Source organism: Grampus griseus, assembly GCF_964374135.1.
Source record: "Grampus griseus genome assembly, chromosome: 16".
Lineage (NCBI taxonomy): Eukaryota > Metazoa > Chordata > Mammalia > Artiodactyla > Delphinidae > Grampus > Grampus griseus.
The window spans coordinates 74,274,522-74,418,700 of record NC_139010.1 but is presented as its reverse complement, the minus strand read 5'-3'; the positions used below and the strand labels follow the sequence as shown (position 1 = coordinate 74,418,700).

The 144,179-nt window shown below is 43.6% G+C and overlaps 1 protein-coding gene and 1 pseudogene across 4 annotated transcripts; one reads left to right on the top strand and one right to left on the bottom strand.

Annotated features, from left to right (window-relative positions):
* Positions 1–53,858: 53,858 nt before the first annotated feature.
* Positions 53,859–54,659, bottom strand: LOC309834684 (N-alpha-acetyltransferase 50-like; annotated as a pseudogene). The gene is made up of 2 exons: positions 54,225–54,659; positions 53,859–54,054 (listed from the first exon to the last, which is right to left on the bottom strand). The product of its transcript is annotated as an N-alpha-acetyltransferase 50-like (transcript).
* Positions 54,660–61,571: 6,912 nt separating this feature from the next.
* On the top strand, positions 61,572–130,331 carry CACUL1 (CDK2 associated cullin domain 1). 3 transcript variants are annotated; one of them, XR_014297934.1, is made up of 10 exons: positions 61,572–62,140; positions 83,203–83,329; positions 84,215–84,317; positions 106,655–106,750; positions 111,520–111,622; positions 113,615–113,704; positions 117,266–117,404; positions 124,643–124,686; positions 125,106–125,293; positions 129,945–130,331. XR_014297934.1 is itself a non-coding variant. In XM_082674373.1 (9 exons), the coding sequence occupies exons 1-9, from the start codon at positions 61,780–61,782 to the stop codon at positions 125,144–125,146; spliced, it is 1,041 nt and encodes a 346-aa protein (XP_082530499.1). In that variant the 5' UTR covers positions 61,572–61,779; the 3' UTR covers positions 125,147–130,331. The 3 variants fall into 3 exon arrangements, 2 of the variants coding, with proteins under 2 accessions (XP_082530499.1, XP_082530498.1); XM_082674373.1 differs by having other exon boundaries at positions 117,329–117,404; positions 125,106–130,331; XM_082674372.1 differs by having other exon boundaries at positions 125,106–130,331.
* Positions 130,332–144,179: the final 13,848 nt, after the last annotated feature.

Genomic DNA, 144,179 nt, shown 5'->3' with positions numbered 1-144,179 from the left:
TGGCGCCGTGGGCTTCCCAAGGTTCCGCTAGGCATTGGCCATCTTCCACCAGGCACCATCTCTTGGATACCCCAGAATTGGCATCATCACCCCCACTGAAGCCTGGGCTCTGAGGTTTTCCAGTGGCCAACACTATTCAGAGTTCAACTGCAGAGTCACGTAAATATTTCAGTATGTGTCTGAGATAAGGATGCATTGGATATTTCTAAAAAGACATACCCCAATAGAATTACCACCCCTAAAAGAAATGTGTAATGATTTCTTAATATCATCCAATACCAAGTCAGTGTTCAAATTTCCAGTTGTCTCATAGATGTCAACTTTTTTAAACAGTTTGCTTATTTGAATCCGGATCCGCAGAACTTCGTACGTGGTGACTGGTTCATCTGTTGCTAAATTTGTGGTTCTTTTATTCTACAGTCTCCCCCTCCATCTGTTTTTTTCCTTCTTGCAATTTAATCATACAAGAAACCAGGCTGTTTGTGGGGCTTCCCCAGTCTGGGCTTTGCTGATTGCAGCCCCTTGGTGTCCTTTAACATGCTCTTCTGCTGTATTTCCTATAAACTGGTAGTTGAATCCAGAAGCTTGATCAGATTCAAGTTCGTTTTTTTTTTTTTTTAGTCATTACTACTTCATAGGTGGTCCTGTGTGCTTCTATCAGAAGGCAGTTAATGTCTGATTCTCTGTCTCTGTCTCTATCTCTATCTCTGCAGCTATCTCTATCTCTCTGTGATATTAGCAGCCATTGAGGAGCAATGCTTAGGTCCATTAGTTTATTAGGGGCTGCAAAATGGGACATTCTAATTCTATCATTGTTCTTTATTTATTAGCTCAGTTACTTCCATAATGAGAAATGTCCCTCTATCAACTCTTTGCTTCCTCAGTGGCACAGTCCTTTCTGGAAAGATAGGTTAAATGCTTGATTGCTTTAATTTTATCAGTTTTCAAAATAAGAAATGGGTTCTCTAGCATCCTCTGATGGTAACCAGTTAGGTTTAGCACCATTAATGATCTCATGGATTTAAGTATGTTTGGTGTGTTTCGATCCACGGCAGTTATTACCCTTAGCGATGCTCAGATTTTCTCAGCTTGAGCCAGTGACCCTTGAGTCCTTTGTCATGACCCTTTGATGGCTTAGTCTCATCTTGTATATTTCCTGAGCCGGTCCTGGAACCCATCATTTCTCCAAGCAGCCCTGGTTCCTTCCAGTAGGAAATGGTACTTTAAAAGCGCTATCTGGGTGTGAGGGATGCTTATTTCTCTTGGGTTGGTGATTGTTTCTGGGCCTTTTCAGTGAGTACATCTCAGAACTAGTTCTTTTCTTTCGTTAAAGATAAAATGCATCATGATAGTTACTGATGCTTCCTATCCAAGTTCAACTGCAGGATTTTTACCAGATTTCTTCTATCTTACACGTGTCTCCTTTCTTTCATGCCAAGAATACAAGAACGATAGAATTAGAAAATCACAAAATCACTCACTTTCTTCATCCCACATACACACAGGGAAGTCAAGTGACTTACACAGGTCACGTGGGCAGCAGGCATCGGTTCAGTCTGCCTGGCCTCAGAACCTGAGTCTTAAGGAGCACACGGTACGCTCCCTCTCTCTCACCAACTCTGCTGTCTGTAAAGTTCCTTCATGGATCCATGGGGCCGGCTGAGGGACCAACCAGTGCAAACAGCAAATCCCTCACCGAAATCAGAGCCTCCCCTCCAGCGAATCTGTTGACTGGGCCAAGAGCTTCCGCCTAGGCTCCCTTTCCCATGGAATGGGTTCTCTCAGGATGCAGCTTGACTTTGATGCCCGTAAAGCTCTCATGAACACCATGCGGGTTTCCCAGACACGGCCACGCAGTCTCTTCTCACTCAGATGGGAGTGGGACCCCACTTGCTTTTATAAGGCCCCCTCCCCCTTCTCTTTCCCGTTCAAGGCCAGGTCCACTTCTCCATCCTCAGCGAGTCTTGAGCTGAGCGGTTGCTTGGGTTTGACGTGAGGGCTGAGGTATGGTGTATTGCAGGAGACCGAGGGTCCTGTCTCCGTGGCATAAGGAAAAGAGCTCAGGATTCACTTTGCTGACTTGATCTCCAGCCCTCGCTCTGCCTTGATCACCTCCCTGAGCCTTAGTTTTCTCCTCTGTAAGATGGGATTGTCCCATGTGCAAGGTGGAGTGATGATAAAGCCTCCTCGCAGGGTGGTTGTGAGGATTAAATGGGGGCACGTATAGGGATAGGGCTGTGAAATGAATCTGTTGACTAATGGTTTTCCTAAAGGGCCTCTGTACCCTGGGGTGTAAAGAAGGGGTGGCTGGGGAAGGGTTGGGTCCCAAACATCATTTGTTGCTGGTGGCAGATCAGGACTAGAGCATCTGCTTGCCGAGTTGAGAGGGAATTTATTTCGGCTCTAGCTACCCGGGCAGCCCAGCCGCCTGTGTGGTCCCCGTGCGCCGCGGGTATGCTGAGATAATAGCTCAAGTACTTTGTTAAAAGAGAAAAGCTCTCCACGTTTCCATTAACTGCCCACGTGGGGCAGTTTCATCTCACTGCTCCAGGTTCCATTTACAGTCCAGTTTCTCAGCTGTGATGGACAGAAGTACCTGACTTGTTTCCGCTTCTCTCCACGAACCACACGCATCCACAAACAGCAGAGATTCATCAGCTCACCCCTCACCCGTCCTTTCGTGTTCAAATCATTGCCTCCCCCTGATCTTTCTCTCCCTTGTCCTCTTCAAATGATAGAGCCACGCATGCATTTCACTTTGAATTTCCAATGTCCCAAGAAGTGCTTTCATCCACATTGGGACCTGATGAGTTAATTTCTTAGGAAATAAGCTGAGCACCCAGGAGCTGTTATAATTCCCTACCCCCAATGCCAGCATCACAAAGAATAGCACAGCAGCACATAAATCTATTACTTGCATATGTTTACTTAATCACATTGGAATTCTCTTTGAACTTGACCCCAGGGAAGAGAGATCCCAGAACTGGCTGGTAGCTAAAATAATCCGCTGAAAAAAAAGTTCAGTGTCACACTAGAACTTCAGGGGCTGTTTGTGAAAAGCATGGAACCAGTGTGACTTCTACACTGTTTGATTCTGACAACAGGCTTACCCAGGGCTGGGGATGCCTCCCCACCTTAGGCTGTGGGTTGCAAACTGACTGGGAGGATATGATTTTCTTTTAAAATAAATAGGTGCCCTTACCTTGAATTTCCATATGGTAGACAGTTAATGTGCCTGATCTCTGGAAAGCACAACGGGCAGTGGGGCCCTGGGCTAGACTTGTTAAGGCAAGATGGTAGAGTGGTTAGTACTGACTATGCTTGGGGATCCAAGGGATGCGTGCAAATCTGGGAGTCAAAGAGGTCAGGCTGGGCAGGCCCAAGGACAAGCAAAGAGGAGCACGGGGCAGGGCAAGAGGTGGGGGAGTGAAGTGATGGGTCGGAGACCAACACTGCCCACGGGGCCCGGATACGCCAGCTCATTGCTACGGAGCGTTGCTTGTCTATATGTGGATGGATTAGTGCGGGCACAACTACGGCCAGTGCCGAATCTGACCTGATGCCTGTTTTTGTGTGGCCTGTGAGCTAAGAATGGTTTTTATATTTTTAAATAGTTGGTATCGATGAAAAAATTAATCAGCAGTCAATCTAAGAAAGAAATGGAAAATTTTATTCGAGCCAACCTGAAGATTATAACCCGGGAGACAGCCTCTCAGAAAGCCCTGAGGACGGCTCTGCCCGGGAGAGGTCAAAGCACAGTTATATAATTTTTGAGACAAATGACCTATTGACAGTTTCCGCAACCCAGATCCAGAGGTACAAGAAGTAGTGGGTCATTGTGACCCCTTACAAGATTAAGAAGGAAGGTTATCTTCTAAGGAATTATGGGTCATCATGACCCTTTACAAGATTAAGGAGTGTTATCTCCTAAGGAGGTCTGGATAATGCAGGTGCACAGTATACGCCAGAGGGGAGGGAGGAGGCCCAAATGGGCAGAGAAAAATTTTATGGTTTTTTTTGTCTTTCCATAAAATATGAATTTTATTTCATCATTGGAAAAAAATCAAAAGGAGAAAAATATTTTGTGATGTACAATGTATGAAATTCAAATTTCAGTGTCTAGCAATAAAGTTTTATTAGAACACAGCTGCGCTTGCTCGTTTACATAATGTCTAAGGCTGCTTTTGTGCCGCTGTGGCAGGGTCAAGCCGCTGCGTCAGAGGCTGTGTGGACCACAGAGCCTGAGATATACTTTCTTGCCCTTTGCAGGAAAAGTTTGCCCACCTGTGGATTAGTATAATATGCACAGATGTGAAGCACAGGTTTGAGACAACTTGGGTTCTGGGTGGAATTAAGACCAAGTGAAATGAGCCATGAACTAGCTTGTCTTAGTGTGGGCCAGTTTCCTAATCTGTGAAATGGGTGTATTAACGTTACCGGTCTCATAAGGTGGCTGCCCACTGAGAACCTGCTGACGGACCCCTCATGTGTATTTCAAGACATTTACGTGGCTGGGAGGGGCCACAGAAATTGGCTGGAGATCATTTGCAGACCTGGGTCGTCATCTGAACCACTTGCTGAGCTCTAAAAACAGGGAGTCCTGGGCCACCATTCCTTGGAGAGACTGATGCAGTAGGTCTGGGGTGGGACTGAGAGGCTGTGATGTCACCGAGCTGCCCCGGGTTGGGGAAGCGGTGATCTGGCTATGCACCTCGAGCCACAGGTGAAGACACAGGGGTTTGATCAATCCTTCCGGGTCCCTCTTCACTGACCCCTCTGCCTGCACCCTTTCTTCCTGAGATCTCATGGCCCCATGTTTCTTTTGTCCCCACACTGAGCTCAGGCTGTCCTGTGGCATCACAGTTTGTGGACGCCATTCTCTGCCCCTTTAGGCTGGGAGCTTGCTAAGGCCAGGCTCGGGGGAACACGTTTGTCTCCCCACTAAAGCCCTAGGCCAAGGCCACTCCTGGTTCCACACCCAGCGAGGCGTGGGCAGCTGTGCCACAGGTGGGAGGTGCGGCTTTGACTTCTACTCGGCTCTTCCCTAGCTGGGGGGACTCGGGCCAACCATTTAACAGTGCCTCCCTTTCCCCCCATCCAAGGCCTCAATTTCCTCATTTATGATATGTGGCTGGTCCTCCTCATGGACTGTTGTAGGGCTCAGAGAGACAGTAGTCATAAGAGCACTCAGTAAGAGGAGAATACTGTGCAGGTGGAGATGCAGCTCTTAGATGCTCAGTAGGAGAATACTGTGCAGGTGGAGATGCGGCTCTTAGATGCTCAGTAATCGTGTTCCCGTTTGCCCAGAACCAGGGGGATGTGCATTCAGCCCATTCTCTGGACATTGTGTCTTATACTTCCCAAGCTACCTCCCAAGGCTGTTGACTTCCCCTGCCAACATGGATTTTGGGCGTAGGGCGACCAGCACTGAAAGTCCTTTGTCCGGGGAAACTCCTCAATCGTAGGCAAACTGGACGCTTGGTCACTCCGGTTGGGCCTGACCTGGGAGCTGAGCTTTTACTCACTGGCACAAGGTGATCAGCTGAGTGCAAGGGAAGGTCCTGGAAGGATGGTAAATTAGGGGTGTGCAAGGGAAGGTCCTGGAAGGATGGTAAATTAGGGGTGTGGGCTTTTGGCATCCTGTCAAGACCCCTTTCCTCCTGGCCAGCACCCCCAACCCTGCTCCTAGGACCCGTCTCCTTCTGGCCTCTGCTGAGTTGACATGGAGCCCAATCTAAGCCCATATTTAGAATTTGTCCACTTTTCTCCATCTCCCCCTCCTTCCCAAGTCTGAGCCACCATTATTTCTCACCTGGAGGCAGCTTCTGAACTTGTCCACCTGATTCCACTCTGACCCTCATCAAACGTACCCTCCACAGTCTACAGGACCAATACACTGATTGCCTTAAATTGCCAGTATAATCATGTAGGCCTATGCCTACTTTTTTTTTTTTTTTTTAATGCCTACGTTTTTTAATCGCCCTCAGTCCTCTTAGGATATAGACCAAACTCCTTACCTGACCTGCAGGGCTGGCCCCTGGTCCCTCCTCCTCTCCAATCTTAGCTCTTGCCCCTCCCCACTGCTACTTCCTGCTTTGGCGTCTGATTCTTGGAATGCTCTTTCTCCTGCTTAGCCTGGCCAACTCCACTCCTTTTCAGGCCCCAGCTCCAACATCACTTCCTCACGGAAGCTTTCCTTAGCCTCCCTGGTTTTACCTGAACTTCTTCATAGCAGTTAACACAAATGTAATTCTGATTTGTGCATGTGTGTGTAATTACTTGTTGTCTGTCTCCCCACAAGGCTGTAAACTTCATGAGGGTAGAAGCCACATTTTTCTTGTTCCCAGCTGCATTCCCAGCAGCTAGCACAGTGCCCAGGATATAATAGCTGCTCAATAAATATTCTTGAACAAATAAATGAATGAAGGGTTGAATGGATTATCAGATGGATAGATGGATGAAGGTTGCAGGGGTGGATGGTGGATAGATTATGATTGGATGGTGGATGGAAAGATAAATGGAATGAATGGGTAACTGGAAGAATAAGTGGTTAGATAGTGGATGGATGAGACGGATGATTGGATGGATGTACAGTGGACGGGGCCCCTGAGACCCTTGTTCTTGGGTGGCTCCCTGTCTCAGCCTCATTCCATCTGTGCTCTTGTTTTGTTCTCATCAACAATAATAGCTACCAGCATTCCTGGCAAAGGGGACTTAACTTTCCCCATCTCTTTGGGAAGATGTTTGCCTTCAGGGAGGCAGCAGAGTGGTTGGCAGGCCCCAGTGAAAATGAGGTCCAATGCTGTGGCATCATTTTCACCAAATCCTGCTATCTGTCAGGATCACTTGGATGTCATCTGGGAATATGACCCTCAGTAGCTGCTGAGGTCCTGGGCTCTCCTCCCTGGGGATGGGCCCTCTTTGGTCAGATTCTGCAGTTGTGAGTGGCAGAGCCAGCTGATGGTGCTGGTGCTTTGGCTCCAAACACCCTGAACCCTACTTATCCCTAAAACAGAGGTCAGCAAACCTTTTTGGTACAGGACCAAATAGTAAATGTTTAGGCCTTATAGACCATACGATCTGTGTTGCAACTATTCAACTCGGCTTTTGGAGCATGAAAGTAGGCATAGAGAATATGTAAAGAAATAAGCGTGACTGCATTCCAATAAAACTTTACAAAAGCTGGTAGGTTTGGCCCAGAGGATATAGTTTGCTGACTTCTGCCTTAGAGAAGTAGGTCTTAAAGTGTAGTCTTTGGACCAAAGCACTAGCATTACCTGGGAACGTGTTAGCAATGCAAGTTCTTGGGCCCTATTCTAGACCTACTAAATCAGAATAAATATCTTCTGGGGCTTCCCTGGTGGCGTAGTGGTTGGGAGTCCGCCTGCCGATGCAGGGGACGTGGGTTCGTGCCCCGGTCCGGAAAGATCCCACATGCCGCGGAGCGGCTGGGCCCGTGAGCCATGGCCGCTGAGCCTGTGCGTTCGGAGGCTGTGCTCCGCAACGGGAGAGGTCACAACAGTGAGAGGCCCGCGTACCGCAAAAAAAAAAAAAAAAAAATTTCTGTTTGCATCCCCACTTCCTTCTGGGACTCCAATTACATGTATGTTAGGTTGCTGGAAGTTGTTCCAGAGCTCACTGATACTCCTTTAATTTTTTTTAAGATCTTTTTTCTCCTCTCTGTTTCGTTTTAGATAAGTTCTATTACTGTCTTCAAGTTCACTAATCTTTTCTTTCGTAATGTCTAATCTTCCAGTAATCCCATCCAATATTGCTTTATATCTGAGACACTGTAGTATTGAGATGAAGTTTGAATTTTGGTCTTTTAAAAATATTCTCCATGGTTAGGGACTTCTGTGGTGGTCCAGTGGTAAAGAATCCACCTTACAATGCAGGGGCTGTGGGTTTGACCCCTGGTCAGGGAACTAAGATCTCACATGCCGTGGGGCAACTAAGCCCACATGCCACAACTACTGAGCTTATGCGCCTCAGCTAGAGTCCTGGTGCCGCAAACTACAGAGCACACGTGCCCTGGAGCCTGCATGCCACAGCTAGAGAAGAGAAAACCCACATGCCACAACTAGAGAGAAGCCCGTGCGCAGCAAAGAAAGATCCCACATGCCTCAGCGAAGATCCTGTGTGCTGCAACTAAGACCCTACACAGCCAAATATAAATAAAATAAATAAAAAATCTTAAAAAAAATAAAACTATTCTCCATGGTTCTATGTAGCTTTTCAACATATGGAATACAATTATAATAATTGTTTTCATGTCTTTGTGTGCTAACTCTGACATCTGTGTCAATTCTGGATTGATTTCAGTTGATGGCTTTTTGTTCCTCACCATAGTCGTGTTTTTCTGCTTCATTGCGTGTCTAGTAATCTTTGACTGGATGTCAGACATTGTGATTTTACCTTGCTGCGTGCTGGATGTTTTTAAATTCTTGAGCTTTTTTCTGGGATGCAGTTAAATCATCTTTTGACTCTTGAGTCTTGCTTTAAGATTGGGTAGGCAGGACCAGAGCAGTGCTGTCTGGGGTTAATTATTCTCCACTACTGAGGCAAGACCTTTCTGAATACTCAACGTCCATGTTTTCCAGTCTGGCTGGTGGGAATAGGCACTGTTCCTGGCCCTCCTTTTGGAAGGTTCTTCCCATGACAGTGGGTAGTTTCCTCACGTGCCTGAGCTGATCAGTCTCGGCAGATACTCAAAGGCAATCCTTTGCCGGTCTCTGGAGATCTCTCTGGACAGCTCTCTTCTCTCCAGGACCCTGTCCTTCGACCTCTAGCTGCATGGGTCTCCCCCAACTCTCAGCTCCATCTCTTCAACTCAGAGAGTCCACTGGGCTCCACTTGGGTTTCCCTTTTCTGCACCACCTCTGGAAACTTTCTGAAGGCAGCAAGCTAGGGCCATCATAGGTCTTATCTTGTTTATTTCCTGAGTCTCAGGATCACTGTCCATCATTACCTGATGTCCAAGGGTTTTAAAAATCCTTACTCCATCTTGGTCAAATGCACTTCTGTAAGCAGATGTACTGATCTCTGATATTCTGATTGCTCAGAAACGGTAATTCAGACTTTATAAATGTGAGGACATTTGATTCCTCAGGAACTCCAGTGAAGTACTGTAGTTATTTTCATTTTATAGCTGAGGAAACCGAGGCTCAGACAGGTGAAGTGACCATTTGCCTGACCCCCAAGCTCTCATATTTTCATTGCTTGACGCTGCTCCCCTTCCGCGTCTGCCAGCCCCTGCTGGGATATCTTCTCTTTGAACCAAAGCACACCCTGGGAGTGCAGTAGACGGGGATCCTCCCGATACTCGAAGTGTGGTCTGGGAGCCAGCATCATCTGCATCCCCAGGAGCTTGTTAGCGAGCAGAGGCTTGGCTTCTTCCACGCCTGTTGAATGAGAACCTGCACGTTAGCAAGATCTTAGGTGACTTTTTGCATGCGTCACAGTTGGAGACACATTCAGTCAGAAGCTGTTTCCTGTTCTTCAACTCCTGAGCCCAGTCCTGGCTCCCTGGGAGCAGGGAGCTGAGCTGGACTGGGAGGAGGCACGGCCAGAAGCTGTGGGTCCCACACCCGGGGGAGCCTGTAGGGCCCCACCTCTCTTCCAATGGCAGTTTATGTGCCTGGCCCAGCACATACTGGGCAAGGCTGCCGGAGGAGCTGCTTGGACATGGCCTCTGCCCTCTGGGAGTTTGTCTAGAACACAGTTTTCCAGGAAGTTGTGACTCACCTGCCTTCATCTACCTGCCAGGTGCTAGCCTGGCTGGAGGCCAGTGGGCTGAGCTCTGGGAGAAGCAGCCAGGAAGGCCTCCAGGGGAGGGGAGTGGAGAAAAAGCGGCTGGTGGTGGGGGAGCAGCTGCTGGCTGTGGCGCCTTCCCTGCAGGGCTGGCCCGGGCTGCCCGGTGGCCGCATTGCCTGCCCCACTCCCTTGCCCCCCACCTCGCCACAGCCAGAGGCAGACCATAAAACAGCCGGACAGGGCTTCCCTGGTGGCGCAGTGGTTGAGAGTCCGCCTGCTGATGCAGGGGACGCGGGTTCGTGCCCCAGTCCGGGAAGATCCCACATGCCGCGGAGCAGCTGGGCCCGTGAGCCATGGCCGCTGAGCCTGCGCGTCCAGAGCCTGTGCTCCGCAATGGGAGAGGCCACAACAGTGAGAGGCCCGCGTACAGCAAAAAATTTCCTCTGAGACCCTTACCCCTTACCTTGCAATTCACATAAACTGCCCCCAGGAGGAGGGTGGTACCTGAAGCTGGGAGAGACTTAACAGAGTTCTAGATCAGCCTCCTCTTCCCAGGTAAGCATGCTTGTTTTCTAAAGAGGGGGCTCCAGGCACTGGTAGAATTTTTCTCCTAACCAGTTACCCTGCAACCCCTCTCTAGGCATGGGGTTCCCAGACTTCTCTAACCGGTACCCACACCTGCACAGTATTTATGAACCACACTGCAGCCAGGTGCCAGGGAAAATGAACCAGCACAGCTGTGAAGTCAGAGAGCCCTGGCTTCGGGCCTGGCACACACTGTGACAGGCTGTGTGGCTTTTGGCCAGCTTAGAAGCTTTGAGCCTCAAATTCTTCACTAGACCATGGAGTGACAATCAGAGCCACCTGAAGGAGTTTCAGTAAAATGAGTTAATGTATGGACCGGGCATGATGGTTCATTTTAGGTGTCAACTTGACTGGGTCACAGGGCACCCAGATTGTTTGGCTAAACATTTCTGGGTGTGTCTGTGAGGGTGTTTCCAGATGAGATTAGCATTTGAATTGGTGGACTCCAATAGCTAAACCATCCAGGCTATAATAGCACCTGACTGAACTGTGAATTTGTGCCTCATTTCTCTGGGGTTTTGCTCCAAATCCCTGCTTTTGTTGTCCAAATGCACCTCACTGTTAAGACAGCCCTGCATCTTATGCCAGTAACTGAAGCCACTTAGAAATAACTCCACTGTGATATTTAGCAAATTATTTTTTATCTGATGGGTAAACTCAGCTTTCATGTCAAAGAGAAGGGAACAGAGTGAGGGGTGTTCAGGGCGCCTGCTGGGCTCGCTTCATAAAAGGTGCCTTGTTATTTTGCATTCTGTCTCCAGTCATGCTATTTCTGCTGGGCTAAGCTGTCACTGACGTGTCACTGGTGGCAATAATAAAACTTGAGGAATGGGGGGAATATCCTAATTCAGCTAGAAGGCCCGGACTGAACAAGTGAGGCAGTTTTCCAGATGAAGGAAGATCCTGGCCCCAGTCTTATTTTCCCAAGCCTCATGCTAGGCAGGCTTCCTGCCCACCCACCTCTGCATCGTGTTTTCTTTTCCTTCTGCACAGCCCACTCCCAAGCAGAGAGCACCAGCTGCCCCCTTTTCTGGCCAGTTGGGTTCGCCTGCCGCTGGGGCTGAGATCTCCCAGCCGAGGTCCTGGCATCATAGCCTTCATAATTGCTGTTCCTTCAGCTGCAGACAGGCTTCCCCTGGGTATCTGCATGGCTGTCTCCTCACCATTCAGGCCTCAGCTAAAATATCACCTCCTCAGGGAGGCCCTCCCTGACCACCTCTATAAAGCAACCCCCACTCCCACCAGCAGTCTCATCCACTGTCAGCCCTATGAGTGAGCTGTCTTGGACACCCAGCTCAGCCAAGCTTCAGGTGGCCACAGCCAGCTGATATCTGACTATAAGGACATGAAACACCAAGTGAGACCCGCCCAGCTGAGCCTTGTCAACTCACTGAGCCATGAGCAATGCTGTCCCCTGTTGAAAGACACTGAGTGTTAGCTAACTTTATCCTCCTCACAACCCTGTGAGGAGAGACACTCTTATTCCCTTTATTTTTTTTTAATATCTTTATTGGAGTATAATTGCTTTACAATGTTGTGTCACTTTCTGCTGTACAACAAAGTGAATCAACTATACGTATACATATATCCCCATATCCCCTCCCTTTTGAGCCTCCCTCCCACTCTCCCTATCCCACCCCTCTAGGTGGTCACAAAGCACCGAGCTGATCTCCCTGTGCTATGCGGCTGCTTCCCACTAGCTACCTACTTTACGTTTGGTAGTGTATATATGTCCATGCCACTCTCTCACTTCGTCCCAGCTTACCCTTCCCCCTCCCCGTGTCCTAAGTCCATTCTCTACATCTGCATCTTTATTCCCGCCCTGCCACTAGGTTCATCAGTACCACTTTTTTAGATTCCATACATATGTGGTATTTGTTTTTCTCTTTCTGACTTACTTCATTCTGTCTTACTCCCTTTAGAAAGAAGGAAAGGGAGCCACAGAGAGGCAATTGAATCCCCACAACTGTGCTATGAGGCGCGAAGATCCTCATTTTATAGAGGGGAGCTGAGGTTCTGCAGAGTTAGGACGTCTGCCTGGGGATCCCCGCTGGGGACTGCGGCCTGGGTGAGAGGTCTGAGGGGCTTGAGGCCTGAGCCTCCGCCCCCCACCCTCGCTGCGGCTCTGCCCTATCTGTCCTTCAAGTGCGGCTCTTTTCAGCCCTGCTTCTGCATTTCTCACCCAACAGGCCCTTTCCAGGGAGCTCCTCCCTCCCCAAACAAGCACCGGGGGCTGACATTTTGTAAGCTGTGCTCGGAACAGTGCTGGGTGAAAATAAATTCCATGTGCAGCAGTGAGCTAAACAAACAAAAAACCAGCATAGAATATTTGCAGAAAATATAGGAGAATATTTTTGTCATCCTGGGGAGTGTGAGCCGTCCTCACCGAGTCACCAAACCCAGATGCTACCAAGGAAAAGACTGACCTACTTGACTACAGAAAATCAAAAAGTGTTCAGATTGACGAAGGCACAGTAGAGTGAAGTGCAGACCAGGGAAAACTTTTTCTTCATATCTGACAAAGAATTAATATTCAAAATATACCATGAGAAAAAGTCAAAGTGCCCAGCTTTAAAAATGGGCAAAGGGGCCTTCCCTGGCGGTCCAGTGGTTAGGACTCTGTGCTTTCACTGCCGAGGGCCCAGGTTCCATCCCTGGTCGGGGAACTAAGATCCCACAGGCTGCGCGGTGCGGCCAAAAAACAAACGAAAAACCCAGAATGGGCAAAGGATCTGGCTAAGATAATTCACAGAAGACAACTGTGATTAGCAGTCAACCTATAAAAATGGACTTGGCCATTTCCCTCATGGTCAGGGAAGGGCAAACTAAAACAAACACACTTCATTAAAAACAGATGGACAAGTTTTTAAAAATCGATGCTATCAAGTGGTGTTGAGGCTTAGGAGAAAAGGCGTTTTCAGCCCAGGCTGCTCTTTGTAATTGCATGTACGTATTCACAAAGTGCTTTGTGCTTTGGAGGACGTGAAGCTTTCCCACCAACCTTCAGGAACCGAGCTGTTCCAGACGGGAGCCACTCACCACCTGTGGCTATTGAACCCTTGAAGGGTGGCTAATCTCAACTGAAACGTGCTGTAAGCGCAAAACACACACCGATATTAACGACCTGGTACGGAAAAGATAATGTAAAACAGCTCATTAGACATAGGGCGCTCCTGACAGCAGCCCTCCTGGCCTGACTCGTGACGAGTCAGATGGACAGACTCCTGGGACTTGGAAGGAGGCCACTTCACTGGTCAGCGGCCTCAGGGGGAGGGCTGCCAAGCAGAGCTGGATGAGGGTGAGGTCCAGGAAGCGAGGGCCCTGGCAGCCCAACTCCCACCCAAACCCCAAGGCCATGTGGGTCCCATTTACCTGAGCACATAGGGACAATGGGGCCTGAACCTCAGGAGAGCTAGAATGTTCTGAGCCAGTGAGAGGAGGGAGAGCAGGGCCAGTGTGCCTAGAACGTGTTGTGGTGCAGAGTCACCACGGCCAGATTTCTGCTCCCCCCTTTCACGGTGGCTGCCCCCTCATAAATGGGTGCTGCTTCTTCCAGTCTGACAAACTTTGAGTGAATCAAACCTTTGGGGCTACCCACTGCCAGTGCGGAGATGGCCATGTTCCTCATTTCATGACTTAGAAATAGTACTCAACTCTGAGCAGACTCAAGCCTCCCCACACCCCACCCCTCCCGCCCTGCGATAAAACCGCAGCGCAGACTCACCACCTCAAGTGTTTTGTTTTCCCTCTCACATACAAGTCCAGAGGATGGCGTTTCAGGGCTGACGCGGGGCTCCACAGTGATCAGAGACCGCGGCTGCTTCTGTCTTTCTGCTCCACCCTTGTTAGTGAGTGGCTTTCATCCTCAAGTTTGCTTCTGCTCCAAAATGATTGTTGGAGCACCAGCCATCATGTCTATATTCCAGGCAGGGAAAAGAAGAAGAGGGAAGAGCAAAAATGTGCATCCCAGCTTTCTGTTCTCCTCAGCTGTCATACCCAATAATCTCTGCTCATATTTCCTTGACCAGAATTTAGTCACTCAGGTGCGGGTGAGGCTGGGAAAGGTGGTTTTCTAGCTGGACACATTGCCCCTTGGAATTAAACAAGAGTTCTGTTTCTAAGGAAGAACAGGAGAATGAATACTGGTAGACAACTAGAAATTTCTGCCTCACTTAGCATGGCAGTCAAGGCCTTGAATGAACTTTCAGAACCAGTGAGCTCATTCTGCTTCTTCTCCTGCACTGCGGGCCTGGCTCACGGTTGGGAGGACACGGAAAGTCGGTCATTCAGTTCTGTTAGGCTTGTCCGCCTGACTTGGATAACCAACACGTGACCAAGCCCGAATATTCTGCCTTCCCACTCAGCTTTTCTGCCGCTTCCAAGGTAGCATCTGGAACCCCACGCGAAGGGCAGAGCTGCTAAGGGCTCCTATTCTGTCCCCCAGCGAGTAGGGCAGTTTCCGTTCAGCTACCCTGGAGTCGCCCACTGAGAAGACACTGCTGCTGTAGGGCCATGGGCTGGAGCCTACTCCGTGTTTGCACGCGTGCACACCCCCATGCACATATTCCCCCAACTCTCTGTCTTCAGTCACTTACATTTCTCCTGCTTTCTCTCTCTTGCTTCTACACATACACCCCAAGGAAAGAAACCTCTTCTAGTGTTAATATCTTTCCACCTGGAGCAGGTTACAGGGCTCCCACATGTGAGCAGATCTTTGAAAGACTTGAGTGCAGTGGAGGGGTGATGGTGACGGCAGCCTGTGGTCCAAAGTCCCTCAGGTCCCCCATGGCAGGCTGCGGGTGCCTTTGTGATTCATCCTTTCAGGTGGGCAACCTGGCAAATCAAATATCAGGTCTAATAGTTAAAGCTGTTTTCGTGACAGTGGTTTTCCATTCAGTCCCCCAGAGCTAACAATATGTAATCAGTTTTCCTTAACAAATGACCTCCTTTAACTTCCTTAGTTCATAATTAATTTGCTAGCATGTAGCAAGATAATTAACACTCCTGATTAGAGACAGGCAAAAGAAGGAACCTCTTTTTCTCATGGCCAAGGCAGATATTGATTAAAATCTGAGCTGTTTTCTAATTTTCCTTCCAATTTAATTCAGTGAAGGTGGTGGTTGGTGATTTGTGGGTTTTGTTTAAAAAATTAAAATGGAGGTAAGATGAATGAGTCTTGCTACAGAGCACTTTATTACCAGCTCACGTTTTGGATACTTTTGCTGTCTTTTCGTCGGATATAAAGACGTGAAACCAGAGAATCAAGGGGCAATTGAATATGTTTAATAGAGGCTTTAAATAACTGTAGAGACTTGCAGCTCATTAGGAGGGGAACTGAGGGGTGGGCTGGGGTGAGGAGAATGGAGAAATCCTCCCAGAACCCTGATGGTGAGCACCGTCTTCTGAGTGGTCTGGTCCATCTAAGTTTACAAAGCCCTTTCACTCCCTTATCTCACTTGGTCCCCACACAGCTCTGGGATGGGGATGGTGGGGAGGGACCCACCGTGGGAGCCTCAGCATCTCTGATGTGTAAACAGGCCCAGAGATGTGAGGAGAGTTGAGGAAGTGGAATCAAACCAGGGACTGCACCCTCTGCAGGCTGCACCCTGCGTCTTCCTACCTTTGTGAAGACCCATGCAGATGGCTGATTCCGCGCTTTTTGTGTCTCTCAGCTTCACCTGCGCATTATCGTGAGGTAAGCCAGGTGCCAGGCCACGAGGTTTAAGGTGCCCTCACTCTCGGGCCCCTGCACTCTCTGCCCTCGCTACCTCGCTTGTTCCACTCCAGCCCGGGCCCTGCATCCAGGCCCTGTGCTACTTCTTCATGTTTCAGGCACTATTTAATCCTCACGACCTGGTGAAATGGGTGTTTGGGGTATCTCCGTTTTTACTGATGAGGATAACGGGGCTTAGAGAGGGAGTAACTTGTCCAAAGTCACGAGGCTGGAAAGGCGGAACTTGTTTGGAGCCCTGGCTGGCTGGCTCCAGGGCCTTTGCTCTTGAGGCAGAATCCCAGATTTCCCAGGAGGAGAAATGCTTGGACCGGGCCATCATCTACCCACAGGCTGCTTGCTTGGCCTGCCCTGGCTGGGGGTTCCTTGGAGAGGGGCCGGGAAAGGGAGAGAAAGCCCAGTGCAGGTGGGTCTTGGGAACGTGGCTGGGATGTGCGTGTGTGGAGTGGGGAGGGCGAGTGGCCACAGGAAGGAAGTGAGGATTCTTGCTTGGTCCCCTCAGGCGGGCAGACCCTGCTGATGAAAACAGGGCTGCTCTCACTTTGGCCCCTTGCAGCCTCCCAATCTTAGACACAACATTCCCTCAGGGCATTGGGCTCCTCTTCCAGGTCTCTGGAGATGGAGCCTTTCCCAGGGGATGGAGGATGGAGTGGGCATGCTCAGAGGGGCTGGGGTTTGGGGCTCAGGCTGTGGCCCTCCAATGGGTGGCCAGCTTTCTGGGAGTCCTTCCAGGGTATCCCCTCACCCTCAGCCCAAGGAGCATAGCAAATGCTTAGGGGAAGGAAAGCCAGGGGCAGGAGGTAGGCAGTGCAAGGGTAGCAAAATCCCCCCCTGCCCCAGGGCCATGAACAGCACTCTGAGGGGACCCTCCCAGACCTCTGTCCACAAGGGGGTGAGAACCAGAACAGTGGCTGATCCAAAAGACTGTGATCTATAATTTATCCCCAACTCCTTCCAGAAAAGACTGGCGGCTGCCTGCCAGGGGATTTGTAACGGAGGATTTTGCTTTGATGCAGCTAAGGGGATTTCAGGTGGTCCCTTGGGTTAGGTGCTACTGAATTAAGACCATCTGTGAAGCGGATTCCTATGTATTGACTTCTCTATGCTCACGGCACCGCTGCAGTCAGGATGATTATCTCCATGTGACAGATGGGGAAACTGAGGCTCAGGGGGTGAAGTAACTTGCCCAAGGTCCCATACCTAGGGCAGGCAGGATTACAATTCAGGTCCATTTAACTTGGGCAGCATCAAGGACTCTTCCCTGGAAGCAGACGGTGATACCATTTAAAATCTGACTGAAATCTCTTTGGTGCCTACAGCCATTTGAGGCATGACCCAGGTTACCCAGATGGTTCTAGCCACCCACTGAGCACTGGCCTGTATTTCCCTGGGACCACTTCTACCCAAAACATGGGTGTTGCCTAGTCCTGAATGGACTGTCTTTTGTTAGGCAGAATAGGAGGGAAGAGGGTGAGATCTGGCAATCTGTGTACTTTGTATACACAGGCCCAGTCATAAGGAGACCCACTACCCACCTGTCCAATCAGAGTCAGCGTGTCGATGGCGAGGTTCTTGTGGACGTGGCCCAGAGTCAGATTGACTGGTTCCCGTGACGGCTCTGCCAGCGGGAGATGTGTCAGTTTGGGCTGCCGTTACGAAATACCACAGTTCTCTCCCAATTCTGGAGGCTGGATGTCCAAGATCAAGCGTTACAGGATTGGTTTCTTCTGAGGCCCCTCTGCTTGGCTTGCAGATGGCTGCCTTCTCCATGTCCTCACGTGGTCTTTTCTGTGTGCGAATCCCTCCTGTCCCTTCCTCTTATAAGGAAACCTATCCTATTGGATTAGGGCTCTACCCATATGACCTCATTTAACCTTGTTTTACCCCTATAAAGGTCCTATCTCCAAATACAGTCACATTGGGGGGTAGGGCTTCAACATACGAATTTTGGAGGGATACAATTCCGTCCATAATTGGTGAACATAGGCGTGTGCCTCCCTAAGCATCAGTTTCCTTGTCTGTTACATGAGGTTAATAAAAGTAAGTATTCCATAGAGTTTTCCAGGGAATTCAATGAAGTATTACATGGGGACGATGATGGCATACAACACGTGCTCAGTGTGCTAGGTACCATCACCATCACTTTTATCGTCCCCATCACCACTACATCGTCTCCATCAGTCTAGAGATCTGCTGCTTTCAAACCTCTGGGTCCTGCTTGTCGCTTGTGGTTCAAGGTTGCAGTTAGTGAGAATCAGAGCTGCAAGGATCTTGACCTTTAACACCAAAGGCTGATTTTACAAATGAGGAAACTGAGGCCGAGCTAGTGGTCATCTGGGATCAGAATGCTGGTAACCTGTCCCCTGGCCTGGTGATCTTGAACCATTTCAGTGTCTAGGAGGGGCCAGGAGAAGGCTCCCTTCCCTGCTGGGACCACCCATGGAGTATTTGGACAATTCAATTAGTTTTATCCCCTTAATATTTTATGGACTGTATTTCCCTCATGTCTTAATGGAGTGCCTGTCACATAGTGAATGAATAAAAGCCATTCATTACCAAATCCCTACACATGGGTCCTCAACCCAGCCCCTCTCCATAAACCCGGAGTCCCAGCTCCTGGTGTGATGACATCAAACCCTTCCAAGGGCAGCCTAACATTTCCTTGCTTCATCCCATCCAGACATATGTGTCTCCCTGGGAATTTGGATGGCAGTATTAATAAGCCACCAGGCTTCAGTCAGAAGGGCATGGTGACTCACTTGTTTTGACAGTATAATATCTCTGGTTAAAAATAACGCAGAAGCTAAAAAACAAAAAATCCCAACAAGCCCTGGCAGTTCGGTTGGTTTCCAACCGCATGTCCACTCCCACCGTCTTCCTTCCAACAGAATCCCAACTGTGCTCAGGATGGGGTGCAGGGTACTCAGTGGGGGTCAGCCTGGAGCCCGGCTCTCGCCTGTTTGCCAACGATTGCTTTAGGACTGGACATGTGACCCAGTTCTGGCCAATCGGACTTAAGGGAAGTCTCCGGAGGACTTGATTTGGTTGAGAAGCCTCCACTCCCCAACTTCGGGTCTTGGGATGCAGTTGTTTGGGGAAGCGATGCCTGCAGCAGCTGCCTTGCAACCAGGCAGGCGAGGCCGGCAACACAGACTCTCAGAGGATGTGACCTGGAGCCCAGACATTATAGAGCTGTGAACCTACCCTGGAACCTCCTACCTCCAGGTTTCTCATTCCATACTGTTTAGGCCTGGTTCACTCAGGTGCTGCTTGCAGCCAAAGCCAGGCCAGCTGAAGCTGGGTTGATGGTGACGGCCTTGGCCAGGCGCAGGTGAGGGAAAGCGTGTGTTGTTCCCACTCAGGGATGGAGGTGGTTGTGAGGACACTGGATGCCGTTCTCAGTCTTGATACCTTACCTGGTGACTGGTGGTCAGGTGATGCTCCCGCTTCCTGCCTCCCCGCCCCCTCCCCCACCTTTGTGTGCTGCACCACCAGGCACCACCCTGAGAAACGAAGTGGGGCCGTTCTGATCTCAGCCTTGCTTGTGCTCCCTCCTCATCGGCCTCAGGTCAGCTGCACTCCGCCTTCCCACGGCTGTTTCTCCACTGGCATCTCCACAGCTCATCCTGTTTCTGGACCTCAATTTTATATGCAGGTCCAATAAGCAGCTGCTGAAGACTACACATGTTCCAGGTCATAGACGCCCTATGCTGGGCCCCTCGTCGTCCAGTGAGTGTCTGATTTATGGGCACCTGAGCTGGGCGTGGCGATCACTGCATTTCACAGATGGGAAGCTGTGGCTGAGCGGCTGACTCACAGGTCCTGCGGCCAGAGCTCTGACCCAGGCTGTCCGGTGCCAGGCCTCTTTCTGCTAGTTTTTCCCTGTAAGATGGGGTGGAGTAGGCAATATAATCTAGAAGGCCAGGGTCCCAGCACGAAGCTAAGTAGATTCAGATGTGGCTGGGCTTGGGCACTGGAGCTACCAGAAGTGTGTTTGTCTGATGGACTAAGGAGTTTGCTGGGAGATAAGTCACCTAAGGGAGAGGGACTCAGGAAGACAGTCTTAGCCCGGCACCGAACATGGCACAGGGGAGGGGGTCTTCGCGACCACAGCGGCCTGGGCACAGCTGGGGGCCTCGGCAGTCCCTGAGGTAGGGCAGCATCGCCGTAAGGACCGGGAGGTGTTGGGACGGTCACGCTGCAGCTCGGGGGCCCCGTGGGACTAAGTGGGGCCCTGGGTGGGGAGAGAGGCCACAGCATGGCACAGGTGGCAGGCCAGGGCTGGGGAGGGAAGAGACCAACACACACACAGTCTGTCCCCAGCTAAGGTGGCCATGCACAGGGGCTGTGGAGCTTGGCTAGCCCCAGACCTTCATGGCTCTGCCTTGGAGGAAAGCTGTAGGTGGCCTCTCGTGCTGGATCCCTTGCCCAGGATCGCTTGTCCAGGGGTTGGCAAGTCTGGCCCACGGCCTGGTTTTGTATGGCTTGTGAACTAAGAATCGTTTTTACATTAAGTGGTTACATTTTAAATATTTATGCAAGCACCTACACAGTATACTCAAATTTTGCCTCTTGGGTCGTAAAGCCTGAACTCTTTACTACCTAGGCCGTTACAAAGTCTGTTGGCCCCTGGAGCAGGCGGTCTTTAGAGTCCAACCGTGGGGACCACAGGTTGCTGGTGGAGACACCTGGCCTTGCCTGTGTCTTGGCCCTGGGGGTGCGGGACGCCAGACCTCCTTGGCCTCAGGCTCAGTGTACGCACATGCCCTCCACGTTTTCTTAAGCCCCCCCACCCAAGCACAGAGGGGTAGGTCTGGGAGAGGGTACCAAGCCCCAAGAGCAAGCCCATGGCGCCAGCCTTCCCACCAAAGTCTTCCCAGAGCCATCGGTGCTTCTGGAGGCTGCCCTTGCTGGGGGCAGGTGTGTTCCCGCCAACGGAGCAGCATCTTGCTGATAAAACCTGATGAGCTGCAGTTAACAGCACAGCCCTGCCATGTGGCTTCCTCCCAGGGCTGCCCATCTGTCGGCCTTGGGGGACCACTCTCGGTGCAGCTGAATCCCACCCCCACACATCATCATCGAATCAGGAGAGAGCCCAAGTCCCCGGGGCCAGGCCCAGCACACAGGCCAGCAAATCTCTGTGCTTAGCCTGTGCCAGCTCCTGGCCACCCTCCAGGCTCTCAATGACACCTGCAGATGGTGGCTAACGGAGGGTGAAAAGCTCCTGGGAAGGTCTGGGCACGGAGCAGTAGGGAGAGGCCAGCCAAAGGCACCCTGACCATGGCTGTGGGGAGGGCTCCAGGTGTGGCCTGCCTTTGCTCGGGCCAACCTGCTTTTATTCCTGACCCCTTGCCAGCCGTCCTTCTTCTCCTCTCCTTGTCACTAAACCCAGGGACCTGCCAGCTGGGCACTTATCCCTTGCAAAGGACAAGCAAAGGCAAGGTGTGGGTAGACATGTGCAGTCCACAGGCCCAGGCCAGGGTATTCCGGGAGGGAACTGCTCTGTGGCCTCGTACCTGCAGATGTCCTAGCAGCCCAGCCTTCCTTTCTTCCAGGAGTGAAGGAGTGGGGCCATCACACAGACGGGAACTCTGCAGCTCATCCTGAGCCACAGGCTGGGCTGTTCAGGTGAAACGGTTTGACCTAACCCGTCAGGGCTGTGATCGACGTTCACTTCATCCTCTGATGGTGTCAAGCATCGTGCTAGAGAGGCCAGTTCACAAACACATCCAGTGCCCCCTGGGCCAGTGTCTTCTTCCTCCAGACCCACCCCCAGTCCCTTTGGGCTGGAGGACCAGATAGGTCAGGCCAGATGAGAGAACGGGGCTGGATAAGGGCAGATCCAGCTCCAAAGGATGGAAAAGATATCATCATAAAAAAAATCCAAGCCAACACTAGGATGCCTGTCTTCCTAGGGGGAGCGAGGGAAATCCTTCCCAGTTGCTTGAGGAAGCGGACGTGCATCTGTATCACGTGGGATGGGAGAAAGGCAGAGGTCACCTGGACGGTGTACTGTTCCGAGGACATGCTGTGGTGGACACACAAAGGGGTTCTGGGGCTGTTGGGAGCTGGAGAAAGCTGGGCTCCTCTGCACTATAAAGTTGAGGAGGGGGTTTTGCAGCTGCAGGGGAGCCAGCCACGAGAGGAGCCTGAGCAGCGTGGAAGGTGCTGGCACCCAGGCTGGTGAAATAGCTAGGGTCTATTTGAGAGCAAGCACATCCAAGATTTAATTTTAAACCTGTTTTGTGGATCCATCTGCCTTTCATGTTTCCAAATCACCAGTGTGGACTGCTGCCCTCTCCAGACCTGGTGGGTCTGGGCCTTGTGGCTGGGGGGCCACACGGGCACAGAAACCAGCCACAGAACGTAGAGCAGAAAACAGGAATTCGGGAGAGGCAAGGATTAGAGCCGGGGTGACTACAGGGATGCAATGCTTTGGGGGGGTCCCAGGGATGGGATGGGGGAGGGGATTTGAGGCAATGTTGTCTGAATTTTAAGGGGCAGAGAGAGCCCAGGTGACAACTGGATTGTATCCACTCTAGAAAAGTGGCTTGAGCCCCTGGAGCCCAAAGTGGGTGGATGGTGGCTTTGCTCTGCTGGACGCTGACCTGTTTTCCTGGCCAGTTTCCAGCCAGTCCCACTGTCTGCACAGCCCCGGCTTTTGAAGCCAAGAGATGAGTCTGCAGCCCAGGTCTCTGCCTGGTGAAGGAACGCTTTGAATGGGCACCAGCCGTCCCTTCTGGGCATGGAGGAACAGCTGGGACATTTGAGTGTTTCTTTTATTCTGCTTATTTTATCTCAGTGGATGGGGAGTGAACGGCAGGAATTAAAACCCAAAGAATCTTATAGCTTCACGTGCAAAAGCAATGTGTTGCTGTATTAAGCCATGAAATTTAGGGGTGTTTGTTATGCAGCCATAACTGACTGATACAGGGGTAGGAGGAGGGTATTACCACCTATTAAGCAGCCATTTTGCCAGATATTTTACAGGCATGAACGCGTTCAATTCTTGCAGCAGAAAAGCAGGCACCACTGATAGCCCTGCTTTAGATGCAGACACCAAGAAACATAAGAAATAAGTGACCAAAGACACACACATGTGGGTGACAGGGTCAGGACTGGAACCTAGGGCTGACCCAGAGCCTAAGCTTTTATCCATGGTGGTGCTTCCATGTTCTGGAATTCTTGCCCCAGCTCCATTGTGAGTGGACTGACCAGCCTGGGGCAAACCCTGCCCCCTCATCTATGGAAGAACAGACTCCCAGCCTTGACCTTGTACCAACCCCTTTCTCTTGTCACAGAAGGCTGGCCCCTGTGGACCTACAAACTTAGGCCTTTTGAGGCCGGTGGAGCTGGATACCTAGGCATTCATGGGGGTTGGCTCCCCAGCAACAGGGCCAAGGGGGGTGCTCTGGAGCACAGAGCTTTTGGGGGACGGGTGATAAGAAATATTAATATCTTTTTCTATTTCCAGCATTTACCACGTACAAGCACTGCTCTAAGGGCTTTACAAGTACTCGCTCATGGAATTGTCACAACAGCCCTATGAGGTAGATACTATTATCACCCTGTTGTACAGGTAGGGAAACTGAGGCACACAGAGATGACTGAATTTGCCCAAAGTTACGGCTAGTGAGGGCTGGAACTGGGATTTGAACACTGGAGGACTGGCAGAAGAATCCCATGTGGCAGGACATTAAAACAGCTCCATGAAGCCCGATGCTGCCATTTGTCAGGGTGGGTAGCTCTGCACCTGTAGGAGGACGGGGGAGGGGGGCAGGAAGCAGGATGGGCTGAGCAGTGACGCGGGCTCACGAGAAACCTCAGCCGATCTGCGGGGAGTTCTGCGTGGGGATGACGCTCGAGGGCTGTTCCAGTCTGAGGCGAGAGGGCCAGGCCGTTATGCCCCCACGTCCATCGGTCACTGGACGTGAACTGTATGGGGCGGGACGTGTCACCTTGGCCGAGGCGCTTGCTTCGGCTGCGCATCCCGGAGGGCGCTGCCAGCTGAGGGCTGTCCTTTGTTCTGATTGCGCTTTTTAATTCTCAAGGCGAGCATCAAAACCTCTCCCACTGTGGGTTGGGGAAGTTCTCTGGGAGAAGGTGCTTTTTGAGGAGAGATGACAAGAAGGGCAACAGGACTGGAGCGGTGTGGAGGAGGGGCTGGTGGTGGCAGAAGTTTAAGTGGTAGCAGCGAGCAGATCACACACAGTCTGGAATCCATGGACGTGGCTTTTGCCCCCAAATGAGAGGGGAAGCCCGCGGTGAGTTTTGAGCAGAGAAGGGCACAACTTGACTTCAGATCAAGGGCTGGCCCTCACTGCCTCGTGGAGAACAGGCAGTGAGTGAGGGGCAAACAGGGAAACCGGCCAAGAGGCTACGGTCGCAGTAGGGAGGGTAGGATGGGTTGGGCGTGAGGTGTGAGAGAGGGGTCTGGAACCAGGATTTGGCCTGACTCACTGGAAGAATGGACTTGGCCATTATGAGATGGGAACCATAGAGGAGGGAGCCTGGGGTGGGGGCCCCTTACTTTCTCAGGACTGCATCCCTCCCTGTGGGCACTCCCTGGGGCTGTACTCAACTCAACTCCCGCCGCTGAGGCTCTGGAAGCCTCCCTGGAGCTCTGCAAGCTCCTGGAAGGTAGGGCTGAGTCTATGTTTATCTTTGGAGTAACTGCTCGTGGAATGGGTGCATGGATGAAGGGATTCAGGAAAGTCCCATCACTCAGGTAGAAGTGATGCTTGGCTCAGCTAAGGATGAGGTGATAGCATTTTCTGGGCTTCCTGACTTCTGCTGGTGGGAGTGGGATGTGGAAAGTGAGTTCTCAGAGGGGCTGGTCTGACCAGATTCTATGCTGCCTTTTCTTTTCTTTTTACTCTATCATCACTTGATCCAGATCTCCTGGAGAAAGAAAACAGGGAGATATGGGCTGCCACTACGAAGGGGAAACGGGGAGCTCCGGGCTTCTCCCCAGCCCCTGGGTTCACTCTGTGAACAGCCTGCCCCACACAATGACGAGAAAGGTCTGAGTCATCCCTGGAGAGCAGATTCCCATCTGATCAGGCTCAGAGTCTCTCCACGGTGCCCGTTGCCATGGCAAACAGCCATTTACTGAGAGTCAAGCAGATCATTCCAGAACCCGTGCCCCACTGGTTACCCTGTGACCGAGCACAGTGAATAGGCTACACTTTGAAGATGCCAAGTCCCGAACCCGCATCTGGGCTCAGTGTGTGACCTCCCCTCTGACAGGCAGTGCTCACGCTCCTGCTTTGCACCTGGACAAAGCTTTCGCTTCACCTGCTGTTCTGGGGGAAGGAAGTGTGATGTTCAGATGCTCACAGCCCCTCGGCCTTAGAAAAGAGCGTTACTGTCTGTGCTGATGAGGCTGAATCCCTGGATCTGAGCTGTCACTGAAGGCCAATCCTGAGCTAGTTTTCCTGCTGGGCCTTGCGTGTCCCCACATCAGACACTCAAGGGCAACTCACTGGTCAATGACTAAGGTTGGATTTTTGTTTTGTTGGGGCAACCAGAATGTCTCCCTTTTTTGGGCTCCTTGGTGGATAGAATGGGGTATAGTATAGCAAGGGTTCAGCACAGGGCCCCGCCCCAGGGAGGGGCAAAATGCCTGCCTGTCCCTGTTTATTATCCTTATTCCCTTCCTCGCCTCCCCCTCCATCCCCTACACTCTCCTCTGCCCTTTCTTTCCCCGCAAAGGACTCCAGAAACTTGAAAGAGAGCCTAGAGGGTTTCCTGGAGGTGGTGTTCCTATAACCAAAGCTGGCTGTATGTATTTTCCAATAAAATAATGGCCCCTATTTCTAGAGTGTTTACTGTATGCCATGCATGGGCTATGTGCTTCTCACTTGATTCTTATTGCAACCTTTAAGGTTTTATTATCCTTATTTTTCAGATGAGGAAATTCGGATGAGACTCAGAGAAATTAAGTAACTTACCCAAGATCACATAGGCTATTTGGACCTGGGAAGTCTTATTCCAGAGCTTGGGCATTTGCCCCACATGCAGTCCTTTTTTGTTGTCATATTTGTGTTTGTATTTGCTTTGGGCCTCTTCCCAGCTCCCCTTCACACCCCTCCCCAGGTTCCCCTGAGTAGCAGTGCCTGCCTTCCTCAGGGACACGGGGCACTTCCTGCCTCTGCTCCCTTTTGACTCCTCTCTGCCCTCAGTAAGGCAGTGGCCACTTGACCAGCCAGTGGACCACACCTTCCAGTCCACTGAATGAACATGGAAAGAGAAGAGAAAGAAAGGAAACAAGCCCAAGTGTGAGACCGACTGGGGCCACAGCCATGTGGTCGTCAGGCTCATGAGAAGGGAGAAGGCCCTAGGACCAAGGGGAATGGGGCAGGTGTGGTCCTGGCAAGGCCAGCTGTCCAGGGTCCAATGGCAAGCTCTGGGCAGTCTGGGGCGCAAGCTGCAGCCTCTAGGGAAGGGCTGGAAAAACTCCAGCAGAGTGTTAGGTCCCCACCTCAGCAGACTAAGGGGAATTCGAGCTGGGCTTGAGGTCTGTAGGGCAACAGAGTGCTGGGTAGGGAAACTGAGTCAGGGATCTTGTCCTCCATGCTGGGTCAACTCATGGGTCCCCATGCAGGCTTCTGACTCCCAGGGTGACCTGGCTATACAAGCCTTAGGCCCATGGGCAATAGAATTTTACCCCAGCCCCAGGGGCTGGCATTACTCAGGCTGCCAAGACACTTGCTGCCCGTCAGAATGGTCTCAGACCTGGGTAGTGCTGAGTGTGCATGGGCATTCCAGCTTGGGGAGCAGGGAGGAAAAATTGGGTGAGAAGAGATGAAGATGGCGCCTCTCAGCACCCTAATTCTCCCACCACAGGATCCTAGCTACACAGAGCTCTCCCTCCCCAACATATTATCCAGGGCTCCCAGGCCCCCCGAAACTACTATTCAAGAGCACGTAGGGGTGGCGTCACCTAGGGCTTTGGAGGGAAGAACCTGATAACTTGATTGCAGGACTTCATACTAAAGTGTCAAGGACTACTTGTTTTTTTCAAAAAGGGTCTAAGAACCTCAAAGAAGCCCCTCCTTGGTGTGATGTGGGGCTGGGGGTGTTGATGAAGCTGGGGGATGCTATACACACTCTGATCACTTCCTGGGCGCTTGTCCCGTAGTTCTGGCCTATTATGTATTCACACATTGTGACGTGGCTCTCCCAGACTGAGAGGCCGGCTACAGAAAAAGCCGCAGGGAGAGACGAGGGAGGCCACGCCTCAGGGGCTCTTTGCTGTCTGGCTCCATGGGTGACGTTCATTATCCCTAAACCCCCAGAGCTGGAAGTCAGCCACGCCGGCCTCTGCCTGCAGCTGTGGACGCCCATCCCTGCTCCACCAGCTTCTTTCCACCTGATGACCGCTGCCGCCTGCACAGGAAGATGGATGGCTGCTGTCATCCAGGCAGGTGTGTGATGCAGAGGCACAGATCAGGGCTGACAAGGGGCAAAGGTGGCCAATGCAGACAGGCTGGAGCTGGTATGGGGGTCTTGGGAGGACGGATGCCCCAGCCCAGCCCAGCCCTCTCGTGGAATGCAGTTGCCACTCTGACCTCCTTGCCTTTTCCTCGTTTCTGGAAGCCTCTCCCCTTGGGACCAGCAGGCTGATGGTACATGGGCACCATGGGCTGTCCTGCAGCTCCCCTGCTCCCCCACTCCCTGCCCCCTGTGGGTGCCTCCACAGTCTCTGGAGACCCGTGTGCTGGCTCTGCCTGCTGTCCTTAGCCTGATGCTATCAGTACGATTTCCACCCTCGTTGTTACCGGGGAGAAAGAGGAGAAGGAAGGAGGGGTCATTGACTCCCAGGGGACACTCCCTCCCATCGAGCTGTGCACCTAGTGACCAACCACTTCAATTTGCCTGGGACCAAGGAGGTTCCCAGGAAGTGGGGCTTTGAGTTTTAAAACTGAGAAGTCCCTGGCAAGCTGGGACGGGTCGGTCGCCCTGTGTGGAAAGCCGGGGGTGGGTGGGGCTGGAAGCAGCGCCTCACGGCTCTGGAAGAACAGCCTGTCTCTCCAGCTCCCCTCCGCCTCTCCAGGAATGCGGCTTTGTGGTCGCCTGGCCGTGTGAATCTGGCTGTGGCTGCTGGGGGACTCAGAGTCCCCCTGATGAATGTCCCAAGAACTGGTGTGCTTGGAACCTTGGCAGTGCCCTGAGAACAAGACGGCCCCGTGTCATTGGCACCATCCCCTCCCCTGGAGGGGGGGGGACCGGAGCCTGTCCCTGAGAGCTTAAGGTCCAAACCAGAGAAGCAGAGGCACTGTCAAGTCCAAGGGCGGGGTAGGAAGTGAAGAGGTCAAGGACTTCTAAGAGCGTGAGACAAAGCCAGGTCAGGAGTTGAGAAATCCAGAGGAAGACTGCTGAGTTGACCACGTGGACCATGAGAGAGAGGGTGGGCTTTGTTATGGGACAAGAATGGCCAGGCAGACAGCCCTGACCAGCCATCACAGGTCACCCCTTCACATGGTGGGACTTACGGAAGGCACACAGTCTAGTAGACAGTGGAGAATGTCGGCTACGTGCCAGCCCTGTGCTTGACGATGCGTGGCATGCAAGCTTCACGAAGCAGAGACCCTGCTCATCGTTTACATTCCTAACTTTCCGAGCACCAGATAATATTAGCTAACACTTACTTAGTACTTAATATGTGTTAGGCATTGTTCTAAGACATTTTAAAAACAGCTTTAGTGAGATATAATTCACATACCATACAATTCACCACTTTAAAGTAAACAATTCAGTGGCTTTTAGTATATTCACAGAGTTGTGCAACCATTACCACAATCAGTTTTAGAACATTTTCATTACCCCAAAAGGAAACCCTGCACCCACGAGCAGTCACTCCTCATTCTCCCCTCCCCCTGCCCAGGCAACTACTAATCTACTTCCTGTCTCTCTAGATTTCCCTGTTCTGGACGTTTCATACACATGGAATCATATAATACCTGATCCTTCGTGACTGGCTTCTTTCACTTAGCATAATGTTCTCAAGGCTTATCCTTATTGCATTTGTCTGTACTTCATTCCTTTTTATTTCAGGATAACCTTCTATTGTATAGATGTACCACATTTTATTTACTTATTCTTCAGACGGACATTTGGGTTGTTTCTACTTTTTGGCTCTTACGAACATCTGTGTACAAGTTTTGTGTGGATATATGTTCTCATTCTTTGTTCTCAGAAACTTATATATATACCATGTGATCCTTAAAACCCTATGAGGTAGGTAATATCACTATCCCTAAGGCTCAGAGAAGTTAATTAACTCGCCCAAGGCCACGCGGCTTGTAAGTGATGGAGCTGAGGCAGGAACCAGGCAGTCTGGCCCCAGAATCTGTGCCCAGAACCACTCTGCTCTATTACCTGGAAGAATGCCTGGCACAGCCTATAAGTATTTATGGAACGAGTGGCTGAATTAGACAGCGGCCCTGCTCTCCAGAGACTCATAATGTAGTTGCCTTCTTGCAGACAGCTTCTCTCTAATTAATCTCTGCAATACTCTCGGGGTTGGAAACAGGAAGAGGAGGTGGTTGGCTGGAATCAGATGTTAAAAAGCTGAATGTAGTTGACGCCGATTGCATAAAGGGACCCTTTCAGCCGTGCTGAGGCTGCAGGTTCCTAAGGGAGAGAAGAGTCAGCATACGGGCTGAAATTTTTGAGAAGTTACAAAAAACTTCTGCTTCAGAGTGGCAAACAGGAAATCTGCTTTTTTGGTTGTTTTTTCAAGTGAGTGATGTTGAAGTTCATTTGTGTGCCTGGTAACATCTCTGCCTGAGGTTCTGGACTGCCTGTTCTGTGTTACCTGTCACCGGCTGACCAGGAGAGCTGATTCTGGGGTGGGCGGCTGAGCCGAATATTCTAGGGCAGCAACTGGTAGGGAAGTGTAGAGGTTCAAAGCCAGAGAGGCGGAAATCCTCATCCTAGCTCCAGGTGAGCAGGGAGACCAAGACCCCAGCAGACCATGTTCCCCAGAGCCCAGCCCTGCTGCATCCTCTGCAAAGCCAGCACTCCCTTTGTACCAGCACCCACTCCATAGGCACTCCCATGTTTCTGGGAGGTGGCACTGACTTTTACGAATCGGGCAGTCATCAACATGAATCTTAAAAAAAATTTTTGTTAATTGAAGTACAGTTGATTTACAATGTTGTGTTAGTTTCAGTGATTGAAAGTGATTGAGTTATATATATATATACACATACATATATATATATAATATTTATTCTTTTCCAGATTCTTTTCCATTATAGTTTATTACAAGGCATTGAATATAGTTCCCTGTGCTATACAGTAGGTCCTTGTTGGTTATCTAGTTTATATATAGTAGTGTGTATCTGTTAATCCCAAACTCCTAATTTATCCTCCACCCCCCCACCCCCCTGCCACTTTGGTAACCATAAGTTTGTTTTCTATGACTGTGAGTCTATTTGCTTTGTAAATAAGTTCATTTATCAATGTGAGTCTTAAACACAGCCTGACCCTTTTACCCTGGACTCAAAAACCTTCACTGTCCACAGAATTAAGTACAAATCTCTACGCCTGACCCTCAGCGCTCTCAGGGCCAGCGCCCGTCTCCCCTGTCAGCTCTGACCTCTTGGCTCTCCTGCCCACCTTTCCCTCCACCCATACCCTCCACCCACCCCCTCCACCGTAGCATTCTGGGTCCCAGCCTCTCTTCTCTCCCTGCACAAGCCCACTTTTCTTTTGCTTCCCAATCTTTGCTCAAGTTGTTTGTCTTGTCTGGAATGGCCCCTCTGGACTATTCAATTCCCCATATCAATTCCCGCCTCCTCCAGGAAGCTTTCCCAGTCCCTCTGGCCATAGAGAATCTCCCCCTTCCTCGGGGACCATGTTACTCCCACCTCTTTTTTTTTTAATAAATAAATAAATTTATTTATTTATTTTTGGCTGCATTGAGTCTTCGTTGCTGCGCGCGGGCTTTCTCTAGTTGCAGCGAGTGGGGCTACTCTTCGTTGTGGTGCGTGGGCTTCTCATTGTGGTGGCTTCTCTTATTGCAGAGCCCGGGCTCTAGGCATGTGAGCTTCAGTAGTTGTGGCACGCAGGCTCAGCATTTGTGGCTCACGGGCTCTAGGGCGCAGCCTCAGTAGTTGTGGCGCACAGGTTTAGTTGCTCCGCGGCATGTGGGATCTTCCTGGACCAGGGCTCGAACCCGTGTCCCCTGCACTGGTGGTGGATTCTTAACCACTGCACCACTAGGGAAGCCTACTCCCACCCCTTTTAGCACTTCCCCCTGGTCTACAGTTGTGAGAATTATTTATGTTTATCTTGTTCCTGGAGAGAAGAGACAAAATTGCACTTTGTGTCTGCCCTTTCCCCAGGCCTGGCATAGTGTCAGCACATAGTAGGTGTTCAGTTTCTGGGCTGAGCTGGCAGCCTCTAACGAAGAGTTTGTCTTCATGTGGCCTGAGTCCACAGACAACCAGGTGTCCTAATGCCCTTTGTGTCTCATTCTGACACAAGAACATATGCCCCCATGGGAACGTGGTTTACTATAGACTCAATGGTAAAGGAAAAGAACACCATGAATGAAAATGCTATAAATATTTGATTGGAATTTTAAAATATTTTTTAACCTCTCAGAATCAGGGCCACTTCTAGCCAACATGGTGTCTTGTGCAAATCAGAAAAAAGGACTCCTTTTTTTCCTGGATAAATACAACCCTGCACCAGGGCACATGGCTGGATTTCAGTCCTCACGTACCCCCTTGGCCAGGTGCCCTTGCACAGTGCACAACCTACCCAACCTTACAGTGCCATTTGGGATGAAACAACTACTTATAATGTGTAAGTCTTTTGCTCTGCTTCTATACAATTACTTTCATACATATTTTTGTATCTATGAAAGCAGAGGACTGCCTATATACAGTATTTCCTGTTCATTTACTCTTTAAATTAGACAAGTTGTCCCATATTCAAGACATCCCTAGGAAAGTTGAGAAAGCTGGGCCATGAAACTATGAAAATTGCCTGAAGGGCGGTGCTCTACTTCTAAGACCAGAGTTCGTGTTCCCTTCCTTCAGCAATTCTCCTGCCCCTTTAGCGCAGGAGCCACCCTTCATCTTGTTTCCTAGTTATCTGTATCATTTCTTCTTCCTTCTACTAGATTGTCAACTCTCCGAAGACAAGCCTCAGCAAACAGCACAGAGACCTGAGGGAGTTTGCTGGCTGTGCTTTGATAGAAAATGAGCAGAATTGCTGGAATCATTATTGTTATAATGCAGAAGAATTGATATATTTTCTTCAGGTACTTACGTCTCTGGACTCTCATAGCCTTTTGGGCATAAGCAACCCTTGGCATACCGATTTGCTTCCATTTCTTCTTCCTCCCAGCAGCTGATGGGAAAACCTTTGCTGACACCAACAGGGCTTGTGGATGATGGAAGACTGGTAACTGTCAGATCTTCCTTGGGATTGAGTCATGCCCTCCCAAAAGGATTGCATTCAGGGACTGGTAGATTCCAGCACTTTCTGTGAACAGGGGCTCTGTATGTTTTCTGTAGTTGGTTCCTTCCCAGTTGTGCAGAGGAGCCTGGGCTGAGCTTTGGGCTGAGCCAAAGGAGAGAAGAGTTCAGGTGTGGGAAGAAAGAAGTGGAACCCACCATGCCGGGCAGCCTTCTAGATCTCGCTGGGCTAGGAACATCCCCTCTCAGGCCTCATCCTCCTCTTCTCTAAAGCAAGCAGGAACTCAATGTCATGTACAGCCATGCTCGTCAAAGTGCGGTTCTGGGACCAGCAGCATCCGCAGTGCTTGTAAGAAATGCACACGAATCTCAGGCACCGCCCCAGAACTGCTGCATCAGAGCCTGTGTCTTGACAGCATCCCCAGGTGATCTGCTGTACATCGAAGGTTGAGAAGAGCTATTCTGAAGCCCCTTCTGGCGATAAAGCTTTACGATTCTGTAGGAAGGTACCCAGTAACAACAGCCAAAACATATTGAGCCTTTACTCCGTGCCAGGGCCTCTCCCATGAGCTCTGCTCATTCCCGGCACAAGCCAGAGGCAGGGGCAATCAGGATACGTATTTTACAAGGAGACGAAGCTAAGACGTAGCTCAGAAAAGCTGGGCTTCTCGGCTGAGGACACCCAGCTAAATGGGGACAGAAGTGAATCCACAATCAGCTGGGCCTGACTTCACGCCTCGTGCAGCATCGTCTCAAGGGTCCAGGCAAAACTTCAGAGAGGAATTGGTGTTCGAATTCTGCATTGCCAGATGCTGAGGAGTTTGCCAAGCAGGGAGTGGGAGAGAGATATTCCAGGGGAGAAAAAGAGCGAGGGCAGTGGCCCCAGGGCACGAGAAAGTATGGCAAGTCCAGAGAGTGGCCTGAAGTTTTGTTCTAATAAAATGAATGATAATTTGGCATGAGCTGGTTTCTGCTGAGCACAGCATGGGAAGAGGGGGAGATAATCAAGTTACCCAAATTATCAGCAAGTTTAAATAAAATCTAATGACATTCTAATGTGTTTTCTGAAGGTGCCGTCTACTGCAGTGAGATGTACCACACTGAGCAGATGTATCACGTGCTCGTTGTGCTGGAGAAAGCGCATGCTTGTGGATTGAATTTGCTTTTTATAATTTAGCTACCACTACTGTAAAAGGGTCAATTTCACCCCTGGGAGTCTCTCTTTGGAAGGAGGAACCATCACCAAAGAACCTTATGCTTGTTGAAATTCTTCCTGCACTTACCTGTCAGCCCAAGCTTCTGAAGTTGTCCTTGGGGGGTCCTCACATCAGTGGGCAAAGCAGCACAGACTCATGTGGTGAGGTCAGAAGTCCTTTTATAACATACTGTAACCATGGTGACACCCCTTAAAGTCAAATTTCGGAGACATCTATCGGAGCAAACATTTTGTAAGCTCATCTTTAAAGATCTTGTGAGAGGCCTTGCCCCAGTGATGAATCACTTGATAAAAACATACGAAAGAAAGGAAAATCAACACATCCCTCTCTTTAACTTGGATTTTCCTTTTCTGAGGAAGCATCTGAATCAGGAAGGTTTGAGTTGTAAGGGACAGAAACTGTAAGGAAACGAGGCCTAAATAACAAGTAGCCCAGAGTTAGGGCAGTGCCAAAGACTCACTATGGGATGGCTACTCAGTAACATCTGACGCAGGCTTTTCCCAATCTGTCCTCTTCAAAATGTTGGTTTGTCCTGTTGTCAGCTCCCCTCATGGTCCCAAGATGGCGGCAGCAGTTCTAAGAGTCTAGCGGCATAAAAAAAGGAGGCATCATCTCATGAGTTTCTTATAAGGAGGAGAGAAGCCGTTTCAGAAAGCCCCTGGCAGCCTCTTCACATTTCACTGGCCATAACTGTGTTACATGCTCTCTCCTAAACCGATCGCCAGTAAACTACAATTGGCTTAGATGAATGGAGATTTGCCCCTTGAGGCTGAAGAAGATAACTTCTCTGAGCACTTGTCTGGGCTGGGCATAGGGTGAACTCCTGAAAATAAAATCAAGGCTCTACCAGCGGGAAAGAATGGCAGGGGACATGGATTTGGGTAGACAACCATTAGAATTTGCCATTAATAATCATATATTCATGGTAATGAAAAATTTCTTGAAATTCTGAAATCAAAGGGTGGGACAGTCAACTGTTGGTACAAAAGTGCTGCATAACAAACAATCACAAAATTTCAGAGGAACTGAAAAATAATTAACTCATTGGTCAGTGGATCAGCTGGTGGTTGTCTAACCTAGACTGTTTGGCTGGGGTGGCTCAGCCCCACCTGACTCTCATCCTCTTCCTGTGCCCAGCATGTTCTTCTTATGGAGGTGGCAGAGGGGCAGGGGCCCAAGCCCCAGAGACCAAGCCTGTTTCAAAGCTCTGCTTGCATGGTATCTGCTAATATCCCATTGGCCAAAGCAGGTCACATGACCAAATTCAACATCACGAGGCTCCACCCATTTAGTGGGAGGTGCTGCAGAGTTAAAGGGCTGAGGGCCTGGATGCAGGGAAGGGTGACGAGTTGATGCAGTCTACCACAAGGGGAAACAAAATGTTGTCAAAAAGAAAATCAAGGGCAACTTTAACAATACTCTTATTTTTAAACTGCACTTTAAAGATACAAAGCCTTTCTTTAGAATATAAAAGAACTTGGGGATGTTCAGGTGAATATAAACGTTAAAAATTTGTGTGTGTGTGTGTATAGGTTGCAAAGGGTCTTAAAAAGCAGATTTTTCTAGCTCTGAATAACCCACTGTGTGTGGTTATATTAACACCTCATATCAGGGTATCAGTTTCCGCAGAGCTAACTGTTCCCATCGCCCCCTCTCCCTCTTCTACAAAGCAATACCTGTGGTCTATACTGTGGAAATAAATGAAGACACCACTTAAATGAGAATAAACAAGCTGTTTATTTAGAGCAGAAACTCAAAGGCAAGTGGAGGAGAGGAAAGCTTTTCAAAGGCTGCAGGTGTGCCCTGATTGGAGGTTGTCGTCCTGAGGAAGGGGGAAGCAGGTAACTAGAAATAGGGCATTTTACGTGATTGGTCCTGAATTGGAAGCAGGGACAAAAAATTGGTGAGCTGGGAGGCGTTGACCGAGTCCTGACCTTTCTGGCCAGATTGCTGCCGAGGCTGTGATTTGGATGTCCCCGCACGTGGCTGCAGAGGTTGTGGTCTGAGTTCTACGGCCACCTGTGATCTGAACTTTGTCCCTTTGTGTGTTCGGTCTCTCAGGACCCATCTGAGAAAGCCCCAACTCCTCGGCATGGCGTAAAGACCCCTTCACTCTCCAAACGACACTTCTGGCCCCCACTCCTGACATCAGTGGTGCCAGCAATCCCCCCACCCGTTTCTCTCCCAGACGCAGACCGCTCCCAGCTCAGCAGCCCGGCCTCAGCGGGACCTCCGCTGCACGCTCCCAGAGCCCCACATGTCCTCCTCAGGTCGTGCCTTCCGTTGCTTTACACCTGTCCATGGAGTCAGCTCAAGAGTCCCCACCCCTGTGCCTTCTCTCGAGCTTTTCTTCCACCTCAACTGGCTCTTCCCCATACAGAACTGCTGCTGCTTCTGTGTCCGCCAGATCATTTGCATAAATATTTATTAGGACAGGGATGGATCTCATTGTGCAGAAGGCATCTGTTACTGTTTGTCTCCTCCCCTAGGCTGTGAATACCTTGAAGGCAAGCATTATGCTTTATTTTTGCCTACTATAAGAGAGTAGGCTTTTTGGAAGGAAGGAAGGGAGGGAGGGAGGGAGGGAGGGAGGAAAGAAGGAAGGGAGGGACCGAAGGGAGGGAGGGAAGGTCATAGGTCGGGTTGACAGATAAAATGCAGGATACTCAGCTGAATTTAAATTTCAGATAAACAATTTTTTTAAAACATAAGTATGCTCCAAATATTGCATCTTAAATAGATTTTTAAATAAGCATGATGAACAAGTATACTAAAAAGACTAAAAAACTACTCATCGTCTATCCAAAATACACATTCAGCTGGGTATCTTGCATTCTTGTTTGCTAAATACAGCCACCTTGATCATAGGGCAAACACCTAGCTGAACTTGAAAGCGGTTAGACTCTGAGGCCAAGATGCAAGGTCCCCAGTCCACTCTTCCCTTCCCTGTTGGCCAGAGCTCTGCCCTGGGGCTGGCCAGGCTTTGTTGCTGTTGTGCCCAGTAAAACCCCAAGGATAAAACCCCAATAGCTGTCTCCTTCCTTGGAAATCAGAAACCAGGCTGGTGGTTTCCGAGAGAATGCTTTGCAGAGTCCTAGAGGAGAAATGCGTGGAAATGGTAGTGGAAAGGCAGGAGGAAGGAGGAAGGAGCCTTAATGGCCCTTAAACGGCAAGAAATTGCATTTCTAAGCCTCAGGCGTTTCCTTCACATGGGAAGACATGAGTTAATTATGAAGGACAGCCAGGAAGGGCTGCTTTCCCAGGGGAAGGGTTCTGTAGAGAAGCACTGTGTTCAGAGAAGCTCTGCAGGTCCATGAGGGAGGGAGAGACAGAAGCTGGTCCACACTGTGCCCCGACTCCCCTTCTGGGCCCCACTGCATCCATTAAAATTGTGGGAAGGATGTGTGCATTGGGTTGAATGGTGACCCTTAAAACCTGCAAATGGGACCTTATTTGGAAATGGGGGCTTTGCAGATGTAATTAAGGGTTCTGAGATGAGGAGATCATCCTGAATTATCTGGGTAGGCCCTATATCCAATGACGAATGTCCTGGTAAAGGGCACACAGAGGAGAAGACAAACACATGGGGGAAAAGCCAATGTGAAGACATTGCGGGGTGATGCAAGCCAAGGAATGCTGACGACATTGGAAGCTGGAGGAGTCTAGGAAGGACTCTCCCTGGAGCCGCCAGAGGGAGCAGGGCCCTGCCCACTCCTTGGTTTCAGATCCCCAGCCTCCAGAATTGTGAGAGAATAAATTTCTGTTCTTTTAAGCCACCAAGTTTGGGTATAAGGCATCATTTTAAATCTTAGTATTGGACTTCCCTGGTGGCGCAGTGGTTAAGAACCTGCCTGCCAACGCAGGGGACAAGGGTTTGATCCCCGGTCCTCGAAGATCCCACATGCCGCGGAGCAACTAAACCCATGCGCCACAACTACTGAAGCCTGCTCTCTAGAGCCCGCGAGCCACAACTACTGAAGGCCGCGCGCCTAGAGCCCGTGCTCCGCAACAAGAGAAGCCACCGCAATGGGAAGACCATGCACCATAACGAAGAGTAGCCCCTGCTCGTTGCAACTAGAGAAAGCCTGCGCGCAGCAATGAAGACCCAATGCAGCCAAAAATAAATAAATAAATTTAAATCTTAGTATCATGTGTGAAACCTCATATTCGTCTTTACAAAACAAATCATTGGTCCCCAAGTGGGGTGATCAACACAATTGGGTTGTGGGGAAAAAGTGAAACTTTGGGGCAAAAAAAAAAAAAATAACGCAATTATACTTTCCTAATCTTTTGAAGTTCAGATCAGCACTAGTAACTTCCTTCAGTGGAATGTCAAAGGGTCCGATGTCACCCATGGCACAGGTAGGCCTTTCAAGGGCTTCACAATGAGAGGCTGATGGAAGTAACCTCACATATGCATTACCTCCCAGGGGAATTTGAGGTATTGTGCTCGACATGTGCTTGGGTAAGTGGATTTACAAATTATGCAATCTAGCTTTAGCTAAACTAATCCCTCTAAAATGGAAAAATGGTTTTAATAGATTATTGTAGAGAGACTGAGGATTGAAGACAATACTAATAGTGGTAAAAACCACTATAAAACCAAAACCAAAACCACTATAAAACCAAAACCAAAACCACTATAAAACCTGGTAAAAACCAAAAACATTAGCTGATGTGGTGGTATGAACTCTGTATTATTAGCACATCACGAGGTAAAAATGCGATCGGACAAGAAGTCAGTCCCCTTGCCCCCCAATCTAAAATTATCAAGAAGGTTACTTGAAAGATGGCTTTACGTGCAGTGTCGTTAATGATGAAACTCACCCTTAGTGTATATTGTGCCTTGGAATATTAGTAATTAATAGTATAGAGTCATCAAAATTAACACTTAAAATATTACTTTTTACCTTTAACTCATCTGCTTAAATTTTCTGTTTAATAGAGTGTGTGTATAATGTATACGTAAATATGCGTATATTAGAGATGCAAAATTTTAAAAAATTAGGGACTGCTATGGACTGAATTGCCCTAACCCCCATCATGACTGGATTTGGAATTAGGACTTTTAGAAGGTAATCAAGGTTAAATGAGGTCATGAGGATGGAGTCCTAATCTAATAGATTGGTGGCCTTACAGGAAGAGGAGAGAGCTCTCTTTCTCTCCATGCACACACACACGGAGGAAAGGCCACGTGAGCTCACATCGAGCAGGCGGTCATCTGCAAGCCAGGACGAGAGATCTCAGCAGAACCCAGTCGTGGTGGCACCCTGATCTCAGACTTCCAGTCTCCAGAAGTGTGAGAAGAAAATTTGTGTTCTTTAAGCCCCTCACCCCACCCCCGCGTCTGTGGTATTCTGTTACGGCAGCTGGAGCTGACTAATGCAGGGATAAGTGATCATAGGCATTTGGGGGTCACTGAAGTACATAATACGTGGTTGCCACGTATTCCTTCTCTGATTCTTTATCATCAAATTCTTTTTCCTCTGGAAAGTGGAAATGGCTCAGAGTAGTTGACTGTAGCAGTGACAGCCCCCATTTGTTCGTGCTTCCCTCATTCCATGCCTTTAGGCGGTCCCCTCCCATACAGACCCTGGCCTTGGCCTTGTGACTTGCTTTGGCCAATGGAACAATAGCTAATGTGTCACAGGCAGAGGCTGGGAAAGTGCTGGTGAGTTGGAGCTTGCCTCCTCTCTTACTGTGGGGCTTCTGGTACCTAGTGAACAAGCCCACCAATAGCCTCCCGGAGGCTCTGAGACCACAGGGAGAGCAGCTGCAGACGTCCCAGCTGAGGCCCAGGACCTGTGCGTGGAGCCAACTTGGCCCACCCAGCTCTGGCCAGACTGGCCCAGACCAGAAGAACTGCCTGGGTATCCCACAGAGTCATGAGAAAGTAGAAACGTTTATTGCTGGAAGTCACCGAGTTTTGGAACGGTTTGTTCGTTACCCGGCGTAAGCTAAGTGATAGCTAGTGGGGTAGGTAGATCATAGGGCCTTTCGCCCAGTTTAGATGCATTGCAGTCTAAAAATGGACGGTCACCAGATGAGATGACTTTCAACAGTCCTTCCAGCTTTGTTATTTGTCTTTGCATTTCCCAAGTCTAGAACAGAGCCTCACACATATTAGATGCTCAGAAACATTTGTGGAGTGAAGAAGATGGGTCAAAGAAAACACACATTTCCTAAAAGTGGATTCTTTTACTTACTCCTCCCCCTCCCCCCGAATTTAGGGTAGGTATTATGATTACTATGCTCATTTTAAGATGGGGCAACCAAGGCTTAGGGAGGTTAAGTACGTTGCCCAAGACCAGGCACCTGGAAACAGCTGAGGAAGATTCCCACAGGTCTGCTTAGGCTTAGGCTGTATGCAGTCCCTCCAATTTTGGACTGCCTATCTTTCTGTACTGCCTGAAATTCTAAGGAGGAATGCCAGAAAGGGAATTTTCAGAGTCCCTCTGTTGCTTAAGTTGTCCACAGCGCACACACCCAGCGCCTCCAGGCACATAGTGGTGGATGGGATCTGATCACTTAGCTCTGAGAACCAGGTTTCTCATGATAATGACAGCTGTGGGCCTGGTGGGTCCTGCCTGATGGAAAAGGGGTCACCAATGGAGGCTGTTAGGAGTAAACGACACACAGCCCAGGAGCTGGCGGTCCCCGATGCCACTAACCGGGATGGGATCCAGGGTGCTGCTCCAGCTTGGGCTCAATGAGAGCTAATTGATGCCAGTTGCCATCCCTGGGACCCAGGTGGTGCCCATTAGGCCCAGGGACAAAGCCAGCTCAGTGGCGGGTGTGTGCCACGTAGGGTCCGCAGCCAATAGCTTTCCCTCCTGGCAGTCTGTGTGAGCCCTCTGCCCAGCCTCCGTCTCTCCATCCTCAGATGGACAGAAAAAGCACAGATTGGATTACCCTGGTAGGAGCTGTGCACAAGCTACATGGAGTATGGGGCTGGTCTTTGGCTTTGTTAATACTCCCCGTGAGGCAAGCAGGTGTGGAAGATTCCAGGTGAGGGCTATAATAGTAACTAGTGCGTGCGCTCAGAGCTTTACCTGAGGTTTGTCTTTTAGCCCTCAAAGGGGAGGATTTCCCAGTTCCCAGGGCTCCCACACTCTGTTATTCTCCGTTACGGTAAACTGGTTACTGTGATTATTTTGTTTGCTTATTTATTTGCTTCCTTTATCATCTCTCCCTCACTGGACTTCAAGGCCCTTGGTTTTTTTTTTTTTTTCCAAGGCGCTTTTTTTTTTTTCTCTATGGTATCTCCAGCTTAATGTCATGCAGAAAGTGGATGTTCAATAAAAATTTGTTAGGTGAACTCTTCAAGACAGACTATTATTCTTATTGAATAGAACAGGGGACTGCAGTTCAGAAATGTTGGGTAACCTGCTCAAGGTTACACAGCTGGGGAAATCTTAGAAACCAAATTCTAAGCTGGGTTTGGCTGACTTTGGAATCTGTGAGTTTATTCTAAAGCATGAGGCAGGTACCACTCATGGCAGGAGAAATAACGTGAAGTAGCACACAAACATGTTTAAAGAATAGCAGATCATAATGCAAAAGTCATTTCCTTTGCATTTATCTTTTCATCCTGGTTATCTCAAGAAAATAATTTTTCCAATAAAGAGAGACTTCAAGCTTAGAGCCAGACTATCTGCATGAGTTTTGGCTGTAAGAGAAAGAAAGTTTGAAAAGATTGGTTGAATATAGTAAGGTATATTTCTCTCTTATGTAAGTAGACTCAAATAGCCCAGGGTTGGAAAGGCAGTTCCATGATTGTGAAGAAGCCATACTCCTTCTACTCTGTGGCTCTGGCATCTTTATCATGTAGAGTCTACTTCATAGCCCAAGATAGTTGCTGTAGCTCCAGCCATCATGTCCATCAGGTCCACCTTCTAGCCATCAGGAAGTAGGGAAGATCCTGCTCCTTTTTTTAAGGGTCACTCCTTTCTTTAAAAGTCAGTTTATATTCCTTCAGCCCCTGGAGAACTGAAGAAGGAAGGAGGGGAGGGAGGAACCAATAATTTTACTCCCATGGCTCTGTTAGGAGCCTGGCTTTTACAAGATTCATGAACTCATTGCACTTGGCAGGGCCTCCAAACCTGGAAGCTTTGCTCAGGGGATTGTTGGGACAGGCTGTAAATTGGGACCTTGTCCTTTGGCTCTGGGCCCAAGGCTGATGAGGACACAGAGTCACCATATTGGGCTGTGTGAGGGAGGGTCACAAGGGGCAGCTTCCTTTCCTCCCCAAGGTGTGGTGGGGGGAGGGCGGTTGCTCCTTTGTGTTTCTACCCTCACTGTGCAGTCAAGGGTTGCAGAAGAATCCCTTATGGGGACTTGCGGGGCGGGGAGGCACTCCATCCCGATCGGGTAGTGCTCAGTCCCTGGACGTGCCGATCTCCAGATCAGTCCCACTGAGCAGGGGAGAAGAGGGCTGGAGAGAAACGGCAGGTCTAGGGCAGGTGCCTGTCTACCCATGTGTGCCCTGAACACCCACGTGTGTGAGTTTCTCAGGCGTCCAGGGGACACAGTGGGAGGTGGCTGCCTCCAGACAAAAGGACCCCAGTAGCAAGAGGCTGTGAGTATAACTGCCAGTGGGGGCAGCTTAGGTGTGGTGGAGTAGAACTGGATTGCTCACTCGGGAACATCCAGGGGAACCCATGCCTGCAGCAACCCAAGGCACTGGCATCTAGAAGCTGCTCCCAGCGAGGGTCAGCCAGACCAGCGACACCTACTAACCCAGAGAGGACTGCAAAGCACCAGCTACACTAGGAGATGTGACCCCCGCCCCTTTCCCTTGAATTGCTGACTCCCAGCCCCCAACCACTGACAACCTGAGGGAGTGGAGGGTTATCTCCAAGTCACACCAGGCTCCCCTTCACTCTCAGGTGTGTTGGGGGGAGGAGGTATCAAGCAGACTGCCTGTCCCCTTTCAAGTCCCCAGAGCCCCAAGTCCAATCGTGATGGGGAAGGGGTGACCTTGGAATCAGATGAGAGATTAGAGCTCTAAACCAGACTGGGCTGGGTTTTAATAAGGAAAGGGACCTGAAAGCTCTGAGATCTGCCCCACACCTTGTTAAGGGATGGGAATGGCAGATTCAATAGAGGCTGGTTCATTCTCTTCTTCACCATATGCGCTAGTCACCGCCCCGTGCCTCAAGGGGTCGGGGAGACAGATGATGAACAATAAACACACACTCCAGGTCGGGTAGTGAAAAGTGCTACGAAGGATGAGGAAGGGGATGGAGGGAGGCAGCTACCCCTCCAAGGAAGGGATCTTGAGCAAGGGCTTGAATGAGGGAGGAGGAAGTCTTGTGGCTGCAGGGGGATGACTACGTTAGGCCGAGATTGGCCTTTTCTCCCTACTTCCTCGCCAGCCCAGTGGGGTCTCCCCTAGGGTGCCGAACCTGGCTGATTATTAGAATCTTAGATTCCTAAGCCCAACCCTGGGATTCTGATCCAGGTGCCTGGGGGAGAGGGCAGGAACCTTTCCCAAAGCTCCTCATCTGATTCGGCTCATCTGAAGGCCTGAGGACCAGACTGATTCAATGATCACATCTGCTAGCCGCCATGCACTGCAAGGCTGAGGAGGGAGATGGAACCGTAGAAACTGAGAGCTCTCGCTGTGTATCAGGAACGCCTCTGAGCACTTTGCCTGCATTACCTTTTAAAATATGTATAAATATGTAAAATATTTGCAAGAACTCTGAGATAGGTACAATTATTCTACCCATTTTGTAGATGAAAAAATTGAGGCCCTGAAATACTATATAATTTGCCTGAGATCACAAAGTAACATGTGGGGGTGCCAGGTTCTGACCCAGGCATGAAACTCTGGCCCCATATTCTCCCTGCAGAGATGAGATAAACTCTCACTAGAAAGGGAACCAGCCACACAAGGCGATAATTCTAGGTGAGAGATGGAGTGGGCCCTGTGGCACTTAAGATTTCAGAGGCAACGAAGAAGCCAGTGAGGTCTGGATATTCAGGAAATAGTTAAGACAGCGCCAGCTGCTGGGACAGGTAAACCTAGAAACCTTAGTGCTTTAACACAATAGATGTTTATTTCTTGTTTACACCATGGTGTGTGGGTGTTCCTGGTCAGGCAGCCTTCATCGAGGCACCCAGATTCCTCCATCTTATGGTTCCTCCCTCCTGTGCAACTCTGGAGTCCACTGAGTAGGCTGAGACTGGGGGGAAATACTCCTGCCCAGATGTGATGAAGATCCCTTCCACCCACTTGCCATTGTAGAGACTAAGTTGTCAGTCACACAATCGCACCAAAATGCAAGAGGGCTGACGCTGTGGAAAACAATATGGCGGTTCCTCAAAAAGTAACAGTTACTACCTGACCCAGCAATTTCACTCCAAGGTGTATACCCAAAAGAATTGACAATAGATTTTCAAACAAATTCTTGTACACGAATGTTCATTGCAGCATTATTCACAGTAGCCAAAAGGTGGAAACAGCCCAAATGCCTATCAACCAATGAATGGATAAACAACTTGTGGTAGAAATAGTCACAGATGTAGAAAGCAAACTTATGGTTACCAGGGGATAAGGCGGGGGGAGGGATAAATTGGGAGACTGGGACTGACATATACACACTACTATATGTAAAATAGATAACTAATAAGAACCTGCTGTATAGCACAGGGAACTCTACTCAATATTCTGTAATGGCCTATATGGGAAAAGAAACTAAAGAAAAAAAAGAGTGGGTATATGTATATATGTAACTGATTCACTTTGCTGTACACCTGAAACTAACACAACATTGTTAAATCAACTACACTTCAATGAAAATTAAAAACAAAACAAAAACAACAGCAACAACAAAAAGCAACTTGTGGTAAATCCATACAATAGAATACTATTCAGTCATAAAAAGGAATGAAGTACTGACACAGGCTACAACACAGATGAGCACGGAAAACATTGTGCAAAGCGAAAGAAGCCAAACACAAAAGGCCACATGTTGAATGATTCCTCTTGTAAGAAATATCCCCAATAGGTAAATTCATAGAGACAGAAAGCAGATCGGTGGTTTCCAGGAGCTGGAAAGACGAAGGAATGGGGTGTAATTGTTTCATAGGTACAGAGCTGGGCTTCCCTGGTGGCACAGTGGTTGAGAGTCCGCCTGCCGATGCAGGGGACACAGGTTTGTGCCCTGGTCCGGGAAGATCCCACATGCCGCGGAGCAGCTGGGCCCGTGAGCCATGGCCGCTGAGCCTGCGCGTCCGGAGCCTATGCTCCGCAATGGGAGAGGCCACAACAGTGAGAGGCCCGCGTACCAAAAAAAAAAAAAAAAATAGGTACAGAGCTTTCTTTGGGGATGACGAAAATATTTTGGAACTTGATATAGAGGGTGGCAGCACAACATTGTGAATGGACTAAATGCCACTGAATGGTACATTTTAAAACAGTTAATTGTATGTTATGTGAATTTCGTGTCAATTAAACAAAAATCCCTAGCAGGGCAGCTGCTGCTCCCCAGTGAAAACTCCACAGTCCAGGAGGGGGTCACGTATCATTGGTGACCAGCTAAACATCTGTGTGCACTTTTCTTCCTCCTTCCCCCAGAACACACTCATCTCCTCCCCAAAGGAGATAATCTGAAGACCTCTCAGGTCGTTGTACCCAGCTCAGAGCTGAGGATGTGCGGTCCTCCCTTGAGTTTGGAGGTGGCTTCTCTTGCTTTAGTGACATATAAACTAAAAACTATCTGAATCCCTCCACCTCCATACCCAATACACAGAGGTAGAGCAGAAACAGCATGACTGTAGTACCAACTTGTATTCAGAAAGGGGAAGCCTAGCTTATGGAGCAGCTCCTGGCCCCTGGCAATTATGAGCTCCTGCAGGCACTGAGAAGGTGGGCCCATGGGTGGAGAAGTTCCTTCATTACGCCCTATTCTGATTTCTGGGAGGAGCTCCCTGGTCCGTTGATCTTTATGGCTGACTCCACCCTCTGGGAGATTTCTCCTTGATTATTATCTCCTGGGCCACATCTAAAGTGAATGTCAGGCCTCCCTGGTGGCACCGTGGTTAAGAATCCACCTGCCAGTGCAGGGGACATGGGCTCGAGCCCTGGTCCGGGAAGATCCCACATGTTGCAGAGCAACTAAGCCCGTGCACTACAACTACTGAGCCTGCGCTCTAGAGCCCGCGAGCCACAAGCCCACACACCGCAACTACTGAAGCCCGCACGCCTAGAGCCTGTTCTCCACAACAAGAGAAGCCACCACAATGAGAAGCCTGCCCATCACAACGAAGAGTAGCCCCCACTCGCCGCAACCAGAGAAAGCCTGCACGCAGCAACAGACCCAACAGATCCAAAAATAAATAAATAAATAAAATTTAAAAAAAATAAAGTGAATGTTGGGGAAGTTTGCCCTATTTAGAGGCTGTACAGCTTGCACAAGCCAACTTCCTGCCTGTGCAATCTTGAGGGCCTGAGGGTGGTTTAATGCTTGAACAGTCAAAATCTTTGCTAGTTTGGGCTCATCATTTCTTTGGCAATAAAATACCCTTAAAAATTGTAGTAGGTTTCTAACTAGACCCACAAAAAAGTGCATCGTCTGTGATTTTAGTTACATGATGCTCAAGAACAGGTAAAATGAATCAACGATGACACTTTGTGTTTGATTGGAATCCTACAAACAAGAAGACTCAGAGGGGCTAAGGGGCTCACCTAAAGGCACACAGCCAGTTTGAGCAGAGGCAGGATTAGAACCCAGGTTTCCAAATTTACAGCTCAGGGAGCTTCCTTTCACACTTGGTGTTCATAGGGAATAAAGAGACACAGCGGTTTCCAAATGCAGCTTTTTCTTTTGGTGCTTTTAGTTAGCAAATATGAAATACACTGCCAATCTAATTTAATTATAATTAGTTAACCAGAAGGCTGATTATGTTGTAAATTTAGATTAAAGAGCTGCTGTTTTCAATTAGATTTGATTGTAAAGTGCTTTGACACTTTTCCCGGCCTCAAGGAAATGTATAATTTCCCACTTGTTCACTTGCATTTTACCCACAGGTCTAGGGTGGTGGTGATGGGACTAAATTCCCAGGGCACCCCCAGCCTGGTGCAGATTTGGACCTGGTACCCCATCGATGACAAGGGCCACCAGATGTTACTGAGCTGTTGTAGCAGGGTGATTTCAGCTGCGTGTAATAGAGGATCCAACCGAAAGAGGCTCGAACCTCAAGGGGACTTAAAGTCTCACGTGATAAGACGTATGGAGGTAAGGCAGTTCCAGGGTTAGTTAATTTACTTGCGAAACACCCAGGCTCATTCCATCTTCCTGCTCTACTAGTTTCAGCATGTTGGCTTCTAACCTCAGGTTTGTGGTTGTGCGACCGTTGCTGCATCTCCAAGCTTTCCCATGTCCCTAGGAGAGGACATGCCTTCCTTGCGTCCCTTGAGTCTCCAGTAGATTAATCATGACTCCTTGGAAGGACTGCCACCCAGGCCCATTCCTAAGTCAACCACTGTTCCTGAGGAATCACCATGATTGGCTTGGGCAAGTCAAGACTCATTTTGTAGAGCCCATGGTTGCCTGAAACCTGCCAGCCACTTAGTAGATCTGTGGGGAGAGGGAGTGGCTGTTGGTTAGGCTACCAACTGTCCTTGCCTGGAGCCAGTGTGCCCATGCCCTAGGAGGATCTGGCTGGACCCAGCCTGGGTCTGCAATATTATGATCAAGGGAATCCAGCTGCCAATCATTGCTTCTTGACTTTCCATCAGTTGTCTGCGATCTCTGTTTTCCTGAGGGCTAAGCTTTAGTTTTGCTTGTAGGTGGCGTTGGCAATATAAGGCACAGCAAGGCAGGGAAAAAGGATGGAAAAGAGCGGTTAAAGAGGGACTTCCCTGGTGGCACAGTGGTTAAGAATCTGCCTGCCAATGCAGGGGACATGGGTTCGAGCCCCGGTCCGGGAAGATCCCACATGTCGCGGAGCAACTAAGCCCGTGCGCCACAACTACAGAGCCTGCGCTCTAGAGCCCTCAGGCCACAAATGCTGAGCCCACGTGCTACAACTACTGAAGCCCGCGCGCGCCTAGAGCCTGTGCTCCGCAACAAGAGAAGTCACCGCAATGAGAAGCCCGCGCACCGGGACGAAGAGCAGCCCCCGTTTGACGCAACTAGAGAAAGCCCACGCGTACCAATGAAGACCCAATGCAGCCAAAAATAAATTTAAAAAAAAGAGTGGTTAAAGAGAGGACTGTTTAGAAGATGACGGAGGAGGCAAGCTGACTGGAGGATGAGAGAGACGTGCGTATGGCTATGAGGGTGGCCAAGCTGCCCACGTTGCCTCTGGGGAATATCGAGAGCTCTGCCTTGGGAAGAGGGTATCAGAGAGAATGGGACTGGCCCTCAGCACCTCAGGAAATGCTCCCTCTAAGGTGGTATTATCTTTCTGACCCAAACTCTAGTGTTCTGCCATACCAGGCTGCCTGTCTCTCCTGTCAAAGCCTCCAGAATGATGCTTAAGCGATCACCTTGGAGACACTGTGCTCCAGGAGAGAGGTTTCCATTTTGAATCTCTGCTGACAGCCCAGGCAGCCTCCGCTTCCCTACAAAACGTGTTCTTCAAGATGCTGGGACAACTGTATGCATGAAGTTGAACATTGGACCCACAAAGTTATAAAAGGCTGTTCCATTCTCAGAAAGCTAAAAATACCATAAAATCCTCAATCACAACTGTCCTTTTTAACACTCCTTGATGATATTCTGTTGCCTTTTGAATTTCATTTTGTTCTTTTATTTTGCAATTAAACACGTAACTGGCTGAAGTCCAGTGACTGACCAGCAGAGATTAGACTTCCTGCGGCACCTAATCGTTTCCATCTATGTCTAAACGGGATTAACTTCACAGCTTTCTAAAAATCACTAGTATCAGTTCATCCAGTTTTCCATTTTCCACTCATTTTTACAAAACAATACAGCAAAAACATGCAATTCTCATAAACGTATACTGTTGACCAGATAATGAAAGGGAGCTGCCTAAACTGACCAGCTGGCTGACAGGAGGCACAACTGTGCCAAACCTGGAAATGTTTGGGTTTAGAATATGAAAGGCAATTTGGGGTATAATGTATGCAAGTGCCAATTGTGTGCAAAACAGATGGAGTTGAGGCCCATTTATGTCTGTCCCTTCTTAAACATGACAAGGTGGATGTGGGCTGCTACCAGATGATCAGTGTGGCCTTTAAAAGGCTCTGGGCCCTGCCCAGGGCTAATCCATTGAGTACTGGCCCCAAGATCATGACGCATCTTGGTCCAGCCACCTGGAATGCTGATGAGAATTGCTTGGATTGACTGGCCATGAAGAACCAGGTGTTTTGTGCTCCCCGCTGCCAACCATGTTTATGTCCATGGCACCTGCTGGTGCTGGCTGATGGCGGAGGGCCAGTCCTGAATTTCAATCCCAGGAAGGCCCTTACTTCCAGGCCACAGCTGAACTATGTTAGGACCAGATGTTCCCGTCCCCTAAGACTCCATCGGGATTGGATGCACTGGACCTTTCAATGCCATTTTATCACTCTAGGTGCGAGCGATAACTTTTTTTTATTTTTTGCAGTACACGGGCCTCTCACTGTTGTGGCCTTTTCCGTTGTGGAGCACAGGCTCCGGATGTGCAGGCTCAGCGGCCATGGCTCACGGGCCCAGCCGCTCCGCGGCATGTGGGATTCTCCCGGACCGGGGCACGAACCCGTGTGCCCTGCATCGGCAGGCAGACTCTCAACCACTGCGCCACCAGGGAAGCCTGATAACTTTTAATAAACTTCTAATTCTCATCTCCAAACTTCTCTGTAATCTTCTCCCCTGACACAATCCTTCACCCCTTTCCTCCTTCATAATCCCTTTCACTGTGCCTTCTAGAATACTTGTTCCATGATCAGCATATTCTTTCATGTATTTTTCCTTCAAATATTCCCTCCACGTCATTGCCTTAACCCAGACTTAGCTCTCCCCTGAGCTCAGCTTCCCTGTGACCTCCCAAAGGGACACATTTCTTGTTGCCTGTGTTCCTCTGATGGGGAGGTGGCGTTGGTGTCCTCCTTGTTCCATTCCATTCCTTCCCTTGCCCCTCGTGAGCTCCACTGAGGCTCACACCATTGGAGTTTTCTACCCCACCCCCTCATCGTGACCACCTCCTGGTCATTAGCACTCTCATCACTTTCGTTTCCAGATTCCCGTTATCTCCACGTCAGCCCCTGCCATCATTCCCATGAGGGAAACACCAGCACCTGTGCGAATGGCCCTTCCAGCCCTGTAGCTTTGTATGTCCTCCTTTGCATGGCCTCCTCACCAGGCCCATTTCTAATATTCGCTGCAAGAGTACAGATGAAGGCTCATCTCTGTGTCCAAATATTGACATGTTATCCATCCAGCTAACAGAATGTTAAATAACACATATACTATCCCCTTTCCTTGACAAATATACCTTTATATGATGACAAGATTAAAAAATGTATAAAGTGATGGTAAAATTTGAAAGACGACTGAATTTAACTATTTTTTGTGAATGCTGGGTGTTCTTTCTATGAGCTTGTTATTTGGATAGGTAATAAAATGAACTGATACAAAATTCATAAATTATATTTACTCCATGAAAGTTAATCTTCTTGCCTTCATTTAAGTAAATTATTAATTATGCTGTTATAATCAAGACTTTCACATAATTTGTGTTCTATTGACAGTAATGATGACTTAGACAAACTTCTGGGGACATTGTGGTTCTTAGGGTGTTTTTCATTAATTTCAAAATGAAGAAACTATGTTTGGCTGAGGTTGGAACAACTGGAATTGTCAATTAAATTCTTAAAGCAATACTTAGATTGGAAATGAACTGTCAGTCTAACATACCATGTTCATATGATCATGATTTATCATGAGTTCAATTCATCATGTTTAATTTATAACATTTTGATGGGGTTAGGTTGTATATCATTAATTATTTTACAGAAAATAGCACAAAATATTTGAATTTCATTATGAAAGTTTCTTTCACCAATATCATGAGTTTCACTCTCTCTTAAAAGCAAGATCAAGATTCATACATTATCTTTTTTTTTTTTACCAGAACATCATGTAAGTTTATTTCAGATATAACAGCCATGTTAAAATCAACAAGTTTAAATCTTAACTGCACCAAGTAAACTCAGCTCTTTAAGTATTTTTAAAGTTATTCCCTCCAAAAAACTGAGGGAGCTTTTTCTTTTCCACCCCATATGTCATGGTTTCCCAATAGTTCTTTCTTTGGAGGACTTTCAGTTGATGAATAAACTACTTTGAGGATATTTCAGAATTCTTTCTGCAAATGAAAACTAACCTGGACAAATTATATATTGCATAGATTTCTCTGCAGATTCTTTTCTTTAGAACCTAAATGCAATTACCATACAATATAATTTTTACCTATTTGCCCCACAGAAAAAACTATCTGCCCTGAAAAATATGGTGGATATATCCTGTGATCTTCCAGTTAATAGAATTGTTTTACCTCAACGATAATTTTTATCATATTTCAAAATAACCGACTCAACATGGGACATTATTTCAATCTTTACTGACTCACAGGCACATGAACTAGAGCCCAGCTTGTACGTCTTCTACATCCTCCTCCTCCATAAGTGGATGGAATTATTTCATGTAAGTTGGATATAGGACAATTCACCCTTTACAAACACTTACACGTTAGGTTAAAGTCAGTGACTAATGTGGAAAAAGAATCACTAAAATGACAGGGAGCCTACACACTCAATTCAAAATTTAATATTTTTTCCTCCATAAATAATATGTACTTAATTGTCATGAGGCAGCTATTCGGTTTTCATTAACCACATTTAGGGATATATTCATAGGACTGATTAGATAGTCCAGGTGAAATGGTTATAGAAATAGAGGCAGTATCATCTCACAAAAGTCATTTATATATCAAAATCTATTTTGATATGTGAAGTTTACAAAAAGGCTGAATTTTCCAACTAATTATGCCTTCTGTAACTCAAACACTCTTCTCTTGGCAAGAGCAAGCTGAAGCTTATGCATGAAGGTAAAGGTGCTTAAAGCTAAACTTTTCTTCTAAGCTTAGATTTGGACTGCTTAAGAAACTGATACCCAAGAAACCAGCACGGTCTTTCTACATTTTTACTATCTTAAGATTACAGCCCTATAAACTCATTTATCAGCTATCTTCCTTTTCTATATTATTCTTGGCACTCAATTAAGACTGTTGAAGTCGATCGTACCTTGTATTTTTACATTCTCAAATAAGAACTTAAGATTATAAAACGTGCATAAACATTGTGTAAAGTAATCTTGCCATTCCACATAGTTGAAGAGATGAAACTTTTATGCCAGAATTTACATAAGAGGATAAATATTCTGAAGCAACCTTCCTTTTAAAGTCAAATGACAGAAAATTCAAACACTGTGCATTGTTTTAAAGTCTAATCAAAACATTCTTGGTCCACCAGTATTGGCAATGTAGAAAAATTTAAATATTGGAGATGGGATTATGGAGGAAAATATGAAGATTTCAGATGTCTTCTATCTTACAAAAAGTTATTGACCCGTTAAAACCACTCCCTATGTGCCAGAAAACGACCTGGCGTAAACCAGTCCTGTCACTAGAGGAGGTCACAGTGACATTTGCGTTATTTAGACTTCTGCTTTTTCCAAGAATAGAAGAAATATGTTTAATAATTCCCGCACCCCCAAATCCTTAAACTCAATATCACAAGCACAGAGTGTAAGCAAATCTGGGATGTTCTTCAACAGATAAGCAATAGCACAGCTATGTTATTCTCAAAAATTCTGTCTAGATATTCTTTCCTCTAAAATCAAATGCTCAGTGGCCACACTTCTAACAGTCTACATTAGCTGACATTAAATGCGTCTGTTGTGCCACAAGTCCATCTAAGCTTCCTTTTAGGTTTGTTTTTTTTTTTAATTTTTTTTTGCGGTACGCGGGCCTCTCACTGCTGTGGCCTCTCCCGTTGCGGAGCGCAGGCTCTGGACGCGCAGGCTCAGTGGCCATGGCTCACGGGTCCAGCCGCTCCGCGGCATGTGGGATCTTCCCGGAACGGGGCACGAACCCGTGTGCCCTGCATCGGCAGGCGGACTCTCAACCACTGCGCCACCAGGGAAGCCCTAGGTATTTTTTCATATGTCCAAGAGACAGCACCTGCTTCAGGTTTATTTAGGGCCATTGACCCATCAACTCCATTTTTAAGGTTTGACTAACTATTGTGGATTTACTGAAGAAAAAGGACAGGAGAAAAAATAGCAAATCACAACAAACCTCTTTAGGTCAGTTAAAGGCCACATCTCTAGCTAGGATATTAAAAATATTACTCTCACCAGCCCACACTCTAAAAGTTAATGCCACTTCTAACCATCAACAGCAGGAAAAATAAACCTGCTAACAACCAGACCACTCATTAGCAAAAAGCAGCTCAACTCAAGTGCTGAGACCAAAGTATAATACTACCTACTCAAACTGTCCCACCTACCCTCAGGCACCAGCGAGGGAGGAATAACTGCTTAACAGAACAAAATAAGCTTAGTATTTCTTAGGAGGCTCACAATGGTCCAACTCCTGAGCTAATACTCAGAAGGACAATAGGTGGCGTGAAGGCAATGTATAGGGATTAGTATCCCACAAAATCTTGAAAAACCCAAAGTACCACAAACACACTAAACTTGTCTATGAGTTAGAGAACAGGATATTGCTGCTGCTGCTGCTTGTCCTTTGAAGTATACAATATTTTGTAGGCTCTGCCCTTCAATGTGAAAGCAGGACATTAAAAAACAAATTGAAATTGACACTAAGTTTTTGGGACCATATATCTTAACTGTGAAACTAAACAGATCTATACCTTCTCCTTCCTGCAATCAAACCACCTCACAAAAATAAGAAAACTAGAACAATCCAAACCCGATTAATAAGTCCTTAAAAGTTTAAAACTTTGAGAGGAAAGGGAAGGAAGTTTTGAAAGGAAGAAACACAAGAACAAGGAAGGGGGAAAGCTTTAAAAGAAAAAAAGCAGGGGGCGGGGGGAATCAGTGGGCCTCTCTTTTATTTGGTGACCAGCAAGTGCAAGAAAGTTCCTCTGTAATTTGTTCAGTTGTCTGTCTTTTGCACATCTGCATTCTGGCCAGAAGGGACTTTGAGGTTTTTCTGCAGCACATGAGCATCAGCGGGCTCTATCCTCTTATAATAGTTCTTCTTTGTCTCAATAATCTCAAAGCCAAGCTTTCTGTAGAAGTCAACTGCAGACTCACCGCTGATCTGGACATGCCGATAGTTGTTGTCAAAACTGCTATCTTGGGCTTCCCTGGTGGCGCAGTGGTTGAGAGCCCACCTGCTAACGTAGGGGACACGAGTTCGTGCCCTGGTCCAGGAGGATCCCACATGCCGTGGAGCGGCTGGGCCCGTGAGCCATGGCCGCTGAGCCTGCGCGTCCGGAGCCTGTGCAAAAAAAAAAAAGTGCCGTTTTTTTCACAGATGTTTAAGACATGATTTAACACTTTAGCTCCTACTCCTAGCCTTCCGTATGGTGCCAGACATCCTAGTGTCATGACGTAAATAAAGTCTCTTCTGATTCAGTGAAGGATCCACCCTACAGCATACCGCACCTACTGCAATATCATTGAAATAGGCAAGTTTTGCTAGCTCGCCAACCTCCAGCACATCCTTATAGAACTTGTCATTGTAGCTGACTGGAAAGTTGACCTGGTTTAATCTCTTCAGCTGTTGAATATTGTGTGATGTCACATCTCCCAGCTCGATCCGGCCTTTCATCTTCCCCGCCAGCTGAGGCCGTTGTTACCCCCGATATCAACGCCGTCGTCGTCGCCGCCCTGAGCTCTCCGCGCCCTGAGCTCGGGCCACTCAACCGGGCAAGCCGGCCTCCTCGCCTAGGGCAGGGAGCTGAGCGGGTGACCGAGGCCGCGAGAGTGCAGCGCGTCTCTGCGTCTCCGGAGGGGGCGGGGGTACCTCCCGCCGCCGCGCTGGTGCAGCCTCTTCTCCACACTTGCACACGGGGCACTCGCCTCCCTCAGGCCACGCCGCCGCGCTGTCCGTACATTATCTTAAAGTATCTTCCTTTCAAATTCCCCAATGCTGAGATAGAGTAAGAAAATTAACGATGGCAGCGTGTTATTTAATTTGTTAAAATCTTTCTTCAGATTGCATTTTTGATCTATAATGGCCAAAAATAGTCTCCAAAAAACTAGTTTGGGGAAATTTCGTCCAAGGCTTTCTGCAGTCGTGCAAACATTTTTGTTTCCCTTAAATTTTTCTTTAAAAATACAAATATTAATGCTTTAAAAAGTGAAATACACAAACAACTGTGTATGGTTTTCTTTTGTAAGCAGCAGTTCATACCAAACACCTGCAGACAATGCAAATACAAATACACAAAAAAGTAATTTTATTTTCCACTAAAAACTACAGTTCACTCATACTTGAGGATCTTCTATTGTTTCACTTAACTTTTCAAGTGTATGTCATTCATCTTGTCTCAACTAAATCAAATTGCTTTAACATAGGGAGTAGCTCCAAGACTATGAATTAGAACACGAAAATGGACACTTGGCACAACTGGGAGATGATACTTCGTTATGCAAGAATCTATCACATTAATGCCAAGCGGAAAGGATTTCAGGAGTTATAATTTGTCTTCTCTTTCAGTTAAGTGCTTCTGTTGCACTCTGATATGTCACTGTCTTGTGTGTAGGTGGTAGACACCACCCAGAAACCTTCATGGCATCCAGAAGCTGTTGCTTGTTGTTTTGAGGATGTGGGGTGGGGAGAAGCAATACTGACTTGCTAATTCAAACATTCTACCTTTTGGTTATCATCTATCCTGCTGGTTTCTTAAGGACAGACATCCTTACAGTAGCTCTTCAACATCATGGAGACCTCTCATCCATAAACAACTCTCCCTTCTCTCTAGCCATCTGCCCCATCTGTCTTTATTTTCTTATCCAGCTTGAAGCCCATGGCTGATTCATCTTTTTCATAACTAATCCAACTCCCCTTCCATTGCACACATCTGACAAAACCCCAGCTTTAGAGAAACATGATCATCTATATCAGAGCAGCTGCGTCATCCTTGAAACCTTTCTTTCCCTCACCTTCAAACTTTAACCCATCAAGTCCTGTCCATTCAAATGCCAAAAGAAGGACTTCCCTGGTGGTCCAGTGGTTAAGAATCTGCCTTCCAATGCAGGGGACATGGGTTTGATCCCTTATCGGGGAACTAAGATCCCACATGTCACGGGGCAGGTAAGCCCGCTCACCACAACAAGAGAGAAGCCTGAGCACTGCAACGAAAGGTCCCACTGCAACGAAAGGTCCTGCCGCAACGAAAGGTCCTGCCTCAACGAAAGGTCCCACATGCCTCAACTAAGACCCAACGCAGCCAAAAACAAATAAATATTTTTTTAAAATGCCCAAAGAAACCTGCAGTCTACCACATCTTTCTATGACCATTACTGCCCCCATAGTCCAAGCCACCATCGTCTCTTTCCTGAAGTATTGCTTTAACTCCCTAATTGGTCTCTCCACTCTTTCCTTCTCTATAGGCCACTCCCCTCAGGGCAGTGAGATGCTCCTATAAAATGTAAGTTACATCTTACAGCACTTCCTTACCTCTTTTCCATTCAAACAGAAACACAGAATCCTCAACAGGACTTACAAGAGTACCCATAACGTGGCTATTTCCTACCTTTCCTCCATATGCCATATCCCTTTCTCTCTCCTTCACGCCACTAGAGTCTCATTACCTTTCTTTCAGTTCCTAGATGAGGTCAAATGCTTTCTGCCTGGAAAGTTCTCTCCCTAACTTGTTGACTAACTTCTACCCATCCTTTTATCTTGGCAGAAGTACACTTTTTTCAGGACGATTCTCCTTGATCACCCAAAGTAAAATAACTTTCTCTGTTATGCCCTCTCATAGCACCTGGTATCAATATTTTCCTTTATTGTGCTTGTCAGGCTTTGGTTCCTGTGGTTAACTGTTAAATCTGGACACTTCAGAGGACTGGAAACTCCATGAGGGGCAGAAACCCTTCTTGTCTGTTTACTCTTGTAGCCCCAGCACAGTGCCTGAACACATAAATATATGTGAATGACTGAGTGAAAGGAATAGGCTAGCAACAGGGTGCTGGTAGGGAAAGCTTTTATCCTACAGCCTCCTTCAGCCTGATGTCCTTTCCTTCAGCTCCTAGATTCATCAGGTTTACAGAAAGAATCTGCATCATTATCTTTGTTCCCCTGCTAGGATGGAATTTGGATTCAGATGCTAAGATATAAAAGGAAGGAACAAAATCCAACATGGAAAGAAATATCGAATAGAGAATACTCCCCCGAGTGGCTACACATCTTCACTGTAAGCAGTACTCTCAGTGTGCAGCTATGGAGGCTTGAGTTATTTACGTATCTCTAATCCTCTTACCTTCTAACTGAGATCATTCCAATAGCTTTGCCTTTAGACTTCCAATTGCCTTATGCATTCACAAGTCATTTCTTTGTCAAATGCTGTATTGTAATCTCCTAGGGAGATTATAAAAAAAGTATTCATTCTTCTTTATCCTAATATAGTTTATCTGTCTCCATCGAAGTTGTGTTTTAAATTTTTCTGTGCTAATGCCTTCATGAAATTAATAGTAAATTTAAAATGAAATAGAAATTAAAATAATTAAAATTAAAACATCATCTATAGGTCTGTATGTTGTCTACCACAGCTTGTCTGATTCAATGAGTTTAGACTTGACCACTTAGGGGAAGCATGTACGGTCTGTGGATTTTTTCATATAATTTCTCATCTCTTCTTTCCTTTTCCTCACGTCTGAGCAATTTCATTTCTTTCTAACAATGCAAGAATTAGGATGAAAAGATGTAAAAATGGCAATAATAAGTTTGCTTTCTCTTAGGAAAAATGTATCTCTCATCATACAGATGATGTTTTAAGAGTTGACTAAAGAAAAAAGGACTATTGATATAAAATAAGATTTCAAGTAGATTTAAGGTAGTCATGCATTTATTCATTCAAAAGTGTTGAACAACTCTAATGAAATATTCTGTGGGAAAGGTGACATAAAGGTATTTAAAGCCATAATAAACAAAGACTAATTCTTAATGACAAAACCTCTGTGCCATGACCTCCACCCCCATTTTAACTATTTTAGATAATTAGCTACATATTTATTTTGTAATTGTCTTTCTTGATTCTAATCAGAACATACACAATTTTGATACATATATTTATTAGGGAGCTATTTATGAGGGGGAGGGAGTCGAGTGGTTGTGATGAGGTAATGTAATGGATAGGCTTTGGGGCTTAGGTACTTGGGCCTATAATGGGCATTGCACCCATTTCAACCTCCCTACTTGACCCCAGATTTTATTCTTGCGTCCCACTCTGAGTACCAGGGGTGGGCCTCATTTTCCAGGAATAAATCCATACCCTTTCCAGTAAATGGCTCTGGAATTCAGGCGTAAATGCCATGTAGATTGGTTCAGGAATGAGTCAATGAGACATTGGAAAAGAAGTATGCTGAGGACTTCTGTGAAAGAATTTGCTTGCTCACAATAGATGTCTACCAGAAGTCATGGGTCCTCTTCTTCTGGACATTGTTGTCCAAATATGTTGGCAGCCTAAGGATGAAGCTTGCAGAAGAGGAGATCAGGTCGAATAACAAGGCAGAAAACAGAGCTGGAGATCTGACTGAACCACGCCTCACCTTTGCCCTTCCTAGACCTTATCAGTATGTTAGCCAAGGAATAGCCTTGACTTTTAAGCAGTGTTTTACTTGAGATTTCTGTTTCTGGAAGCCAAAATAAATATTTTAATGTACAGAATCCCAATTTATACATTCTTAATATTGTTTTTATTTTTTAAACTTTAAGGTTGTTTTTCTGATTATAAAAATAATACGGACTCACTGTAGAGAATATAGAAAAGATCGAAAGATACGAAGAGGATAAAAACCATCTATAAGCCTATTAGCCCTAGATAATTGCTATTGATGTTTTGAATCAGTCTTCTCTTTACATAAACAAACTTACATATATATTTTACATATATATGTATTCTGCTAAATATAGATTTTTTTATAATGGTGTGTTTAACCAGTTACAGTTTAAATAAATGTCTTATATTGATTGTTTTGGCAGTATACATGTAAAGGGTTCAGTGTTCACCAGTATGCTGGGTAAAACCCCCTGGAGTAGGGCCTTACTAGATGGAAGTTATATTGCTGTGATAGCACCAATCCCTTCAGTTCTAAATGTCTTCTAGTTTCCATCATGATTTTCTGACCCATATGTTGACTGGAAGACTAGAAGTATGGGGGTTTACTAGCTGTCTGTTGGTTATTGATTCCTAACTTAACTACACAGTGGGCAGAGAATGCGGTTGCTATGATACCAGTCCTTAGACATGTTGAGAAACTTGCTTTATGACCCAGTATGTTCAATTTTTGTAATGTTTCACATATTCTTGAAAGGAAAGTATATTCTGCAGTTGCTGAGTGCGATATTCTATATGTATTCATTAAATCAAGCTTGGTAATTGTGTTGTTCAAATCCTCTAGTCCCTTAAAGATTTTCTGATCCCTTTGATCTGTGTGTTAGTTTCCTGTGGCTGATGTTAACAAATTAGCACAAATAGGTGGCTTTAGACAACAGAAAGGTATTCTCTCCCCGTTCCAGAAACTAGAAGTCTGAAATCAAGGCACTGGCGGGGCTGCCTTCCCTCTGAAGGCTCTAGGGGAGAATTCATTCTTTGCCTCCTCTGGCTTTGGGTGGCTGTACGCATGTGGTGTCGGAGTGTGGCTGCATCACTCCAACCTCTGCCTCCGTGGTCACACTGCCTTCTCCTCTTCTGTTTCTGTCTCAGATCTCCTCCTCCTTTCTCTAAAGAGGACACTTGCCATTGGTTTTATGTTCCGGCTGGATAATCCAGGAAGCTCTCCTCATTGCAAGATCTTCAATTACATCCACAAAGACCTTATTTTCAAATAAAGTAACACATAGGTTCCAGGGATTAAGACACTGGAGATATCTTTTTTGGGAGCTACTATTCAACCCGCTGCAATGTGATACAGAGATATGTAAAAATCACCTACTCTGATGATAGATTTCTCTTTCTTCATCTACTTCCGTCAACTTTTGCTTCATATATTTTGTGACCATATTTTTAGAGACACATTTATGACTCTCATATCTTGTGTATTGAGTGTTATCTAGGCACACCCACCCACCCACCTCAGAAGTCTATTGATGACAAACTATCAGCGCTTGTCTGAAAAAGACTATAATTTGTCTTTCCTCTTACATTCTCTACTTGCAGGGCATAGACTTCTAAGGTTGCCTTTTTTGCCTCCTCAGCATTTCACTCAGGTGTCTTTTACTTGAAAAAAATTTATTTTCATATTCCCAAAATGTCCCAGGGCCAGAAAATTAGTACGGTTCCAGGCCCAGAGAATCAAAACCGTGTGCTGATTCAAAAAATATATGCCATTAATTAATATGAGGGAGCATTGTCTGAAATTAAATCATTCTAAGTGATTGGTCAAAACATTTCATTTAGTGCAGAATATATTGGGAAAATATGTGTAGGGAAGATGAAACAAATGTGGACACTGAAGTATATCAGAGACAATTTCTCAGTGACTGAAGTGATTCTTCACTTCACACTAATTGCACATCTGTAGAAATAAAGATTCATTATTCTCGTATAATATACTGCTATTGCAGGGCTTCCCTGGTGGCGTAGTGGTTGAGAGTCTGCCTGCCGATGCAGGGCACACGGGTTCGTGCCCCCGTCCGGGAAGTTCCCACATGCCGCGGAGTGGCTGGGCCCGTGAGCCATGGCCGCTGAGCCTGCGCGTCCAGAGCCTGTGCTCCGCAACGGGAGAGGCCACAACAATGAGAGGCCCGCGTACCGCATAAAATTATATATATATATATACTGCTATTGCAGAGGAATCAAATAAATTATAATAGTTACATAATCTTTCTTCCTTGTCCCTCAAGACTCTCATACATAATCTCAAATTTGTAGTTAGATTTGTGAAACAGCATACGGAGAGTGGCATTTTTAAGTTTAAAATTTCTGGCCTCAGTGTACGGAAGAGTTAAGGAACTTTTTAAAAGTTCTTTAATAGCTCAAACACATTTATTTTTTAAGCCACTCTGCTGTCCCGGTTGTTTTCCTCGATTTTGAGGGTTTGGGTCGTGTGGGCTGAGGCTCAAGAGCAATCCTGCCAAGGGCCGCCCTGGGCACTCCCACCCGTTTATTATGGCGAAGCGGAGCTTCTACTGGCCCCCTAGCTCCATGGTCAAGCAAAAGCTGGGGCTGCAAGGCCCTCTGCAGTGCGAAACCCTGTAAATTGGGTGAGCGGGAGAAAAACACCGGTGAGACGGGAAGCCTGGGGCACACCGACCGAGGAGCAGGCTTTACGCGCGGCTTCAGTCACCCGCTCATCTCCCCGTAGTCCTGGTAACCAAACTCTGAACGCGCGTGCGCAGCCAAACTCTCTTATCACGTGAGGCCGGGCCGGGGGCGGAGCCGACGAATGCTCCTCCTGACTGGTTGCCCAGTTCCTCTCCGCAGGGGACCAGCCGAGGCGGGGCGAACCTCTGCTGTACTGCGTTGGGGTGGCTCACAGCTCCCGCCCCTTTTCGTTTAGCTTTCTCGCGGCTGGTTCCTCGCACCACGTGCCCTCCTGGCCGCTCCCCCAGCTGCCCTTTCCAGCTGCCTGTTGGAAGCTGCTGTAAAATGTCGTGACGGGCGCTGCTGCTTTACGGCTGCCTCTCCCTAAGTGGAGCCCTGGAGCGCCCACCGCCGTCAGCCCTGTTTCTACGAGTCGGCCGGGCAAGATTGAGAGACCCGGTGCGCCGCTGCCCTCCCCGCCGCGCCCGTTCCGGCCCTCGGCGATGTGAGCTCGAGGAGGCTGCGGTGCCCCCCCGGCCTGGGGTTGAGACGGGCGGCAGGTGCCTGTGAGGCGGGCGGGTGCTGGGGGCCTGCAGGATGGAGGAAAGCATGGAAGAGGAGGAGGGGGGCAGCTACGAGGCGATGATGGACGACCAGAACCACAACAACTGGGAGGCCGCCGTGGACGGCTTCCGGCAGCCCCCCCCACCCCCTCCGCCCCCCTCTTCGATCCCAGCCCCTGCCCGAGAGCCTCCAGGGGGTCAGCTGCTGGCGATGCCTGCGGTCTCCGTGGACAGGAAAGGCCCCAAGGAGGGGCTCCCGATGGGGCCACCGCCGGAGCCGAATGGGGTGATCATGATGTTGAAGAGCTGCGACGCGGCTGCCGCCGTGGCCAAGGCGGCCCCCGCCGCCACCCCCACCTCCACCATCAACATCAACACCTCCACCTCCAAGTTCTGTGAGTACAACCTTTCGTCTGCAGCCTTGGCTTTTCTCCTTCCCACCCGGACGCCGAATCCTTCTCTCTCGGCCATCCCGCTTCCTTTGTTTCAGGCCTGGGTCTCTCCTCCCCTCCCCGTCTCCCTCCCCCGCCTCGTTTGGTGTCCGCGGCCGGCGCCGGAGCGGCCCTGGCTTCTTGTATTACTTGGCCTAAAAGAGCAGCCTGGTTACGCACACAGCCCCAAGTTCTCCTACAAACGCGAGCCGTATCATGACTGGCTATCTCTCAGCATCAGGAAGCTCTTTTCTTCTCCGTTCCCCCTTAAGTTTCACCCTCAAACGTGAAGGGAAAATAAGGCTGTACGAGTTTCGTTAGGGAGAGGCCTTCAGTTTGTTTTTTGCAACCAGGGGAAAAAGAAATCTGGCCACTTGTGTTTCTGTGCTTTTAGCCAGTCTGCGTTAAACAAGTCAGGAATTAGAAAGTTGACCTATATCTACGCTTCGTTCTTTCCCTTCTCCAGTGCACGCCTTCTGCATCCCGATAGGGAAATGTATGAGTTGCTTCTTGAGTAACAGCAGCGCAGTGGGAGCTGCGACATCCGTTTTGAAGCTAATAATGTATAAAATTACTTTTTCAAAGTCTACACTCATAAGAATAAGCCATTCGGTATGTGTCCAAATCTAAGATTGTGTTCAATGTTGAACTTTTATGTTAGTGATCTGCCCTAACGCTCAACTGCAGGCAGAAAGATTTAAGACCAAAATCTGTTTTGTAACCGAAACTGTCTCCAACCAAGGATGTATGCTTCCACAGCTAGGAAGAAAAGTGCGTTTGCTTTAAGTGGTATTTTTGGGGGCTGGTGATGGTGGAAATTGACTGTCATAGCGAGATTTTTCTCTCCTATTAATAACTGCAAGTTTTGAATGGCATCTGGTAAAGAACTGGAGATTTCATTTCTAGTTGCTAATTTTATCAAGCTGTACCAGTAATTGTCCAGTTAGCTGTGCAGAGAAAATATCTGCCTTGGTTCAGATGTATAGTCATAGTCTTACACATTTTTTTTTTTTTTTTGGAACAAGCACATAATCTTATTTATTTGCTTTCAAGATACTGCTTTAGTCAGAGACATTCATATGTAGGTATGGTTGGTAAGATTTGTCTACGATTTTTTCCGTATTATGGGTACATGAAAATAATGTTTATATTGTATAATTTGTGTGTTGAAGTCTATGTAGTGAAACCAGACCTGGGACACAGTGGCAGGGTGACTTATCTAAATGCTGAAGGAAACTTGCTTTAGTGTTTCAACCAAGTTCATTTTAAGAGTTCAAAAAACAGCATATAGCTAAGAGCAAGAATTAGTGAAATTAGGAACAAAAGAAAGATTTGCCAAACCAAAAGATTGTTTTTTGAAATTAAGCTAAACGGACCTCCGATTTTTTAAATGCAAATACAATAAGTGATAACTGGGAAATAGGTACAAACATGAGGTGTTTAAAAGAAGAGTTTTATGAATTGCTATGGGTTTATAAATTTGAAAGCCTAGAGGAAATGTGTAAATTCTTAGAAAACTACAAACTATGAAAGTTGGTAACAGAAGAAGTAGATAGCTTGAGCTAATAAATATTTTTAAAATTTATTTTATTTTTATTTTTGGCTGCGTTGGGTCTTTGTTGCTGCGTGTGGGCTTTTCTCTTTGCGGCGAGCGGGGGCTACTCTTCGTTGCGGTGCGCGGGCTTCTCATTGCAGTGGGTTGGTTCTCTTGTTGCGGAGCACAGGCTCTAGGCGCGCAGGCTTCAGTACTTGTGGCACACGGGCTCAGTAGTTGTGGCTTGCGGGCTCTAGAGCTCAGGCTCAGTTGTTGTGGCGCATGGGCTTAGTTGCTCCACGGCATGTGGGATCTTCCCGGACCAGCGTTCGAACCCGTGTCCCCTGCATTGGCAGGCGGATTCTTAGACACTGCGCCACCAGGGAAGCCCGAGCTGACTAATAAATATCTAAAAACTGAAATAGTAAAACGTCCCCTTTCAAAAACTCTGGATGAAGATAATCTTATAATTGAGGTGCAATGAGCTTTTAAATAACAATTCCTTTTTAAAAAACAATTCCTTTTTAAAAGTTGTTCTGGGAAATAGGAAAAAGAGAGAGAGAGAGATGCCAAGCTCATTTTATGAAGTTAGTGAAATCTTGATTCCAAAACTAGGTAAAGTTTATATGAGAAAGTTATACATCTGTTTTCAGTTATTAGCATAAATGTAAAAATCCTACACAAAATACTAGCTCTTCAAACCCAACAATGTGTTAAAAGAATCTTGATCCATAGAGTTTGTTTTAGGAATGTAAGTGTGGTTCAACATCCATTTATCTGTTAATGTAATTTATCTTAGTAGACTAAAGGAGAGTATATGGGTTCATCATTCTCTCTACTTTTGTATATGTACTTGAAAATTCCCATTAAAAAGTTTAAAAAAAATAGACTAAAGGGAGAGAATTCATCATTATTTCGATACCATAAAATGATTTGATAAGATGCAGCACCCATATATGATAAAAACTCTTGGCAAGCTTGGAACGCAGGATAACTGAATGATGGTCATTACCAAAAACCTACAGCAAATAATAATACTTAACAGAGAAATTTCAGATACATTTACTTTAAGGTCAGTAACAAGGGACTTCCCTGGTGGTCCAGTGGTTAAGACTAAGCGCTTCCACTGCAGTGGGCACGGGTTCAAACCCTGGTTGGGGAGCTAATCCTGCATGTGGCACGGCAAAAAAAATAAATAAAAAGATCAGTAACAAGATAAGGATGCCCTCTGTCATTGTTACTGTTTAACATAAGAAAGGTTCTGACGAACACTACAGGGGGAAAAATTATAAGAAGGGATGCAATAAAACTCATTATTTGCAGGTAATATCACTTATCTAGAAGAACCATTAGAATCAAGAGAAGCTATTAGAACTAGTAAGAGTTTAGCAAGGTTACTGGACTTAAGATCACCCTACAAAAGTTAGTAGCATTTACTACACTAGCAATAACCAGTTAGTAAAGGTAATCAAAAGTAAATATTGTAGGGCTTCCCTGATGGCACAATTGTTAAGAATCCGCCTGCCAATGCAGGGGACACGGGTTCAAGCCCTGGTCTGGGAAGATCCCACATGCTGTGGAGCAGCTAAGCCCGTGCACCACAACTACTGAGCCTGCACTCTAGAGCCCGCAAGCCACAACTACTGAGCCCACGCGCTGCAGCTACTGAAGCCCGCATGCCTAGAGCCTGTGCTCCACAACAAGAGAAGCCACCGCAATGAGAAGCCCGCGCACCGCAAGGAAGAGTAGCCCCCACTCAACGCAACTAGAGAAAGCCCGCGTGCTGCAACAAAGACCCAACACAGCCAAAAATAAATAAATAATTTTTTTTAAAAAGTAAATATTGTATACAATAATAGCAAGAAAACTATAGTCTCTAGGAATTACCCTAAGTACATAAGATCTTTAAGGAGAGAACTTTAATAAGGAGCTAGAAGAGGACCTAAATAAATGGGAAAACTTTCCATGCTTTTGGGATTGGATTACTTATTGTTGTAAGGAAGTCAGTTTTCTCCATTATAATCTATAAATTTGATTAAACTGCCGTCAAAATTCCAGTTGGTTTGTCTGACAAACTCAATAACCTGATCTAAAATTTATATGGCAGGTGGGATAAAATCTGTGAATAGCTAAATCAGTCTTAAAGTTTTGCTTTCGTGGGGGCTTGCCTTACCAGAGGTTAAGATACTGTTTCAAAACTATAGTAATAAAAACTAGTATAAGTGCAAGAACCTAAAAAATACACTGGGGGAACAAATTGGAGAGCAGAGACTTACCTATATGTTCAGGAACTTAAGATAAAGGTGGTATCATAAATCATCAGAGAAAGGAGTCATGTTGCTAGGAAGAGTGGGTTACTTTATGGAGAAAAACCTACCACCACAGATGGGATGAACTATGGATAATTAAAGATCTAAATGTGAAAGGAAAAGTTATAAAATTAATGGAAGACAATGTTGAAGAAGCTCTTTCCCTAGGGAGAGTTTTATCTCCTAAAACTTACAAAGGTGAAAAAGTAATGACTTTGATTATATAAAAATTAAAGGTTTTCATTCAGTGACAGACAGATGAAAGAATTAGGGAAGATATTTGCAGTGCCCAAAATTGCCAAGGGATTTAGCCTTGAATTTATTCAGCTTTTGTTTGTCCCCAAAAGCATTTTACCTTCATTTTCTAAGGATATTTTTGCTGGATATAGAATTCTAGATTGATAATCTTGTTTTGTTTTTCCTTTCAATACTTTAAAGATGTCTTTCTGTTGTCTTCTGGCCTGCATTATTTCTTTTAATAAATGTCTGAATATTCGAATCTTTGTTCCTCTCTAGTAATGTGTCCTTTTTTTCTGGCTGCTTTTAAGATTTTCACTTTATCTTTCACTAAATCAAATTTAATTTGATTGTGATATTCCTTGTGGTAGAGTTTTCTGTAGGCTTATTCTTGTTAGTGTCCTTTGAGCTTCTTGGATTTGTGGGGTTCTAGAATTTGTCAAATCTGGAACATTATCATTCATTTTATATTTTTTCAGAATTACTGCCCCATGCCCCTCAGTTGCATATATGTTACGCCACTTGTTATTGTACACTAAATCACTGAGGCTCTGTTCATTATCTTTTTCAGCTTTTTCACCCCCCTCTGCTTCAGTTTAGATAGTTTCTATTGCTGTGTTGTCTCTGGTGTCTAATCTGTTGTTAATTCAGCAAGAGTTCCAAATGTTTTTAACATAGACTGTCATTGAGTCCAGGTTTCAGTCAGTTAACTGAGCAAATTGTTATAACCATATCTGGTTTCTTGAGATACTGCAGTGAATGAAGAACCTTCAGTAAGTGTATTCCTTTTGATAACTTAAGTCTTAACCTAAAGTTATGTTTCAGTCTTTAGAATTCTTAATGTCTTCTGAGAGTCCACAGTGGTGTACCTCAGAGATATTATGGGTTCTGTTCTAGACCACTGCAGTAAAGTGAATATCACAAAAAAGTGAATCACACGAATTTTTTCATTTCCCAGTGCGTATAAAAGCTATGTTTACAGTATAGTATAGTCTGTTAAGTGTGCAATAGCATTATGCCTAAAAAAAAAATTGAACATATCTTAATTGAAAAATACTTTATTGCCAAAAAATGCTAAATATCATCTGAGCCTTTAGCAAATCATAATCTTTTCGCTGGTAGAGGGTTTGAAATATTGCGAGAATTACCAAAATGTGACAGATGCAAAGTGAGCAAATGCTGTTGGAAAAATGGCGCCGATAGACTTGCTAGACTCAGAGTTGCCACAAAACTTCACTTTGTAAAAAGCGCAGTATCTGCAGAGTACAATAAAATGAGGTATGCCTGTAGTTCTTTAGGAATGAAGGCTGGCTCCTGTTTGTTTAGATTTGGTGCTTCTTCCCCTGGGAAATTTGATTTATAATAGATGGAGGTTTAGAGGCGGTGAGAGCTGCTTGGAGTAAGGCATGAGGAGAATCTGCATTCCCTTGCAAGGCTCCAGTCAGTATTACAGCAAGGGAGCAGGGGCTTCAGTCAAGTAAAGATTAGCCTCATATTGGGTGGGAGGGGTGCTTCTCAGGTAGGGAAGGCTCAGTGAGTTTTGTGAGGTCAGGGTTCTCAGATTGATCAAACTCCACCCCATTTCAGGCCTCAGGGTCTTATCATTTCACAATCAGTGCCCTAACTTTTACTTAAGAGATTATTTTTATATGGTAATTCTGTAACTTGCAGAATCACTGTTTGATTTTTGGCTGTATCAACCCTATACCTATAAGAATTAAAAGGTTCTTTTATGCATTCATGGATGCTCTTTGGTCCTCTGTTTATTGAGTTAATCATTTTCTTAAAGCTTTCACCTGTCCTCAGAATCAGCCCACTCCACAGTCCTTGTCTTTCTTATTTCCATCATAATGCACTTAGCAGTCTGCCATGCTGTTTTCTTCAAGAAGAACTTTATTCCAGGTATCTACAGGTGGTAAGTAATTCTTTGCTGCTACATGCCATGTACTATTAGTATTATGTTATCTAATGGTGGCAATGTCATCATTGCCTTTAAATCCAACTAGATTGGAAAACCAAAGCCAGGTTCCTAGCTTTTAAGAGTCTGTGTCCTGTAACTACTCTGGTACCAAATACTTTAATCAGTCAGTTCAGTGCAAGAAAATACTCTAGGTATCTAAAGCAACAGGAGATCTAATAGCAGAAATTGGGTCCATTGTAAATTGTCGGAAAGGTCAGAGGTATGAAGTCAGTGAGGCTGCTCGCCTAAAGCTGCATTCCAGAGGACAGGCTGCTGCTTCTGCTGCCACCACCGCCATTCTTACATCATCACACTTGCCTCCCTCATCCTTGAAGTTGGTGACCAGACACTGGAACTTGGAGTTCGGCTGCCACAAATTCTGACGTCTCTAACCTTACTTGCCAGAACCACCAGCAGCAATAATCTGTCCTTTGCCTCCCTTTGGCCTTCCAAATCTCATTCAAATGTATCTCATTGATGGAATGTAATTTCGGAAGTGTAATCACTTAGTTCAGTTTTTCATTGCACATTAGTCAGCTTGATAATTACCCTCAAATTTCAGGAGCTTATGGACCAACAAAGGCTTATTTCTTGCTCATGTTGTGTTAGTGGCTGACGGTTGTGGCTTTTCACGTGTCATCTCATTCTGAAGCGCAGCTCTTTTCTGGGTCCTGTCACTCTTGGCAGAGACAAAGAGAAGAGAGTGGACAGCAACACACAATGGCTTTTAAAGCCTCTGCTCAGATGTAGCATATGTCACATCTGTTTATATTCCAGATATATTAAACAGGCTAGAATGGTTCCCTGTCTGAATGTGTTGGGGCAGGTGGGACTGGAGCATGAGGATAAAAGGCACTGAATGGCTAGATGGAAGGGGGGTGGGGTGGGATCTTGCCTTGACTGATGGTACTGTGCCATGATCTCAGGATAATTATGAATCCACTGCACCAAAAGCTTCTCCAGATGAATAAAAGCTTCACAGTATTTTTTAATTGAACTCAATGAAATTATTCTTTTCTTTAAATTAATGACTCAGAAGTATGTTAAAATTGACTTGAATTTAGTGAAAGTGTTAACTGACTTTAGTAAATCCTAAATAAAGTTGCTCTACTTGATCAGGTCCTACCTGCGTTTCCAGATTGGTTGATTCTTTTACAAGTGAATCAGTTAATGTATTCAGGCCTTAAAATATGCACTGTTCGCAGCATCCGTGGTGGTTATTTGGTATCTTCTTGCCTTCCAGCTTAGTGGAGTTGTGCTGCAGCAAGCATCACTGTGGTATCGATCGATTGTCCAAATTTCAGGATCTCATTGGGGATCTTGTCTTGCCGTTTTTTGACATGAATTGCACAAAGTGACAGTGATGAAACTGTAAGAGAAAGCCATTGTAATGTTTATATAAGGCCCAGTCCCAAATCCCTAAAGAAAATGAATGCTGTTCACTTTCTCTTTAAACTGTAACTCTGTAAGCCGCAGACCATATATAATCACGTTGTGAACTGTTAAATGCTATATAAAAAATGATTGTGGATATTCTTTTATAATATGCCTTGGCAGGGAAAACTGGCCTTCCATTTTTCTTCCTACTTTTGTAGTTGTTTGCCTATTAACCTCTGTAGTTAAGAGTATAGATAAGTAGGGCTTCCCTGGTGGCGCAGTGGTTGAGAGTCCGCCTGCCGATTCAGGGGACACGGGTTCGTGCCCCGGTCCGGGAAGATCCCACGTGCCGCGGAGCAGCTGGGCCCGTGAGCCATGGCCGCTGAGCCTGCGCATCCGGAGCCTGTGCTCTGCAATGGGAGAGGCCACAGTAGTGAGAGGCCCGTGTACCGGAAAAAAAAAAAAAAAAAAGAGAGTATAGATAAGTAATTTGTAGTTGCAGGTGTGCTGACTAGAATGGCATTTTATCCAAACAGATATTTATTTATCGTCTTCTGTATGCCAAGGTAATATTTTAGCCTCTGGTGATGAATGAGACAGAGTTTAGTGTGGTGGTTGATGGACAGATGATTGTGATACATTATAATTAAGTTCTGTGGTAATTTTGTATGTACATGGTAGCATAGAGGGAAAAAGAATCTTTGAAAATGAATAAAAGTTTGTTAGGAGGACTGAGGTGGCAGGGTTGGGCTTGAAGAGACTTCCTTTGCAGAGGGAGAAGCCTGTGTGGAAGACCCAGAGTTGAAATTATTGTAGGAACATAGGGTGTGAGGAGGGAGTGGCACAAATTAAACCTAGATCGATAGAAAGGTCTAGATGCGAAGGGCATGCTAGGTTAGAGATGGGATTTTCTTCTTCAGGAATAGGGGCTGCTGAAGTATATTAAGGGAGTCAACTTGGTAAAATTTGTCTTAGCATGTTAATATAGATTAGAAAGGAGAGAGAATGGAGGCAGAGACTGGTTAGGGGTTTTAATTATTGTAGTCTAGGCAAGAGATGACAGCCTGAACAAATAAAGCATTGGAAGAGAGGTGGTTTCCGACTTTGGAAACATTTGGGGACTACAGTCTGTAAAATTTGGGTGGGAAGAAGGGAGGATAAGGATATGGTAGGCGTATAGGTAGGGGTGTGTGTGTGTCTTTTTTAAGTTGTCTGTGGAACATTTGGGTGGAGAGGTCCAGTAGGCAGTGGGTAAGCTGAGCTTTCTCATTTCATGCACTTTAGAATATTGGAAGTGCTGAAACAAAAATTTAGTTTCACCAGATTTGTTTTTACCTTTCTGAGGATTTGAGTTTCACCAAACTCTTTGGTCTTAGAACAAAACAGCACAGAACTTTGCTTTTATATAGGCTTATACTTTAAAAACTTAAACTGTATGAAAAGATATATAATGAAAATCAGTGATTCCTTCCTTTGTTCCTTCCCATTCCTGGACCTGTGACCCAGAGTCAATTATTTTTAATTCATTTAGTTGTCTTGTATTTATCCACACATTTCAATGTGTTAATATTGTTATTAATTAATTAGTTAGTTTTATATTACCTGTTGACCTGTTATTTCCACAACGTTTTAGTTCTCTTATACCTCTACACACCTTACCTCTTTAATTCTTTAAATAACACAATTTTTGGTTCAAAATAAACCCTATTTACATTACAACTAAATAATCACTGAAGGGCCAGGAGTGTACTCAGATTACATTTTCTTTCACATCAAACTCTGCTATTAAGTTGCCTTGTTTATACTTGCATAGTTTTTGAAAAACTGATTCTTAAAGTTTTTCAACATCTTTATCACATCCACCATATACCTGTCACTGGTGTTTTTGAAATGCTCAGTTAATCAGTATTTCCTTTTTGTCTGCTTGTGGAGCTGTTAATCTTCTTGTTCCTGTTTATTTCTTAGGGCCCACAGTTGCCACTCATGGACTTCCCAACAGGTGGAATGATTGTTACTTGATGTCTTCCTTTTTATTTATTTATTTATTAAAAGTTTTGTTAAAAGTTGAAGTATAGTTGATGTACAGTATTATGTTAGCTTCAGGTGTACTGCATAGTGATTTGAGATTTGCATACATCATGAAATGTTCATCACAATAAATCTAGTAACCGTCTCTCCCCATACAAAGTTATTACAATATTATTGACCACGTATCTTAAGCTGTATATATGGTACAACATATATACATATGTGATTGTTTTCAGTTGATGATCTCTTAGGTTTGAATGCCTTCTAACAACGATACATTTTTATTCCCCCCGTCATGTTGAATGTTTCTGATGTTGTATTTTCCATCTTTTTGTTTTGTATATCCCTTAACTATTTATTGTGGTTTTAGATGATTTTACTACTTTTGTCTTTTAACCTTCCTACTAACTTTATAAGTGGCTGATCTACTACCTTTACTATATGTTCGTCTTTACTAGTGAAATTTTTCCTTTCATAATTTTCATATTTTGAGTTGTGGCCTTTTCTGCTTAGAGAACCCCTTTATCATTTCTTGTAAAGCTGGTTTAGTGGCGCTGACCTCTTAGCTTTTGCTTGTCTGTAAAACTCTTTATCTTGCCTTCGAATCTGAATGATAACCTTGTCAGGTAGAGTATTTTTGGTTTTAAGTTTTTTCTTTCATCACTTTGCAAATATCATGCCATTCACTTCTGGCTTGCAAAGTTTCTGCTGAGAAGTCAGCTGTGAGTCTTTATGGGAGTTCCCTTGTATGTAACTAGTTGCTTTTCTCTTCTGCTTTTAAGATTCTTTCTTTAATTTTGCAATTTTAATTATTATGTGTCTTAGCGTGGACTTCTTTCAGTTCAACTTGTTTGGGAGTCTCTGTGCTTCTTGGAATTGGATGTCTGTTTCCTTCCCCAGGATAGGGAAGTTTTTAGCTACTGTTTCTTCAAACAAGTTCTTTGCGCCTTTCTTCTCCTTCTGAGACCCTGTAAAGTTAGTATGCTTGATGTCGTACCAGAGGTCTCTTAAACTATCCTCATTATTAAAAATTATTTTTTCTCTTTTTCTGTTCAACTTGGGTGATTTCTACTACTGTCTTCCAGATCACAGTCTGTTACTCTGTGTCATCTAATCTGTTGATTCCTTCTAGTGTAATTTTAATTTTAGTTAGTTGTATTCTTCAGCTCTGTTTGGTTCTCAGTATTTTCCAGCTCTTTGTTGAAATTCTCACCACGTTCATCCATTCTTCTGGGCTAGGGAGCATCTTTATGATCATTACCTTGATCTCTTTGTTGAGTAGATTGCCTGTCTCCACTTCGTTTAGTTCTTTTTCTGAGGTTTTGTCTTGTTTCTTTGTTTGGGACATGTTCCTCTGTCTGCTCATTTTGCCCAGTTTTCTGTGTTAGGTTGGTTACATTTCGCAATTTTAGAGAAGTGGCCTTATGTAGGAGACATCCAGTGGGTCCCAGTAGCACACTCCCTTCTGGTCACCAGAGCTATATGCTCACGGGGTGCCCCCGTAGGGCTGCCTGTGCCCTTCTTTTATGGCAGGACTGCTATGGTGGGTGTGCTGGTAGGCGGGGCTGGCCCCCAGCCTGACTGTGAGGCCCTGCCTCATGCAGTGGCTGCCGGGCTGCTGGAGGGCAAGGTAGGCTTCCCAGCTGTCTGCCTGGCCCTGGGGCTGGGGCTGGCCTGTTGGTGGGCGGGTAAGCCCCCAGTGCTAATAAGCTAGGGGGAGGATTCCAAAACGTCACTTGCCAGTGCTGTGTTATCTTGGTAGAACGAACTGCCCAAAATGGCTACTGCCAGCATCTCCATCCCCAGGGGCAGTTCCAGTTGCCTCCTGAGGAGGCTCTCCAGGATCAGCACATGGGTCTCACCCAGGCTGCTTTCAATTTACTGCCTCTGTGCTGAGATTTGAAGTGTGTGAGATTTAACGTATGCCCTTTAAGAGCAGAGTCTGTTTCCTACAGCTCTCTGGCTCTCCTGGACATAAGCCCTGCTGGTTTTCAAAGTCAGATGTTCTGGGGGCTCATCTTTCTGATGCAGGAACCCTGGGCAGGGGAGCCTGATGTGGGGCTCAGAAAGAATCCTCACTCCTTGGGGAGAACCTCTTTGATTGTGATATTCCTCCCATTCGTGGATCGCTGACCTGGAGTTGTGAGTCCTGACAATACCGCGTCTCACCCCCTCTTACTCAGCTCATTGTGGTTCCTTGTTTAGGTATGCAGTTGTGGAATATCTTTTCTGCTAGTTTTTAGGCCGTTGTCATAGATAGTTGCTCTGTAAGTAGCTGTAATTTTGGTGTATCCATGGGAGGAGGAGTGAGTTCAGGGTTTTCCTACTCTGCCGTCTTGGCCACCTCACTTCATGTCTTTCTTTTTACTGGTGTGTTCCCATGTATGTGTGTGTATGTACAGAACATATCTGCTGGCAGTCTGTTGGGAAAATGTGTATGGATAATAATATCAGGTCTTGAATATATAAAAATGCTCACTTGATTGACTGTTTGGGTATAGAATTCTTACCTAAATGATTTTTTTTAAATTTTATTTATTTTTGGCTGCATTGGGTCTTCGTTGCTGTGCATTGCAGCGAGTGGGGACCACTCTTCACTGCGGTGCGCAGGCCTCTCACTGCGTTGGCTTCTCTTGTTGTGGAGCACTGGCTCTAGGCACGCAGGCTTCAGTAGTTGTGGGACATGGGCTCAGTAGTTGTAGCTCCCGGGCTCCAGAGCGCAGGCTCACTAGTTGCAGCGTACGGGCTTAGTTGCTCTGCAGCATGTGGAATCCTCCTGGACCAGGGCTCGAACCCGTGTCCCCTGCATTGGCAGGCGGATTCTCAATTGCTGTGCTACCAGGGGAGCCCCCTAAGTAATTTTTAAAGTGTTGCTTCATTGACTTTAAGCTTGCAGTGTTACAGTGGAGAATTCAGGTGCCATTTTTATTCTTGTTATTTTGCGTGTGGTCTTTTTTTCCCTTTGGAAAATTATTGGGATGTTTTCTTAGGTAAATGAGTCAGTGTTTTTCTCCCTTTACATTTTCTCTCTTCTCCCTTTTCTCTGGAATTATTGGTAGTCAAATGTTGAATTTCCTGTTTTGATCTTCTAAGTCTGTTAACTATTTTTTAGTATATTCTATTTCTCTTAATGTTCTAGGAGAGTTTCTAGGTGTTTACTTTTTTCTTTTCGAATTTTTTATGATAAAGGCATTTATGATGAGATAAATGCTTTTATTTATTTATTTATTCATTTATTTATGGCTGTGTTGGGTCTTCATTGCTGCATGCGGGGTTTCTCTAGTTGCAGCGAGCAGGGGCTACTCTTTGTTGTGGTGTGCAGGCTTCTCATTGCGCTGGCTTCTCCCGCTTCAGAGCATGGGCTCTGTGATGCGCGGACTTCAGTAGTTGTAGCACATGGGTTTGGCTGCTCTGTGGCATGTAGGATCTTCCTGGACCAGGGCTCGAACCCGTGTCTCCTGCATTGGTAGATGGATTCCCAACCACTGCGCCACCAGGGAAGCCCTTCTTTTGGATTTTTAACAATGGCTATATTTTTAATTTTAAGAGCATTTGGAATTCTCCTTTTTCATTACTATTACTAATTTTTATCTTCTCAACATAGTAATTATAGGGTTTTTAAAAAAGTTTTCTTTTGTTCTTTTAGTTCTTTGCTTTTATCTTTGCAGTTTTTGTTTGTTTTGATCTCTGATGTCTGAGACTTTGCAAATATTCGTGATCCTTAGCTGTCTATTCGTATTTAAAAGTGAAAAAGGCTAATTGGTAGTTCAGTGTTGGGCTTCACTTCGGGTTAATTGGATGCAAAGCTGCTATTCTTGGGGAACTGCCAAATAGTATGTGAATGTCTTTTCTCAGGGGCTGTTCCGTTTCTCTAGGGAAGGATCTTCTTCCTTTCTGGGAGAATGGTAGGGTTGGGTAGGTGGGGCAGGAAGTAAAGACACTTCTCCTGGCCGATGGCATTCTAGAATTAAAGAAAAGGAGCAGGGTTAGATGTTTGAACATTTCTTATTTTGACTTTTGACTTTACTTAAATCTGCCAGCCCTGTGCTTCCCACACACCCACACACCCACCCGCCATGTATCTGTCCTGGAGTCCGAAGCTTTTACCTTTCAGTTTCTGTGCAGGATAACTCTTCTCTTTTTTACAGTTTAGTCTACAGACTTGCAACCAATCTTCACCCTTCCCACTCCAGCCACCAGCTCTCTGCCTCTAAATCTCGCTCATTGTATCCTGTCCTTAGGTCCTGAATTTCTCAGGGTCCTGCAGGGCAGGATTAGCTCACTATTGGTGTTTCCACCTCAGCACACACTGCCTTATGCTGCTACTTCAGAGTTACTTTCCTGGTCTTAATGCCATGGAGAGTTTGACTTGTTTAAATCTTGCAGGAAAAACAGAATTTTAAAACTACGGCAGATGTGCAGTTAGCATGGTTTGCACATAATGTAATCACAATTGAGCAGATACTTTCTATTTGAATATTGTGAGATTCTGGATTAGTTGGAGTTGGAGCCATAATGGATGTTTTAATAGCACTTGACCTTTTCATATATGTACTTTCATAACATGTTCATAGTGAGAACTGTGTCACAGGCTCAAATGTGATGTTGTAATTGTAGAATAATGTTGTGCAGTAACTATTCTAAAGTAATGTATTGATAGATTTCAATCTTGCTGGTAGGTCACTGCAGCTACTTTCTAAGATAGTAGTGATGAAGGAAGTTTCTACTGTTCTGTTTTTTCCTCAATTTGAGAAATGTGTCATTTCTAAGCAGTAAAACAACAGTGGAGTGTGTTTTCTATACAAGTTTTACAGTGTTTGGGGGAAAGAAACATGTCATTTGAAACAAGGCAAAGCAGGTTATATGGTTTCATATAGTTAGTATGTTATAAGCCTTATCTGGACCAAAATGTTATCTAGTTATTTGTTTATATAAATGTAACTTACCCTAAACCCCAAACCCTATAACTTAGAAACTTCCCAAACACGTGCAATTTAGAACTTAAAACTTAGAAACTCCCCATAGAGCATATAACTTTTAAAAGTTTTTAGCTTACTTCAGAAACAGTTGCTTCATTAGGACTTGACATTAGCTATATCATCTTTTACTGGCGAGTCAAAATATACCCGAGTAGCTGGCACAGCTTTTGTTTTTTTCCCCCTAATATGGAAAAGGATCTTTAAAGGATTTGGTCACCTCTATTACTATTTTTTTCCCAACTTGGCAGTTCTCTTAGGAGCAGCTAAGTGTTACTTTTTCCTTTGCCAGGATCAAATTATTTTCCTTTTGAGAGAAATAAGTAACAGGGATTTTGTTTTTTTTAAATAAAGAGTAAAACTCCATTTATTTGTTAGACTACACAGCCTTGTTCTGATTCTGATTCTCTTCCACTCTGACTGATCTTTTTCTTTATTCCCAAAGGCTTCTCCCCATTCTGCAGGCTTTGTTCTTGGCCTTCAGCTTCTCTCTGTCCATTACTTGAAAGATTTCAGACATCCCCTTGTGCTGGAGGAAGAATAATATTCTACCAGGTGGTAATGTTTTGGACCACACAGATTTACAAGATTGTTATGGGCTTGCTGTGACAACAAGAAGTCGTAATTTTTCTCCCTAGCCAGAGTTAAAAGGAAGGCCTAGAGCTTTTTTCTACTAGTCCATCTGTCAGATTATCTAACTGTAATTAGTTGCAATTAATCTGAAAGGTCACTATGTTTGAGACACAATTTAGCCTGTTTAATTGGGCTTAATCATTTATTTCATAATTGCCAATACTGTATTCTTCTTAAGGAGCCAGTTCTTAATGAAAGTGGCCTTTTTGGTGGGGAGAAGGGACATGGAAGAGTAGAACTTTAATGCTTTTTGGACATAAAACAGTTCCTAGCTGCCCTTTAAATTTTTTTCTGTGCTACATTTACACCTTTGACTCTCCAGTTCGAGTTTTTCGGAACCAACAACCACGTGCTAGCAATGGAGAACAGAGGAGCACCTGTGACCCTTGGCTGTCCTGAGCTTGAATAGGAGCATTAGGCAGTGGTTCTCAAAGTAGCCGGCATAAGAATCACCTGGAGGGGGCTTCCCTGGTAGCGCAGTGGTTGAGAGTCCGCCTGCTGATGAAGTGGGACATGGGTTCGTGCCCCGGTCCGGGAAGATCCCACATGCCACGGAGCGGCTGGGCCTGTGAGCTATGGCCGCTGAGCCTGCGCGTCCGGAGCCTGTGCTCCGCAACGGGAGAGGCCTGCATACAGGAAAAAAAAAAAAAAAAAAAAGAATCACCTGGAAGGCTCAAATGGATTTCTGTATCATGTGTTACACGCTCCCCACTTTTCTGACTCCCTAAGTCTGGGTTGGGGCCTGGCAGGTTGCATTTACATTAAGTTAACAAGTTTCCAGGTGATGCTGATGCTGCTCTGGTATCAGATTTTGAGAGCCACTGATAGTAGGTAGTGGCCAGTCTTTGCAGTAGACCAAGAATGAATTAATAATACCTGCTATAGTTTCTGAATACATCCTCCCCTTACAAACAAATAACAAGAAAAAAAACTCAAAAGGAATATCTGGTAGGGCTTACCTGGTTTGCTTTAGCCTGTGTGAAACCAAATGCACTTCAATTTTTAATTCCAGAGCTACTAATAAGTAGTATGCCTTGGACTTTTTATATTAAACATTTATTTTGACTTCCATTAAATTAATTTACTTCACATACATTATTGAATACCTATCATATGATAGTTTGGAGCTGGGGCTCTAGCGCTGAATTCCTTCTCCAAGGGGCTTATGTGTAGTTTGAGGAAGATTGATAATAAACACATAATGTGTCAAGGGTTGATAAGTTACTTGGATAACAAAGTATGAGAGTTGAACATATTTATTCCTGCCTGGTATGAATTACATATCCCTAATAGTTTCTCATTTATTAGCAATCTGATAGTATTTCCTGAACCTTAGATTCCAGCTATTCCATGTGTTTTAGATTTTATTTCACTTTATTTTAGTAAAGGTCAGTTGTAGTACTTTCTCAATAGAACTGAGGCTGTGTGAGCTTGTTATCTTATGCGTTTCAAGGTTTAAGCCTTGTGGCGTGATGTTATGAGGGCAACCTGAGGGTTTTTACATTTTGTGAACTTGAATGTCTCTAGAGGGCATATGCATTCTCCAGCTCATTGAAATGCTCACTGCTCTTTTTTATTCTTATACCAGGCCTGTTTTACTCACTTATGTTAATGGCCTGGGCCTTGTAGGCATTTGAGTTTAGAATACCTTCTTTAAACAGTTTTAAAAATAGTGCACTTTTTTCAAGCTGGAAAATCTAACCTAGGTAAAATGTAGTTATTTAATGGTAATTTCATTTTTGTTTAGGTTCCATGTTTCATATTTTTTTTGGTTAGTCTGAACTTTTTTGTGGGCAAAGTTGAAAGCGATTGATTACATTTCTCTAGCTAGAGGATCTAGTTTTAGAATTCAGGACTGGACGCACGCACACACACACACACACATACACACACTGTGAGGCTGTGCATGTCAAATGTTGGATAAACCAAACAGCTAATATATTTTGTTTGTTTTAAGTCAGAGATTGGGTTGAGATTAGCAAGAAATTCAATATCTTAACATTTTCTGGCTTGTCATTTTAAGTGTTGACCACAGATTGGTATGAAAAACCTTCCTAACCTTTGGCTAAGTGTATGAATACCAACTAGTGCTCGTTCTTCGAACTCCCTGTAGCTCTGCAGATGCTTCTCTGTGTTCTGCTTTCCTTTGCTACTGTGGTGAAGATTGGGTGGCTCCTGAGAAGAAAGTCATGTTAGCCAGTGTCTTAGTCTGTTCATGCTGCTGTACCAGACTATCATAGACTGGGTGGCTTATTTATCTCATGCTTTGGGAGGATGAGAAGTCTAAGATCAAGGCGCTGGCAGATTCAGAGTCTGGTGAGAGAGCCTGCTTCCTGGTTCATAGAAGGCCATCTTCTCACTGGGTCCTCACATGGCAGAAGCGGTGAGGGAGTTCTCCAGAGACTCTAAATCCATTCATGTGAGGGCTCCGCCCCCATGACCTAAAAACCTCCCAAAGGCTCCACCTCCTAATGCCATCACATTGGGAGTTAGTGTTTCAACACATGAGTCTTGGGGGGACACAAACATTCACTCCGTAATAGGTAGGATGTAAGTGAATTGGTTTTCTGTTGTTTTTCAAGCAAAATATATGTGGAAATATAGCTTCTTTTTAGATGTGGAAATAGGATTTAAGATTTTCTACTGTGACTTGTGCCTTTTTCGTTTTGGTTTGAAAGTCTGTTTTCAAAGATATTTAAAACCAGAGCAGTTTTTGTTTTTTTTTTAATGCCACATGAAAGACTTGAGAGGCATCAGAAATCATTGCTTCTGTGGAACTTCATTCTGTCCTTACAGCTGCGGGACTTCACATCTTAGGTTCTTTTTCCTCTGTCACATCTTTGACTTGGAGATTTGCCAAAGTGAAACATGTGCTTGGGAAGCAGGTGTCTCCCCAGCCGCAGTGCAGGGTGGAGTTAATTGAACCGAGTGGTCCAGGAACCCATGGGGTTGGTGTGTTCATTCTTGGCTTTCAGTACTTGAAGATTTCTTTCTGAGCTTGTCACTTACCTTCCTTAATTCCCAGCGTTTGGCGTAGAGCAGGTGTATGATGTGGTTTAGGTGATAGACACTTGATAGGAGGTTCAATAACCTAGAATCACATAGTGAGAAAGTTCTTTGTTTTTCAGTTACTTAAAAAAAAATTTTTTTTTTTTTAAATCCTTCTGAAAGCAGAAAGGTGGTATTTTGGAGCTAGCATGTAACACTTCTCAGCATCTGCCGATCTCCTTTATTCACAGGGAAAGCAAGCTTCACTCAGAACCTTTAAAGGCAGTAGGACCTAGCTAGAATTTAATAACACTGTGTTTATTTCTATATTGCACATGACACTACTTTTCTGTTTTTGATCAATTCTTATTTTGTTTTAAGTGCGAGTAGTTTTATGCACAAGGGGGTGATTCTAGGAAGCACCTGCAGGAGTGTGGAGACAGAGACAGGGATGGTAAGGAAGCCATAAAGAAGGCAACACTGCGGCGACTGGAGTGGAATCCCAGTGGGGACTTGGGAGTCAGTGCATACTCACCCAGAGTAAAGGGAGACGCGGGGTACTTACACTGAGTTCTCATTAGTCATTACTTGATGGTGACTCCTGGGGGTGTTAATTCTCTAGAACTTCCAACTGGCCTCTCCTTCAGGCAGAGCAACCCCGGCAGCCAGAGAGAACACTGGCATATAATGGTAGGTGTTGACAGTGGCCTTTGTGGATCACTGTAAATGGGTGGGGTACCAACAGTTTCAGCTTCACTCCCAGACGTGCTAAGCTTCTCCTACATCCTCGTCATCTTAGTCAACGGCAACCCCATCCTTCGGTGCTGAAGGCTAAAAACTTTAGAATCATCCTTGACCCTTCTCTCACATCTCACATCCAAACCATCAGCAAATCTTGTTGGCTCTGCCTTAAAATATATTCAAAATCTGACCTCTCCTCTTGCCCTCACTGCTACCACCTACTCCAATCCCCCATCATCTCACAGCCTTCTAACTTAGTTTATTGCTAGTACAGAAGCTGGAATGATCCATAGAAAATCAAAGTCAGATTACATCACTGCTCAAAACCTTCCACATGTCCTCATCTTAGAGTGAAAGGCAAAGTCTTTCCATTGCCCATAAAGCCCTCCAGCATCTGGCCTCCTTCTCCCTTTTGTGTGTGTACCTGTGTGTGCACACGCATGTACAGTTCTTTCTGTTTTTAGTCTTATATGTAGTCAAAACATTCCTCTCCATTTTCTTCCCTATTTTTTTTTTAGTGTGGGTTATGTGATTCATTTGTGAATTAGATTCATTTGCCACAGTTTGCCATTCCATCTTTACCACTACATCCTGGGTGAAATTTTGTGTTTTTTTCATACAGTGAATGTACTTTTTATAGTGTATAGTTCTGTTGGTTTTGACAAATGCATGGAGTGGTGTATCCGCTACCGTGGTTCCATACAAAAGAGTCCATTGTCTTAAAAATTCCTTCCTGCTTCCCCTTTGCAGACAGTCCTTCTTTCCACCTTCCAGTCCCACTGGCAACCACTGATCTGTTTTCCTCCCTATAGTTATGCCTTTATAAATAAATGAGAGTCTTACCATATGTAGCCTTTTTGGTCTGATTCTTTGATTTCAGAATACATTTAAGATGATTCTGTGTTGTGTAAATCAATAGTTCACTCCTCAAGTGTCCTTTAAGTATATTTAAGCAAAAAAAAAAGTGAACTGATTTAAAGAAAATATTGAACAAACATGATATAGGTGGCACATAGACGTGAGAAACGTCTTGAACCTGAATGACTAAAATTTGGAAATCAGTAGTGTGATAGAAAGATGCTAGGTCAAGGCTTTGCTTTACCTGGTACCTCTGCCAGTGATTAGCTGTGTGCACTTGGGGAAGTCAACCTTCTGCTCTTGAGTTTCTGATAAAAATAAAGAGTAAAATGGCTGATCCAGTCGTTGTTAGCTCCTACCATGGTTCATAAGACACAGGGTATCTTAGGTGCTTTGGGTAGCTCTTTTTTTTTTTTTTTTTTTTTTTTTGCGGCACGCGGGCCTCTCACTGTTGTGGCCTCTCCTGTTGCAGAGCACAGGCTCACAGACGCGCAGGCCCAGCGGCCATGGCTCACGGGCCCAGCTGCCCCGCGGCATGTGGGATCCTCCCAGACCGGGGCACAGAACCCGTGTCCCCTGCATCGGCAGGCGGACTCCCAACCACTGCGCCACCAGGGAAGCCTGGGTAGCTCTTTTTAACATTAGCATTTCATTGTTGTGAAGCACCCATCACCCCTGGATTTCACAGTTGTTAGGACAACCTGTTACAAATGCTTTATTAGATCTATCATGGAGGAATAAGAGCCAGCCGTTAAGAATGAGGTACGCCTTCAATGTAAGGCTCCAGTTCATCCACATTTTTTTTTCTGTTGGGCTTTTCTAAAGGATAGGCTAGGGAGAGCCTGAGTCAGAGCTGTAGTCATGTCCAGGAGGTACTGGTGGTGCGATAAATCTCTGTGAGTTTTTAGCACTCTAGCATTTGGAATTTAATTTCCATAGTCCTTTCCCTAGGTAGATTTCCCAGAGCTGTCTGTAAAGATGGATTGGAGGTCATAGTTTCCCAGAACTTTATCGTGGTTCGTGCATAGGCCATCTTGTCACATCGTTGGCAATGTGTATTTGAGGGTCAGTGCATGTTAAGAACTCTCCACTGATAACAGAAACCGGGAAAGGGAACCAGAGATAATTGCTGTTTTGTTTTTATTTTTGAAGATGAACAGATTCATAGTAATTCTTTTTTAAATCATAATTAATGGCTGCTTAAAATCCCTGGCCAGGTTGGGATTTTTGAAATTGGAAATGGGATAATAATTGAGTTGTATTTAGGTGACACAGTGTCAGTGTAAAATCGGAGAGTCAGTGGGAGGAGTTTGAGAATGCAGAACTGATTTGTGTTGATCTTACATGTGGCACATGGTAATACTAATTTCACTTTTTACTTTTAGTAATGAATGTTATAACTATTGAAGATTATAAGAGCACATACTGGCCAAAATTGGATGGTGCCATAGATCAGCTTTTAACTCAGAGTCCTGGTGACTATATCCCCATATCCTATGAACAGATATACAGGTAAGTCAAGATTTAATTTGCTTGGGTTTTAGAGGGTATAGTGAAGTTTACAGCAACTTGAATTATGACAGTTTGTATGCATATAATATATGATACCTACATTAAGGCTCTGTAAGTTATTTATATGTTCCGTACTTGTGGATTGGGGGTTTGATTTATACTTTTTGCTTCAGAATTGGTTTTCAAATGAAGATAGTGTTAATCCTACCTCAGCCTGCCACGCCCACCATACATAATGCAGAAATTATAGAGGTCAGTGGAAAAAGACAAAAAATATGTAGTTTTAGTATCACAGGGAGATGTTAGCTTAATCTGTTGATGTTTGTGGCACACAAGTTTAACTATCTTTGGTTATTTTGTTTCCCAGCTCCTGGTAAATGGAAGTAGCAAATCAGTGAGGACTGGGGTGGGTTGTGAGATCAGCCCAGTCACAAGAGGAGGAAGTGACAACTGTGCTGTTCTGCACAAGTGATGCACAAAGAGGTTACACAGCAAACGTTTTTGTTAGTTAGAAACCTGCTGATTGTCACTCTCTTCCTTATTTTGACATTCATTAAAACGAGAGAGAAACTGGCTTATAAGTAGTTATCATAGTCAGACTCTCAGATAATCACCCAATATTAGATTATCTAATACTGATAAAACATTTAATAGAATACTCAAAAAGATTATTTGTAGCTGGTGATAATGTCCCTTCCATATGAACACTGATTGGGGCAGGATAACTTTTTGTTTTAAGAGTTGCAATGAGTCACTTTTTGAGGCCTGAATTAATTATTTGACCAGTGGTTACATATTGAGGGTATGCCTTAACCTTAGGTTGAATTAAGTGCTTCAACCTTAAAATCGTTAACTTGGTTTTTCTGTCTCCCCTCCTCCCCACAGTTGTGTGTATAAATGTGTATGCCAGCAGCACTCGGAACAGATGTATAGTGATCTGATTAAAAAGATAACTAATCACTTAGAAAGAGTCTCAAAGGAGCTGCAGGTAAAGAACTTACGGTATTGGTTTTAGCTTCTTTGGGGTTTTCTGACTGGTTGGAATTAGCTTGTATATTATACCTTTGGAGGCTTGTTCATTTGATTATGATATAAATATATAAATATTTTAGAGATGAATATTGATCAAATGTCTTATCTTTGGAATAGATTAATTTGAAAATTTGACATAAACTGTGGACATTTTTGAATTAAATGTATTTCCGACTTTAATTCTGTTTATTACCATGCAATATTTCTTTTATGTAAAACCTTATTCTGTTAACCTCAGTATTTGGTGACTTTTATATTATAAACGTGTATATTCTAATTTTTTTCTGGAACTTTTTTGAAAATTATTATCTTTGAAGTGGTATTTGCCTACCAGTTTCTAATATTTGCTAATATAAACAACTGAAGTCAGCATTTTGTTGATAAACCCTCTACAGATGAACATCATCCCAGCTGTAAAATCTGGGGCAAGTTGCAGGAAATATTTTATTTAAGGAAGCACTTGGCTTCTTGATCCTACTCTGCCCCTCCCTGCCTCAGTAAAGTTTCCAGTGCTTGAAGGTCAGGTACTATCTTTATTCCAGGACCAGATCACATTTTAGTTGTGGTGTAGAAGTTACAAGATGTGCAGAAAAGTCACTCAGCAGTAGATCACCAGGGTCCACACCACAATTAGGAAGTGCTCCAGCAATTCTGAAATATCTACAGTTTCTAGCAAGTGCTGGGTTGCTATTTGGATATTCTCCTCACTTACCTGTGGTTTTTTTTTGTTTTTTTTTTTTAAGTATAGCCAGAGCTGTGTTTATCATAGCCAAATATATCTTTTTCCTGTTGTTAGTGTAAATTGTTTTCGTCATCTTTTTGCCATTAAATACAGAACCTTTATTCATTTAGTAAATATATTTAGTGCTAGGCATTGTATGTAAACCATAGATGAAACCTGAGATCTGCGCATTGTAGCTTTGAATGATTTGCTTACTAATTCTTGACTCTACCCTCTCTCTGAATCCCCACGTTCGATTTACTGCTGAATCCTAGTTATGTTCTATTTCTCTCTTGGCTCCTGTCCACTTGGCCACCACCCAGTCCAGGCCACATCATCTCAAGTGTTTTACTAAAATGCTCATCTTAGTTGGTGCTCTGCCTCTAGTCTTAACACATCTAACTAGAATCTTGCGTTTCAGTCAGAGTGACTGCTTCTAAAGTACAGCTCTGATTATCATATTCCTATTAGAATAAAGTCTAAATTTCTTAATATGATTTAGGAAGCCTTTCACTTTCTGACTCCTGCTTATTTCTGCAGCCTGATGTCTTACCTTTCTGCTCCTGCCTACTGAACTTATTTCAGTTCCTTGAACATTTTAGGTACTATCTCACATCTTGGCTTTTGCCATGTTTACTTAACTGTCTGAAACATTCTTCCTTTTCTTCTGCGCTCTTATTTTTTCGGTCAGTGTGAACTTAACATTTAGGCTGCCACTTAGACATCATTTGTTTTGGGAAACATTCTCTGATACCTTGTTCCCCAAGTCAGGTTTGGGAGCCCCTCATCTGTGCTACTGTAACACCCAGTACTTCATGGTAGTTCATTGTGTAATTTCTGGTTTAGCTGTTCCCCTTCCCCACATTCCCCACCCCACATGCCCACCTGAGAGGGCAGAGGAGCATGTCTGTTTTCATTATTGTGCTGTTAGTACCTTGCCCAGTATCTCATACATACTAAGCATCACTTGCTGAATGAAATGTATAGCAAATGAATGTTTGTAAATATTTACTCTCTGTTGGATAGTGAAAGCTTTTCTAGTAGAAATCCGAGTTTGGTCTCGTTTTTTAACATGAAGTCTTGGTGGTCTTTGGGGTGCAGGGTGTACCAGAGATTTCATTAGATCGACAAAGAACTCATCTCAAAAAAGATTGTTTTATGAATACTGTTTTGCTATTATTAAAATAATATTAAATATTCTAAAGCAGAAAGCGAACCATTTCAATTCAAATTATAAGGATAAAATAATTACTTGTCTTGCTTATAAAAGTTATCTATGAAATGTGAATTGGAAATTTTATAATATGTTTTACACGTATGCTTTGCCATCCCGTGAGTCATTAATTTGACTGATAGAATTGTGATTTGCTAGTTATTTGTCATATTGCAGTTTCTGCTTGTGTAGAATTTTTTCTTGTACTTAATTTTGTAAGCACTATACGACTACATTTCATTCTTACAATTAGAATATTACTGTAAAATGTTTTTTAAAGTTAGAGGGCACTATAGTACTGCGTTATCAAGCTCAGTCTAATTGGCAGTTTTGGAAGGCCACTTGGCTACATTCTCTGGCATAAATTTGCTTGATCAATTATCAGTAGTACAAAGGTAACCTGTTACTTGCCCAGGATGGGCTGCACAGGGTACTAATACTTGAGAGTCACTGAGGTTCAGAGAGTAAGTTTCTGAGGTTTTGGAGAGTGAGATCCCTGTCAGTGTGTGTAGAGCTCCTTTATTCTTTATCAGGAATGCATAATAGTTCATCGTACCTTGCTTTACTGATGAACCTCAATTTATTTAACCACTTTTTAATCCATGAATATTTAGGTTGCTTCCAGTCTTTTGCTGTTACTAACAGTGCTACAGGGAATAATCAATCTTGTAAGTTTTATTATGCTTCACTTCACTGTACTTCACAGATATTGCATTTTTTACAGACTGAAGAAGGTTTGTGGCAGCCATGTGCTGAGCAAGTCTTTCGGCATCATTTTTCCAAAGGCATTTGCTTGCTTCTTGTCTCTGTGTCACATTTTGGTAATTCTCACAATATTTCAAACTTTTTCATTATCTCTATATTTGTTATTGTGATTTGTGATCAGTGATCTTTGAATTACTGCTGTGACTTGCTGAAGGTTCAGATGACGGTTAGCATTTTTTAGCAATAAAGTATTTTTTATTATTTTTTTATTATTATTATTTTTAGCAATAAATTATTTCAAAATTAAGGTATGTACATTGTTTTTTTTAGATATAATGCTATTGCACACTTAATAGACTATGGTATAGTGTAAATATAACGTCTATATGCACTGGGAAACAAAAAATTCATGTGACTCGATTTATTGATATTTGCTTTATTGTGGCGGTCTGCAGTTGAACCTGCAGTATCTCTGAGGTCTGCCTGGCATGTCATTTACTATGTCCATATTTTGTGGTTCACAAAAGTTGTACCAAGTTATATGCTTCCACTGGTTCTATACGTTTCAGAGTGCCTGTTTTCCCTACCATTACTAATATGGCGTATTAGGTAACTAAAGAATTTTTGCTTTATACTAATAATAGGAATAATTCTTATAAAAATAACATAGACAGACTTCCCTGGTGGCGCAGTGGTTGAGAGTCTGCGTGCCAATGCAGGGGACATGGGTTTGTGCCCCGGTCCGGGAAGATCCCACATGCCGAGGAGCGGCTGGGCCCGTGAGCCATGGCCGCTGAGCCTGCGCGTCCGGAGCCTGTTACTCCGCAACGGGAGAGGCCACAACAGTGAGAGGCCCGCGTACCACAAAAATAAATAAATAAATAAAAAATAACATAGACAAGGGTGATAGCTCTTTTGATGCTAGTATTTAAAAAACCATATTGATAAATGTGAAGGTAATATACGATGTAAAACCAGGGAATTTAGCTTGTCTTTAGAATCCATACGTGTCCTACTTTGAGTTCAGCAATATGGGACTATAAAAAAATCTTACTTTGAAATGATCTTTTTTGTAAAAGAATGTAAACTCGAACGATTGTTAAATAGCAGGGTAAAGTGGATAAAAACATGGGGACCTGGGCTCTGGTCTCAACTCTGCCACTCAGCAACTGTGTGCCTCTTGATTAAACATGCTAATATCATCTTGTGAATTTTCTCAACGTTAAAATGAAGTGGCTTTACTGAAACACCTGGTTGCTTTAAGCTCAGTTCTAAGATATTTTTTCTTTGCTTCCTGCTTGGCAAATGCTTCTTCATTCTCTTCTCAGGCTTAAACTCACTTGTGTCCACCTGTGTAAAATCTTCCTAGAACCCTCACACTCCCCTCAAACAAACAAGCAAACAAACAGGCCATTGGAACTTTTTCTTCTGTGCATTCGTAGCGTCTTGGCAATAACTCTGTATTGTTTTTGCGACCATGTCTGGCCACCTCACAGCCCTGTCCTCCTTTGAGGGCTTGTGTTTTTATCCTTAGTGCCTGGCAGTTACAGCTCAGCAAATGTTGAGTGAATGCTCAGCATCAAATTTGACCAGTGGGAAGAGTAGCATAATTAGCCTTGTATGACCACTAATCTTTGTGTCTCTAGGTGCTTAGGCAATGAATTTATTCATTGTTCAGTTAATCCAGTACATTAATTTATTCAGTGTTGCAAGTATGTGGCATAATCCTGGTGTAATCTCTACTTTATAGAGACCTTAAGGGCAGTTTTCATTGGGGACAGAACAAGAGTGTATGCCAGGGCCCATGAGCCAGAAAAGTTTTATTTGGGTGGAGTGTTTTGTTTGCAGTTGCAGCTCTGATTTTAGTAATGATATATTGTTACTATGAGCTAGAACAGGAGTGTGGGATGAGTTGAATTTGACAGATAATCAGAAATTTAGTGTTGGGGTTGATAAAATCAATGAGTTGAACCTTTAGGGCATCAGCCTCTTATCTCTCAAGGGCATCTTAAAATAACTACTGGTGTGTGTATAGTTTACATGGCCCAGAGTGACTTACTTATCTCTATCAAAAGCCATATATCAGTGTTGGAGGGACTGAAGAGTGTATGAAATAATGTTTCCTATTCCCCAGTTACTGATTTAAAAGCTAGAGAATACTGGTTTTTAGAGATTGTAAAAGATTATTTTAATTTGTTGAACCTAAATGCTTTAATATAACAACATAATCTAACTTGCTTCCTCTTTTAAAAAAATAAATATTGTTTTCATTTTGGAAACAATGACTTTTTGACCGGCAACTTAAAAATTTTTCTTGTTAAATTTATTAAACTACTTATATAGCTAAACCTACTTAGTATTCTGCTTACTCTTGTATTTTATTACATGTATATCTTTACTTTTTACTTACTACTAGATTGTTTGAACTGTGACATATATTTTGCGTTAGTTTTTTTTTAAACCGTTATCTCCGCTTGTGCTTCACTCCTCTGTTCTTTAAATGTGGTAATGAACATCTCTATTTTATTTTCCTTTTTCCATGCCTCCTGAACCTCAAAATGTGAATTTCCAGTTCTGATTTTTTGATATACCAAAATTGGTTTATTAGTTCAGTAAACAATATTCTGGTTAGTTTTGGCAAATTCTGTTGAAACTTTTAGCAATCACTGTACTTTTGGTGAGGGCTCAAACCAGCTTTTCCAAATGCCTATTCGACAGTTCAACTTGGATTTCTTCTGACAGATACTTCATATTCATGTCTGAATCTAAATTCCTCTTCTCTCAAATCAGTTTTACTCTCAGACTTGAGATTTTATATTCACCTTTGACTCCTTTTTTCTCCCTTACCTGTTATTTCCAGGTGATAGTCAAGGTTAATAGAATACGGCAATTTCATTTGCTTCTGTCCCCTTTCATTCCCATTGCTGTCATCTTTTTCCTTATTATTGGTTCGTGCCTGCACTAGAGCAGTACTCTCCTAACTGGTCTGCCTTTCTGCAGTCTGTTCTTTTGACTGACTAATCCTCTAAAAATGCTAATTTTTGATGGGCATACTTTCTTGTTCCCAAACCTTAAAGACTCCTTGTTGCTTTTCTCAATCACAGTTGATTTCTTGGATAGTATAAAAACAACTGAGCTGGTTGACTGGTTACAGGGCTACCTAGTGGGGAACTTAATATAGCTAGCTCTTTCCTATATAACTATGCAAGGTACTCTGTTAGGTACAGCCGTAGACATATGATTGATAAGGTAGATAATTTTAGACCAACCCTCCTGCTGAGAACAATTTTTAAAATGGGCCAGGGAGCTAATAAAAAAATGAAGAATTGTAGGACCAAGACCTGGGAAGAGAAGGAAATCCAGAGACAGGAGACTAGCACTTGCGCCATTTCTCTTCTAGAGGCACCTATTTATTCTGGAAGAAGAGGCTGCTAGGCTGAGGAATTTAATAGAGCTTTGATGGGTTTATGGGGATAGAGTAATAAAAATTGGAGGTCAGGTCCCACCAAACCTAAAGGATCACATCCCAGGTATAGTAAGAATAATAAGTTACAGACTAGCTTGTTGTAGCTGACACTTGATTCCTGACTGGATTCAGATGGTCTGGATTTGCTGGCTCCTCTAGTTGCTTACCAGAAGCGAAAGTAAATCCTTCCTGGAGAAAGAACATTATCCTAGACATCAAATTGTTTCCATAATTTTTCATAAACAGTGTCTGACGTTCAGTCAGAAATATGTAGTTATATTAGGAGGTGAGGTGATCATAAAACCAAGAGAAATACATTTTTTAGACAAGAATTGGGAGAGTGCTTCCCTGGTGGCGCAGTGGTTGAGAGTCCGCCTGCCGATGCAGGGGACACGGGTTCGTGCCCCGGTCCGGGAAGATCCCACAGGCCGCAGAGCGCCTGGGCCCGTGAGCCATGGCCACTGAGCCTGCGCGTCCAGAGCCTGTGCTCCGCAATGGGAGAGGCCACAACAGTGAGAGGCCCGCGTACGGCCAAAAAAAAAAAAAAAAAAGGAAAAAAAAAAAGAATTGGGAGAATTCATCACCAGTAATCTCTAACTTTAAAGAAATACTGGAATGTTCCTCAGATAGAAAGAAAATGTCCCTAGATGAAAATTTGAAGAACCAGTAGGAATGAAGGAAAACAAGGATAAATATGCAAGTGTAGAATAATAATAGTGATAATGTCTTATAGGGTATAATATAAATAACCCAAACACATGACAGTTGCATGGAAGATGGAAGAAGGTAAAAGGATTTAAAATGTTCTAAGGCCCTTGCATTGTTGAGGAAGAAGTAAAAGTACTCATTCATTTCAGTCTATGGGAAGACAAGGATGCAGTCTATAACCTTAGGGTAATAACTGAAAAAAATAGTAAAACGTGTAATTAACAAGATAATAGAGAAAATGGAATAATTTGAAAATAAAGGAGTCAAGAAAGGGTAGAGAAAGGTACAGAGAACAGATGGGACAAATAGAAGAATAGTAAGGTGTATCAATTACATGAAATGTTAAAGACAAAATGCTGCATTAAAAAAGTAAATAATTATTGGACTGAATGACATTCTGCAGCCTTACTAAATGCTGCTAACATGAGACACATCTAAAATATAAGGAGACAGAAAGATTGCAAGCAAGTGATGAAAAAAGATACACCATACAAACATTAGCCAAAAAGAAAAACAGTATAGCTACATTGACATCATAAAAAGTAGACTCACAGCAAGAAGTATTATTGGATATAAAGAGAACCTTTTATTATGACAACGTTCAGTTACTAGGAATATAATAATTCTAAATTTGTATTGACCCAAAATACCCAGAAAAATCAACAGATCCAAAAGGAGAAACAGACAACTCCACAATCATAGTGAGAAATTAACACATCAGTGGCTTTAGCGTTTATCTCAAGAAATTAGAAAAAGAACAACAAATGAAACCCCCAAAAAAGAATTAAGTCACAATCTCTGCTAGTGTACCTTTGGAACAATAAGAAATATTCAGGGAACTGTGGTACAAAGCAGAATAAAGAAAGTGCTGTATCAGACTAAAGGTGAAATGATCACAGACAGATGGAGGGATGAAGAGGAAGATGGCGTTAAAAATACGTCATGAAAAATGATATTTGGGGAGAGGGTGTTTTGAGCTGAGAGAACTTCCATAAGTAAAGGCTTATGGGTAAGAGAGGTTTGGGTAACAAGGAGTGATCCTATGCGGATAGAATGTGAGGTATTTGAGGGAGATTGGGAGGTGATAAGGATGAAAAAGGCAGGCTGGGGCCAAATTGTAGAAGGCCTTAAAGGCCAGGAGTTACATTTTAGGAAGATCGATACAAGACGGATTGGAGTAGGAAAGAATGAGATGTGATTACAGTAGACTAGATGAACTACAGGTCCACAGTCCCTTATCTGTAATTCAAAAATAGAAAAAAAGCTTTGAAAATGGATTTGTTTCCCTCTAAGTTTGGTGCCAAAACTCATTTGGAGTAAAATTTGATTTAAACTCATGTGAGGAAGGAACTTAGTTGGGAACATTCATGTATTTTCTCCCAGAAATATCAATGGATTGATATTCCCAATCTCTACTGGGTATTTTACATAGTATTTGGTATATGTACCATAATACCTTCTAAATCTGAAATCCTCTGAATTATGGCACATCTGGCCCTAGGAATCTTGGATAAGAAATTGTGAACCTGTTGGCAATGAAAAGGGAGAAAGAGATGTCTGGGGCACATTGCAGAGATCAAAGAAACAGGATAGATAAGACAATAATTAAGTTGGAAGAGAGGTGGGATGAGAGGATTTAAAGATCATTTTGGTTTCAGTGGAATTGTTAGAAGTTGGTAGTGGGGACTTGAGAGAGTGAAGGAGAATGATAGTGGTTTTAGAATGTTTATTAGTTCAGCTAACATTTAGTGTCCACGTGCCAGGCATTGTGCTAGATGCAAAGGGTACAGTGATAAATAAGATGGATTTGTTCTTTGTACTGTTTAGGGGAAATGTGCGATGGTCATTTTAATATACTGAAATGTGATGAGTAGTAGGATAGAGATATGAAATGAGTCACAAGTCTTGCTGATTTTCTCCCTTGTAAAATGTCTCAAATTTATCCCCTGCTACTTCCCTAGTTTAGGTCCTTAGTCGTACTTTCTTGAACAATAGAAAAAGATTTCTAGTTTGTATCTTGACCCTGCACCTTCCCTCAATCCATTTTGTTTATTTTTTAGACGTGTCATGTCATTCATTTTCCCAACCTTCTGCCTCTCCTTTTACCTAAAGAGCAAAGACCATACTCCTTCACAAGAATTTCAAGGCTCTTTACACCTGAACTCAGCAAGATAGGGTAACAGTATTTTGCTTTTAAAATTTAAATGTGGGAGAGGATGTCTTTTTATCTTTGTGTATTTTCTTAGTTTCTTGTGCCACTATTTCTTTCCTCCCTTCCCTTTCTGCAGAGGGGGCATTCTAGTTGTCTGTTAGGGTTTTCCCAGTTTTTAACTTCTCTATTCCCCGTAGGCTTAACTAATCACTTTCTCTTCTTTGCTGCTGTAGCACTTTATTTGTGTTGCTGCTAGAGTACTTAGTTTAGCACTTGGGATATATTTAGTTACCAGCAGGATGTCACCTTTGCAACACAGGGAGCTTCTTCTTTTTTTTTTTTTTTAAATAAATTTATGTATTTTATTTAGTTATTTATTTTTGGCTGCGTTGGGTCTTTGTTGCTGCACACGGGCTTTCTCTAGTTGCAGTGAGCAGGGCCTACTCATCGTTGCGGTGCACAGGTCTCACTGCGGTGGCTTCTCTTGTCGTGGAGCGGGGGCTCTAGGCACGCGGGCTTCAGTAGTTGTAGCATGCAGGCTCGGTAGTTGTGGCTTGTGGGCTCTAGAGCGCAGGCTCAGTAGTTGCGGCTCAGAGGCTTAGTTGCTCCGCGGCCTGTGGGATCTTCCTTGCCAGGGCTTGAACCCGTGTCCCGTGCATTGGCAGGCGGATTCTTAACCACTGCGCCACCAGGGAAGCCCATAGGAGCTTCTTAAGGGCATGAATCCTGACTTACTTGTTTCTCTTGGCCAGTGTGGTATTGAACTAAGTGCTCATTAGGTAAATATGCTGGTCTTAATGCTATTAATCAGATGTTTCCAGTCAGGAGTGTACTTCTCTATCCCACTGAAGTTAGACTTGGTCAAGTGCTTTGGCCTGTGGATCGTAAGAGAAAGAGAAGTGTGCTTGGTGAGGCGTTTACCCAGAGATCTGAGCCTTTAAGATCGGCAGTGCAATTTTCCATGTCTCCCTTTCTCTGCCAAGTGTTCTAGGTGGTAGAGGCTCCCTTAACCTGCGTCCCTGGGTGATTATAACATGAAGCAGACCCTCAAGATGGGCATGTAACATGGGAGGAAGAAAACTTTGCTATATTATTTTTTCTTTTTAAACACATTAAAAATTTTTGTTATTTTTTTATTGAGATACAGTTCACATACCCTAACATTCACCTTTTTAAAGTGTACAACTCACTTTTAATATGGTCATGAAGTTGTGCAGCCATCATCACTAATTTCAGAACATTTTAGTCACCCCAGGAAGAAGCCAGCACTTATTAGCAGCCACTCACTAATCTCCCCTCCTGTCAGCCGCTGGCAGTAACTAATCTACTTTGTGGATTTGCCTATTCTGGACACTTGATAGAAATGGAATTCGTCAATATGTGACCTTTTGTATCTGGCTTAATTTACTTATTAGCATGTTTTCAAGGTTCATTCATGCTTATAGCATGATATTTCATTCTTCTTTTTGGCTGAAAAACATTCCATTGTTTGGCTATACCACATTTTGTTTATCTAAGCTCTGTTTTGTTAAGTCACTGAGATTTTGGGGGGGCGTTGACTGGTAAAATCAGTATTTGAATTGATAATACTTAGAAGATTCTGCTTTATCTCACTACCATTTGGATAATTAAACTTCATGGATATAACATCCTTTACTCTTAAAACTGTTTTAAATGACACTTAGACAATTTGATTATTTTTGTGTACATTTGAATCCGGAATCCACTAGAGCAGTTGGGAGGCATTTTCTCCCCACGTAATGTTGATAAATTTATTGTATATGTTAATATACTTCATCAAATTGAGAGTATATTTTCACTTTGGCCAAATAAAAATATTCTGGTATTTTGATCTAGTAGCTTTATAGTCAGGAACCCACTAGCAAGTGTGTTTCTTCCAACAGTTTCTTTGTCAGTGGTTTGGAACTTAGACTGTACATTACCACCAAGAAACAGTGTTTAAACAGAGATTTTGGCTCCCAGGCCAGGACAATAACATTGAATTGTTAGGAACAGCACTGATAATACTAACCTGAGTGCAGGGTCCTGAGGAGGAGAGACCACAAAGACAGAAGCAGAAAAGGAAAATGGTGCAGTTTTTATTCTCAAATAAGGCAGAATTTAGAATAGTTTAAATGAGTATTTGTCAGCTATTTTAAAGGAAGTTAACTAATTGCGTTTAAACCATTCATTTAAATGAATTTAGAGTAATTTTAATGTCTTTTAAGCTAAATATATCTTGGTTGAGTTAAATATAATTTAACTCTCAAACCAATTAATAATGGAAATTAATAGAAACTAAATCATAATCAGTCAACATGACTTAACTTTGCTTCAGTCTTCATAGACGCCAGATTACCTGTAAAAGCTTTATTGCCATACTGCCAACAAATGAAACCAAGTTTATCTTCCTGTTTAAAATGGGCCAAGGATTGCTTTGCTATTTGTGTTTTGTCCAGTGGGTGGCAGCATAATTCAACTAGTTGTATGCAGTCATTTGAAAGCTTGTATACCTTTTAAAGGCTATAATTTCTATATCTGTTGAGCTACAAAGTGTGTTTAAAAAAATGTTTCATTCTCCCAAAATAATGCTGTTTACTCTTTGCTATAGTGAGGAAGATTTTTAGATAGAACATTGTTATCCTTTCTACATAGATTTCAAGTAAGGTAAATATCACTGCCAACTGGTAACTATCTCTTCACAGAAAGTCTTTCTTTTTTTTTAAAATAAATTTATTTATTTTATTTATTTATTTTTGGCTGCGTTGGGTTTTTGTTGCTGTCCGTGGGCTTTCTCTAGTTGTGGCAAGCGGGGTCTAATCTTCATTATGGTGCGCGGGCTTCTCATTGCGGTGGCTTCTCTTGTTGCAGAGCACGGGCTCTAGGTGTGTGGGCTTCAGTAGTTGTGTCACGCGGGCTCAGTAGTTGTGGCTCGCGCGCTCTAGAGCACAGGCTCAGTAGTTGTGGCGCATGGGCTTAGTCACTCCGCGGCATGTGGGATCTTCGCAGACCAGGGCACGAACCAGTGTCCCCTGCATTGGCAGGCGGATTCTTAACCACTGTGCCACCAGGGAAGTCCCCAGAAAGTCCTTCTGAATAAGTATTTGGAGATCTATTTTTAAGTCCAAACTAGAACTTAAGCGAAGTTGTTCTTAGAGAATTTGCCAGTGAGACGCCTTAACCCTCTATCAGTCTACAGGCTTCCATTCAGATCATAATTCTAATAAGTTTACTACCATCCTTTGAAGGCAGGGTCTGTGTTTTCTTTTCATGTGTCCTTATAGAACTCAACATAATGCCAGGCCCCAAAGAGATCCAGTAAAAGTACTTACTAGTTGACAAAAATAAAAACCATATGCTTGCCTTACAGCTGAGATTATTAAAACCACCTACTTATTCCAGTTAAAACAGCATCCTTAACTCAGGAAATGGAATTTATGATGAGCAGGAGAGTCAAATCACTTAAATAATGAATAATTATTTGCAGTTGTTTATTATCAGAGTGTAGAGTACATTTAGGAGTTGTATTCTTTTTAAAACAAACTTTTTGTTTTGAGACAGAGTTATGTACTTGAATTAGAAGTTTTGCTCAGTGGTAAAAGAGATGAGGCATATAGGAGATTGAGAGGTCCTCCTATTTCATCTGACTTTGGATATTTTCTCTTATGAAGTAATCTTGAACCTTTTGTAACTGTTCTTTGTTACCTAGCTAGTCAGTTAAAAAGCTGAGATTAGAACCTAGGTTTATCTCATTGTTATGTGGGTAAGCTAAAGGAATCCAGGATCACAGAAGCTTGGCTTTAATTTTGTTTAGTGTTCAAGTCCAAATAGTATTTGGAAAAGGAGGAAAGTCTTACCTTAGAAATAAGCGGGGAAGAAATTTCCGTATAATTGTAATAGTAATGATAGTAACAGTTAACTTTGAAAGTTAAGAGACCTAAGAGAGAAATGTCTTCTACTGTCTTTTAGACTCACCTTGACCTTTTTTATTGTTGCTTTTAATTAGAAAATCATCCATACAACTTATATTAGGAGCATCAGAGATGTGCATTATAGTTCCTACTAGCTCCCGAGATTCATTTACCTTCTACGTAACCTACGTTTCTTGGATACTTTACTATGGAAACAATATCTACACAGCAGGAATGGGAATGGATGAGAATATAACGCCAGATGTATGTATTTGTCTATTTGGAAAGAAATTCCAGTTTTATGTAGCATCTCTGTCAGCCTTAGGTGTAATTAGTGTTGCTTCTGGAGCCTTGATAAATCTGCCTGTTGGCAGAGTGGTATTGCTCTGGAAAGTCATGGAATAAGTTGGTTAGACTAAAAGTATATTACACGCTATTCATTTTTGCTAAAGTTAGTCATGTAGAGGCAAATTTTTTTAAAAAAGTAGTTTCCAGTTTCATTCAGAAAATAATATTAAGGGAGCATTCAGATCCATTTGTATCGTATCCATAATGCCGAAGTCATACTTGGTAATATAGGAATAAATGTTAAAATGTTAAAAGATTATGAAGGAACTATTTGAAAACTTTTAGCATTTCTGTTTGACTTAAAAAAAACCTTTTCATTTGTCTGCTGTAATTCCCTATCTTTTTATGCACGTTTCCCACCTCTTCTACTGGGTCATAACATACATTAATCATAGTTATTTTAAAGTCTCTGTATGATAGTTCCAACTTGTGGGCATCTCTGTGTCTGGGCCTGTTGACTGTTTAACTCTTGACAGTGGGTGTGTTTTCTTACTTTTTTGGTGTTTCTAATTGAATGCTAGACATTGTATAAAAGCATCAGTAGAGACTGACATAAATAATATTTATGCTTAGTAATGGGCCTGCCACTCTTCTGTTGGGCTGTTGGTGTGAGGAGTTGAATCAGTTGTATTAGTAGTTGACTTGGGTTTGCGTTTTATCATTTCAATAACCATTAAGGCCTCAGATTCTCTAGCAGTGGACAGTGACTGCTCTGGTCCTAGTGTGAATCAGGAGGGGGTTTTCAGTGCTCCTGCTCTATCCTCAGCCCTTATGGCGGGGGCCTTTCTTTGCACTGTTGCCCTCTCCCAGCAGTGAGTGGATGGCTGTTGCTTATTACTTGGTGCAAGGCTTCAGGGGTGGGGAGCAGGGTTTTTGGTTTGGGTTTTTTCCCTGGTTCTCTTACTCCTGCCTCAGTCATAGGTAGTCCCCATGCACCTGAACCCTCGGAAGTGGGGCTTTCTCAGTGTTCTCTTCTCCCTCTTCCTCACCCCATTTGCAGATAGCCTTTTCCTTCTCAGTTCAAGGTCTAGAACTGGGGTTGGTAAACTTTTGCTGCCAAGGGCCAGATAGTAGTTATCCTCACGGGCCTTGTGGTCTCTATTGCAGCATCTTTAACTCTGCTGTTGCAGCATGAAAGCAGTGGTGGACAATTCATACATGAATGGACGTGACTGTGTTCCAGTCAGACTTTATTTATAAAAACAGGTGGTGGGCCAGATTTGGCCTGCAGGCTCTGGTTTGTTGACCCCTGGTCTAGAGCTCCGGAGGGTTTCTTGCTTTCTCCCTGCCCCTTGCACCTCTTGTCCCCTGTACCCTGTGGCAACCAAATTTCGCCTTGCATCCACGAGGGGCTTTAGGAGTGAGCAAGTTTCCTGCACTTCCCTCAGCAGCAAGATGCTTCTGTTTTGTAGTAATGCAGAAACCTGGGCATGAGTGGATTTTCTGCCCCCTCCTCAGTGATTGGTGACCTTTGCCTGTGACAGGAGGGCTAGAGGATTCCCTGTCCATCCCCCCACAGTAGACAGTTTTTGCCTCAGGTAAAAGAAGGGTCACCAGGGTTCAGGTGGATCTCCTACCCCTTCCCTTCAACAAATGGCTTTTGCTTTGTAGGTGAGTAGGGTCCGGCACATAGGCAGTTTTCATTCATGTCTTCCATAGGCAGCTAATCAGCAGCTGTTTACCCGTGATGGGCCCGCAGTGTGCGTGGGTTTCCTTAGGGACTCCTGCCCCACCCTCAAACATTGACAGGCCTAGCACATCTGTGCCATAGAAGGTGGCTCTCTGATCTCTTTCACTGCCCTCAATTATTCATCTCAAAGGCCCAGTGGAAACCCATGGAAAAGAGCTGGGGTGTAGGTATGGACCGCCCTTGTGTTGAGGCTCCCAGGGATTCTATACTGCTAGTTCACACTTGGCCTTTAATGGTTGATTTCAGCTTCGGTTGTTCTTGTACCAGCTTTTGTGGCTGCCATCACCAGAGAGAAACAGTTCACGTGTTCCTTCTTTCCTTAGAAGAGCTTGTAACGCTTTGGAATTCAGTTCACCTGGTTGGACATGGCAGTTGTAAAATGTAGTGACCTCAGGTCTCTGATGAGCTCAGAAAATTGATGATGTAGGTTAACTAGCTTTTTCTTACCATCAGGGCAGGACTGATGTTCTCTGGTGGCTTTCTGCATTCTAAGTGGAGTTAGAACTTCACCATTGCACTTTAATAACTTCATAATCACTGAAGTTGATAATAATCAAGAAGCTGTTAAATTAAAAAGAACAATTCACCTATAGTCTTAACACTAATATTAAAATGTTAGTGTATCATATTTTCATTGATTTCAGTATAGTTTGCAGCTGCAGTGTCACTGTTGTCATGCAATAAATGCCTTGTGTAGGGTGGGTAATTACTGCTCTGCTCTTTCTTGGATCCTCTAGACTTCCTTCCCATAGAGCACCTCTCTTTCCTTTGAAGTGGTCTAAGGTACAGGCTTCTAAATGCTTAACAGCTGCTGGGCCAGCTGTTTAAAGAATCCCCTGAAGTTCTCTTTAAAAATATACACTTCTGGAAAGTTTCTGAGTCTGGACTTGTGGCAAAGGAATCTGCATCATTAACAAGCCCTTCAGGTGACTTGGAGAGCAGCATGCTTTGAAATTCACTGGCCTAGGCAAATGTACCATAGTTCCCGAAACTGGTCTCTCTCAAGCAACTAGTGGTGTCATTTTTTGTTTAAATGTAAGATTGTATTGTTGCTGACGACACGCAACACATTTGCACCACTGAAGTGCTGATCTGGAGTAGAAGCACCATGCAAACCTGGATAATGCAGACAGCAGAGCTTGGTTTGAAGTACCTAATGAAGAGGGACTGATGAAGTAGACAATGGTGGGGCCAGACAGTCATTACAATCACGTTGTTGAAATACATTTGGTCTGTGAGGTGTCAATGATATATATAGCTGAGTGACAATAGCAGATTACAAAATAATTCCATATTTGTTATAAAACATACACACAGAAGAACAGAAGAAAATGTTGATGGTAGTTATCTACCATTCTTGGTAGTGGTTGTTTTCCTATAATTGCATTTTTAATTTTAAAAATTTCAGTGAACATGTGTTACTTCCACAAAGATATATGTTAGTGGCCTTGTTATGTTTATTAGATCCCTCCTTCCCATCTTTTCTTCCTCCTTATTTCATTATAACATATGAAAGTCATTTCTTTATTTAAAGACAACTACAACGTTTTTGTGAACATAAAAGCAAATATTCTTAAATTTTTTTCATGTTTCATTTTGGTGGGGTGGGGATAGGGCGTAGATAGAAGAGGAGGGATATAATTATGAAACTGTGGAACTTATTTCTATTTTACATCTGCAGTGTCCAGTTTGGTTACCATTTAGTCACATGTAACTTTAAAATTAAAGTGACATAAAAGTTCACTTTCTTAGTTTGTTTTATTAAATACATTTCAGGTGCTCAGTAGTCACACATGACTAGCGGCTGCCATATTGGACAGTGCAGGTATAGGACATTTCCATCATCACAGGAAGTTCTGTTGGGCAGTACTGACCTAGACCATAGTATATTTGTCTGTTGGCTAGTAAAATTATTTAAACAAGTCATGCTGTTCTAAAAATTAATATATGTCTAATTAGAGTAACTGACCAAGCTTCCTTATCTAGCTTTCAAAATTAAAAATAATTAAGGAATATACTTAGTAAGCAAATATATATATGTGTGTGTATGTATATATATATTTTTTAAGGGATATTTAGCAGATTGGTTCTATAAAACTCTTAAGTACCAAAATTATTTTGTTTTTATATGATGATACATGATTATCATCTAATTCTACTTCTTTTAAACTTAATTTTTCTTTAAAATTACTCTCTACAAAATAGCATCTGTATGAAGTAATTCATTGCAACATCTTGTGGTAATAAAAGATTAGCAACAAGCTATCAAATGGGGGACTGGTTAAATAAATAGTACATTCAAACATTGTACTTAAAAGAATAGATTTCTTTCAAAAGTGGTTTGAGGACCTCTAAGGGTCCCTGAAATCTTTTCAGGGGGTCTGTAATACTACAGATACTACAGTATTTCTAATACTACTAAGATCTTGTTTTCCCTTTTCACTGTGTGGCTCTTGGGTCTGATGGGTAGAACTGCTTGGTGCCTTAGCATCTTCACCTCTACAGACGCACAGCAGAAAACAAAAGCATTGCACTTAAGAATGTGCTAGATGAAGCAATGAAAAATATGAATTTTATTGAATTGTGACTTTGCGTGTACTTAGAAAAATATTCTTTGTGAAGAAATGGGAAGCTGTATACTAAAGTAACAGTGATTGTTTTGAAAAATAGCACTTCTGTGGTTATATGAGTTTTGAGCTAAGCTAGCTATTAAGCTAGTGTTTTCCCCTATAAAACACTCCTTTTATTTGAAAGAATGACTGACAAACTATGGTTATTTAGACTGGTGTTTAATAGACATTTTCTGAAAAATGAAAGAAGTGTGTCACTTCAAGGAAAACAACTGACGGTGTGTGTTGCCAATGAGAAAATTTGAGCTTTGAAGTGAAAATTAGAATTTTGGAAAACCTGTATCTACAATGATGATCTTGATAACATCCCAGTACTTAAAAAGACTTTTCTGATGAGATAGATGATGATAACTTTTTTTGATGTTGTATAGTGAAATGTGTCAACATTTAGATCTACATAACTCAGTGAGTCAGTATTTTTCAAATGACAGGTTTGTAATGCTATAAAATGTATCTGTAAAAGACCCATTCAAAGTAGAAGATAGAACAATGGGTTTTAATGTAATAGAGTATCAAGAATTCATTGATAGTTTCAGATTTCATATCCCAACTAACCTTTATGAAACTACCACTTGTCAGGTTTCAGAGAAAAATATCTACAATTATTTGAAAAGGCTATTAAAATATGCCTTCCTTTTCTGACCACATATCTGTGTGAAGGTAGATTTTCTTCATTTACTTTAGCCAAAACATCACATCACAACTGATTCAGTACAGAAGCAGATATGAGAATCCAGCTGTCTTCTATTAAGCCACTCTCAAGAGACTTACAAAACTGTAAAAACAATACCACTCTTCTTACTAATTTTTGGGGGGGAAAATACAGTTATTTACATACAACTTAGTTTATAATATAAAATATTTAACTGTATTTTAACATTAAAATTGTTAAAATGTGATGAGCTTATTGTCATTTTAGAATACATTAATACATAGTTTTAAAACCCAGTTTTAGTTTCTAATATGGTAAATACTAATAGATACAACCTACATTATAAATAAAAGCTTTTTGGAATTTCCAGTTATTTTTAAGAGTATAAAGGGTTCCTGATATCAAAATGTTTGAGAAACAGTAGAATAAAACAGTCTCCAAGCTACATTGTTAGGAAAAGTGCAGATCAGTATGATTGTAAGTTAGCATTTGTGTGAAAAAGGATATAAATGGGATTCTTATTTTTTTGTATATATGTAAAATTCTTCTGGAAGGTTATAAAGGAATTAAGTGTTGGTTTGTTCAATGTGGAAGGAATGAAAGGTAAATTCTTTACTCTAAACCCTTTTGAACTAATTTGAATTTTAAACCAGATGAATGAATTACTGATTTAAAAAAGAAGAAGAAGAAATTAAAACATTCCTACCAGCTATATTACAAATTTCAGGGAATCTAAGTCTGTTATGAGAAGTTGGAGCATGTTTGGAGTAATGGTTATTTTTCTGGCCAATTGCTTTTTCTTATTTTATTTGAGAAGAAAATGAAGCTTGCTTATTTTAGGGGTAAAAAATTTCATTTAATGTCCAATCCAAATACATTCATGGTGAAATTATGTAAATCAAATAGGTAGCAATTTCCACAATGGGACCCAAAGTATACTGAACTTAAGTTTTAAGGAGGAACAATTCGATTAGTTTTGTTACTAACAGGTATTTCTAGGTTTCTAGTAAACAGCATGGATTTATTTTAGAAGACTATTATAATTTGTAGTCTGTCATTTAAGAGGTTTTGAATAAGTGCTGCATGTAATGTGGAAGTAAAAAAGCTAAGTAAACGTTCTGACATTTGATTCAGTACAAAAAGTACTTTTTAATACTCATAACCTTTGTGGCTTTGGGAAGTCTTGAAAAGAATAACTAAGGAATTCAATTTTATTTATTCTGTCTGCTATGAAGTGTGGCTTTTGATCAATGTTCATACTTTTAACTTTTAGATAGATAAAGTATCCTTTTATGAAAAAGGAAAATTATTTTAATGCAAAAACTCTTCAGATTTTCTTTTTTCATATCATACTTCTAAAATTTATTTCTTTGAATATTGAAATATCATTTCCAGAGTTCTTCGAAGCAGTTTAGAGAAAGATATTACATGTAATTCTGTTCGTTATAGTGAAAAGTTTGCCCATAATGTGGAACTGTTTTCCCCAATTTTTTTAGTTAACAAAGAATGCCTTTAATAATGTTAATAGGTTTTTCTGAAGTATTAAACAAATAGGTAGTTAATTCATAAAGGAGTTTACTCTTGCTACTTGCATGTGCATGTGTAATAGTTGACATTTTTCTAAGCACACATTATTTTCTTTGATTCTCAGCACATCTTGGAAATAGCACAATTAGTGTTTTTCTTATTTTTTATATGTATGGAAATTGAAATTCAGAGGGCTAAATGAATTGTCATATAACCTTGTTAAATGATAAAATAGCAATTTAAATTTAAGCAAGGCTAGATTAGATTTAGATTTAAACAACTTTAGATTTAAGCAAGACTGTCCTAAGTACAAAAAAAAGCACTTATCTATACCTACTATGCTCGGGTTCTGTGGTCTGCACTAGAGATGTAAAGATAAGACACAGATCTTGCCCTCTAGGGGCTGAAAGTTTAGTGACAGAGACTACCCAGTGGAGAAGTGAGTAAGTGTGGTGGTGCCCTGTTGAAGGGCCGTATATCTCAGTTTTGAGGAAGTGAAACAGATCTTGAAGGATGAGTAGGAGAAATTAGCCAGGGTGAGTATGGTTGAGGGTGGTGATAAAAGGCGTCAGGTAGAAGATACAGTGAAGGAGGCCTAAGCAGCATACAGACATTGTTTGGGAACTGTTAGTAGTTCCATGTGATGACTGTGCTGGGCTACACGGGAGAATGAGCAGGATGTGAAAGCAGAGAGGTAGATAGTGGCCTAAACTGGAAGTCTGAACTTTCTTCTAAAAGTTTCAGGGTGCTAAAAATTGATTATAAATAGTTGGAAGGACTGAGTTTGAACAAGGTTAGAGTCTTAATTCTTGGGCTTATTAGCTGTAGGACTGTAATCAGTTGACCAAATATTTCTGAGCCCCAGTTGCCTCAGATGTTAAATGGAAATAATGTTCAATTTACTGCAGTAGGAGGACTAAGAAAAATAAATGTTTTTAAAAAAAAAAGCACCAAGTGTGCACCAAACCTGTATGTAAGAACTCAGTGATGAAAGATGAATTAAAAGTAAGGACAGCTCACTGCACATATCTAAGCTTCTAAGTAGAACTGAAAAAAATGAATTAAATTTTATTTAAAAATATTATTGGACTATTTGGACATTTCTAAAACAGCTTAGCTGAAATGGTTTTATAATTTCAATGTTTAAATTTAATATTTAGGAGTCTTTCAACGTGGTGTTTCTTTATATACTTGTTTGAAAGCCAGACTTTGTGTATATGATGTGGTTGTCAGATGATGAGACTGTCATGAGATAGCCCTTGTGTAGAATCAGTTTTGTTTGTGTGATGTTTTGTGCCATGCCCATTCCCCCAACTCCCTGGCCCAGGAATGAATTCATAGCTGGAAGACCTGGATCTGTCATTCTAATTTTAGGCAAATCCTTGCCCATTTGTGTGTTTCTTCAACATTAAAATGGTACTTAATTAATTTAGCTTTAGGGAATAAAATGAAATAGTACATGGATACGTTTTTGTAAAACACAGTATCTTAGTCTGCTTGGGCTGCCATAACAAAATACTACAGACTGAGTGGTTTAAACAACGGATATTTATTTCTCACCATTCTGGAGGCTGGGAAGTCCAAGATTAAGGTGTCAGCTGATTTGGTTCCTGATGAGAGCTCTCTTCCTGGCTTGTAGACAGCCATCCTCTTGCAGTGTGCTCACATGGCCTTTCCTCTGAGTGTGCTTTGGGGGAGGGGAGGGAGAGGAAGGGGAAAAGAATGAGCCCCTTGGTGTCTTTTCTCATAAGGACACTAATCCTGTAGGATAAGGGCTCTACTCTTATGACCTCATTTAGCCTTAATTACTTCCTTACTCTAAATAGAGCTGCACTGGTTAGGGTTTTAACATAGGGATTTGTGTGTGGGGACACACACACTCACATTCATTCCACAACGTGCAGTTAAATTGGAAGTGTTCTCTTTTGATGGCTTTATGGCATGGTATTTGGTAACAATGAGTTAAATGCCAGTCATGTATTATATTTATTTTAACTACTCTCCAGAGCTGCAGATGTATATGGACCATTTGAGTCCTGCTTTCTAGCCAATAGGTTTATAATTGGCTAGCTACAGGAGTGGTACAACCAAGTTAGTATCAACTTAGAATATTACTGTGCCTAAGGTAATTCTAACATGTCAACAGCCATTCTCATAGTATATTAAGCCTATATCACTTCCTTGAATTTCCCCCCCTATTGCAAGCCCAAATATAGTTTGATTCCCATAGTAAATGTCTATAGTTTAGTGGTGATTTAAAAAATCATATCATTTATCTTAAGTGTAAATTCACCCTTTTACTTGTTAACAGAGTAAAGACTTTGAACTGACATGGGAAGGTTACACACATTTTAAAGGCAGCTAAATCAAACCTCAGGTTTGCATAGCAGATATTGGAATAGAGATAGAAATCTTAACTAAACTTCAGGATACAAGCCTCCTCTTTTTCTTTATTGTGAATTTCAGTGTGAACTTTGATTGAGTTCTAAGTCTGTGTGCATTTTAGATTGTGCCGGAAGATCTTTACACCTGGTTTCCTGGAATGATCACATTTATGTTCTTTTTCACAGGCCAGCCCTCCAGATCTCTATATTGAAAGATTTAATATAGCTCTTGGACAGTATATGGGAGCATTGCAGAGCATTGTGCCTCTTTTCATATATATGGTAAGTTAGAGCTGTTTCCCCTTTCCAAATACCTCTGTTTATTGGTCTAAGTGCAGATAGATGCAGAAAGTTAAGCATATTCTATTTTTCTTTTACTATGTATTATGTTAGAAACGGAAATTAATCTATTTCAGCAATGTTCATAGTGTTGGCATAGAAGACTTATTTAGCCTTTCACTGTTTAAAAATTTCATAAATACCATTGCTGAAACAGACAGTTAGGCATTAATAATCAGCAGTCACCCAATTAACATTTTGTTTCTGCCATATGGAAGATACTGTGCTTGGAAAATAAAGATATATCAGAAAGATTTCTTACCTTCAGAAAATAGAGAGTTAAGACATGTATCTACAAACATGATGTATAATAAATGCCAAGGAAGTAACTCCATAAAAAGTAGAACAGTAAAGTTTGCTTTCATTCTGTTAATCTCTTTCACTTGGAAAATTATGCCATGAGTACGTCTTGTAGTCTGTTGACTTTGTTGAAGTGTCCCCGCCCTGTCCCCCACCCCCCACCCCCGCCTTTTAAATATATAAGCTATAGGATCTTAATGTTAGTGTTCCTGTTGAACAGGAAGAGCCCTTAGAAACCATTGTCCCACTTTCTCTTTGTTGATTAGATTAGGGAATGGTTGTTTAGGTTGATCCTACAACCTAAACCTAGAGAATGGGTTGTAGCCTAGAGATAAACTATGTGTGTAATACCAATCTTCAAAATGATTTATTCTCCATAAGATATGCTTTACTGAAAAAAACAGAACATTGGGAGGAATTTGTGTCATCAGTGGGAGACTACTATTTAAATAATTTATGGAGGATATTTACCGTAGAAAAATACGCAGTTAAAAATAATGACATGTCAAAAACCCTGCAGAAAGTAGGCATAGAGGGAACTTTCCTCAACATAATAAAGGCCATATATGACAAACCCACAGCCAACATCGTCCTCAATGGTGAAAAACTGAAAGCATTTCCTCTAAGATCAGGAACAAAACAAGGTTGCCCACTCTCACCACTCTTATTCAACATAGTTTTGGAAGTTTTAGCCACAGCAATCAGAGAAGAAAAGGAAATAAAAGGAATCCAAATCGGAAAAGAAGAAGTAAAGCTGTCAGTGTTTGCAGATGACATGATACTATACATAGAGAATCCTAAAGATGCTACCAGAAAACTACTAGAGCTAATCAATGAATCTGGTAAAGTAGCAGGATACAAAATTAATGCACAGAAATCTCTGGCATTCCTATACACTAATGATGAAAAATCTGAAAGTGAAATCAAGAAAACACTCCCATTTACCATTGCAACAAAAACAATAAAATATCTAGGAATAAACCTACCTCAGGAGACAAAAGACCTGTATGCAGAAAATTATAAGACACTGATGAAAGAAATTAAAGATGATACAAATAGATGGAGAGATATACCATGTTCTTGGATTGGAAGAATCAACATTGTGAAAATGACTGTACTACCCAAAGCAATCTACAGATTCAATGCAATCCCTATCAAACTACCACTGGCATTTTTCACAGAACTAGAACAAAAAAATTCACAATTTGTATGGAAACACAAAAGACCCCGAATAGCGAAAGCAATCTTGAGAATGAAAAACGGAGCTGGAGGAATCAGGCTCCCTGACTTCAGACTATACTACAAAGCTACAGTAATCAAGACAGTATGGTACTGGCACAGAAAGAGAAAGATCAGTGGAACAGGATAGAAAGCCCAGAGATAAACCCACGCACATATGATCACCTTATCTTTGATAAAGGAGGCAGGAATGTACAGTGGAGAAAGGACAGCCTCTTCAATAAGTGCTGTTGGGAAAACTGGACAGGTACATGTAAAACTATGAGATTAGATCACTCCCTAACACCATACACAAAAATAGGCTCAAAATGGATTAAAGAACTAAATGTGAGGCCAGAAACTATCAAACTCTTGGAGGAAAACATAGGCAGAACACTCTGTGACATAAATCACAGCAAGATCCTTTTTGACCCACCTCCTAGAGAAATGGAAATAAAAACAAAAATAAACAAATGGGACCTAATGAAACTTCAAAGCTTTTGCACAGCAAAGGAAACCACAAACAAGACCAAAAGACAACCTTCAGAATGGGAGAAAATATTTGCAAATGAAGCAACTGACAAAGGATTAATCTCCAAAATTTATAAGCAGCTCATGCAGCTCAATAACAAAAAAACAAACAACCCAATCCAAAAATGGGCAGAAGACCTAAATAGACATTTCTCCAAAGAAGATATACAGACTGCCAACAAACACATGAAAGAATGCTCAACATCATTAATCATTAGAGAAATGCAAATCAAAACTACAATGAGATATCATCTCACACCAGTCAGAATGGCCATCCTCAAAAAATCTAGAAACAATAAATGCTGGAGAGGGTGTGGAGAAAAGGGAACACTCTTGCACTGCTGGTGGGAATGTGAATTGGTACAGCCACTATGGAGGTTCCTTAAAAAACTACAAATAGAACTACCATATGACCCAGCAATCCCACTACTGGGCATATACCCTGGGAAAACCATAATTCAAAAAGAGTCATGCACCAAAATGTTCATTGCAGCTCTATTTACAGTAGCCCAGAGATGGAAACAACCTAAGTGTCCATCATCGGATGAATGGATAAAGAAGATGTGGCACATATATACAATGGAGTATTATTCAGCCATAAAAAGAAACGAAATTGAGCTATTTGTAATGAGATGGATAGACCTAGAGTCTGTCATACAGAGTGAAGTAAGTAAGAAAGAGAAAGACAAATACCGTATGCTAACACACATATATATAGAATTTAAGAGAGAAAAAAAAATGTCATGAAGAACCTAGGGGTAAGACAGGAATAAAGACACAGACCTACTGGAGAATGGACTTGAGGATATGGGGAGGGGCAAGGGTGAGCTGTGACAAAGTGAGAGAGTGGCATGGACATATATACACTACCAAATGTAAAATAGATAGCTAGTGGGAAGCAGCCACATAGCACAGGGAGATCAGCTCGGTGCTTTGTGACCACCTAGAGGGGTGGGATAGGGAGGGTGGGAGGGAGGGAGACGCAAGAGGGAAGAGATATGGGAACATATGTATATGTATAACTGATTCACTTTGTTATAAAGCAGAAACTAACACACCATTAAATAAATAAATCCACTCATGCTGCAAAAAAATAATAATGACATGTCTGTATGTTATTTTAGAGAGAATCTTTTCAACATACAATGTTAGGTGAAAAAGCAAGATGTAAAACAGTGTGTGTTATAGTTCATTAGCAAGTGTTTTCTTCTTCATTTTAGAGGAGAAAAAAACATATCCAAAAAAATGTAAGAATATTTTAGAAAGAATATACAAAAGTTTTCGCAGTGCAGGATGGGGCCTTTGGGAATGCGACAGAAGGTCTGCTTGGGAGACTCCTTTTTATTGCATACCCTTTTGCGTGGTTTTATTTTGTAATTATGTGCATGTTTTATATATATATATATTTGGCTGCATTGGGTCTTCATTGCTGCACGTGGGCTTTCTCTAGTTGCGGCAAGAGGGGGCTACTCTTCATTGTGGTGCGTGGGCTTCTCATTGCAGTGGCTTCTCTTGTTGTGGAGCACGTGCTGTAGGCACGTGGGCTTCAGTATTTGCAGCACGTGGGCTCAGTAGTTGCAGCACATGGGCTCTAGGGCACGGGCTCAGTAGTTGTGATTCATGGGCTTAGTTGCTCTACGGCATGTGGGATCTTCCCAGACCACGAAATGAACCTGTGTCCCCTGCATTGGCAGGCAGATTCTTAACCACTGCACCACCAGGGAAGTCCCTTATGATTTTTTTAGAGAGAAAAAAACATGTTAAGAATTGAGAGAATCAGTGAGCCAACTTATTGACATTCATTCCTCTTTGTATTTTCCACTCCTGTGCATTGAGTTAATATTTAAACATGAACAAATTCAATCTTTTTTACTTGCCAATCATTCTAATTAGGATACTTTTGGCTGCAAGAAACAGAAAACCTGATTCAAAGTGATTTGTAAATGAGAAAGGTATTATCTCTTGTAATAAAACTCCAGAAATACGGCAGTTTCTGGGTTGGTTGAATCTGTGGTTCAACAGTGTTACCAAAGTCTCAGCTTGTTTTTTGTCTCTTTGCTTTACACATCTGTTTCATCTTGTTCTCCTCATGGTTGTAAGATGATTTTTACTCAAGCCTAGGTTTCCCTTAGTCTGATTGGGTTACCTTGGATCACTTGTCTACCTTTGAACCAAAGACCATCCATCCCTAAGGAATGCCATAAGCTGAATGACTTAGACTAATCATTAAAGTGAAATGTAGGGGAGTCAACCAGTGCATGCCCACTGCATGCTTTCAGCCTAGATCATTGATAAATAGGGTACCTTTCACTAGTGTTTCCTGCTGTTGCCTTTAGCTGATGATGTAGTCATTTAAAAGGGCATATTAAGTGCCTGTCATACAATATGGTCCATTGAATCCCTGTCTAGTTAATGTTGAGTATCTTCCCATGTTCTTTTGTATGATTTATAGCATTTTATCTTTATGTGCTTTTAACCCCATGCTAGGAAGACTATAACTAATAGTGGCAGGGCTTTTGTTTTCTGATGTTGGGTTTTTATGTTTTAATTGATGCCTTTATGAATTGTTTCCTAAAATAATTTATTTTTTAGTGCTTCAGTTCATTAGACTAATCATTTCTCTCTAATTGATGCACTGAAAAATAACTTATTTTCTTTTTCAGAATAAGTTTTACATCGAAACCAAGCTTAACAGAGACTTAAAAGATGACCTTATAAAGCTGTTTACGGAACATGTTGCAGAAAAGCACATTTACAGCCTAATGCGTAAGTAATTAATCTTACGGGGATGACATAACAGTAGCAGTGTTTTGGGGTTTTTTTTTTGAATCAAAGAGCATTGGCATCTAAACCCCAATGTTGATGTCTTCTGAATCTTGTAGTGATCATAAAGCCCACTTCTATACAGAGAGACACTGAGGAATTGAAAATGTGACATGAAGATCACCCAGTGAGCTGGGAGCAGCCAGGTCATTGGACAGTGCCTTCATATCTGGCATGATACTTGCTGCCTTTTTTTTTCTCTGACATTGGGGGAAATATTAAGGAGTTCACCCGTAACTTTGTTACTGGTAATTCTAGAAGGAGTGTAATGTTAATATCTTTGAAATGGTAGCACAGTATCCTCTCAGTTTACTTATTTGTACTAAAAAAAAGGTAGATGACAATTAAGCTTGTGAGAAAGTAAATCCTAAGTTAAATAAAGCATATGAGAATTAAACATATGTAAAGTACCTAGCACCTGTTACATGCTCAATAAGTATTTTCTTCCCTCTCTCAAGCTACTTCTCCCTCAAATTCCCATTTTCTTTTCCTTAAAAGGGGAGTTCAACTGGAAAATTTTACTTTTAAAGACTTTTCCTACAATGAATTTTAAGTGGAGAGGATTTTAGTGAAATGTTATACCTTCTTAACCTTACCTTTTGTTACTGAATGTGATTATTTTTCAGTTAATTCATCCCAAATTAATTTATGTACATTTTACGTATAACTTAACCTGTGAATTTATCATTTCCTTATAGCTATCAAATTTGACATAGGTGGTTATAGTTATGTAGAAGTTGTTTGCAAATGTATATATTTGACCACATAATGAATGTGTGATTGAACATAAAGAGTTAGTGGAAACAACACTTACTGAAAACCAAACGATCGGTCAAAAAGGAGGAGGAAGATGGATTAATAGAGATAGATAGGGTTTGGGGTACATGTTGAAATTAGAACCTTGAGTAGAATAGCCTCTAAAAACCTAAAATTTAGAATTTCAATTTTTAAACATGACATTTTAAAATATGATTTTTCTGCAATGCCTAGCATTGCAAATGTAATTCACGTTGCATGTTTGAAACTACAGAAATCATTGTTGGCCAAGTGAGATGGTGTTTCCATTTTTTAAAAGGTGGGGATAGAAGAAAACAACTTATATAATTTTACAAGCTGGCTTAGATGAAAATTATGCCAAGTTTCATGGGTATTTGGTTAGTAAATTACAGGTCTTTGAGAGATGAATTAAAAATGAGCCGTTTTGAGTCAGTAGTATCTGTCATATTCATTAAATGATGGAGTTCGTTTATATATGTTTTGTCTAGAGGAAGTATTTGTATCCATTTAACATATTTTAATAATATTTTTGTGTGACCATAGATAACCTAAAAGAAAACTGACTCTGTTGTCATGTTTAGTCAGGATCACATGGTTAGACAGTGTGATCTCTTGCCTTTACCTTTAGTAAGAAAAAGTACCTGCAGTTGTAGCATTTGGGAAAGTGAGTTTCTGACTCTGATCTCAGTTACTAGAATTACTAATAACATGTCTCAGAAAAATTCCAAGAGCCTCATATATGGGTGATTTGGGGGAAAGGGAAATGATTGAGGGAGTTAGAGAATATTTCATTCCCCAAATGTAAATCTTTTGAATCGTGACGTTAATGGGAAGTATTTATAGCTCACTCACTAAGTACCATGAATACTGTTGCTTTTAGAAAGCTTTACTTATTTTCAGAACCTCCATCAGTTGAATCATTTCCGTTCATGTTTCAACAGATACGCACATATCTACTTGTTAGATTGAGCTCTACTGCACTGGATTAAAAAAAAAAATCTTTAGTGTACAACTACTTGGTTTGCCCTCTTGGGCTGTTCTTTTCTTGCCCTTGTTTATTACCCTTCAGTCTTTGGGAGAAATAGTGATAGAAAGTGAAACCTTGACAATCAATAAAGTGTTGTATCATTTTTATAACCCATTTCCTCTCTATTTCAGCTTTACTTTTAGAAGCCCAGTCAACACCATTTCAGGTCACACCTTCAACTATGGCAAATATTGTGAAAGGCCTGTACACTCTCAGACCAGGTAAACATTCATCATTTCTTTAGGGGTTGGACTTGTTTGTTTGTTTATGGCACTTCCAGCCCTATCTGTGAGAGGATAGTGTTTCTATGTGTTTTCTGAGGTCTAATGGTATTTGGATTTGTTATAGCAAAAAAATTGAGTATATACTCATCATTGTGAAATGTAAACTCAGGACCTCACTTGGAAATCTTTCTATGCTAGTGAAAACCAACTAGTTTGGGGAATACAAAAATAGTTTGTAGGAGACACTTTAGATAAAGTCGAATCTTATGTCTGGCATTAATCTCTTTTTTTGTTGTGAGGTTCTTCTTCACTTCTACCCCACGTTGCAAATATGCACGGGCGTACACATTCACAACTCCATCTTGTTAGGCCTATTATATAACTTACAAGGAATCTAGAAGTGTTGGTAAAGTTACAGTCATTTCATAAGGATAGTTTGAGGAGAAAGATAGTCAGAATAGCAGAACCAAAAATCAAAGATCACTGTATTCAAAGGCATGGTTTGTAAATTATCTTAATGTATCTGTCTTATAATAAAAACATTGTGGGACTTCCCTGGTGGTGCAATGGTTGGGAATCCGCCTGCCAGTGCAGGGGACACGGGTTTGAGCCCTGGTCCGGGAAGATTCCACATGCTGCAGAGCAACTGGGCCCTTGTGCCACAACTACTGAGCCTGCGTTCTAGAGCCTGCGAGCCACAACTACTGAGCCCTCATGCCACAATTACTGAAGCCCATGCACCTAGAGCCTGTGCTCCGCAACAAGAGAGGCCACCGCAATGAGAAGCCCGCTTACTGCAATGAAGAGTAGCCCCTGCTCGACGCAACTAGAGAAAAGCCCGCACACAGCAGTGAAGACCCAACGCAGCCAAAAATAAATAAATTTAGAAAAAAAAAAACCCATTGTGAATTTAAAGGACTCTCAAGATGCTTTTGTATGTATCTTTCTGTTTTTAACCCAGAGCCTCAAACTTAGCATAGTTGTCTAGCCAATTAAAAAATGTCCGTAGGAGAGAGATTGCAGAAGTTCAGGGTAGAAAATCATTTTTCAGTGTAGAAACTTAAGGTTTGCTTTTTTGACAGCAATTATCTTTTTATGAAATTCTTTTGTCATTTGAGGATTGAATGAAATAAATCGTGATCTAAAGAGCTTAACATAGTACCTGATAATGTAATGAGCATGCTAATATTAACTGTTGTTACTACTATTCAGTTGGGTCCAGTGGTTATTTTATTTTAATTAATTGATGTCTGAATAGTTTACTTACTTAATTTAAAAGATATATCAGAATTCAGCTTGCTAAAATGGAAACCAGTTTAAAACTGATACTAGGGGTAGACTGTGATACCCAGAAGTACCGTCTTTCTCGGGCTACTTTCAGCAGTTAGTGACTTCTAGAGTAGTCAGATGTAATGTTACTTAAATTTGGATCAGTTCTTGCTCTGTTCGTCATAATTTTTAGACAAATTATTCCTATAATTATTTATATAAAGTAGCAAAAGTGTTGCATGTGTCCAATAAACTGATATATTTCTTTTTCCAGTTTCTTAGAATTTTGAATTTCATTTTACTAAATGTGATGAAAATAGCTCATGAGTTTTTCTTTTAGTGCTGGCTTATGAATGATTTTTTTCTTTTGGAAGACATCCAAATACAGTATGACAGATTTCTAAATTCTCCCTCCCAAGTGGGCAGCTTTATCAGCTCTGGCTTTTATCATAAGTAACAAAATTACAGAATAAAACTAGTCATTAAGGGTAGAAAAACTTATAGATGCTTCTTTATCTAAATGCTGTTTTTATCCAGGTTTGAGCTCTTGTAATAGGTTTCATACTACTTGTGAGGAGAATTCTGTATTTGAGAACTGTCCTTTTGAAAAGGTGAATTTTATCACAGACTAACCTTTTGCTGTCCTAGCTGTTTTCTGAGATACTATTAAACATACTTTGACGTTTACTTGTCTTGCCCGGGCCCAAAGCAGATTTATTCACCTGACAGATTATGGTTAAACTATTTTAAAAGTTGAATTTTAAATGTAAAAGTTTCTTTCATTGCAGTAGTTCTTAAGTGCTGATTTTTATATAATGAATGCATCTGAATCACCCAAAAAAGTTTGTTAAACTGTAGATTCCTGTAGATTAGGGCCCTAATCCTTGGAGATTCTGATAACATCTATTATTTACATGTGTTTCTACCTAGTGTTTAGAAGCTCAGTCTAGGAATAGTTCCCATCATCCCATGCTGCACTTCTTCATTGAATACATGCACTTTTCATTGTTTCTTTATCTTTATTTTATGCCTGGTGTTCCATAAAATGTCAAACTGGTTTGACTCCTTGCCAACTCTGACTGATGGGTTAGTGGTTCCCCAGGGCACTGAGTTGAGACTCTTTCTAAAGCCATATTTGAACTGAGCTTGAAGGAGGGACACTATTGAGAACATTTTGACATGAATTTGTACAAAGCGTGAGTGGATTGGCCTTGGTGGTGTTTGTGGTGTTGGTTTTTTTTTTTCCCCCATCTCTAATTTAGCTATTCTTTTGGGCATTTTTTTTTTAACTTGCCAATGACCCAGCATTGCATAGCATTAAATGTGTTTTTTTCAGATTTAGAATTATTTACTTAGATTACAGTTTTTAAAATGAGCATGCTGGATTAAATAGAGCATTGACATTTTATGGGTTTTATTTATGGGTTTTATATATATACAGCCAAGATGTTTCCAAAAGATAAAATTTGAAAGGGCTCGATTAAAAGAATCCAAAAGGGCATAGAGATGGGCAGTATTTATATTTAGTGCTCACTGAGTAGGGGAGGAGTATCTGATCTGTTAAAACGCTTTATAATAAAGATACGAAGTTATCTTTGTCATGTCTGATGCACATATTTTCCTTAGACTTCTCTTTGTCTTTTTATTTTGATGAATAAATGTTTATTTTTCTGTAGGTTATTCTGTTGATCTTTTATCTTTTCCTTAATAATTTGATAACCATTTAATTCTGTTTTCTTTCACTGTTATATATGTTTAATTTGCTGTAATTTAATGTGAGTCAAAGTAGGTTTATATTTTAAAAGTACTTACCAGTTATCTCTCCCATCTCCCTCTGCATTTTTGAGGTACTTTTTTTATATGTCTGCTTACTACCACATGTACTATTCTATTTTTAGGCCAGTGTATTGTTTTAATTAACGCTTTATAGGGCTAAGTATTTCCACCAAATCCCTTCCCTCCAAGTCCCCTCCTGCTCAGAATTCTTTGGTTATTTCATTCATGTTTTCTTCCATATTTAGAATTTTTGATAAGTTTCCTTCAAAAATTCTCTAGGGCTTTTTGTTAATGTTGTTAAATCATAAAAAATATAAAAATATCCACTTTCTGTAAATTCTATTTAGAAAGGAAACTTAACCTCTTTATCAGAAGGGGTTGCACTAGTTTTTTTCCCCATTTTAAGTTTGGTTTAATACATAATCTTGTTCTTTGGGAAGAAAACTTTCCCTTTTCTACTTAATGTAATTTGTCTATACGATCTCCTTAATGAATCTTTTCCTTCCCTCACAGAGTGGGTTCAGATGGCTCCGACTCTGTTTTCTAAATTTATTCCAAACATTCTCCCTCGTGCAGTGGAGTCTGAACTTTCTGAATATGCTGCTCAAGATCAGAAACTTCAAAGAGAACTTATACAGAATGGTTTTACAAGGCAAGTTTTCTTTTCCTTTTGTGACAAAGTATGTCCATTTCCTTTGGCTTGGCAGGGGAGGGATGCCAGCGTTCTTAGAATGGGAGATGGCTGTGCGAGAGTCAAGGTGGTGTTGCTGGGAGAGGTGGTGAGCTCCCTCTGTGGAAGTGCTGAAGCTGGGTTTTGATTTTATGGGAGCTGCTTCACTTAAGTGGAGTTTGAAGAAGGGATTTCTCATTGGGTGGGCAGTTAGGCTGGACAGCCTCCAAAGAGCTCTTCCAACTTTGATCTGCTTATACTAGTTTTGAATATTTGGAAAAACCTTGTAGAAATTTTATGATCAGTTATAATGTACATTTATGACTAAACTAGCAAATGATTTTATGACTAAACTAACAAATGATATTGTAACTAAACTGGTAAAGAGCCTTCAGATTCTGTTTTTCATATTCCCATTTTCCCCCTAAATTCTAGTTGTTTCTTCTTAAAAAGTAGGTTATCACTTAAATATGTCCACAAAATTTGCCCCCCTCGATTTTTTATTTTTTAAAAAATTTTCTCCTGTTTATTTTTTATTTTTGGCTGCGTTGGGTCTTTGTTGCTGCGTGCAGGCTTTCTCTAGTTGTAGCAAGCGGGGGCTACTCTTTGTTGCGGAGTGCGGGCTTCTCATTGCAGTGGCTTCTCTTGTTGCGGAGCATGGGCTCTAGGCGCGCAGGCTTCAGTAGTTGTAGCATGTGGGCTCAGTATTTGTGGCGCACGGGCTTAGTTGCTCTACGGTATGTGAGATCTTCCTGGATCAGGGATCGAACCCATGTCCCCTGCATTGGCAGGCGGATTCTTAACCACTGTGCCACCAGGGAAGTCCAGCCTCCCTTGATTTTGCTATAAACACTTTGCTAATTTTTCTAAAATTTGCAATTCAGTATCACGGCTTTATCAAAGTGCATATTTTCAACCAAAATTATGTAAAAATTTTGTGCTTCCCTATGGGAAAGCACCCTGTTGTGTCACCAAATCATTAAAGGGTACAGTAGTACTTTTTTTTGTTTGTTTATTTTTGTTTTTTTAATATCTTTATTGGAGTAAGTAGTACTTTATAGTTTCATAATCCTGGCCCTCTCCTTAGCACTTTTACGTATCTTCTCTTATTTGAATCCCTCGCCATTAAAGGAAGAAAGTTGTAGAAAGGAAGACACCTGGGTTCCTCACTGAGGCATAGTTGTGACCACAAGGAGTAGGTTGGGTATTGACTCACTTATCTGGCTGGGGCAGAGGGTGGACACTGTCTTTCATAGACTCTGAGGCCATGCTCATTCTCAGAATACCAGCCTTGATCAAGATCACTGTTCCTAAGTTTCTAATTTCAGCACAGGTTAGGAAAGAAAGCAGATAATTTGTTCTCTGTTGACCCATGGATTGGCATTTATTCCCTTTTTGTCCTGGTGGCATCTTTATTCATGTGGTAGAGGGAGCACTGAGTAATCCATGGGTCATTACTCCCCTCACTGGCAGCTCACACTGGAAAGGTTCACTCAGCCATCACAGGGAAGCTGTGTAGACAGGCCTGCTAACCCTGCCTTTCCTATTTCAAGGAAAGGCCAGTGGGAGATTCTGCATGTAAACAGCTGACTTCTCTCCCTGATGTCCGGTGGTCAGGGGTCTCCTGACATCAATTGTAATATTTCTAACAATTATTTTCATACACTGAATGAGGCCACTTAATGCTATAGTAATTTTACTCGTTCATTTTTGAAGAGCTGATATATTTATTTATAGGGTTTTTTTTAAAAAGGTATAAAAAGTACATACTGAGAAGTTTTATTCCCACCTGTCTCCTTGTCTCTCCCAGCTTTTAGGCAGCTGTTTTTATTAGTGTCTTATGATTCCCTCCAGTGCTTATTTTATATAGATATAATCGAATACAGTATATATTCTTATTTTTATTCCTTTCTTACACATTTCATTGTGTAGATGTACTATAACTTATTTAACCTGTCCCCCGTAGATGGCAACCTGAATTATTTCCAGTCTTCTGCTGTTACAGAGAGTGCTGCGTGTGTAACTTTGTACCTGTTGTCAGTACGTTTGGAGAATAACTCCCTTAAGTTAGATTGCAAGGTCAAGAGTAAATGCAGCGGTAATTTTGATTAAATTGGCAAATTGCCCCCATAGGGGATTGTGCCATTTTGCATATCCACTAGCAAAGTTTAAAAGTGCCTGTTCTTCATGGCCTTGCCTAGAGTATGTTGTTACACTTTGAATTTTTGCCAATCTGGCAGGTGAAAAATAATTAGTCAGAGTTGGTTTCGTTTGCATTTCTCTTATTATATGAGTGAGGCTGAGCATATTTTCATATGTTTTATTTCTTTTCCTGTAAACTGTTTCTGGTTTTCTCATTTTTCTATTTGATGGTTCGTCTTCTTTTCCTGGTTTCTAGGAGCTCTTTCTATAGTGAGGAGATTGATTGTTTGCCCAAGATAAGAGTTATTTTTCTCAGTTTCTTTTGACTTCGCTTATGGCGGTTTTTTGTTTTATTTGAAGTCATGCAGACTTTTTTTACTTTATGTAGCTAACTTTATCAGGTTTTTTTCTGTGTGGCTTATGTATTTGGAATTATAGTTAGAAGTTTTTCCTTAGATGTTTTTAAATAAATGCAGAATACATTGAGTATACCTCTTATGTTTTCTCCTAGGCTCACCATAATTTTGAAGTCTTTTATGCTTTTTCTCATGTTTTATTTGAATGTTTGCTTTTAATTTTAGAGATGAGCTTACTGATGCCTTTAACAAATAAACAGCCTTCTGAAAACTTGTATTTCTGTGAAGCAGTGTAGGAAGATAGCTCTTGTAGATTTCTCTGAACATCTTGAATTCACCTTCCAGAAGAATGTGTGTAACTATTTAAACATATCCAGAGAGTTTTTTTTGTTTTGTTTTGTTTTTTGCGATACGTGGGCCTATCACTTGTTGTGGCCTCTCCCGTTGCAGAGCACAGGCTTCCGGATGCGCAGGCTCAGTGGCCATGGCTCACGGGCCCAGCCGCTCCGTGGCATGTGGGATCTTCCCAGACCGGGGCACGAACTCGTGTCCCCTGCATCGGCAGGCGGACTCTCAACCACTGCACCACCAGGGAAGCCCCAGAGATATTTTTGTAATCCTAATTTTGGAACTGGAATAAGAGAACAGGGTGCAGGACTGTTTGGTGTGTAGCTGCTTGGGATGACTGACTCCATAAATAGTCTCATTTAACATTGCCTTTGAAGGACTAGCCTAGCACTGTTCTGACAAGGCCAAGTTGGTCATATTCAGGGAAACGCCTTGGACTTTTGGTGTAAATATGAACTTTTGTTTCTCTTAGTGGAATTCTTTCATATGAAATTTAAATGCTAGTATTCCAAAACTTGATAAAATTAAAATGTTTTATTTTACAAACTGAATTGAGCCATTTCTAGAATTAAGCTAACAAATTATTATACATTTACTATGAGGATTAAAGGCTGCCTCGTGACTTATTCTGATGGGTGCTTTGCACAGAGTAGGCCCTGCTTTACCTGACATTCTGGACTCATGCTGGACTGGCTCAGACTGGTCAGAAAGGGTGTGCCTGCACCATATACTTAGCAACTGAAGACAGTTTGCCTGTGCTTCCAGCACTTGTGTATGGACCTTCCATATTCTGCCCTGCCAAACTTGATGCTGCCTTTGACCATTATTTGGCTAGGATTGTTTTGGAAGAAATGATGTCCACTGATGCAAAAATATAGTCTAAGCTATCTAACAAAAATTCTGTTACTGGCTATCCTGATATGAACAGTCATTTTATGGTTTGTATCTAGCCAATCACATGATTCCTGTTCAGCTTTGCAAACTATTTTTTTATTTAAGGCTGTGTTCCATTTATGTGATATAGGGAGTAAGCAGTGCACAGCTTTAATGTGGATGGCACAGAGAAAGTCTTTGAAATGTTTTGAAATAATATGTGAATATTATCAAATATATCCTCTTTTGCAGTTAATGGACAGATTCTCGTTTGGGCTGGAGTTTATGTGAAACATCTTTAGGTTCATGGAAATATAGCGTGGAGTTATTTCAAAGCTAGAAGTAACGTACAAGCTAAGAGCAATATTTTCTTTTTATGTATTACCTGCATAATTGAATTGCTTATTGGGGGAAGGGCAGGTTGGTGTTTGTTGTCCAAGATTACATTATGGAAGATAAGCTCGTTTGGGAACGTCTAGCATGCAGTCTCTCAGATGGAGCATCCTCATTCAGACCAGCCTATGGGCCTCTTCAGAGGGTCTACCAGATAGCTTTTAAAGGCAAGTAAAATGTTCTTGCTGAGTGATTGTTACCTGGATTTCTGGAACAAAATAGAACCTTGTTAGGAGTATTATTGGTCTTTTAGCTGAGAGGGTCATTCCTAGCTGAGAGGATTGGGGCTTTTTCATTTAGTAGCAGGGGTCTGGTTTTGAGGGCAGCTTATAGCTTTCTAGACTTGTAGCATTATTAGGTAATGTCTCTGGCAGCCTCTCGCATGCATACACCACACTTACATTCTTTGTGCCTTCTGTTGTTTTCACATCTGCATTTTTCTCCTGTTATTTTTGCATGTTCCATTTTTAAAAAAATTTTGGGGGGTGGGAATGAAGGCTGTCTGTAGAAGTTGAGGTTCCAGATACAAGGTCCATCCTGTATCTTCCTTTTTGCTCAGCATTAACTTACTTGTTTCAGAATATTTGGTGAATGCTACTGTGATGATACTAGTGTAAGACTCTCAGCAGGCTTTGGCCAGATACTGTGTTAACAATAGAGGTGTTTAAAAGCAGTATTAAGGCGGATCTGTTTAGGGCTCTTTAGGCTGTCTAAAGCTAGTTTGTGCTAAGTTTTCCTCCAAATGCTCAGCCTAGAGAAGAACCCTGCAGAGACCCTTTGGTGTGTTCTCTTCCTGCCGGTCCTTAAGACTCCTCACCCAGCTCAGCAAGAGGTTTCTGTCCTGGTCTTGAGTGTAACCAGAGAAAGAAAGTGGGAAACTTTGGTAATCTGGAGGATTACACAAAAGCATGAAATAATTACTTGGGCTGCATTTTAATCCATCTGTAGAGGCTGTTTATGAATTATTCACTTATTAATTCAGCAGATATTTTGTATTTTCTATTATGTGCTAGATGCTGCTCTAGGTACTGGGTGAGCAAGACAGGCAGAGTTCCTGTTTTTATGGAGCTTATGCTCTGCTGTTGGGAGTTAAGTAACAAACGTGTAAACAGATTATTTCAAGTAATAATAAGTGCTAGGCAGAAAATGAAACAGATTATGGGATAGAGAGTGAGTGACCAAGGCATGCATGAGGGGCTGTTCCAGCTAACTTGGTGATGTAATGCCCCTAAGGAGGAGAATTCCAGCTAAACGTAAGGAGATAGCCATGTGGCTAACTCAGGGGAAGAGTGTTGCAGGCAGAGAAAGTAGTAAGTGCAGAAGTGCTAACATGTCCAAGGGACAGAAAGAGAGCCAGAGTGGCTGAAGTATAATGAACAGGGGTAGAAAATGAGCTTGAAGAGGTAGGCAGGAGCCATATCTCACAGGACTGGGAAAATGATTTTATATATATATAAATTTATTTTATTTATTTATTTATTTCTGCCTGCATTGGGTCTTCGTTACTGCGTGTGGGCTTTCTCTAGTTGCGGCGAGCGGGGGCTACTCTTCGTTGAGGTGCGTGGGCTTCTCCTTGCAGTGGCTTCTCTTGTTGCGGAACACGGGCTCTAGGTACGCGGGCTTCAGCAGTTGTGTCTCACAGGCTCTAGAGCGCAGGCTCAGTAGTTGTGGCGCACGGGCTTAGCTGCTCCGCGGCATGGGGGATCTTCCCGGACCAGGGCTCGAACCCGTGTCTCTTGCATTGGCAGGCGGATTCTTAACCACTGCGCCACCAGGGAAGCCCTGGGAAAATGCATTTGAATTGATTTTCTTTAACTGTGATGGAAAGCCACTGAAGGGCTTTAATCAGGGGCATGAAATAATCTTATGTATGCTTTTACATAAGATTGCTCTGGCTCTTGTCTGGACTAATACTAAGACTCTTGCAGTGGTGTAGGGGAGAGATGATAGTGGTTTGGATTGGGATTGTAGCCATGGGGCTGAGGAGTGGTTGGTTTTGGATTATGTGCTGGGACAGAATGCTCCAGAGTGAGGGAAAGAGAGGAATCAAGGATGAGCTAGGATTTTGGCCTGAGTAATTGGACGGGTGGTGGTGTGATTTATTGAAGAAGTCTGAGGAAAGAGTGGGGATGGAGTGCATTCTGGCCGTGGTAAATTTGCAGTAGATGGAAGTCGTCCAAGTGACAGTGGCTGTGAGGCAGTTGGACCTACAAGCCAAAGTGTCAGGAGGAAATCAGAACTGGTGATAGAAATCTGGGAGCCATTGGCATATGGATCGTATTTCAAGTCACAGGACTGGTGTGACTGCTGTCCTAGACGAAGGAGAATTTTACATGGTGAAGAAAAAGTGGCCAAGGACGGAGTGTCGGGCAGAGCTCGGAGTGTTTCAGGAAGGAAGAGGTCAACTGTGTAGATGTTGCTAAGAGACCGGGAAAGAAAAAGCTAGTGGATTGGTTATTATTACTCATTACTTAAGCATTTTAGTCATTTGTCTGAGAAACAAAAATAGGATTTACAGATAGCATAGGACTTAATCAGACCTCTATTTTATTATCTCTAAAGTGGAACTAGAAATTCTGTGGGTGTTTAAGATGAGCTGGTTATTCTCTGTAAAGGTTCACGTTCTTCTTTCTGCAAGAAGGATATTCATGTCCATTAAGATTCTGAGATTTTTCAGAAGCTTTAAGCAGTTTCTGGTCCCGTAATACGGCTTTTAGCGGAAGATTTTGAATTTTTCTATTCCATATTTGAAATTTGCCCTGTTATATGCAGGTCACCAGGGATGTCGATCGTAGAGCCCAGGTTTGTCTTCAAAGATGTTTTAGTCAATCGATTTCTAGGACCCAGGGTAAACCATCTTTATAGATAGTCCTTCCTTTATTTAATAGCTTTCTATATTTAAAAGATAGCACGTTTTAGCTAAGAATATTCAGGTTATAAATGACTCAGCTACTGTTGTAAGTTTAATGTCTGTTTTAAAATAGGTTGTTAGCATTGAAATACCTGCTCTACTTCCATTGTCAATTTTGCCAATTCATTTCTCCTGCTTTGTTGTGTGAAGCTATCAGTCAGTTCTGTTGACTCCCTCTTCTTTTTTTTAATCCCCAGAGGTGACCAGTCCCGGAAGAGAGCTGGGGATGAGTTGGCTTATAGTAAGTAATGATGTTCCTTACCATCCTTGATGGTTTTGTGATGTAAGGCAGCCACTGGTTATAATGATATCCAGTGTTCTTGATGGTGGTCTCCAAGGGCACTGTGTGCAGTCAGGGTCAGACTGTTCTGTAAGCTGTGGCAGCTCTGAAGCCCAGTCGCTGGTGGCAGTTTTCAGGCAGTTGTCAGGAGGCTGCCAGTTCTTTAGTCTCCACTAGAATGAGATAAAGGGCCCAGACTCAGCTCCTGATGATTTGGTCCCCTTTCACTTCATTCAAAACCACATGGTTTTGAGGTTTTCTCTGGTCTCCTTTTGGGGGATTGGGAGAGGGGTGAGAAATATGTGTCAAATAAACAGATTCCTACCATTATCAAATGCTGTCGGCTGTTGATACTTTAACTCTTCTGATGTTTTTTTCAGACAGCTCATCAGCATGTGCAAGTTCCAGAGGGTACAGATAGTGAATGTATTGAATGTACTTTCCTTCCTGAAAAGAGGACACACTGGAGCTGCAGAGACTGTATTCAGAGCGCAGCGGGGTCCTGCAGACACTCAGGAGCTCTGTCACCAAGCTGTTCTTGGAAAAGGATGTTGGAGTTCTTACTTTGGTTTGTAATTTTAAAAAACAAAAAACTAACAAAAAACAAAACAGTTGCTGCTAGACTTGGGGATGATTTTGAAATGGGACAATCTTCTAATGACTTTATCTACAGATTCCGTGAGGAACAAGCGTCATGAAGAGTGACCATTGCTAAGTGAGATCCAGCAGCCAAAGTCAGCAGCTTCCTCCAAAAATATAAGAGCAGAAGAATCTTTTTTATTTTTTTTTAAAGCACTTGTTTTGTTCATTTGCGGACTTGGCACTTTGGCATGTTGGTTTCATACAGAAAGATATCTTTTGCTTTAAAATCAAGCAGATCATTACAATACAGTATTTTTCACCCCTAACCAAAACAAACCCCTTTAAAAGAGTTGGTCTTTGTTTAGCATTAGAAAGTCTTCTTACAGGAAGATGCTAACTCTGCTTCCAATATAACTTCTCCCCCCCACCCCCGCCCGCACCATCAGTTCACAACTTTTCTACTCTGTGCCTTCAGCTTTGTGCACTTTGCAGCTCTGTGACCATGTTGTCAAACTCACAAATGCTTCCTGAAAAAGTTGATGGTATCACAGACTAACTTGCCGAGATGTCAGGTGTGACTTCATAGCAGGATGCTAAATAAGTGGGAAAATAGAAACATGTTGCACGTTGGTCAGATTTCCTCCTGCCTCACCGTGGCTTGTTCATGTTAATGTTGGGGACCAACTCTCGTAGACCATTTCCATTCCCTCCGTCACTTAACATGCTCTCACCGACTGCTGGAGTGTTGGCATTACACTAGTTTAGGGCTGGCCGGTACTTTAGCACTAAAGCTCCCTTTTTAATATTGTTGAGAATTACCCAGTGGTAAAAGCTGATTCCTGTGATGCTCTACGAAGCAGATACGGTAATTAAATTCACACACAGTCAGTGGTGTGGGATTCCTGATCGATTTCATTTTTATGGGTGAGATAAGTACTTAAAAAAAGTTTGCAGGGGCTTCCCTGGTGGCACAGTGGTTGAGAGTCCGCCTGCCGATGCAGGGGACACGGGTTCAGGCCCCGGTCTGGGAGGATCCCACATGCTGCAGAGCGGCTGGGCCCGTGAGCCATGGCCGCTGAGCCTGCGCGTCCAGAGCGTGTGCTCCGCAACGGGAGAGGCCACAACAGTGAGAGGCCCGCGTACCGCAAAAAAAAAACCATTAAAAAGTTTGCAGTCTGCATCTTTTAAAACATCATATTCGAGTATAATAGAGAAAAAGTAGCACTGCTGTTTCAAGGCCCCCTTCCGGCTGTGGCCAAGCTATATTTTCTGTTTCCATACACCCACAGTGCTACTTAGTTCCTTGTAAAAGACTCTGAAGCTTATGCCAAGTTGTTTTTGAAAGGCAAAGTAAAATAGAAAGATGCGGCAAGGGAAAAACAGTTTTGCTTAAATCTAAATTGAGCATGTGCTTGACTCTCTTTGGCTGTGTCAGCTATGTTAGACTAATATTTACGTCTTCAGAGGACTAGGGGCAAAAAAAGGCACATCGGGGTACCGACCATCACGCTTCTGATTTTCGGGTTGTTCGTAGAGTTGTCTCTGCCAATTCACTTGGTCCTTTTTTGGGGGAGCAGGCTGGGGGGCGAGTTTGAAGTGTTAGGAGCAATTCAGTCATCTAATAGAAGTCCTCTGTTTGTAACATGAGTATTCAGAGAAGTAAAAGTAAGGTCATCAGATTTATTTTTTTAAGTACTTATCAACCAGGGTTGGTGGATTTTGAGGAGGGCTTTGAATTGGGCTCATTTCACTCTGTGAGCATCTTGGGTTATATTGAGAAACACTGAATTACTGTAAGAATATATACAGGCTCTCACTGTGCCCTGTACAGTTTGACTTGCTACACCAGTAACATTCTGATATCAAGGAAGAATTCAGTTTTATCAAGAAGTTCAAATTTTACTTTACTCAATGGAATGCTTGCTGCAGGCTTATAAATAACACCTGCAACTGAACTCTTGAGCGGTTTTAATAATATTTTTGAAAGGAGTGAAATTGGAATGTTTCTTTAAATGTGGATGAATTTTTCAGTATCTTAGTAATATACCCAAATGCTTTTTCCGGGAAGGGAGTATTCTTTGGCCAACAACGGAACTTTCCCTCTAAAAGCATTGTATTAGGATGTGGATAGGCATTAAAATCTTTGGATGCTTTTTGCATTATTAAGTTAATGGAGAAATATTTTGTATTGTCTTTTTATTATTACGTATGTGTTAACAAAGTGGGCAGAGTAAAGTTTGCAGAAGTTAGTTTCTCTGTACATTTTTGCACAGTGGCTGCAGCTTGCTGTGGGTGAGGGCTTAGTGGCACAAAGCTGTGATTGGAAGGCACTGTAGAAAGAATATACACATTCTCCCAGTGCATTCGACCTGCTTCTTACTCATTTTGGCCCCTTGAGGTACATTGCAGTATGAAGAAACTATTCCTTTAAGTCATTGTTGACCTTGCTTATGTAATTGGGATTCTTAACGAAAGTCTTAGTTTGCAACATGAGGGGAATGAGATTTGCCTCCATTTTGTATTGACTAAGCACTGTTTGCCTAAAAGTATTTTCTTCTTGTGTTTACTTGTATTCTTCTTGCCAGTACAGTATATAGTTTCTGCACTCCAGTTAAACACTGGCTTTTTGTGGGGTCCAAATCATCGAAGGCAGAAAATTGTAAAGCAGGTTGATTGTCTCATGAGTCAACACATGCAGTTGGTTTGGCCATACTGACTAGTGTGTGTGTGTGCAGCCTGAAACCAGACGCTCCAAAGAAAGCCAGTTCACTCACCTTGGAATGATGACACGTAACATCAGTACATGATCGTCGTTTTGAGAGACGGTGCTTATTTTAAAGGTTGGCGTTAAGCTTCAGTAACAGTGTCATCTCATATCCTCTGTTGTCACAGCTGCACCCTAACCCAACTGCTTTGTTTTCTGTGGGGCAGAGAGCGAAACCTGGTGTTGTGATTCTTAATCTACTAGTTCTTAGGTAGAGTTAGTGAGAAGAAACAAAAACCTGGGTGCATGAGTTGTGCATTATTAAATTTTGTGGAAAAGTTACTTTTTTTTCCTGTCCCTTTTGCAAGTTTGAGGAGGTTCCCCTCCCTTTCTTTGGGGCATGGGATGAAAGCCAATTTGTGAGTAAGTGAGATTGCGGAAGACTGGATGCCCCGTGGTTGTTAACACCGCACGTGCATCTCCAGCACTACAGCCCCGTAAAGCTGTCACTCCCCGTGCTACATGCCATGCTTTCTGTCAGGCTGCAAATTTGCACACATAAAGAATTCCTCAGGAAGAGTTTGCACATGCATCACCTCACAATATTCTGTACTGACCGAACAAGGGATTTGAAAGTTTTTCAGCACAAAAGGAGAACTTCAGAGTGGTGGTCTGTGCACATGTAACTAGCAAAGGTAATGGTGATCTGACAAACACGATTGGTTTCTGGAGTGAACCAGAAGGTTGAACCAGATTGGTTAGAAAGTGAACAGGAGCGCTTGTATCATAGTATTTAAATAAGCCTGTTTAATCTCCCAGGGTAGCCCTTCCAGATTTTGTCATCTTCTCATTGAGACTAGCTCTGTTTTCTTTTATGTTTCTTCTGTTTTATTGCAGTTTATTATTTCCATGATTATTATGCAAGAGGCATTGCCCTTGAGCGAAAATTCAATTGTCTAAATAAAGCAGCTATTATTAGATAACATTGTTTTATGAATATACACTAATCTGAGATATTAAAAAAAACTTTACAATTAAAAAGCAAAACAGAACCTCTACATGAGCTATCCAGTCATGGTTTCGATGTTTTGGGTTTTTCTTTCTTTTTTTTTTTTTTTTTTTTTTTTTATGGTGTCTCTTTGAGCTTCAGAGTATTATGTTTACTTTAACCCAGGTTTAGGCCTCTTAAGGAGACTTGAAAATTTAAGATCGGAGTATGAATCCCTTGACTGACACCTAGAAGAGGTTTATAAGGACCTTTTTGGTTGTGATTGCTGTTTTCAATAAGATTGCATAAGTTGAAGTTCATGTTTATCAGAAGTTAAAATAGAGGTCATAGGAGTTTGTGGAGAAATGGCTTTCCTGTTATTTTCATTACCTTGTTGAAATTTGCCCGTTTCTGGCCACCAGGATATATGAAAGGACCCTTGTTCTTTCCAAAGGAAAGGATTGCTCTTCTGTCCCCACTGTTTATTAACCAAGTCATTGACACTTTGCCACCTCCACTGGCCAAGACCCTATTTTGAACCTCTTTCCAGAGCTAAGTGGCACAAGTACATATACTGTTTCTACTTAGGTTGGTGGAGTGGCTGTGGGAGAATTAAAGAAAATGCTAGTCAGAGGTGCATTCTTCTAGGACCCTAGTATATATTGTACCCCTGCTGATTGGAAATTATCTTCATTTCTGGTTGGATTGCATTGTTTAGAAATGCAATGTTAATGGCTTACAATTCTGGAAAATTTATGGTGTGGCTCTGGGGTGAATTCTGTGGTTTGAAAAAAATATATATTTTGTATTGATTCTCACATGTCATTTCAATGTTATGACCATGTACTAAATGCAGTAAGACTGGATATTTTCTTAGAAGGGTATGTTTTGTTAAACAGATGGCAATTGAATTGCTCTCATTAGTCCTGTTTGTCAATATTACAGCTGTGCAATTCAGACGTGATGTGGGGAGCTGTGGCCGGAGACAGGAATGCTTAAGAATAAACGGGAGGCCAAATGCAGACAAGAGGCTTTTGCCACCCACCAGCATAGCCAGAGCAAGGATGAAGCAATGAAGTCTAGTCTCTGGTGGTCCTTGTTTGTCGGAAAGCATAGTGGAGCTTAGAACAGGGTGTTCTGTACGTCAACTCTATTATTAATCCAAGAAAAACAAAGTGGTGGATGAAACTCCTACTGACCGGGGATTCAAAGCCACTGACTTTGGCTCTGACCTTTAACTCTTGATGGATTTTGGATCACTCCTTCTGTATTAGGGTGCATACCATCACTCTAAAACATTGTGGTTAATGAAATAAATCTTGTATAGATGTCCTTGGCCTTGTTATGTTGCTACCTGGTTTATTAGAACTTTGTTTTAATATAGAATATATGGTTTTGCTTACAGTACATTCATGATGCCTCATAAACGATAATGACACTCAGTATTCTACCACGGTCATTTAGCCCTCAGGATGAGTGTCCATCTTCACCTCTGTACCAGTGATAAAAAAAACTCTGTGTGTGTGTGTGTGTGTGTGATGATGATGATCAATGATGACCAAATTGGATTTATCTCAGGAATGCAGATTTGTTAATGTTAGGAAATCAATTAATATGACTCATCTATTAACAGATTAATGTTGTATGATCAGATTATCTATGAAAATCCAAAATATCTACAAGGCAAATTAGAAGACTTATGAGTTTATCAAGGTTGCTGGAACAAAATCAATATCCAAATGTTAATTACATTTTCATGCAGCAGCCACAAGTAGCAATGGCTTTACATACTTTAAATGTTATTAAATAGAATTTACAGTAGGAACGAAAAAGTCATAAAGTACCTAAAAATCTTAATAAAATGTATATAAGCCTTTTAATGAGAAAATGATAATTTTTAAAAAGCACCTTTGTTGACCTAAATAAATGGGGAGACTGTGATGGGTAAGAAGATCATCTAGGTCTCAACTCTTTCTCCAAATTTTTTAATAGATTAAAGTAATTCCAGCAAAAAATCCCAATGGTACTTGACAAACTGATCCTAACATATAAATGGAAGAGTAAAGGACCAAGGATATCCAAGATATTCCTAAAAAAGGTGAAGTGTGAGGGGAGCTAGCACTACCAGAGTATAAAATTTACTGTAAAATACTGTGAGTGATTAAAACACTGTGGAGTTGGCACAGAGGTTGTAAGTAGATGAATGGACAGGAATAAAGAGCTCGGGAACTGACCCACTCACGTGCAAGAACCTAATTTTTTTAAAGGTAGTCATTGCAGAGCAGTGGGGAGGAGGATGGATTATTTAATAAATGGGGCTTCAGTAATTCTTCACAAAGGAAAAAAATGAATTGGACTTCAGCCTTGCACCAGGCACAAAAGTCAGTCCCCAAGTGGATTAAAGATTTACTGGATTAAAGTTAAAACTATAAAACTTAGAAGATGATACAGAAGAATATTTTTATGACTTTGGGGAAGGGAGGATAGAAAGTGCAAACCATGAGTTAAAAGATAAATAATTTAGCTGCATTGATAGTAAGTACTTTTGTTTACCAAACATGCCACATAGTGAAAAAATAAGCCCAAACTGGAATAAGATACAGATAATCACAATGTATACATAACTATTAAAAAGCACCAGCATGCAAATCAGTAACAGAGCAAGAACTCAGGAGAGAAGCAGGCAGAAAAAACACAAGTAGGCATATCACAGAAGAAGAAACAGAAATGGCCCATAAACATGAAAAGATGTCCAACCTTATTAGTAAACAGGAAACGCACATTGAAACCATAAATATAATACCATTTCCTAGTCACCAAATTGGCAACAGTTAAGTCAGAAAAGTGGGGAGGGATAAACTAGGAGTTTGGGATTAGCAGATACAAACTACTATATATAAAATAGATAAACAACAAGGTCCTACTGTGTGGCACAGGGAACTATATTCATTATCCTATAATAAACCATAATGGAAAAGAACATGAACAAGTGTGTGTATATATATATATATATATATATATATATATATATATATCTGAATCACTTTGCTATACATCAGAAGTAATGCAACACTGAAAATCAAGTACAATAAAAAAATAAACGGGAGGAAAAGTCAGAAAATACCAAAAAATGGAGAGATTATGACAACAGGAACTTTCATCTGCTACTCTTGGTGTAAGTCAGTACTACCACTTTGGAAAACAGCATTAGCTAGTGAAGTTGAACAGGTGTATCTTATAGCTCAGGATTTCTGCTCTTAGAGAAACTCATGTCAGGTGTATATACCCAGGAAACATGCCCAGGAATGGTCACAACAGCATTATTTGCAATAACCAAAAAGGAGGGAAAGAGAGAGCCAGCTGTCCCTCTACAGTGAAATGAATAGATGAAGTATATGTGTGCAGTGGGATTCTGTGGAACCCTAAGTGCAGCGCAGAGCTTTGTGCATCAGCAGTGGGTGAGTCTCAGAAATCATGTTGAGTTAAAAAGAAGCAAGTCGGAAGAGTCCAGTCAGCCTATATTGTTTAAGGATTCGTAAGTAGTAAAACTGTAGAGAAAAGAAAGAATTATTAACATTCAAGATCATGGTTTCCTTGGGGGTGGGGTAGAGGGGAGTGAGAATGGAGAGGAACATGGGCTTATAAGCATTTGAGAATAGGGACATTTTGACCATTGTAAACATGTCAGTTTTTGAGTTAATATCTAAATTCAGCACAAAGCCAATCCAAATGCCAAAAGTATTTTAAATACAAATTAAAAATTCATTTGGAAGTATAAGCTGATGAGAAAATAAAGTTCATCGAAAGGGGGGGAAGAAGAGGAACTTGCTGTACCAAGAAAACATTTTTTAAATTACAATTTTTACACTGGTATAAAAATAGACAAATTAATAGAAGATGGTTTAAAATAGAAAGACTCAGATGCTTTTAAGAATTTTTAGTACGTTAACGGTGGCTTTTTGAAATGATTCTGATCATGATGGATTATTCCGTAAAAGGTGCTGATATAACTGGAGAAAATTCACACCATTTGCCAAAAAGAAATTGCAGGTGGACTAAAAATGGAAAAATAAGTTATAAAAACTAGACGATGATGCAGTTTATATTTTCTTGAGGTGGGAGAAGTTTGTTCTAAGAATGTAAGCAATGGTCTGAAAACAGAACCCTGTGTAGACCACTCACCTGACTGTACTCTGTAGAGCACCACCCCCAGTATTTGTATATACATATATATTTTTAAATTAATGTCTGTGCACTATACTAATACATGTAAGACAAAAAATAGAAAAGAAAAAAGATGAGGTGAAAATGTTTTAAAATATTTTTTTGTGTGTATTGTGGTAATAAAAAACAACCTTTTACTTTTTTTGAAAAGTTTAGTGAGAGCCATATGATTAAAAATGCTTCATTATTTTTGAAACTCCTAGTTTTAACCCTTAATGATAAAAACCACTTAATGTCTGATTCTAAGGTAAGTTTATTTTAATGCTAGTTTTTAATGGCTATTGTAGCTGAAAAGGCCACCTCATTAGGATCTGTGGGTCCAGATGCCTCTGCTTTCTGAAAAGCAGTACTCAGTTTTCAGTTCCATCTACTAGTCTTAAAAAAAAGTGTTTGTTGAAATCTTTATAATAAATTTCCATCTTTCTCACTGTCACTAACTTGTTCTGGCTCAGTAATTACAAGTGTGGTATTTTTATTGTTAACAAATGGGTTCAAAACCTACTGAAACTCACTTTTGAATTTTAGTTCCCAAGTTCATGTGTGCACTTATGAGAGTTTTTATAGGTGACAGTTTTTGGTAACACATTTTCATAAAGCTGGAGACATGTCTAGCCATTTTCAAGATGCTCTTAACATGAATTTCTTTAGGAAAAATAGCAGCTTTCTTACTCATAGTTAGTATATCATCTTTACCTTGAAGGGTCAGATAAAGTCTGTTTTTTTGTTTGTTTGTTTTTTAAAGTCTGGGTGTTATTTTTCGTAAGTTTATTTTATTTATTTATTTTTGGCCGTGTTGGGTCTTCGTTGTTGCTCACAGGCCTTCTCTAGTTGCGGAGCAGTGGCTTCTCGTTGCAGAGCACGGGCTCTAGGCGTGCGGGCTCTAGAGCACAGGCCCAGTAGTTGTGGTGCACATGGGCTTAGTTGCTCCACGGCATGTGGGATCTTCCCAGACCAGGAATGGAACCTGTGTCCCCTGCGTTGGCAGGCGGATTCTTAACCACTGCGCCACCAGGGAAGCCCTTTTGTTCGTTTTTTAAATACCTTCTTGATTGCATATTACTGACAGGGACTTGTCACCTCAAGAAAGGTTGGCAAATTGCAGATGTTTGTGTTTTTATCAAAAAAAATATAACAATATTGACAATACTCTTTTAAATGTTGCTATAACCAACAAACCTCTTTTGGGATTTAAATTTCTCCATCTCATAAAATGTTGTAAAGACACTCTTATGTGAGATAATAAAATCTAAGTCCGGTTGCCTTGTGGGAGCACACAGGCTACAATTTTCTGGAAGAGAATGACGTCATTGTCAGTCCTCCGCATTGTGGAGTCCCACCACTCCGTTCAGGATACCTTGCTTTTTTTTTAAACCAACCATGGGGAAATGGGGGAATAGAATAGAATGGGGGAAATAGAAAATCCTTTAGAAAATGGCAGTAATAATTGCTATAGACAAGATCTGCTGATGGATGCTAAATTAGTGGATGGACGTTAGTTTAAGGAGAAATAGGATAGTAGCATATGTTCAAAGTTACCCCACCCCCCAAATGTTTGTTAGTTACATTTTAACACATGTATACAAATTCTTTGATATTCCTGCCTTCAGGAGATGGAGCTTAATTACCCTTCCCCTGGGTGTGGGCTGGACTCAGTGACTGGCTTCTGAGTATGGAAAAGAGGAAATACTACCTTCATCACAGAGACACCTGGGGGCAGCCCCATGACCAAGTGGTCACGGTTCACATCCCAGCGGTGAGTCATGTTGGTATCCTACCCCCTGATATGATGCCCTGAGCAGGACACTTCACCTCTGTGGTATTTTCTCCCAAATCCGTAACCTCAGTCTACACATGAGAAAAGTCAGACAAATCCAAATGGGGGACTTTCTCCAGGACACCTGACTGCTCCTCTTCAAAGGTGTCAAGGTCATGAAAAACCAGGGGAGACCAAAAAGCTGTCACAGGTGAAGGTAACTAGAGTCGTAGTGACTAAACACCATGTGGGATCCTGGGATCAAAAAAGGATGTGAGGGCTTCCCTGATGGCGCAGTGGTTGACAGTCCGCCTGCCGATGCAGGGGACACGGGTTCGTGCCCCGGTCCGGAAAGATCCCACATGCCGCAGAGCGGCTGGGACCCGTGAGCCATGGCTGCTGAGCCTGCGCATCTGGAGCCTGTGCTCCGCAGCGGGAGAGGCCACAACAGTGAGAGGCCCGCGTACTGGGAAAAAAAAAAAGATGTGAGTGGAGAAACTGGAGAAATTCAGATAAAATCTGTGGCTTGGTTAATGGCGTTGCACCGATGATGATTTCTCAGTTTTGATAAGTGTACCTTGGTTATGTGAGGTTTTAACCCTAGGGGAAGCTGGGGGAAGGATTTATAGAAACGCTGTACTGTCTTTGCAACTCTTGCATATGTAAATCTAAAACTTTCCCCAAGAGAGTTGGTTTTTTTTTTTTTAATCCCATGGGTTTCTCAGAGAATTATAAGGGGGCATGAAATAATAGTTCTTGCAGGAATCTGAGCTTCTAATTCCTCTTTTAGAAGCCGTACAGGGAGCCACAGTAATTCCAATGGGCACGTGGCTATTGGGGCTGGTGGCTCATTTCTAAGCTCTGTCATCAAAAGTCTGTTTTGAGATGAGTCAAAGTGTTCATCTTCAAATTGAAAGGTCTGAGCTCCACAAGCTGTCGTGTGAATCACTTGTGTTTTGTGCATAGCATCCTCTTGCTGTCCTTGATGGTACATGTTGGCTTCCAATCAGGGTTAGAGAATTGGGTTGACATTGGTATCACTGGCTCGACTTTGGAGAAAATGTCATTGCAACCCATCAGAGGAAGTTTTGATGGAGGGGCAGTTGACATCCTGGGCGCCCGGTCTCCGAGTTGGAGGTCGTCCCCGGGCACTGAAGGGGCCCCCTCTCTTCTGAGTTCCTCACACTGTCTGCTCTCAGGCTTTCCAAGGAAAACCTGGTTAGAGTCAGACCCTCCCAAGTTCCCGCAGACCTGGAGTTCTCGAGTCTACCGAAAATCATGCTAAATCAAGTGTGAAGTGGGGAATTACTTCAGAACTACAAGTACAGCAAGAAGATTAAAGGCACCAGACCCGTCTGCTAATATAGGAAAGGAGATCAAAGAGAAGAAAGCAGGCATTGAAAGGGCTTCCCGCTGTGGGGTGCCATCTTACCGGAGGTGCGAGGGGGCCTTGGAAAGAGAAATGGGAAAATTCAGGTGCAAGGCAGGTGCTCTGGGGAGGGTTGATGTAAAAGCATTTTTAGGGCCCAAGACTGCCAGTCGCATTAGGCCATCTCGGGCCCGGGACCAGGGTGAGCTCTCGTGGGCAAGAGACATGGGGGACCCGGAGACACAGACTGACTAGAGGGCAAGTGTAGACATGGACCAGGACTCCTGAGAGGCCGTGTGGTGCAGTAGAGACGACGTAAGCTCTGGACTCAGGTGCGTTTAGGGTCAGTAGCTCCCCGTCCTTCATGTTGTGTGTCCCCATGCAGGTCACTTCAGCTCTCTGAGCCTCAGTTTCCTCTACTGTAAAACCAAAGTGCTCTCACCTTCCCTTTTTCCATGGCTTCGATGTTTCTCATCCTCAGGTCTCAGAATAACAACTTCCACTACTGTTACTGCTTCCACTGGTACATTGCCCCAGTCTTCACTGCATGCCTGGCACTGTGGGAAGCACTCTATTCCGCTGTGTCAATTGACACCCGTGACAGCTCTGTTTTCCAGTGAGAAAGCTGGACCTCACAGGTGTGAAGTGACCTGTCCAAGGCCAGCCAGCTGTCACAAAGCAGCTGGTCCTTAATGATCACACTGGCAGGAGTTGATGTAAAGGCTTCAAGACGTAACCCTAACACAGGGCCCGGTACAGAGTGGGCGCCCAGCAGGTGCTCCTTTCCTCCTGTGGGAGCTGCCTAGATGGCAGGGGTGTCCAAGGGGTGTGACCCCAGCCACCTCGAGACTGGACAGCGTCGTCGTCATGGGTGCTGAGCCCTCAGCCTGCAGGCCGTCTCCGTGTCAGCAGCATTCTCTGCCCCTAAGCTCCCAGTGGCCTCTGGGCCTGCGGACAGAGCTCCGGCCTAGTGCCCCAGCATTCGGGAAGAGGGGACATTTGGGGCACACGGAGAGAAAGGTGCCCGACAGGTCTGTCAAGAGTGGGTGCTCTCAGCAGGGCCAGAGACACTCCCCAAGCTAAAACGACTATCCTGCCACAATTGAGTGGCTAATCATTGCTGTTTGGAGGGAGAGAGATGTAGGCCAAGGTCAAAGGTACTCAGGGAGGCTGAACCCTGTTGTAGGGAAACCTCTTCCCAGAATCTGGATCCAGCTGGGAATTTTGGCTCCACCATTCATTCACCAGGCAAGTCACTGAACCACTCTGACCTCCAGGCTCATCTGTAAAACAAAGAAATTGGCTCATGGTGGCCCACCGTCGCTTGGGTTTGCTCGGCCTCCATTCTCCTGCTGTCATTCGGAGAATTGCTCCTCCCCATTCAGCAGTGTTTGGACAGGGCACGTGAAGGTGTCCCGCCTTCCTCGGCCTTTGGATGGGCATGTTGCCTGAGCCAATCAGCTTTCTCCCCTGAAGATGGAATTGTGAATAGAACCATTTGAAGCCTGAAGGGGCAGGAGCTGGCCCTTCCCAAGGGTGGAGACCCCAGGGACCAGGCTGGCGAGTTCCTAGAGCTGCTGGGCTCTTGTCCTCCCGAAGGCTGGCCCTGCCTTCCACTGGGTGATCACCCTTCGTTCACCGTAAGGGGTGAAGGTCAGTGTTTGCTGCTTGCAGCCCAAGTGTCCTAAGGCCTCCAGAAGATCTCTCGGCGCTCTTGCTTTCTGTGTGATCACTTCCCTACTGTAAATGGGGTCTTTGTTACCCACTTTGGAGCTTTTCTGAAACAAAGTGGCGAACAAATAAATTAGTACATTTAAAAGATGGAGACGAGGCTTCCGTGGTGGCGCAGTGGTTGAGAGTCCGCCTGCCGATGCAGGGGACGCGGGTTCGTGCCCCGGTCCGGGAGGATCCCACATGCCGCGGAGCGGCTGGGCCCGTGAGCCATGGCCGCTGAGCCTACGCGTCCGGAGCCTGTGCTCCGCAACGGGAGAGGCAACAACAGTGAGAGGCCCGCGTACCGCAAAAAAAAAACAAAAAAAGATGGAGACGATTTCTTCCTCCTCTGCATTTCCTCTCTGGAGGGAAATGGGAGATGTCTCAGTTGATTCCAAATCCAAGGTTCCCAGGGTGGAGTAACCAGGCACACAGTCCCTAAGAGCCCCCATCCTTGGTCACCCACCCGCAGAGAAACCCCGGTGTAGGCTCACCCCAGACACTCACTGCATGTGTCATAGCCCTGGTCAGCACTGTTTAATAAACTGCAAAACACTTCCAGCCGCGCTCTCCTCCGGCTGACCGTTTGTAAATTGCTTTTGCCCTGGTGCCTGACAGAGTGAAAAGCCCATTTTCAATCTCCAGGCAGCGGTAGGTGTATTTCTTTTTCTTTTCTTTTTTTTTCTGAATTTTATTTAATTTATTTTTTTGTATATAGCAGGTTCTTATTAGTTATCTATTTTATACATATTAGTGTGTATATTTCTATCACAGCATTTCTGAGCTCACAGGGACAACCTGACATCCTGGGCTGGGTCCCGGGCGCTGGGTCCCCTGGGCTTCAGAGTACAGGTGATGTTCTGGGAGAGTGGGAGCCAGGACGGCGGGGGATGGAGAGGGCGGGTGACAGGCACCGTTTGTTGACCGTTGTCCCCATACACAGCGGGCTCTATTGGTGCTCTCATTCTCTGCCAGGCGAGATCAGGAAGGAGACCCCACTGGCCCCGGGCCTCAGTGGATCCAGCTGGGAATTTTGGCTCCGCCATTCATTCACACCAGGCAAGTCACTGAACCACTCTGACCTCCAGGCTCATCTGTAAAACAAAGAAATTGGCTCACGGTGGGCCACCGTTGTTTGGGTTTGCTCGGCCTCCATTCCCCTTCTGCTGTGTGTCCTGAGCAGGACGCTGAATTGAAGGCCTTGGTGCCTGTTCTCGAAATGAGGCCGATTGAGGAATAAAGCCCCCTTTAGTGAGCCCTTGCTTTGTGCCAAGCACTGTGCCAGGCACTTTGCACACTTTGTGTCACGTGTCCTCACTCTGCTACCATTACTACCCCTGTTGTCCACATGAGGCTCAGACCTGCGTCCCGACCGGGGCTGTCTGGCTCCGCAGTGGCTTCCATCATGTGGTGGCCCTGGGGAGACAGCTGGCGATAAATCCAAGTGCCCCCACTTCCCCACAGGGCCATCACCTTCCGACGCTGCCCCATCCACGCACCTGGACACTGCCGGCGCCTGTTGTGGCGGTATCATGGTGTCCGCTCACGTAGCAAGTGATGTTGGAGGGCTGCTTTGGGCTGCATCCCTCTGTCCCCTTCCCCAGGGGAAACACAGAGGTGTGAGAACTGGTGCTGTGCCGGCTGCCCTTGGGTTTTCCTCCCGACGTTCAGCGCACAGTGCTTGTTAGGGAGGAGCATGGTTCCAGGAAAGCAGATACATTTCAGCTCTGCCACTTAGAGCTGTGACTCCGCTCTGCGTTCCCCCACCTGTAGGTACACTGGGCTTGTACTAGAAATGGGGCTAGTAATTGTCCTGGGGAAAATGAAAGTAGCTACAATGAGAGTGAATGTAAGTGACTTTTTTTCTTTAAGGGAAAGCAGTTATTACATAGTAAGTGCTGGAAATGGCCGCAGTTACTATCATGCTGTCTGGCCAGAGCCCATTACTCAAGTTGCCATTTAACTTTCTCTTCTTTGGGCTAAAATTAGATTCCTGTTTTCTTTTAACTCAATAAACAGCCACTGAGCAGCCTCTACAGATTAGATCAGACGATCTCCATGGTAACCTGAAGCGCCTCCTCCATCTTAGTACCTCCACACCTAGGCGTCCAGGGCTTCAGGAGCGGGAAGGAAGGCCTTGGGTAGAAACAGTAGCTTGCACTCATTGAGCTTGATTGTCGTCAGGCCGTGGGTGAAGCACGTTACATACACTGTGGCATTTAATCCCCAAAGCGGTCCAGGAGGGAGCTACGAACATTTTCAGCCCCATTCTACAGATGGGGTAAATGGGGTTCAGAGAAATTCAGTAACTTATTCAAAGTCCCTCAGCTGCTAGGGGACAGAGCTATGGTCCAACCTGGGTCTGTCCCCAAAGGCTGAGCTCTCAGTCCTGGGCCACACTGCAGACCCCAGTTTGGGAAGGAGGCTCAGAGCCTCCTCAGCATTTTAGGACCCTCACCAGAAACCAATCATTTACCCCCAAAATGCTGCCCAGATTGGCTCATTTGTCAGCTGGGATGCTATTAACTGCAGTGGCCATCTTGGCAGTCTCACTGTGGTCTAACTGATCCTGATGGGCAGCTAAAGACGTGATTAATAAAACAGCGCAGGGGTGAGCACTTAACTGCAGGGTGGGCGGCCTCTTCCCAAGGAAGGAGTCTGGTGGGGGCCAGGAACCGGGAAGGAAGTGATGGGGCTCGGCCCCCACACGGGAGGTTTGGGAGGCTTAGGGCTGGGAGCAGAGCTGGAGCTCCCGTCTGCCCCTCCTCCCCTTTGTCTGCTCAGAAACAGGGAGATGAGGGTGGGCATCGGGGAACCAGCAAGTACCTGAGAGCAAACGCAACTGAACAGCTGCATCATCTCTCGCCCCTCCCCGCCCCCCGCCCTCAGCTTCCCCGGGGAGCAGGAACCCCGGCTAGTCCCAATTTTTGGTTGAGGAGCTGAGACGCAGAGAAGTACCCAGGGGCACACAGCTGTCGGGTGGCAGGGCCCCACCTGAGCCATTCCCTGCACTGTCAGCTCTGCTGCTCGGTGGCTGCCCCATGGCAGCGGAACCCAGCCCAGTGGATGTGCCCCTTCCCGAAGACCCCCCGGGCTGAGACTCCACCTGCCAGGCTGAAAGAGCTGCCAGAGCCCGAGTCCCCTTAGGTCCAGAACCTTCCATCTACTGCCTCCCGAAGAATCAAGGCCTGGCCACCACCCCTCGCCCCGCTCAGCAGTGGCAGCGTTTCTCAGAGCTGTTCCCCAGGCCTCCTCCTGACATTACTTTACTGGGGGCCCCTGGCCAGCTGGCTGCCCCTCTTCTTCTCACGGGTGAGAAGAGGGCGTTCCTGAACTTCGGTGAGCAGAGCTATCGCCCAGGGGGATTGTTACCCGCTACCCGCCACCCCGGAGATTCTGATTCTGTAGGTCTGGAGCAGGGCCCAGAAACCTGCATTTCAGCCTCACGCTCCAGGTGACTCGGATGCGCGTGGGGCCCAGCGCACGCGGCGACACAGGCTAGACTAAGTCTAAGGTTCTGACTTCTATGAAGTCTTCTAACTGAAGACTAATTCTTAAGTCATCTTTCAACTTTTCTCACCTAGGGCTAAAATTAGAATCCCAGATTTAGTTGATCTTTTTATTCAGTTCTGTCACTGTGCCCTGGGCACCCACGCTGGTGCCAGGACCTGGGGTGGGGGGCTGATGGGCACCTTGTGTTGTAGGTTTACACACAGAGCCCTTGGTGGCAGCTGGGAGGAGCTGAGCATTTCAGTGAGGGCCCAGCATGCAGGGTACGTTTTCTGGAATTCATGATGGTTTTCTCCCTGAGCGTTCTCAGCCTCCCCGGATTGGGGTCCCCCTCTCCAGCAAGCCCTGTGAGCTCTGCTGCTGCTTAGCCCCGGGGGGCCCGTTGTCTGCTGGCCCAGTTAGGGTGGAGTGATTCCCCCAGCTAGCTGGGGACGGATGGGACAGGATGGGAGGAAGCTTTGGTTTGGACCCCCGCCTCCAGAGCCCTGTGCCGTCAAAGGCTTTATTAATGTAGATTAATGGGCATAAACAGGATTCTTGATTTCCTCAAATAAATGGATTTTGAACGGTTGCTCTGGCAACCAGGCCTGGCTGCATTCATTATCCAGGGGAAGGAGTGAGCTTGGTAGGATCTCTGTTCTTGCCCTTGTATTTTGCAATCTGTGGGTCTGGGGTGGGCAGAGCATTCAGTCCAGCCTGGACGAGGTAATACAGAATCTTGCAACCACTAAATTTGTTAAGGTCAATGCGTTCTCTACGCAATGCCTGCGACAGCAAGGAGACTGCTTCCTTCCGCGCCGGAGGCAAAGAACTTACCTCTTGGATATGGCAGACCCAAAGCCGTTAACCAAGAGATGTTTAAACTCTCATCCCTGGATGTTACTCACGCGGCCTTGGTGAATATATTCTGGGATGGCGAGAGGCGGGTTGTTATTCAAGGGGGTCCATTGGCCTCTTGGTATGAGGGGAAATAAGACAGGTCTGGTGTGGACTCTATGACCTCCGAGTTCTGGGCTAGTGGGCTAGGGCCCTTGAATACCAGCAGCAGTTCTGACATTTGAAGACAACAGGGGGATTGTCTCTGGAGCACTGACCCTGAGAGGATTTGAGGCCACCTGGCAGAGGGGAGGGCCCTGGCCGGGAGTCAGGATGCCTGAGCAGAGTCTCCCTCTGTGCTGCCCCACCCTTGGGGCTCCCTGTGGTGAGGCTCTTGAGAGGCACGTAGAGCAGGAGCTGGGGAGTGTGGACGGCATCTCCGGACAAGCCAGGCAGGACCCTGGGAGCGCTGGGAAGGGGACCTTTGGCAAGCAGAGCCCAGGTGGGTGTCAGGCTGCCATACCAGCTGCTAGAATTCTCTCTGTAGACACACTGCTGACCCAGCATGGATGATAAGACCAGGCCGAAGTCAAAGACCCATCAGGTGGAAACCAATCTTCCAGGGGCAGGTGGACTTTCACCCTTATCACAGCTGCCGCCATTTCTTGAGCGCCACGTTACATACGCTGTCTCTTTGTCTGCGTGTCTTTGGCTCATCCTGGCCGTAGCTCTGTGAGGCTCAGAGAGGTTGGGCACTGGTCCAAGGTGGCACAGCCAGCAAGCATGGTACAATCTCAGGTGGTCTGGCTGCAGAATCTGCACCCATCAAGGTAGTTGTTCATTCAGCAGTTCTTTGGTGAGTGTCTTATTTTTTGCCAGGTACTGTCCTCGAAACCCACGGGAGTCCCAGAGCCTCTGAGCGTATGTCTGGGACTCTAGCGTCAGTCCCATCCCACCCTTTTCATCCCATTCCCTAGAGAGGTTGGCAGTGTCCCTCTGCTGGCATCACTCATGCGCACAGAGAGGTAAATGGCCCTGCCGCGGTTTATGGAACACGGCAGATGAATGGTCTTCAAAGGCCTCCTGTCAGGCTCAGACGGGAAAATTGCTAGGGAAGACCTCATTGCCACCCCCAGCTGCCCTCTGAGCCAGGCTGCCAGACAGGTGGAAAACGAGCAGAGGCAGGTCTGGTCCCTGCAGAGGCCGGTGGATGGGCTTCTCATCTGTTCTGGTGGAGATTCTAAGTCTCCCCCAGGCAGTATGTGGGCTCTTGCTTGTGGGGCTGTTAAGGACTCTCGTTGGCTTAGCCTGACTCTTGCTTAACCCCCCCCCAGAACAGCCTCCCACTCGCCTACCTCAGGAAGACACACAGCAATGCCTGATCTGTGTCAGGAGACAGACGACCCCCAGAGCAGACTGCACAACTCGTGCCCCTCCCTCCCTCTGTCCCTTCCTCCCTCCCACCCCTCCTTTTTTTCTTTTTATTTAGAAAAAAATATAAAGGAAAGTACAGAGTAATTAGATCAAGGTTCTAGAGCAGTGCTGCCCAATAGAACTTTATGTGAAGGTGGGACGATTCTAGATTTGCACTATCCAATATGGTAGCCACTGGTCATGTGTAGCTTTTGAGCCTTTGAAATGTGGTTACTGCAAATGAAGAACTGAATTTTTAATTTTATTTAATTTTAGTGAATTGAAAGTCAAATGTCAGTAACCAGATGTGGCTGGTGGCTACCGTATTGTGCAGCACGGCTCTAGAAGCAAGGAGAGTACTGATAACTGGAGGGCCCCATGT

Coding starts and splice junctions, on each gene's coding strand:
- CACUL1 (XM_082674372.1), top strand. CDS start 61,780: ATGGAGGAAAGCATGGAAGAGGAGGAGGGGGGCAGCTACGAGGCGATG. Junction 111,623..113,614: donor GCACATTTACAGCCTAATGC/GTAAGTAATTAA, acceptor TCTCTATTTCAG/CTTTACTTTTAGAAGCCCAG. Junction 124,687..125,105: donor TGGGGATGAGTTGGCTTATA/GTAAGTAATGAT, acceptor TGTTTTTTTCAG/ACAGCTCATCAGCATGTGCA.